This window comes from Trachemys scripta, chromosome 5, assembly GCF_013100865.1.
Source record: "Trachemys scripta elegans isolate TJP31775 chromosome 5, CAS_Tse_1.0, whole genome shotgun sequence".
In the NCBI taxonomy this organism is placed as follows: domain Eukaryota; kingdom Metazoa; phylum Chordata; order Testudines; family Emydidae; genus Trachemys; species Trachemys scripta.
Window position 1 is genome coordinate 111,682,989 of NC_048302.1, and position 144,179 is coordinate 111,827,167.

Sequence of the window (144,179 nt, forward strand, 5' to 3'; positions counted from 1 at the left end):
AAAACATGGTAGAGACAGAACATGTTAGTTTCAACAAAAGGCAAATTAGGTGAGGTCAGCTCCATTACCCCCCACCCCACACACCCATCCAGCCAATGCAAAGGAGGAACAGGATAATTCATTTTTTTTTTTTAAATCCTTGATTTTGGCAGAACAAAGCAGTAAACTTGTCAAAATGAAGAACGTCACTAAAATATATCATATCAAAATATGAAGCATACATAAAGGGCTATGAAATTAAAATATGCATAAACAATTCAGTAGAAATGTTAACATTTATGTATGTGACCAATGAAGCAATGAAAGAGTGAAGTGTGCACTTCAGTGTTTGCAGGATGGCAAATTACTTACAGAACTACGGCTTTTTAGTAAGTTTTCATTTACAAGGGGAGCAGAGAAAAAAAATCACATCTTACTGGAAGTCCAAAACAGCTCTGAATGTTACAGGAATGTACAACTGTTTTAGGTGTATGGATTCTTTGGGAGAGGTAATGGAAAAAGTATGAAGCTAGTGCAGCCTAAAGGCTCAGAAACAAAAAGGCAAATTAAACTAAATAGAACCTAAAATATATTTATTTTAATTTTGTAACTTTTGGATGCATAACTCATGATTTTTGAATACGTGTGGTTGTATACGTATATTTAGAAAAAATTACAATAGAAATTAACGTTTGAGAAGGATTTCACAGAAGATAGTATAGTGCCCTCTGGGCCAGATTTTTAAAGGTATTTAGGTGACTAGTGGGACTTTCAAAAGCATCAAGACACTTTCAACCTTTAAAAATATGGCCTGTAGAGACTGTTTGCGAACCATATTCTACACACAAGTGGTAACATGTGACAAAGGAGGAGGGTGCTGGATAGCAAGGCAAAATAATAGTTGACAAAAGCAATCTTAACTGGTGGATTAAAGGAAACTTAAGTTTGACATCAACCCTAGAAATCTATCAGCCTTGATGTGATATGATCCCAAAGGATACACCGGTGTATAAAAAAAAAAAAACAGAATTAAAAACTAATGTCACAATACAAACAGGAAGTGCTACACTAGAAACACTGAGATGTGATTGCTGAACCTACTAGCAACTCTGAATATTTTAAAATAATTACTGCTCCTAAAATATCATCTAAACAGCACAATGGCATTCCTCTGCCATGGGTTAACGAAGGTGAATGAAGTGCTAAGAGTAATAAAAATAACAGTTTAAAAATAAAGAATTTAAAGGAGCAAAACTTGACTTCCAGGCGATTACAAGAAAAAGGGGAGGCCAATTCAGGCAGTGAGAAATGAAGTGCGATGAGGCTTTATACAGACACAGAAGCCGACAAGGGGTGCGTTTAAACAGTGACCATGCTAATTTTCAGAGGGATGGAGGGAGGGTAGGTAGGATATGTCACTGAATCACGTCTCCGTTACCCGCTCAGTGCAGGATATCAGAGAGGGCAGAGCTGTGCTTTGGAGACCAGGGCCCCGAGAGGCGGGAGCTAAGACATACTGTCCTGTAATGGGGAGAAGCCCCCTGCCCTGCCTGCACCCCGTGCTCAACCCCAGCTCCTAACCCCCCCAATCTCTGATTGTGCCCCTCAGCCCTTCCCCTGGCTCCAGGGGTCTGGCCAGCCTGTGACAGCACTCCCGGCCCGGCCCGGAGACCTGCCTCGCTAGGTTCCGGAGAGAGCAATTCCCAAGGCAGGGCAGCGTGAAGGCAGCGGCTTCAGCAGCCGCTGCTGAGCATGCTCACTTCATATGCGCATGCTCAGAACCAGTCGTCCCTCCCCCGTTTCTCTCCGGTGCGCGCTGCAGGGCATCCCGGCGACCCGCACCGTGGCAGGCAGGGGCGGGGCGAGGATTGGCAGCGCCGCTAGCTCAACCAGCTGGTAAAGGCGGCGCTGCTGCGCGCAGCGATGGGGCTGCGCCAGGGGAGGCCAGAGCCGGAGAGCTCGGCTCGGATGTTCCCGCCGTGGGACCAGAGGCAACGGCCGCTCCTCCCCATCGTCCCCTTAAAGGGCTAGTAGCAGCGCCCCTTTCACTGTGCGAAATAGCCCCTCCCCGCAGCCGTGGCGCCGCTCCCGGTCGCTGCTCCTCCCCGCTCGTTGTCTCTCGCTTCCTCCCTCCGTTCCCTTTCACTTCCGGGGTCAGCGTTGCCGCGGCTGCTACTCGGTAACCAGCCTTTCCCTGGAGCCCGGGCAGCGGAGCCGGCAGCCGCCCGCGCTCTCTGAAGGCCCCGCTTCTCCCATGGCCAGTAACCCGCAGCCCCAGCCCCCTCCTCCGCCGCCCCCTCCTCCGCCCCCACAGCAGCAGCCGCCGCTGCCCGGGGCCTCCGGAGGGGGCGGCGCGGTGGAGCCCGAGCTGGTGTCCGTGATCGTTAATCACCTGAAGAGCCAGGGGCTGTTCGACCAGTTCCGCCGAGACTGCCTGGCCGACGTGGACACCAAGGTATGGGGCGGAGGATGGGCATGTCTGAGGAGGGGGTGAGGGACACAGACCTGCCCCGGCTCTGCGGGAACATCCCCCTCCGCTGGCTGGGCTGGGGCCGCCCCGGTCGGGGGGGCTGGCTGTCTCCTCGAGACGCGCGGCAGGGTCCTCTCTGGTGAGCGGCGAGTGTTGCGGGAGCTCGGCGAGGCAGGGCTGCCCAGGACACGGAGCCGGCGGGTGTTCGCAGCGTTGCGGAGACTCCTGCCTGGCTAGAGTGTCCGGGGAATATCGCTCCCCATGGGCAGGGGACATATCGCAGCCACACCGCAGCCACACATCAGCGCTTTGCCTCTTGCACTAGACCGCTGACATCCTCGTTAGCGACAGATCCGTGGCGGTTCCTTGCTTTACCTGCCCAAGGAATGAGCTCTCCAGTATGCTCCCCTTGACATCAGTTGCCAGTGACTGACTTCAGCAAGATCGTGTCATTTGTTTAGAGAGGCTGGTCAGTGGGCACTGGTTTTAGAAGAACATGCTGTTTATGTAGGTTATAGAAACATGCTTCCAATATGGGTCATAAAACTGTTATCGGTAAATAGGTTTTAGTATATGGTCTTTGCCCATCAGAGGATGGGAGACTGTGTCCTGGTATTTGTATTGACTCAGCAGTTAAGATCTAGGGTTTTTTAAGTTTCTCAGCCCTTGTCTTTAGGCAAATGAGTTTCAAGCAGCTTTTTTTTTTTAAATATCCGATCTCACTTTTTTTGCCCTTTTAGCCTGCCTATCAAAACCTGAGACAACGTGTTGACAACTTTGTTTCCAACCACCTGGCAACTCACACTTGGAGTCCTCATCTCAACAAGAATCAGCTGAGAAATAATATTAGGCAGCAGGTTCTCAAGTAAGTCATAAATTGAGTTAATCTGCTGTTTTAAAAGGTATTCATCCCCCAGTGACAGGTGACTGAAAACTTAGAGACAAAGAAGTTCCACAACTTCTACGAAGAGAGAATATTTTCTTAGCTTGAATCAGATTATAATGGTCAAAGTCAGTCATGTGATATGTTATAATACCCTCACATGTAGGGATTCTAGCACTACTGCTACCTCATAAGTAGGTGATTCAGCAAATTACTAGTTGTTGTTAGGTTTTGTGGCTTAAATATTGGGTTATTAATAGGATTGTGGTATGTTGAAGCACAAGTCAATTGCTCAAAGTCATGTTCACAAAACAAGAATCCTTGGACAGACATGATTTCTACAGACAGCTAAAATGTTTGGTAAGACTGCTGGTAAACAGTCATATCAAAATAACTTAGAATAAGCATTTACAGTGACCACAATTTGTGCCATAAACACTCATTCTTCTCTGCCTACTGTTGCCAGATATACTAATATAAGAAGCAGCCTAACGTTGCTCCAAACTAACATGTGTAGATGAGGGGTGTCTTCCTGTCAACTTTAGTGACAGATGAGAAACTTGAGAACAAAAGTACTGGTGGTGTGAATAGTGAGCCTTTGCCACCTGTTGCATAAGTTAGTTTGTAGGAATCAGCACTTGAGGATAGAGCAAAGACAAGTGTTTTGTAGTTCAGACTTGATAACACCATAAATGGAAACCAGGTCTCAAGTGAGGTGTAGCCACAGACAACCTATGCAGTTTTCTAGAGTGTGATGAACAAAAGATAGGCCATTAGGAAGCTAACTGGTTCAACACTTAACCTTTTTATTAAATACAGGTAAGTTAATTATCTGAATTCCACTGTTTAGTAGCTGTCACCTAATGTCATACTGAGAAATCCTGACATTGGGATCATGAAGACAAATGATATAGTGCTGACACATTCCAGGCTGCCCCTTCTGCATGGAATACCCTCCTCAAACTGATTTATAAAGTTAAATACCCTCTTATATAAGTCCCTGTCCAAAACCCCCTATTACTGCAGTGCTACAAGAAGTTAGCTAGTAATGGCATGGTAAAAGGGCTGCTGGTATAGTTTTTATTACTATCTTTCATATTCTGCAAGCTTTTTTTGGACAGGAACAGTTTATTCCTGTGTGTGTTGATAGACATTTTGAGTACTACCTAGACACAAGTCCGCTATGGGTGTTCCTGAAGCAAGTGGGGAAAAAAATTACTTTCTGAGAACTTAGTGCTTTAGTGGAAGTTTTGTGTGTGGAAGGAACACCCTTTAGATAAACCAGACCTGTTTAAGGTGCTTGTGGGAATAAATTTCCTTATATTTAAGTATTAAAATGATTTTGTTTCAGATCTGGAATGTTGGAGTCTGGAATTGACAGAATTATTTCTCAGGTTGTGGATCCAAAGATCAACCACACATTCAGACCTCAGGTGGAAAAAGCTGTTCATGAGTTTTTAGCCACATTAAATCACAAAGAGGAAGCAAGCCCCAGTACAGCCCCTAGTGAGGAAAAAGCAGATGCTTCCATCACAGTACAAGGTATTTTGCCGTTACTCTATGTTGACTGTTTTCTACCTGGTTTTCTCCTCTTGGCAAGTGGTATTATTGATCATCACTAGTTCTGCTGTTAACACTAAATATTTGAGGTGTCAGCAAGATGAACTTTGTGAGAGAGAACAGCCCAGGTTACTGATTTGTTGCTGCTGTGAGGGGTGGGGAGAAGAGGCGAACACTTATAACAATTTCACCACTACTTGAAATCACTCTGTCCTAGAAGTGACAGTCTCAAAGTTAAATACTGACGTTCACAACAGGATCAAGTAGGGTCTATGCTATAAAAGATGAGTAGCCAATTATGTACTGAGATGTAACTGTCTTAATGCAGTTCTTTTGTTTGGAAAGATTTTGGGCATTTAGGCTGTCCTTAAGATACACATGCAGAAGGGACAGAATTAAGGTATTATAATAGTCTAATTATTCATTTTTTTCCCTAACAGACTTCTGAGATTTGAGTTTCATTTGAAAAGTCCTTCCCCTTCAAAAATAATAACCAGTCAATGTAGAAATACATATTTCCTTTTAACAAATGTTATGGAAAACTTGGTTAGCTAAAATGTTTTATTTCTTTTCTCATTCTTTAAGGCGTTTCTACTGCTGCTCCTAGTGCTAATGTAGCTAGTGATGCCATGTCCATTTTGGAAACAATAACTTCTCTTAACCAGGAAGCAAGTGCTGCCAGGGCTTCAACAGAGAATACAAATTCCAAGAACAGTGACAGAACTTCAAAAAGGCTGTCATCTCAACAGAGTGTTGATGGTAGCACAGAGAGAGAACGAAACTCGGAAGACTTGCCAGACCAAGAGAAGCCCATTTGTGATTCTTCAGAAGGAAGTGAAGCAGTTGCAAAGTGTGAAGATTTAAATGAACTCCCCTGTCCAAGTGAAGAAATCAAAAATTCAACAAAAGATGTTAACAATTTAATTCATCCAAGCAAAGAAATTCTACTGGAAAGTGATGACCAGAAAAGTAAATTAACAGATAAAGGTGACAAGAAACCAGAGAGCACCGAGAAAGGGGAAAGAAAAAAAGAGAAAAAAGAAAAGAATGACAAGAAGTTTGACCATTCAAAGAAGAATGATGATGCCCTAAAAGCAAAAGAAGAGAAGCAAGTGAAAGAGAGAGAGGCAGAATCAGTAAAACAGTTGGCTCCTGAAAAAAGCAGCAGTAAACATAAGATAACAGAAGGTATAAAAGAAGGTATAGAAAAGGCAACTTAAAAAGTATTGTGGGATGGAGGGACATTTTGTGTTGGTGTGGGGGTTTTCAAAGGTGAATTTAGAAAGTGAAAAGATGTTGGGCCAACAATATTGGTAACCGTAGTCCTCTTTAACTAGCCATGGAACAGTAAGAGTATAAAATCAACAGTAATGCTAGCTTTCCCCCACAAAGGCCAGAACCCTCATCTGAAAAGGTGGACTTGTAAGAGAAGCCTAAATCTTGCTTGCCTTACTAACACAACATGAATAGCTCCATTGTAGTCAGTGGGGTTATACTTGTGGTTAAAGCAAACATTTGGTCTATAATTCAAACTGTGTTCAGAAATAATGCATCTCTTCTGTGTATCAGAGTTTTTAAAATAACAATAAACTTTTCTTAGGAAATGAGCTAAACATATTGATTTGATAAGTTGCATGATATAACTTTTTTTCTTTTTTTTTTTTAAAGAACATATTTTGGAGGATTTAGACGTGGATGTACTCAGTGACATCACTGTTAGCTCTGTCCATACCAGTGACCTCTCTTCCTTTGAAGAAGAAAGTGAAGAGGAAGCTGTGGTTTCCGATAGCACTGAAGAAGGAGAGATCACATCAGATGGTAAAAAGAATACATTTGTTAGCAATATCCTGGCTGGTGTATTTCCTGCCATTTGAATACATAGTACCTTACAGACTAATCTATTTTGAAGTATATTTGATCATATATGTGTAGTGTGATAATAGAGAATATTTCTTTTGGGGGTGGAATTCATAGCATTTCTGCTGTTAGTAAATAATAGTCGAAATAGATAATTTGGCATTTTAAAATAAAAAGTATTTATCTAGTCCAGTACTTTAAAATTATTTTATTTGTGTGTATTATTTCAGGATGTAGTGGTGACACTTCATAAAAATGCCTTCTGCTTTTTGTGCTGTCTTTTATTTTATTTTTTTCCTTTTATATGAAGTTTGTGTAAATGTACATCTGCACTGCATGCTTCTTTCCGCAGCATGGGGAGTGCATACACGGGTTGCTCTCCTTAGTATGAATGTAAATAACAGTGTAGATGGTGAGCACAGCTTAGGTGAATTGAGTAGAGACATGCCTGAAGGGTGTGGGTATGTACCCGAGTACATATCCTACAAGACTGTCTATTTGCTGAAGCCTGTGTCTCCCTTATCTACATTGCTGTTTTTAGTGATGACAGGCTTTCAGAAGTCTACCGAAATGGTTCCAAAGCAGTCAATCCTACCCAGGAGAAAATTCTGTTGACTGCTGTTTTTAGCAGAGTAGTGTCCTGCTATCTCCCTGCTGCCAGTGCCTTTCCCCATCACAGGGAACTGCTGGAGTCTTTCCCTGCTGTAGGAAAAGATTCTGGCAGGGAGAAGGCAGCAGGGAATGACTGCCAGCACCCCACTGCTGAAGCCTTTCCTTGCTGCAGTGAAAGGCTCTGGGAGCTGTTGAAGCCTTTCCCTGCAGTCTCCCCCTGCTAGAGCCTTTCACTGGCATGGAACTACACACCACAGTGGGACTCGGCCTGCTTTTCACTGCAGCGTGTAGCTGCACGTACACTATGTGGCGCTGCCAGTGGTGTGTATTGTAGACGTAGCCTTAGACTGATATTCTGACTTGAACCCAGGTGTAATGTGAGCAGACCATTTGGGGATCAGGGAGTTGTTACAGCCCTAGGATTGCAGGAATTCCCAAAGGCTACATGATTTTGGTGGAGAAGAGGGGGATAGGTCCAGATTTAGGATTAGTGGATGTGGGGGGGGTCCTCATTTGTGATCTTTTCCTTTCTGTCCTCTCCTAGTCCTGGGCAACTCTACAATTCTTTGATACTTTGAGGCTTTAGGGAGGCTTCTGTAGTCAGCAGAATTTTCTCCTGGTTCGGATTGACTGCTTTGGAACCATTTTAGTAGTCTTCTGTAAGCCTGTCATCACTGTAAATTTCATTGTGCCCAGAAATGAGTGGGAAGAATTGAGTTAACTAACATGACATTGTCTGTAACTGTGCAGTCAATGTAAACCATGACAAATTGGATTCAGCATTGTCAGTTATGGCTAAATTTTGTAATGTATTTCAGGGATGCAGCTCTGTTGCATTGGTAAAGCCCAAATATACAGTATGTATATTTTACTGAATAAACCTGACAAAATAAAATGATAGATTTGCTTGTGTTATTTCAATCAGCATAGTACCTCAGCATTAACTGATCCATACATGAACTTAGGTCACTTGTAAAGTTCCTGTACAGAAAAAAATCCATGATTTCTAAATCCACAAATATTGTGCTGATTTTTTTGGTATGTGAATAATGTTTGATTTTTACAGATGAGTGTATCTGCATCCCGAAAATACACGTGGGGTTTGTCTTCATTACAAAATTTAGCCATAGCTGATGTAATGCTGTACACAATTTGTCATGGCTGAAATTATATATATAAAATGTCCTTAACTATGTTAAATGACACCTTTTATAGTACCAAAATGGAATGAATTTTTAAATCTAATTGCTTCTCTGAGTTTGTGCAGTTTATTTATATTTTGCATTTTTCTCTTGACAATGTGAATGGATTGATCACTTCTCATACTTTAGTAACATTTGGCTGTAAACACTGAATTGGAATCTCTTTGAAACCATTTTTTTAAAGGAAACAGTTCTCTTGGTCTTAGATTTTATGGAAGTTCGTTTTTACAAAGCTTAAATTTTACCATAACAATGTCACTTAAATTTACGTCCGCTTTTTTACTGTCTAGATGAAGAAGAGAAGAACAATCAGAGTAAAACAAAGCCTCAGACTAATGAGGTTTGCGATGGAAAAGCCAAACCTGTCCGTCACGCATATATTCACAAGCCTTTTCTGTACTCCAAGTACTACAGTGATTCCGATGATGAACGGACTGTAGAGCAACACCGTCAGTCTATTGTAAGTTTTAATATAATCACTATTAACATTTTAACTCCATCTGATTGTTTTCTCAATACAAAAATTATGCCCTTTATTAAGTTTGTTTTTTCCGCTGGACGCTGCTGATACTTCTATAGACTGTCTCCAGCACCATGTGGTCTGTCAATATTTCATGGCAGTGATCCATTGACAGTCATTTGAGAACTACTGGCTTATCTAACTATCCAGCTCCTCCTGTTTATCATCAGTCAGAGTTTGTTGTAAATGTCAGATGAAGCACTGAGTGTGCGGTGTCTTCCCAACATCTCAGCAAAGGATGGATTCTTTCTTGGCTAACTGAGTAATTTGGAGAAGAATGAAGTGAAAAAGACTGCACAGATGGGGGAGTCTGGGGCCAGCAAGCTGAGTGTACTCTGCCAGTTGAGGGAAGGGGAAAGAGAAGAAATCCCTTATCTACCTACCACCATCTATCGAGATGGATTGTACATCTCTTTAATATAACAAGAACTGGTACCTGTTTGGCCCCAACTATCTTCCTCGCTCCTCTTCCATGTAATGCAGTTAATACAGCCCTTCAGCTGCAGTAATTCCTGCTGTCTCTGACCAGCATAAGGGGGAAGAGATGTTCAGGTGTACACGTTGGCCTGGTTGGAGGGCTGGGATCTCATTTACATGTTTTGGACATGTACTTGGAGTAAGTCTCATAGTCTTTGTGCCTGTTTCTTCACCTGTAGAATAGGGTAAAACCTTCCCATCTCAACCAGCAAATCTATTGAGTTTCTCATCCTCTACCACTCCCCTCCCATCCCCTAACCTTTCCAGGATAGACTGGCTTGCTGGACTTTCATTTTATGCAGCTTTTCTGGGTTTATGCACCACAATACCGCTGGGTTACACTGGGCTCTAGGTGTGGCCATGTAATTCTTATGTACAACAGAGTTGAGGGATGAAAGAAAAGAATTGTAAGCTTCTTTGAAAGTGGAGGTAGCCTTGTCTAGTGGACTGAAATTGGGGCTGGGAACCAGGAACATCCTAGCATAATGCTGTCTCTGACATGGAATCATAACCTCCGTGCCTGCCCATTCTCCACTTGTAGAATGGGGATAAAACCTTATAGGCTCGGGAAGGGGTTAATATCTCGAAGTATTTTATGAGGTTTATTTTGAATTAAAGTTTGTACAGCACTTTGTAAACTATAAACAGCGCTATTTGAGAAGTTACTGATTTTTTTTTTGCTCTTGTACTGAAACGCTGAATTCTGCAGAAGCGTAGAAATTTACTTGTATAATAGTTTTTTGATTTTTTTTTTTTTTTTTTTTAACAACTTTCATCATTCTTCATTTGGTTTAATGATACAAATAAATCACCTTTTTCATTGTTTTTTCTGTCTTCAGGCCAGAGAAAAAGAAGAGAGACTCGTAAGGAGGCAGATTAATAGAGAGAGACTTGAAGAGAAGCGTAAACAGAAAGCTGCAGAGAAAACAAAGTCTCTGAAAAGTGGGAGTCAGGCTGCTGAAGGTGATGTTAAAATTACAAGTTAAACTTGGTTGTTTTAACCAAATAAGGTGAAATTCTGGTTCCTTCGAAGTCATTGAGAGTTTTGCAGTTGACTTCAATATGGCCAGAATTTCACTCATAATATTATAACTAAGTACTGTATTGTGCAAAATTCCATATGTAACTTTTTCATGTCCACAGTGACATTCCTGAAACATAACAAAAGCAGGATTAGTAATTCCCAAACTGTTTACAATGTCACTTACAAAAATAATAAAAAGACACGCTTCTCAAACACTGTAACTGTTTGTTGCATATTTTAGGTAAAAGTGGCCTGAACTTGGAAGAGTCTTCAACAAAAGATTTTGAAATGAAAGTTACTGGTACCAGCATTAAGGATGTTCTTAAAGAACAGAAGTTTTTAGAAAAAAAAGTAGCCCTGAGCAGGAAAAGAAAAAGAGATTCAAGGTATTCCTTATGTTTGTTTTTAAAAAATTAGATTCATACATACTCACTTTTGCTTATAAAAAAAACTTCTCTTCACTTTTTTTCAGTCACCACATACCCATTATAACAATTTCCCCTTAAAGCATGCAAAAATATTTGGGGGAAGTAAGCTTAATTTGAGACAAAAAATGTGATTTATTTATTTTAAGATATTTATTTTAATTTATCATGGGGTTTTCCCATTTAACTACTATGCTTCTAGTTTAATGTATTGATAACCCCCTAGTAGCCAGCTCCTGCTATATTATAATATAATTAAAGTATGTATTCTGAATGCCTCTGATCATCTTTCTTTTATGTGCATTTAAGTGTGTGGTTTTTGTGATCCTTCTAATGTCAGACTTCCAGCCCCCAGCTCACCACCTGTCTCTCTCTTGGTTTCTCTCTCCAGTCCTAAGTGCCTCTGAGCACGGTGGGTGTGGGAAGAGTGAATTAACCAGTGATGTTTGCTGAAGTGAATTAAAGGTCTTCCACTGTCAATTCAATCGATAATGCAACCAAACTAATTCATTGCCTGATTATGTATATATCTTTAACCTTTCACAAACTTTCAGTTTAAAACATACAATGAAAATAAAAGTGTATGAGGTGTAATTGAGGCTGAGAAATTCACCACTTGGTAATCGTGAAGTGGAGCGTTAAGCCTGAGATTTGTACTTTAATTCTTTCCCCTTGGGCTTATGCCTTACTAATTGTTTTAATATAAATTATTTATTAATTTAGTCATAGAACCATAAAAATGTAGGACTCAGAGACCTTAAGAGGTCATCTAGTCCAGTGGTTCTCAGCCAGGGTTCTGGGACCCCCCCGGGGGCCGCAAGCAGGGGAGCCGCCAAGCAGGGCCAGTATTTTATTTTTCTGGGGCCAACGGCAGAAAGCTGAAGCCCCATCCCATGGGGCTGAAGCCTGGGGCCCTGAGCCCCACCCCCTAGGGCTGAAGTCGAAGCCTGAGCAACTTAGCTTCGTGGAGCGGCATGGGGCCCGGGAAGTTGTCCTGATTGCTACCCTCTAATGCCAACCCTGGATTTTATATGCTGAAAAACCGTTAATATGGCAGATATGGGCCGTGGAGTTTTTATAATATGTTGGGGGAACCTCAGAGAGAAAAAGGTTGAGAACTCCTGATCTAGTTCAGCCCCCTGTGCCAAGACAGAACCAAGGATACTTAGACCATCCCTGACAAATGTTTGGAGGTTTTAAAAAACAGGTTAGACAATGATGAGCTTTCTGCAACCTCCCATAGAAGCCCATTCTAAAGCATAACTACTCTTATCGTTAGAAAGTTTTTTTCCTAATATCTAAACTAAATCTCCTTGCTGCAGATTAAGCTCACTACTTCTTGTCCTATTTTTAGTGGACATGAAGACCAATTGATCACAGTTCTCTTTATAACCGCTCTTAACACATTTGAAGATTATTAACAGTTCCCTCCTCAGTTGTATTTCTCAAGCCTAAACATACCCAGTTTTTTTTAACTCTTCTTCATGGGTATGGTTTTCTAAATCTTTTATCATGTTTTGTTGCTCTCCTATGAACTTTCTAATCTGTCCACATCTTTCTTAAAGTTTGGCACCCAGAACTGAACACAGTATTCCAGTGGAGGCCTTACCAGTACCAAGCAGAGTGGGACAAGTTCCTCCTGTGTCTTACATACAGCTCTCCTGTTTTAATATACCCCTAAATTATATTAGCCCTTTTCGCAACTGCATTGCATTGTTGGTTTATATTCAATTTATGGTCCACTATAACCCCCAGATCCTTTGCAACAGAACCACACCTAGCAAGTTATTCCCAATTTTGTAGTTGTGTATTGGAATTCTTTCATTCTTAAGTGTCTTTATTGAATTTCACCTTGTTGGTGTCAGACTAATTCTCCAACTTGTCAGGGTTGTTGTGAATTCTAATCTGTCCTGTAAAGTGCTAGAAATCCCTTTCAGCTTGATTTCATCCCAGACTTCATAAGATGCTCTCCACTCCACTTTCCAGATAATTAAAATATTTAATAGTACTAAATCCAAGACAGACTCTACTAGATATGTCCTCCCATTGTGACAGAAAACACTGAAAACACTCCTGAGTACACTTGAGTCTTTCAACCAGTTGTGCATCTGCAGTATACTAATTTAATCTAGACCACATTTCCATAGTTTGCTTATGAAAATGCGACTGTGTTAGACTTGCTTAAAACCGAGATGTATCATGTCCACAGCTCCGCCCAGCCCACCCCATCCACTAGGCCAGTAACCCTGTCACAGAAACAAATTAGGTCAGTTTGGCATGGTTATTACTTTATTACCCTATCCTTTAGGTGTTTACAAATTGATTGTTTTATAATTTTGTTCCAGTATCTTTCCATGTATTGAAGTTAGGTTGACAAATATATAATTCCCCGAGTCCTCTTTGGTCCTCTTTTTTTAAGATAGGTACCTATGTTTTCCCTTCTCCTATACCCGGGGACTTCACCCATCCTTCATGAATTCCCAAAGGTAATTGCTAAGGCTTCTGAGATTGCTTCAGCTAGTTTCTTAAGGTGTAGTTCATCAGCCCCTGCTGACTTGAATGCATTTAATTTATCTAAATATTCTTTAACATGTTCTTTCCCTATTTTGGCTTGAATTCCTTCCTCCCAATGCATGGTGCAGTGCAAACTGGAATGTGTTATGCATCCTTACAGAGAGTATCAGCACAGTCTCCAGATTTGGCTTGATTTTTAAGTCTCGAGACATACATAAGAAGCCAAGTTTGTGGAAGATCAATTCAGTATTTTAAAATTTCTTTTCTGTAGAAAGCAGTAGAGTAAGGATACAGACAGGGATGTTTGTTTTTGCCTGTGCAGTGGTTCTCTTTGCTCATCCAAGTTACAGGGGACACTTAGTCATGCTTAACAGTACTAATACTTGTGTAGTACTTTACATTTCAAAGCACTGCACAGACATTAATTAATCTTCACAGCACATCTGTGAAGTAGGTAAGTATTATCCCCATTTTGCATATGGAGAAATAGAAGCTTACTGTGTTAAATGACTTGCCCAAGGTTATGCAGCAAGTTCTTGTTAGATGCTTTAGTGTGCAAATGTCTATTTTTTTCTTAGTTTAAAAACTGATCGTCTGTGAGTTGATGACTTAGAAAAATGTCGTAACAATTTAGTCTAATGCTTTGACTATCTATTTTAGGCATGTTGAAGATAGTTGGCAAAAGAAATATGAGCATCCTGAAGAAGATTCCAAAGAAACACAAAAGACAAATGAGGTTTGTGTCATAGCTCAACTAGTAAACTTTATTTTAAATTTCATATCAAAACATCTTTGTTTTACTGTACAGAAATTATCAACTGTCTCTAATCTGTTCATTTTTAATTGGAAAAATGATAATCTGTATATACTACATTTCTCTACTACTAGATTAATCTTTATGAATTATTTTTCCCTGTAATTCTTTCTCTTGGTTTAATTTTCTAGCCTTTGTTATTTTAGTAATGCTGCTTTGCAGCTTTTTAGAACAGCTAGTGTAGAAAACCTTTGTAGTGTTGCAATAAGTAGGAGGAGTTAGGGAGGTTATATTATCTCTGTATTTGACATTGATGGAATACTGTGTCCAGCTCTGGCATTCATACTTCAAGAAAGACGTTAAAGAAGAGCTATGAGAATTATAAAAGATTTGGTAAGCGTGCCTTATAGGAGAGATTGAAGAAGTTTCATTTGTTTAGCTTATCAAAGAGAGGGTTAAGGGGTGATTTTGATCAGTTTATGGATGGGGAACAGAAATTTGATAATAGGGCTCTCCTTCTAGCAGACAGATGTACAGTAAAATTTGTGTTTTCTGGCACTTTACCAACCGGAAAGCTCTATAAATCAGCATTTCTGATCTTCAATAGGGTTGCCAGGTGTCTGTTTTTTCACCGGAACGCCTGGTCAAAAAGGGGTCCTGGCGGCTCCGATCAGCACCGCTGACCAGGCTATTAAAAGTTCGGCTGGTGCAGGGCCGGCAGGCACCCTACGTGGCTCTGCATGGCTCCCCGGAAGTGGCGACATGTCTCTGCTGCTCCTAGGCGGAGGAACGGCCACAGGGGCTGTGGGCACTGCCCCGTCCCGAGTGCTGGCTCTGCAGCTCCCATTGACTGGGAACTGCGACCAATGCGAGCTGCAGGGGCTGCGCCTCCGCTTAGGAGCAGCAGAGATATGCTGCCTCTTCCAAGGAGCCACCCGAGGTGAGCGCCGCCCGGATCTGGAACCCCAAAGCCCCTCCCATGCCCCAGCCCCCTTCCCCGCGCTCCCTCCTTCATCCAAACTCCTTCCCAGAGCCTGCACGCGCACACATCCCGCACCCAGCCCTGAGCCCCCTCCCGCACCCAAACTTCCTCCCTCTTAGTTAACCAGAATTTTTGACTTACCGGCACTCCCCATGCCTCCAACATGCTGGATAACTAAGTTTTTAGTGTAACAAGATTTAGTGGCTGGAAATTCAAGCTTGACAAAATCAGACTGGAAATAAGGTGCAGTTTTTTAATAGTGAGAGTGATTAACCATTGGAACAATTTACCAAAGGTGGTGAGATTCTTCTTGATTTAAAAATTTCTGGTGATGATTGGATTTATTTTAAAGATAAGCTCTAGTTCAAATAGGAAATAATTCAGGGAGGCCTGCTAATTCTGATTATTATTTCATATTTGTACCTATTGGGAGCGAGGAAATTAATTTGGGGTTCTTACAAGAAATATTATGTAACAAATTATTTCAAAGATCTAAATTAAGATGATAAATGGATTCCTCAGTGTAATGAATGTACTGATTTTTTTGGTGGTGTTGTTTTAGACCTGTGAAAAAATCTCTTCAAAGGAGCTGAAGCATAATCATGGAAAAAGCGAAGTGACTAAGCCTGTTAGAAGAGTTTCAGAGTCAGTACATTCAACTGAGGAAAGCAAAAATGATCCTAAAGTGGAAAGAGAACATAAAAGAAAAACCTCTACCTCTCTTCAGATAGAAGGAACGCAGCAGGACACAGAAACAAGGGATCCCAAAAAGCAGCTAGAGAGAGCTGAGATTAGTACTGATGAACTGCAGAAGCAGAAATATGCCTTTAAAAATGAAAAACATCTGAAAAAAGATGATACAGAAATTCAAAATTTGAGAAGTGTTCCCAAGAAAGAAGTCAAATCATTTAGAGATAAAAATGAAAAAGAGAGAACTCTTTCAGAAGATAAATTGTTAGTAAAACATAAATACAAAGGAGACAGTGTACATAAAATAAATGATGATATTGACCTCCATTCTTTTGAGAGAAGCTTGAAAGGCGAGGATAGTGTTCAAAAACATAATCAACAAACAAAGGTTCCATCAGATGATAAATCTGAAAAAAAAAGTAAACACAGAAGCGAAAGGAAAATATCAACAACTAGCAAAGATGGAAAAAATGTTTCTGAATACACTTTAAAAAATGAAGAAATGTTGCGTAAAGAAAATAACAAAAAAGACAGACACATTTCAACAGAAAAGTCAAGAGCAGAATACAAGTCCAAAAGGTCATCAAGTGATTCTAGGCCACAGAAGGATTCTCAAGGTAATTCTAAGCAACTTGTTTCTTCATCACAGAGAAAGAGTGAAAGCTATTTAGAAGATAAACATGAAATAGAATCAACTAATTCAGATAGTAATTTAAGGCAAGAAGATAGTATTCACAGAGATAGACGAAGATCGAAGAGCTTCTTAGAAGACAAGTTTTTGTTAAAGTCTAAATCTAAGAGTCACAGTAAACAATCCAAACCAATTGAAACAGAATTACAAGAAAGTTGTACAAAGCACGAGACTGTTCAGAAACCAGACAAAGATAAGAATATGGAAGAGAATGACACAGATAAACAACGCAAATCCAAGAATGAAGATAAAGTTTTTGATGAAAGCATTGTTGATTTTGAGGTAGAAAGTGGGATGCACTCAATTTATAGTTCGCAAAAAGACTTTAGCCACAGAGTTAAGTTACAAGCAGGCGAAAAGGTAACTGTAAAAGAGAAAAATAAGAGTGATAAAGATTTAAGTTATTCCAAACTAGAAAGAAAGCTGTCAGTAGAAGGTCACAAAAGCAGAAACTTAAAGCATAGCAATAAGGAAATGAAGAAGAAGGAAGAAAGTAACAAATTGGAGGACAAAGATATTAAAGAAATAGACAGTAACCATGAAAAGGTGCAAGGGATTACGATTATGGATAAAAAGTCAAGTAAGAAATTATCTTGTGAAAATAAAAAAGGAAACTTGTCAGCCCATGAAGTGACAATGGAAGAGGAAAAATTAGCAACTGATATATTTGTAACCAGTCATATTCCAGCCACTCAAAGTCCAATCAGGACTAGTGATGGCTTGTTACATTCTGAACAAGGAGAAGAGCCAATGGAAGTTGATTCAGAACAGACATATGCAAAAGTACATGAAGCATCTAAAATTGAAGAAAAAAGCAGTAGTAATTCACTACTAGACATGGACTCTGAAAATGCTGCAAAAGAAAATATGAACCTACATAATTCAAAAAATGAATTAAGAAACAGGTTGGCAGATTTTGAAGCATGTGTGTCAGAGTTTCCAGCTGACAGAAATTTTGAACAAACCATTGAACATGTAAAAAATCCTATTGAAGGAGTTGATGCACTAGATACTATGTCCAAACAAGCTTCTGAGGAGCAAGGACCCATTAAACAAGGGGCATATCAAATGAACATTGTGTATGAAACAAGTGGCAGAATTTTACTTAATGCTCCTATTAAGGAGCAGACTTCAGAAGATGCCAGAAAACCAAAAAAATTAAACAAAGTCAATCCTATTGAAGAAAGTCTTTCTTTAGCAATTAATTCATGCAGACAAGATGCTTCCCATAAAAAGTCCATGGATATATGTATCTCAGACTTCACAGACTCTTTGCCTAATGTAGCTAAAGAGGAATCTCATACTTTAGATAAGATTTGTTTAAAGAAAGACTCCTTTATTTTAGACAACAGTGCATCACAAACTGCATACATGGAACAACAGGGTAGCCCTGTGCTAGGCTGTGTTATGAAAGAAGCTGAGGTCACCATGATAAACACTGAAAAAAAGGATGGTGAGACTTGTCTAATTGGTGAACAAGCAGTAGGAGAGACCATGAGTGATGTAAGTATACAAGAAGGTTATGATCAAGTGACTATGTTAGATAGTGTACAAAGAAGAAATGTGTATAATGTAACTGGTGGAATAGAAGGCAAAAGCTCGATGACTGACCAAGCTGCGGATCATGAAGGTATAAGCATGAAAAAATCTATTTTGATGAACCTGGGGAAAAAAGAAAGTGATGATAACTTAAATATAGGCGCTGCTGCAAAGGAAGAAAAGGGTAGCATGGTGGACATTGTCAAAAAGAGTGAAGGACATGATATGGGTGACGTGGTAGAATCTTCTTTGTTGCTAGTGCCAATGAATGTTATAAGAGTTCCAGAGGAAATAATTAAAGACTCTTTTATAGTTAGTGGAGCAGAAGAAAGTGATGGCATAATAACTGACACTGAAAATAAAAATGAAAGCAATGTAGTGGGCACCAGTGCAGGAAGTGTTGATCACATATACAACAGGCTAGAAACAACTGAGGCCACTGCAATAGGAACTAGCACAGAGAAAATGATTGAGAGCACTGTAATGGCCACTAGTACAGGAGAAGGAAAAGGTGAGGGTGCTGCAATACACTCTGAAAAGGAAAGTGATGCCACAACTACTTGCTCAGAAGAAGAAAGTGAGGTTACTTTAATCTGCACAAGCATAGAAGCCGATGAAGGTTTCACGACAAGTATATGGGCAAAAAGCAATGAAGGTGTCAGTTTCAGCACAGAAGCAGATGGTGAATGTACTGTTGCAGCAGCTGAAGAAGGTAGCGGTGTTGTCACTGGAGGATTTGCAGAAACAGAAAGTTTCCTAACTAGTACAAAGGAAGGAGAAAGTGCTGAGTGCACCATGATTTATACAGAAGAAAATGGTAAAGATTCAGTCAATGCAGGCAGAATAGAAATTGAGGATAATGTGAACAGTGCTGGGACAGAAGAAAAAGATGATGCTGTAACTAGTGCAGGCTCGGAAGAGAAGTGCAAGACTTCAACTTGTAGACGTACAGGCAAATTTGAAGGTTCTGTTACCTGTATAGGTGAAATTGAAAGTGATGGTGCTGTAACCAGTGCAGGCACAGAAGCAGGTGAAGGATCCATGAGCAGCAACAATTCAGATGAATGCCAGAGCAATGTAACTGGTGCTGACCAGTTAAAAGAAAGTGAGGGTGCTGTGACTTGTACAGGTGCAGAAGAAAGAGGTCATGGCTTCATAATTGGCTCAGTGACTGGTGTAGATGCACAAGAAGACAGTGCTGTAACTGGTGCATGTGTTGAAATGGTCATGAACAACAGTACCATGAGTGGAACAAGTGCTGACAAAGGTGAAGATATTGTAAATGGTGAAAGTGCAGTGACCAGCACAGGCATAATAGCAGAAGATGATGCTGAGACTGCAGCAGTCTGCACAGGACTAGAAGATAGCAATGAAAGTTTTGCAGTTGGCTTAGATGTAGAAAAATGCGAAAGTGCAATGGACAGTACAGGAGCAAAAGAAAAAGCTACTATCACTATGATCAGCATAGGGCCTTGTGACGATGAAGGCTTTGTGACTAGCACAGGTGCAAAAGAAGAGGATGAAGAAGGTGAGGGTATTGTGACCAGTACAGGAAGAGGAAATGAAGAAATAGAGCATGCTTCAACCTGTGCAGGAATAGAAGGTGAAAGTGCACTTATTTGTATAGCATCAGAAGAAGGTGAAAGTTCGATTATCTGCATAGTTGCAGAACAAGTAGAAGCTGAGTCTGGTATGGCTGCCACAAATATAAATAAAGATGGGGTTGACAGCAATACTGGTGCAAAGAAAGAAGCTAATGGTGGCATAATCTGCAAAAGTGCAAAGGGGATAGTTGAGAGCAGCGTGACAAGTGCAAGCATAGCAAATGAAGACACTCTGACCCCAAATACAGAAGAGGAGGATGCCATGATGTCTATAGATGTTGAAGCATATGAGGGTCCAATGACTAGTGTAGTGACAGAGAAAGATAAGGGTCAGTCTGCTGCTGCAGCTGAAGAAAAGAATGGCAATAGTGCCAATGGAAGTCATGGCAGAAAATGTGAGGGTCCCATAACTAGTGCAGTCACAAAGAAAGAGGAGAGTCCTCCTGCTTCTACTGATGAAGAAAAAGCTAAAGGTGACGTGATCTCCACCAGTATCGTAGAAGAAGGTGATGCTCCCATGCCATGTTCAGCCACAGAAATTGAAGAAGGTTCCCTCACTGTTGCAAGAACAGATGAAAATGAAAGCTCTGTGGTCTTAATAGACAAGGAAGAATTTGAGGCTCCCAGGCCTAGTACAGCCACAGAATTCAAAGAGACTACATACACTGCCAGCAGTAAACAAGCAAAAGATGAGTGCACCATGATTTCCACCAGTATTGTGGAAGAATTTGAGGCTCCCATGCCCAGTGTAGCTATGGAATATAATAGTCAGGTCACTGCTGCAAGAAAAGAAGTGAATGAGAGTACTATGTTTTGTATAGACATGGAGATATATGAGGTTGCCATGCCCAGTGCATCCAGTGCTAGAGATGATGGAAATCATCCAACTGCAAGCGGCAAAGAAGAAAAAGATGAGTGTGCTATGATTTCCACAAGTATAATGGAAGAACAAGTGATCCTCGTGTCCAGTGAAGCCACAGAGGATAGGATTCAGCATGTTGCTGCAGGCACAGAAGCAAAAAGTGACACTGCCATGATCTCCACAAGTATGGAATATTTTGAGGCTCCTGTGCCCAGTGCAGCCGCACAAGATGAAGATCAACTCACTGCTTCAGGAACAGAAGGAAGACTGGAGGCTGCGATGATCACCAGAAGTGGGACAGAAGAATGTGAGATAGTCCTGATCAGTGCAGCCACACAAGCTGAAAGTCAACTCATTGCAGCAGAAACAGAAGAAAAAGATGAGAGTTCCATGATCACCCCAGATGCAGCAGAAGAATGTAAGGTTGTTGAGACCAGTGCAGCGAGAGATGAGCAGCATGAACTAACTGCTCTAAACACAGAAGGAAAAAGTGGTGGTTCTATGATTATTGTTAGAAAGGTGGTAGAATGTGGGTCTCCAATGCTGAGAGTTGCCAGCAGCAATGAAGATCAACACATTGCTTCAAGTATAGAAGATAAAGAGGAAGGTGCTGTGATCACTCTCAGTACAATGGAAGAATGTGACAGTCTTTTCACCTTCTCAGTCATAGAGGAAAATCAGCTCGTTGCTGCAAATACAGAAGTAAAAGATGAAAATGTCATCTTTAATAGTACCAAAGAAATTGAATGCATCCTGTCATCTACAGGCCCAGAAAAAAGTGATAGTTCTTTGCCTGTGGGTGGTAGAGAAGGAGATGAATGCATATGTAGGGGAGAAAAGGATATTCATGAGGATGCTGTGATGGGAGAATCAGTAGTAGCTAAGATCACATCAGACACTGAAGTTGCAGAAACAGCTGAAACTACAGTGAACCTCATAAGTGTAGATGAAGCCCTCTGTATGGAGATTAGTACAGAGTCTACAGTCATTGTTAGCCCTTCTACAGAGATGGGTGCAAGTGGTGAAAGAGCAGAAGAGTATATTCCATATGTGGAATTTACATCAGAACCTTGTATTCCTTCAGAAGAAGCAAAGAGGAATGATAATTTTAAAAACATAGACTATAATGTTAACAGTAGCTTATTATTAGAAAGTGACTTTTCTGAAGCAAGGACTTCACCTCCTAGGGCACAAACTCTTCCGCTAGTTTCTGAACATGAAAGCAAATTGGCTGTAAATACCAATCAGGGTGAAATAACTGTAGAAGCAAAACTGGGAGAAAAGAGTGACTTCCCTGTGTCGCATATGGATAAACAATTTGAGAATGATGGCAAAAAGAACACCGTGGAAGTAGATGATAACCTTGGAATCGAAGTTTCTTTTCAACAAAATACAAGCTTCAATTCAGGTAAGGTTTTCTCTTTCTCTTCCCTCCTGCACCCCCTTTGATTTATAAACTGCATGTACCTAACATACTTTGTAGTTCCTGAATCTACATATGTAGGGGAAATTCTGTTGAAATGCCCTATAATGGTCTGTCTGGTACTGATGGATCTTTTCTTTTGAGAAGGGTGTAACACCTTCTCATGAAAATCAGCCTCTCCCATTAAGGCCTGGTCTACACTTGGGGGGAGTGGAAGATCGATCTAAGATATGCAACTTCAGCTACGAGAATAGCGTAGCTGAAATCGACGTATCTTAGATCGACTTAGATTGACTTACTTCGCGTCCTTGCAGCGCGGAATCGACGGCCGCTGCTCCCATTAATTCCGCTTCCACCTCTCGCCCTGGTGGAGTTCTGGAGTCGACAGGAAGTGCGTTCAGGGATCGATCACTACCCGCTGATCCGGCGGGTAGTGTAGACATACCTTAAGTAATGTCTCTTTCCTGTCTAGTGACTTACACAGTCACAGAGGCTCACAATACGACCACTCAAATATTACCTTTCAATATGGGATTACAGATGTCATGAATGAAATTAATGTATGCAGCAACTGACAAGCATTCAATAAAGTCTCACCACATTCTTATAATTCATACTTCTTTTAACAATGGTAACACACATGTGATTCCAGCTATGTATTTGGCAGTGGTCAGTTGAGACCTGGGGACCTCGACATGAGCTGCCAGCATCAGAGTTACTTCATTGCAGATTCAGAAGAAATTGGGCTGTATAAGAAAGAAAGCTCTCAGATATACTATATCTTCATTAATAGTAAAGGAAACAGAAAATACTGGTCAAGTAATTTTCCTTTTATAAATGCTTTCTTCTTCTCTCTCAGGTTTTTTCACTAATAAAGGTAGAAGAAATACATTAAACATTGTAAGACAAATTTAGCTTCCAGAAAATATGCCAAATTGACAAACCTGAAGACTGAAGTTCACTATGTATAGAATAGGGACAAGTATGGGCCATGACAATGCAAACTTCCACTCATTGCCCTGCAAATCTTCCTCAACCCTGTCTCCTCTGGGGAATACTGGGTAGTCCAATCTTCCTATGCAATTTTTGTTCTCCGCTGAAACAGCCTACATGGATGCCAGTTGTTGTACTCATTTTATTTGGTGGACTGCAACCAGTGAGTCATTTCACATAGATCATCAGGCAGCCTTCAGATGGTAATGACTTTTGGTTACTAAGATTTTAAAAAATGAGTTCCTGAAGACTTCAGAATCCATATTTAGATATGTAATTAATTGACCTTATTTTCAGAGGCGTGGCGCACCCTGTGGCTCCCATTTGAAGTGTATGTCGGAGGGGTGACTTTTCAGGATCTTGCAAAAAGACAATCATTATATTAGTTGGAGCTATTGAATATTTAGCCTCTCTGAAAACCTGGTCATTTATTTGGATGCCTAATTATGGACTTAAACTCTTAACTTTAGGCATCACCTTCTTCTACGGTACTAGTAGAGATCACGTCACCTTTAGCTTTTTCTTCATCAGTAGAAGCAGGAGGACTCTCATCTTTCTTTGTGACTGCACTGATTATGGGACCCTCACATTTTGTGCCATGACTTCCATGGGCACTATGGTCATTCTTTTCTTCAGCTGCAGCAGCAGACTGACCCTTATCTTTCTCTCTCACTACACTAGTAATTTTAAAAAAAATAAAATCTTGATTTATGTCCCTTAGTGTAACTCCTGAGCTATCTAGTGACTCATACAGTTTTAATGGACTATTTAGATTTTTACATAATGAAGTCTGTTGATATTTACTAACAGTATTTAAAATAAAATGTTGAATATTTTCCATAATTTTCAAAATTAAGCTGAGAGAAACGTGGAATCCAATGTTCTCTACCCCAAGTCTTCCATCAAAACGTAAAAAAGTGGATGGGAGAGTGAACTTTATTTTGTGGGGGACAGATTATTTTCAAAATGATTAATTCATTTCATCACTGGGGTAGCTACATCAGATTCATCAAGTTTATATGATGTTCCTGGGGAACAGCAGTCCTATTGCGGTTCTACACAAATTAATAAAATTGTTAATCTACTTATATTTCATCAGGCAAGAAAGAAACTTTACCAATCTTGGCTGAAGAACTGGAACTGAAAACAAACTTGAAGGCTGAAGAGGTATTTTGAAAATAGCGATAACATTCTCTTCTGTGTAGTTGTGCACAATCTTAAGTTGAAATTTTCTTTTTTATATTTATTACTATTTAAATAGAATGTGTGTGCAACTAAAACTAAATTTGAATCTTGCAAGCTTTAAAGGGACATTCTCCAGATATGTAGCTGCAGCTTTTCAAGTGACTCGTATTTAAATTGCACACATGCACCTTACAGATTATTCAGCAGTAGAATCTGTTGCCTGTTCCAATGGTGTACTTCCCCCTTTTAAATAGCTACATAATGTCTCAAACTGTGCCTCCCCCCCCCCTTTTTTTTAAGGGTTGAAGTCATATTGTGAATATGCTTATTATGATAAATAGTTCTTCTGAACATACTTATGCATGCATAAATTTTATAATCCTTAATATCCATTAGTTAAGTATTTTGAAATGAACAGATGCTACTGATGTTCATTTTCTCTGCTCCACTTTTTTGTGCTGAGCTGCAAAATCACTTGTTTCAAGAGAAAGCCAGGGAAGACTGGAAAAATTGACTGTCTAAGGAAGATATTTTTATTGCCACAACAGCTACATACTCTGGTGATAACTACTTTAGAAGAACTTGTAGATGGAATACACCACTAATCTAGATTTATACTAAAGTACCTTCAAAGAACTTCACTTACAGGGAGAATAATCCCTAGAAACTGCATCTGGATTTCAAGTGATTTCTCTTGAGATCTCTACATTACAATAATCCATTGTTTCTGTGGCAGATTTAACAGTTAAGTAGAACTAATGGTGCTGTACTTTTTGGTGATATAACACTGCTAATCCCCACTACTAAACTAAAATGATGTATCAATATTTGATTGAAAAGCTGTTTAAAATCTTGTAATTCAAAGCTCTCTCCACTGCTTTGCTGAGGCTATACAGTGATACCCGTTACTATGGATACGAGACATTTTTCCCCCCCCCATAGACCTGAAGTATTTTGTTTTCTTTGTATGCTGCTTTTAGCCACAAAAGTCTAGAAGTCCAACAAGGGAAGAACTGCATGAGGAGCCTCATATTGAAGAGTGTCTAAAAGGTAGAGTTATTTTGTTGTGGCTTAGTACGCTTGTTTGGCACTGGTGCAGCCCCTACTGAAATATTTTGTCCAGTTCTCAGGTCCACAATTCAGGAAGGATATTGACAAATAGGAGCGGGTTTAGAGAAGAACCACAAGAATGATTAAAGGATTGGAAAACATGCCTTAGTGATGTACTCTGTTTAGCTTAACAAAAAGAAGATTAAGGGGTGACTTGATTAGTCTGTTGATACCTACATTGGGAACAAAAAATTGATAATGAACCCTTCAGTCTAGCAGACAGAAGTATTTATGGGAATGTTTGAAAGTTGAAGCTAGATAAATTCAGATTGGAAATAAGGTGTATATTTGTAACATTTAGGATAATTAGCCTTTGGAACAATTTACTAGGGCTTGCGGTGGAGTCTCCATCTCTGGCAATTTTTAGAAAAACCACTCAGTCTTAATTTGAAAGATATATGCTCTACTTCAAATAGGAAGTATCAGAGGGGTAGCCGTGTTAGTCTGAATCTGTAAAAAGCAACAGAGGGTCCTGTGGCACAGGACACTCTGTTGCTTTTTTCAAATAGGAATTAATTCAGTGAAGTCCTATGGTCTGTGTTCTGCAGCTGGACAAACTAGATTATAAGAGTGTATTATTTCTGTCCTTAGTTATGTGTCTCTACATTTTTATGATGACAGTGGTTTATATTTTCATATTTGGGAGTTTAAGTACTATCTACTAATTCCTACACAGATGATAAGTTTTAATTGAGACTATGCATAGAGGGCTTGAACCAAAGGCCACTGAAGCCCATTTGAAGATTTTCCATTGATATATATTTTTTGTGGATCAGAATCAGAAAAACTAGTCATCCTAAAACTGCCGTATGTCAATCATCTTGACCCATTGCTTTAGAAATAATACCCAAGGAAAAGCAGTTTAAGTTAATAAATAATAAATAATTAGTAAATAAATAATTTTTTTAATAAATTAAAAAAAAAAAAGTAATGTCACAGGGGGTTAAAGGCCCCAAGCGCTGCCTTGTGATGAAGTCAGGTGATAAAGGGTCACATGACGCTCCAGCACCTCCTATAAGCTGGGCTGCATAGGCTATCTGTGGACCTACTGGACGAGACATGAGGAGCAGGAAGGCTCTGGTAGTAGAGCAAGGATTGTGGCAAGTTAGGGAAGCTTGTCAGAATTTAGGGATAGGCCCTAGAAGGCAGACTGTGGAGGAACCTGCACAGCTTGGTTGGGGAAGAACTGCAGTCTCTTGAAGTGTAGCTGCAGAGAATCCTGCTGACCAGGTGAGGAATGATTTGAACCTGGAAGGGCCAAGAAAACTCACTTTTATTATTTAACTAGAATGGTTCAATAAAGCAGACCCCAAGAGGAGAAGTTAATGAAAACTCCTGGGTGTGAATTAACTGGAGAGTTGGGGGGGGACTGAGCTTGGATTAGGCTCAGTTCCCCCCACCTCCCCCCCCAACTCTCTCATTAATTCACACTCAGGTAACTGTATTGCCGTATCATTTGGTGGCTAGCTCTGAGCCACACTTTTCAATGGAATAGAATAAATATGTTGGGTTGGGGGTTGGAAACATGCTATTGTAACATGACAAAAGTGGCTTATCCTATGAATTTGTATTGAATGGAAATAGCCTTTCTAAAAGGTTAAATCAGAGCATCAAAGTGCCTCAGTAATACACTAGAAATTTGCTTCATAAATCTTCAGATGCTACTATTAATTGCTTGAGACAGCAATCTCAGAGGTAGTTTCTCTATCTCGTTTCCATCCCCTTATTTCCCATGTTGGCCTCTATGGAAGATTTCTAATTGCAAGCAGAGTACAAACTGTTAATGTCCTCATAATGTTGTCAGTATTCAGGTAAAATACAGCAACCTTCCCATAGGGATGTAGGACTAAACTTAGAATGTCCTTGTTTTTAGTGTTTTAACAAGTCTCTTGCAGAAATGGTACTAGTAATTGCATTTCTATTATGGCTGAGTCAGTGTCTTATTAGTACTAGCTTCAGAGGAAGATTTCATGTGTCTTCCCTCCTAGCCAGAAGATAGCAAGTTCATATCCATTTGCCATAGTTTGAAGAGCATTTATAAGTTGAATGATGGGAAAATTGTATTTTCTCAAGTTAAAGGCTGAGTTATTTTTAGGACTATGTAACCTGTTAGAAATCTCTTCCACTGCAAATGTTTTTGCACTCACTTAATTCCTTCTCCAAGTATTCTTTTCAAATATTTATTGCAGTTGTTTTGTTATGCCTATAAGGCTGAAAAAAACCAGTACTGCTTAGAATGTTTTTTTTTTTATATTTTTTCCTGTCTTCTTGATGGAGTTTGTGCTCCAGGTAATTTTGTAAGGACATTTGCCACATGACTGAGAAACAGAGATCATCTTCAATTATTGCAACAACTAGATAACAAGACTAAGTTGAATTACAAAAGATAACAGGGATAACACTACGTGTGCATGGTGCTGTCCAAGGAAATTAAAGACACAGTCCCTTCCCCAAATAGTTTAGAGTTGAAGGCCTAGAGCCAGTAAAGTGTTGCGGCTAGGTATACAGTTACCCCCTCCCATATTGATTCTGAAGCCAGCTGGACCCTTAGGTATGATTAGGATTCGGGTGAGTTGGCTGCGGGTTAGACTAGATAACCTTTGCAGTCCCTTCTAACCCTGTGATTCTATGCTTCTACATGATGTATGAAAGGATAACCTTGACAAGGGGGGCAGAGAGGTAGGTTTACCTAAAATAGAATATGGGGGTTTAAGTCGATTCTTAATATAGGTAAGTAGATAGATATAGACTTTAATATCAATCTGCTTCTGTTGTGTTGAGTAACATGGCAGAGCCTTTGATAAGCCCTCAGCTAACCTACTTGTATAGTTGAATTTTTTTCTGCTTCTATTTGTGTTCTTCCACCACTTACCAAAAAAAAAGCCCCTCCTCAAAAACAGAATAAAAGTAGCCATAATTCTTAACATGTATCAGGCCTAAAAGTCCCAATCCTGCCAGGAACTCTGCAGGGGCGTACCCACCATACCTGTGCGGATCCCCGTCAAAGTCAGTGAGACTCCTCATAGGACAGAAGTCTGCCTCCTTGGAGCTCATTCCTCATCATAGAAGGAAATTAGGAATCCAGGTCCCTTCCTTGTGTACAACATACTTTTTTTTTAATTACTTATTTTGAAAAATCATCATCAGTCCTTGTGTGACATTTGATCTGTCCAGGACACGTTTTTATATGTCCAGGAAACGTTTTTATTCTGCTGATCCTAAATTCTTTAAAACAAGGGAGAAATGGAACACTTCACAAGTGTGTATGAAAGTCTGATTATGTGGTGCTGGTTAATATTAAAAAAAAAAATGCAATAGTAGTTTTGACCAGTGCTTCATAGAGACCAGTGCTACGTAGATGGCAAGGTCATAGTGTACGCTGGATGATTGCCACTCATGCAGTGCTTAAATTTTTTGTAGACCTGTAAGATTCTAAATTACAAGATCTGCAAATTCCTGCTGACATGACATTAGGTATAAATGTAATTGTAGATTTATTCTTCAGGGGATCAGATTCATACAGACATCTGTAAAAACTTTTGCTTCATAAATGCATGTAAGGAAATAGGCATTGTTCAAATATGCATTTATACAAAAGGGTTTTTAAACCGTGAATATTGGCTGCAGAGTATTATCTTCAGAGGACCGATTTTTCTTTTGTTCTTTTTTTATTATTACTACTACTACTACTGGTCTCAGGATACCATGCTAATTTGTCCTTTGAGATTCACGTACTTTTTAACGGGCACTTTAAAGCACTTAGTTACTCAGTCATCCAGACGCGCAGTACTTAGTTTAAAATGTGTGGACTGAACTGGCTAAAGTAATCTTTCATAATGTAAAATGTTTCACAAAAGAATCCCTTTGTTGTGTAAATCATGTTAGATATGACACATATTCAAGATTTTAATGCTTTGTTGTGCTGGATAGAAATTTTTTTTAAAATACTCTTTGCTGTGTTTGGTGTAGTTCAACATACGTAAAAGGAAGTTGTTTAAAAGACAAATGTGTATTCTGTCACTGTTGAGTATGAACAGCAGACACAGTAGTTTAGTAGTCCAAGATTCCAAGGAATGTAAACATATCATTGCTGTTTGAGCGGCTAGGATCTAACTCTTCAATTGACAGTGCTTTTAAAAATTGAAAGATACCATTTTGCAATCTAAGGGTGTAACAGTAAAAAGTTTGACTGTGTGGAATACTTTTAAATATTGCCACCACGGATCATTTAAATTATGCTGGATACTGGCTCTTGTATCCTAAATGTAGGATAGGAAACTTAAATTGCATGGAATGCTTTTAGTTGTTTTAAACCTTTAATAAGAAAATATGAAGTCGGTGCTTCAGGGACCAGATTTTCAAAAGTGCTCAGCACCTACAGATGGTAACCGCTTTCAAAAAGATTTCAGCTCTCATTTACATATCAGTACAAAATGGCCAGATTTTGAAAAATACTCTAGACCCCAGCAGCTCCCATAGTTCCCTGTCAGGAAGCAAAGAGGGTCAGTGACTTGTACAAGAGCACAGAGTGAGCTTTATCTGATCCGGAATTGGCACGCAAGCCTTTCTGGCTTCTAGTCTTGTGCTCTGGCTGCTAAACTATGCTTTTTTCTCTTTTTAGCATATTACAGAAGTGACATACTTGGGCCTTGCTACTGGAATCATGTGAGCTTAGGTTCCCCTACTGAGCCCGATGCTCCGGCATGTGTTGTGTACTATCCCATGATCCAGCATCCAGCTTTGTGATTTTAAATATATGGCGTGAAATCCTAATCCCATTGAAGTAAATAGCATTGCACCATTGATTTCAAAAGGGCCAGAATTTCACCCATGAATATCTAAATTATCTGTAGCCATAAAACACTAGTGATTTTAAACTACCTTACCCTTTAGAAATCAAAATTATATTTTTCATGTATTTTTTAAAAAAAAACCATTGCATTACACAGTACATGAACTTTACATATTCTGGAACCTTTTTGGATACATCATGAGGCAACACACAGCTTCTGCTGGGCTTTTTGATTTCCATAAAATCAGTGTTCTGTTTTATTTTAACAGATTTGCCACTGAAGAATGCTTCTTTGAAGAAAGACCCTAAAGACGTAAGATCTTGTTACGTTTACTTTATTTTACGTTTTGGATTTACACTGAGCAGTCTCTGAAGGGAAGTAAGAGAGACAGGGTGAGTGAGAAAATACCTTTTATTGGACCAGCTTCAACAGAAGTTCAACCTCATCCATCTTGTCTCTCTAATATCCTGGGACCAACATGGCTACGACAGAATTGCATGCCACAATCTAAAGGGAAATGTTATTTCTAGTATATACAAGGTCTGTGTATAATGAGGTTATGCAGCTATGCAAATTGATGCATAATTGCTATTTTTCAATTTGCCACATAAGTGTGCGTAGAGTACCTCAGCTCTTCCTTTCTTGACTTCACTATCCAGAGCTTGGTTCTTATCTCTGAACCTGTGTTCTCAACCTGATAGGTGTTGAGAGCATTGCGGATGCAAGCACATTGAGCTTTTTAGGAAAGAGGTTTTGTTACATTACTCTGCAACAGTCTGTGGCCATTTCAGGACCAGTGTTGACAGATTGAAATGAGAAGTTTCATTAAATCTCCTCAGCGGGAGGAATAGAGAGGGGAAAAAAGGGGATGATAATTGAAACTTTAAGAAGGCCAGGCTTTCTGATGATACTATCTGATGTGATCATACAAGGATTTGTAGGTTGATAAATATAATAGGGTGTAGTTGAAAACATTGCAGATGTAAAATGTCATAGGGTATTAAAGGCACGTACTTTATAACACAAAGCTGCCAACCCAGATGACAAAATAATGCATTAAAGTATAAAAATTAATAATCTATAATGTACTTAAACATTTTAGAATCATTAAGCATTTACCTGTCTGAGCTATTACTAGAGAATGATTCTTTCTGTAAGAATTATTTCCCAGTCCTGTATTATGATGGTGATTTACTGCATTTCTGGTCCTCCTAAAACTGCTGTTTATAAATTTAGCATCTGCACATAGCTGTGTGCTGTCCCATTAATGTAGATTAGTATGTAGTCCATCCTATTGCATCCTTTTCAAAACATATAAAAATGTTTTAATTGAAGCTTGAAGGAAAGCTCTCATTAAAAATATAATAAGTAGAAATTGTGGAAATACTAATAGTTATAACAGAGCTAAACTGCTCTTCCATCATGTTGCTGTTCTGTGGTATTATAGGTATTAGAGCTCTAAGAACAAACTTGTTTGTGTTCATTCAGTTCTTTCCTTCTACTGCATATTCTACTTTGAGAGTAGCAATTGGGGAAAACTTTCTCCTCTTTCAGCCTTCATAACTTCAGTGAATAAAATAAGCGTACTAACTTTGCAATTGTAATTTACGCTTAGGTGGAAAACTCTGACACACAAAGAGTTGAAGAGTGTAGCTGCAAAGAAAGGAAATCTAAATCTCCAGTAACTACAGGTAAAGAAACAGGTAGGTAAGTAAGTATATTCTTAAGTATACTGTACAACAGAGCTGGTTAGAAAAACACTGACAGAACCATTTTCAGTTGGAAAGTGTAGTTTCGTGAAAATTGAAAAGCGTCAATTTTGCCAAAATTTCCTTTCAAAGAAAAAATGGGCGGGAGGGGGCATTTCAGCCTTTCTAAGACAAAAAAATTTCCTTTTGAAACGACTTTTTGCTTCACATTTTTTTTTTGGTATTCTATATTATAATTTAAGTCAAAGTTGAAATAAGTTTCAATTGACCAAAACCAATTTTTTTATGGAATTTTCTTTCATGGAGAATTGCAATATTTTAGGGGGTTGTTCTGAATTAGAACAAAAACAAATTTTCAAAATCTTTAAATCCTCCTCAAAATGGGATTTCCATTCTCCACGCATCTCTACTGCATACACACATAGCTAAACAAAAAGTGAAGTTCCATGCTAAATGTGTTTATGAAATATATTTCTCTTACTGATTGTTTCACCATGGAATTACTAAATCATGATTTTATTTTTAATTTTTGGCTTTGGGATATACCAGCAAAGGGTGATTGTATGATGCTGTTTGGGACCGATAGTTCAGACTAATATACACTATTTATTTCTTTATAACTTTCAACACTCAGACGCATCAGAGTGGCTCAACAATCACTGTCCTACCCTCATTTTTTTCTTCAGAGATATTACTGAATTATCTGGTCAGATAGATATTTCATTTTTTTTTTTTACTATTGGACATTTTGAATCCAAAAAAGTTAGGCCTGAATTTTCAGGAAGTTTCATCATGCAGTTACCGTAGTTGTATACTGAAGTTGGGTAATTCTTCGCATTCACAGAACTTTTATGCATGCAAATCCCCCAAAATAAAGCAGGAACAGTGCAACAGCAGTGTACTTAATAAAGCTAAAAAGATTTTACAAATCTATTTTCATTCCCATGTATTGCATTGGCCCACAAGTGATAAGAATTCCCTGCACACCCAGATATCTCAATGTTAATCACCTCCCTGCCCCCTTTTTTGTTTAGCTGTCTCCCACGATGCATAGATGGTACTACTGACCATTAACCTTTGGTCAGAGAAATCAAACTTGACTTCACTTGAAAGCAAAGCTGCTATTGGGTTATCTAGTGTAAATTCTACAGTACAATGGCAACCTGTAATGAAAAATCTCACACACAAGCGTATTGTACAACTGTTAATTTATGGTCAAATTAAGGTCAAACATACTCTTCAATTCTTAGGTCAAAAAAAAATCTTTATATACTCTTGCTTTTTTACAAAATACAAGGGAAGAACATATAGGTGAAAGCCTGAACACCAGGAAAAAAAGCTTACCTTTCTTCTAGTTTTTCCTTGCTGCTAGAATAGAGACAAAAATACGTCTGAATGTACCCTTTATTTTCCTTCTTGTGTGAGAATGTTAGGGTTCATAAAAGGCATATACAGAGGACTTCACTCTGATATCCCTGCAGAGTGAAGTCCTCTGTACATTCACAGAACAGGTATAGTAAATGCAGCTTCAGTGCAAGCTTATTCACAGTGCCCTAGAACCCCGGTTTGGAGGGATTATCATTAGCAAGATAGTTCAGTCTCAGTGCCCAATCACTAGACCTGTCCCCTGGGACTGCCACCAGATGTACTGTGTCCACTGGGAATTGGACTGAGGGAAATCAATCACAGTGTCACTTCAGAATGGAGATTTAAATATTTAATTCTGCTCTACACAGTCCAGCTTCAGGCAAGATGCAACATACAGTGCATAAACATTCTTCAGAACTACACTTACTACTCACTTTTCTCTGAGCATTTTATATCCAATATGTGCAGTGTATACTAATGACTTGATCATTTATATATTTATACTTTTGTGTTTCAGCACAGGAAACTTCAAATACCATAGACATGACAGAAGCAGCAAATATCCAGATTGAAGTAAAAGATCAAGAGGTAAGCATGCTTATTCTCTTCAGCCTTTACAGACGGAAGCAAAACATACATAACCATTTTACTTCAAGACCTTGGGTTTTCTGACCCAACATTCTAAATGGAACGTGAAGTTGGCATATATACAGATACTTTTGAACTACCAGTGGCTGGGAACAGGATTGCCTCTTCTGTTCTCTCATGTGGTAAATCTGACATACTCCCACTTTTTAATTACAGATAGAAATACCGGATCAGGAAAAAGTAAGCAGCATGCCAGGAATGGGAAAAAAACAATCGCCTACTCGAGAAGGTGAATCAGGTAGCTGAAACAACTGCAGACACACACATTTATCTTCATAAATCTTAAGGGTTTTTTATACTTGTGTGTTCAAATTTGTGTGTATAACCATGGCTCATGGGCCAGTCTGGTAACTTAATGGTATTGCTCTGCACAGCCATGCATTAGGCTCAGATTTGATTTCCAGTCCTAGTCTCTACCTTCAAAGGTTGATTTGGTTCCAAGAAATTTGTGGGCATACCTGGCACTGATCATCGATGAACTGTCTCATTAGGGAGTAGCACAGGCAGGTTAGAGACACCTGATTCCTGCAGGAGCAGAGACCTCCAGCCAGAACCGCAGCCTTCCCTGCACATTGAAGTGGGTGTCACTGGCCCTGAGGCAGCGCAGGGAGCCCTCTGCAGCCCCATTATCATGGTCATGCACGTGACCCATGCAGTACTGTCTGCTTGAGTTTGCAGAGAGTCAAAAACAATTAGTCTGACAAGTGGGCATCGCTCCTATTCATCTCCATGGACTGTTAACTCAGATGTTAAATGTCAACATTGTTACCTATTTCACTGTTGTTAAAAGCAGTTAAGAAAGCAGGGGGATGTTAGGAAGACCTGCATAATCTGTTGAGTGGCATTTCATTTTGGTGTTATGAGTGGATGGCGCATAGGAGAGTACCACTGCCTTTTTCTCCCCAATCTGACCAGTGGAGCTGAAAGGCCAGAGGGGAGGAACAGAGCCAAGGGAGGTATCGCATCCTCATCAAAGGGCAGCCACTCCCATAGAGTCCAGCAAGAAATCCCCATTTCCTTCAAGGGAGAGACGAGTCCAGCAGTACCCATAGATGTAGGTGAATCGTACTGAGAGGGAACCAACTCCTGCAAGCCTGAGGATCCCAGCAGAACACACACGATCATATTTTGAACATCACAAAATCTACTGCGAGTGGTGTCTCATTTTGGCATCTGAAGTAGGTGGAGCTTAGCTTGTTGGTAAAGCTTGGGAGAATATCACTTTTTTTTTTTCTTTCTTTTTTTTTTTTTTTTTTCCAGTTCAAGCCCTGATGGACAGGGCAGTGGCGCTTGATCTGGGAGGTGAAGTGTGGGGGGGAGACAGAGGGAAAAGGAGCTCCACTCTAATAATATCCCCACAAATGTTTCACCTGTTCAGTCAGAGCATCTAATGTCAGAATCTATATGGGAATATCCATCCAAGAACTGTGATCTGCCCTGGGTAATATTGATTAAGCCCTGCCTCAATTACCGCTGAAGAGTTTTACAAAAAGAAGATAATATTGCACCTCTTAACCATAATTATTTTATACACACTACATATTAATGACAGTAGAAGAGTAAAAATATGTGAATGATATTGGACTAATGGAAACTTTCACTTCCTCTCTTGATGACTGCTTTTCTTCTGTTGCTCCAGAGAACAAATGAATTTATCAAAATGATTAATTGTAAATATATTGAATGCAAACATATAGCATGTAAAGTAGTTTTGCTGTTTAATCTGGTTGGAGTGCAGTTGAGGTCCATGTTTAATTTAGTGTGCCACATCTATGAAATTGAGGTTGTTATGCTTTTTAAAAAAACTATGATTAATATAGAACTGAAAGTTTCTTTTCATTGTTTCGTGTATTTGCTCCTTCAAAGAGAAAGGACTTGATTTTTTTTTTTTTTTTCCCCTGATTTACAAAAATGTAAATCAAGGACAACTTGGCTGATGCAAAACAGGTGTAAATGAGAAGAGGATCAGGCTCTCATAAGCATAGACAGGCGCACGTCAGTTAAACATTTAAACTGTTTTGCAGATGATTATCCGATTACTCAGGATTTGAGAAAAGGAAACAAACAGAGTCAGTGCTCCAAAATAAAAGATATCAAGGTATTTTTATCCATTTTCACTGTTGTAGTCAAAAAGATATTGAGAGAATTTTGGTGTCTGATGCTGTAGATATATATGTTTTGATTTTGGGGGTGATTTTCATAATTACAATAATATTGTAACTATTGAATATTACCATGAAAAGATTCAAACTGTTCAAGCCTCAATTTTGAACTCTTCCAAAATTATGAGGCTGCTAAGAGTCACACATCAGATGTATCAAGTATCAGGGGGTAGCCGTGTTAGTCTGTATCTACAAAAACAACAAGGAGTCTGGTGGCAAACAGATTTATTTGGGCATAAGCTTTTGTGAGGTTTTTACCCAGGAAAGCTTATGCCCAAATAAATCTGTTAGTCTTTAAGACACATCAGATGTGACATTCACACATTTGGCAGCTCTTTGCATCGTCCTTCATTTCAGTATAATCTGCCTGCAGCAGAAACTTGTACATCTGGCTGGACAGCAGGCATACAACACCAGTTCCCTCTCAACCATTGCAGGCTGCTGCTACCAAAGATTCTGCTTCTCCTCTCTCTGCTCCCCCTGTTGGTGCCCTGCCAGCTTGGGTCTCTGGAATTGGGGGAAGAGGAAGAGGCTAGTGCTATATATTGCAGGCAGAGATGTGAGGAAATGAGGGGGAAGGAGCAGAATGGGGGAATACTGAAAGGGAGCAACAAAAAGGTGGGGTAGAATGGGGAGCAGGGACAGAGATTGGGCAGGAGCTGAAAATGAGCAGGATACAAAGGCTGAAAGAGGATTGGGGCACAATTGTGGGGTGACTGGAGAGGGACAGCTTGGTGAAGCCTATTCCAGGCTCACTGCCACCTAAAATCTTCCTCCTACACAACAACTCTCCTAGGCTGTGCCAGCCTCTTCTACAGCCCCACCCATAGTCCAGGCTATCTCAACTTCTCCCCCTGAAGAAAACACCCCTTCTAAACTCTCCTTCCAACACTCCATTCGTTGCACCAGTCCCCTGCTTTTGAGTTTTAATGGGAATAGGCTCCTGTCTCCCTTGCATGTATGGCTATGGAGGACCCTGAAGGGGAAACCACTAGCTATTTTTCATAATCAAGAAATGTCACACACAGAGCTGAACACCACCTGGTTACTGTGAAATTTGTATAATCCAGTGGGGAATATACCAGGTTATTTTTTTCTTCCCCCTGCATCTGATGGAAAAATAGCCATCATCTGAGTGTGTCTGAGTATATTCTGTGTGACCAGATTATCCCACTACATGGTACCAGCATTCAACTGATGCTCTGTCTTTAGTAAGGGGGGGGGGGGGGGAAAGATGAAGAATGCACAGCACAGGTCCCACAGTAGTACGTCTTCTATTGACAGTTTATTAATCTGCAAATATTAAGACAAAATTGGAGGGATAAAATACTCTGTAGAGGAATGATCCCATGATATTTTGTGTGTTCTCTCTCCCATTGACTTTTTAGTACTAAAGTTTTAATGGAGAATTAAATAGCCATGAAGAATAAAAATAGTATTTTACACTAATATTTTTAAGAGTAGCTGGGAGTGACCTTATAGTTGTAATAAAATACTCTTTTTTTGTTATTTTTTTCAAAATAATTCAGGATGTGGCCTCTGGAGATATAGCTGAAGTATCCAAAGAAATCATTAGGAAACACGCACCTCTTTCAAGTGCTGTGGAAGAAAAAGGTAATGTAAATATAAATTCAGGGCAATTTACTGAAACTGTACACAGCTAATTTTTTTTAATTAGAATATATCTTTGAGATAACAAAATGAGAATCGTTATTTCATAATTAAATATTTGCTTATCTTCTCCATTAATAGTGTTATGCCTATAAAAAATGTTAAGTGTAGTAGCCATTGAAAAACACTTGGTTGGCTTCTGAAATTGCCAAAGAGTTAATTCGGGTCCCCTGGAAGGCCTGTCCAGAGAAGGCGCACAGGAATGTAAGCCAGCCACTGGTTCTGCTCCATTGCATGACCTGGAGTCAGAAAATGGGCAGTTTGCCAGAGAGGTAGGAGGGTCAGGACACTTCACCAGTGAGGCTCTGTGTAGCTCTGGCCATAAATTAGAGCTGCCTTTCCTTGACAGAACCACAACCTGCTCTCCCAGAGAGGAACTCCCCCTTCCAGTCAGCTGCCTGTAGGAGCAAAGTGTATAAATTGCATTGACTGTGGGTGACTTAGCCCTATTAATTAATTTATACATTGTACTAAAAAAACCAAATTATATAGTGTCCTATGAATTAATGTTGGCTTTTACTTCCTCATCTATCTTCCTTTGCATAGTGTCAATACACTAACACGGGATTGATCTGTTTAATGGCTTCAGTTCTCAATACCAACAAACCTGCTGACAAATCTGAGTTTGTTTTGCAATTAACCACCTATTCAGCTCACCTCCCTAGCTTTCTGGTTGGTGGGTGTGGGGAAAAAAATTAATAGTAGTATCAATAAATGACTTGACTTTGGGGTTCTTGTTACAATAATATGGGTCACCCTCTCAAACTTTGTAATTCCATTACTTTATAATCCAAAATCCAGTACAGTAACTCCCACTTGTCTAATGAAGCAGCCTAAACAACATAATACAGCAAAAATTGTAAGACCAATATTATCTGATTTATTAATAATATTTTTACTGACATTTAATTTATAGTACCCCCAGGCATATAAAGTAGTTTTGAGCAGTACAGAGACTATGGCCAATATTTTTTGTTTCTAAAGCGAAGATATGCAGTGATGTTGTGTCTTTTGACTTTGTATTTTGTGCAGATGAGTTAACCAGCAAGCAGGATACTTGTGAAAAAACAAAGCAGAGTCTGGAGCGTAATTTAAGTTCTGTAGAGGCAAGTAGTCTTATCCATCTTAATTCATTGCCATTTGAAAGTTTAGCAATGAAACAGACTTTCTGTCTGCGGCAATAAAAATAAAATATTGACTTCACCTCAGCCATAAAAGAAAACAATGATTTGATCACCCTGAAACATTGTAGAGTGACTAATTAAATAGCCAGGCCATAATGTCCAGTCCAGAATAAAAGCCATAAGTAGTTCTGTCATCAACCAGAGTAAAAAATGCAGGAAAGAAGTCCTATGACTTATATGGTGTTTTTTATTTTATTTTATTTTATTTTTTTAAGAGAGTAATCTAAAGAGAGACCTGGTATGTGCTGGTGCTGTATGTGTAACAAATTGCATTTAACCTGCAACTTTGACCACTTCATTTGCATTCTGCCCAATTAATCCATCTCTACACCAAGATTACTCCCAAAAGGCAAAACAGCCACAGGTGATTTTTTTTTTTTTAAAACATAACCGGGCACATCATTTTTCTTTACTTCCCAGACCCCAGCCTCACAAAGGTTGAATTTCTCCCTCCAAACTACAGTGGCCTGAAATATACACACAAGTAAATTCTGGACCAGTGACAGGTTTGAGATCTGATATCTCATGACTCTTCAAAACTATAAATCACAGTAATTGTTGCTATTTACTGTTAAAAGCCAAGAACTGTCCCTTTCCAATGGTATAAGGACTCTATTTCTAGCCCTGGTATCAGGGCACAAAATCTTGACATATTGATATGTGGAAAAGCTATTGTAGGCAACTTTCAGAAGTTTAAATATATTTGTATTTTTCCTCTTCAGAGAGAGGGATAGTTGAATTTATGTTAATTAAGGCAGCAGCCTGATTTTACAAACAGAGGGGTGTGAAAAATAGTACCACAAACAAATTTAAAATAGTTTTTTGTCTGCAAAGTATGTGGCTTAGAAATGTAAGTTAATTTACTGTGTGTGAAAGGTGCATTGATTGACTGTCCTGGAGACTGCAATCACTACCTAGACACAGCACAGGTAGTGCAAATTTACCTAGAATACTCCTAGCGTATCAAAACCCCAAATTGGAAGAAGCATCTCTAAAGCTATGTCTACACTATGTGATTCCGAACTCGTGTGCATACATTTGTGCTAGCCTGAGACGAGCTAGCGTGAGTATAAATAGTAGTATAGCTGCAGTAGCAGCAAGACAGCTATTTATATTTGCACTAGCTCTTATCAGACTAGTGCAAGTATGCATGCACAAGCTGGGTATCACACCTCTCGCTTGTGGTATAGATGTAGCCTAAGAGTACATCTACATTGCAGCTGGAGATGTGAATTGCAGCTTGTGTAGACCTATCTGTGCTGTCTGTACTTGCTAAAAGGAAAAGTGAGGAAACTGCAGCGTGGGCTTAAGTGTGGGCTGCATTAGCAAGTACGTACCCAGAAATGTCAAGTGGGCTTGTGAAGCTTGCACTGCAGCATCCTCTTTTCCTTTTAGCGAGGTAGCTAGACTATAGCTAGCACAGGTACCTCTACACTAGCTCCATTCGCACTCTCAGCTGCAATGTAGACATACCCTAGAGCTGAGAGAGAAGTAGGTTTCCTTCCTCATTCACGGCTTCATCCACAGTCCACTGAAATCCGAGGAAAGACTATCTTTGGCTTCAGTGAGCTTTGGATCAGGTCCTCAGTCTTTGGTCTCTCTCGTGGAACTGCCAATGAGGTACCAGTTGTGGTGGTGGTTTTTGGGGATCTGGCCAGTAAAAATTAGACTGATACCCACTAACTTATTTCACAGAGGCTACAATACAGCAATCAGATGATGATTTTTGTTATTTACAACCTGGGCTAGATTCAAGCCAATGACCTAGAGGTAAAAGATTGCATTCTTTACCAAAAGCCTTGAAATACACCTCTACCCCGATATAACTCTATCCTCGGGAGCCAAAAAATCTTACCGTGTTATATTGAACTTGCTTTGATCCCCCCTGGAGCGCTGCTTTACCGCGTTATATCCGAATTCGTGTTATATCGGGTCACGTTATATCGAGGTAGAGGCGTATGTAGACCCCAACTAGTGGTATAGTGTAAGTTACATCTGCAGCGATTCTTACTCAGGACATATGTCTTTAAATAATAGAAATAAAAATCTTATTTTGATCATCTGAATAGCTCAGCTGTTTGACTGCAGACTGTTTTGGCTATTATGATTTGAAGGCTGTTCTGTATGTCCTTGGAAAGATACTTTGTACTAGAAAATGTCTCAGATTTCCCTTAAAGCCAGGATAGTATGGTCATTCTTATTATCCCCACTATTTGAATGAATACCTGCACTAATTGAAAACCTGATCTTACAGTAACTATAGCCTGTTTCTCCCCTTTTTTTAGGAAAATCAACCTGTAATAGTTAAGCGGAAAAGAGGAAGGCCTCGTAAATACCCTCTTGAAGCAGTACAGAGTAGTAAGTACTATGTGATATCTTCATGGAAAATATGAAAATGTTAACAGTGATTTTTCTGAATCTACTTTTCTTTTTCTTCAGGGATGGATTCAGAAGCTGACATAAACACTGGAAATGTAAGTGTCTGAATATTTTATTTGGATACAGTGAAGTTGCATCTTATGTGGGGGTTAGGTTCTGAAGTCAGCGTGTAAGGCGAAAATTGCGTGTAGTCAAATGCTCATTGAGTGGAGTGGCGGGAGGAATCGCCCGCACTACAGGTACAGTATTTAAATTATTTTTCTCCTTTTTTTTGTTTTTGTTTTTTTTGCTGAGTGCGTATAGTTAAAATCACGTAAGTTAAATGCGCCTATGATGCAACTCCACTGTACACACATTTTGGTCATTTAAAGCTATTTTTTATGTAACTTACTATGTAAAAAACAAACCAATCAATATATAAACTAGAAATTAATGGTTGAGTGTGTGGTTGTGAAAATATAATCCACTATCAACAATGATTTCTGTGAGCAAAAAGATATTCTAACCAATTGGAACTCAGTAGTAGTGTCCAGCAAACTAGAAGTACTTTTTTTAATCCAGCATTGTAAATGTTGATGGGATGATTTAGTTGGGGATTGGTCCTGCTTTGAATAGGGGGTTGGACTAGATGACCTCCTGAGGTCCCTTCCAACCCTGATATTCTATGATTCAATGTAAATGCTCTTTCAAAAATTGTAGCAGCAGTGAAAATATCAAACCTTTTACAGATAATTTTACACACCAACTCAGATACTGATGGAAGACATTTGTATGCTGTTGTAACCTATGGCGAGGTCATTTTGGCCTAAGTATCGGGAAAGGAGGAAAAGACTTAGACAGTTTTGCCTCCTTTTCCCACCCTATTAGTTCCAGCAGTGAGCTCAATGCATCTAAGTATTACACGCCTAATATATAGAAGAGATGATCTAGTAGAAAAGCTGGTTGTGTGATCCCTATATTTTGTCGGGAGTTTCAATATGGGGGATTTCAGTTTGTATTTAAACTAATAGGCCTAGTCAGAAGACAGATATGTGAATAGTAAATTAAGAGCTCGCTAGGTAACCCTCTAACTTCTAACAGTCTTTGCTGTCTATTTTATTAATATTCTAACACATGTAACAGCTGCTAACGAAGATACCTGTTCTGTTGAAAGCATTTTTGCTCAGTACAGTCCAATCAAATTATAGTGTGGTGTAATGTTGAATCAGAACTTTTAACCCAAGTGTAGCTGATTTGGAAATTTTCTGGCTCAGCATTTTTCCAAAGGTAAATGCCAAGTCATGAAATTTGAAATGGTTCACAGGAGTCAGGCAGCCTGAGGAGCCAGTTGGCCCAGGATCCATGTGAAACCAAAATCCCAATCTTCCTGGCTTCTTAGCAGTCCGACAAGCAGGCTGCTGAAGAACCTGAGAACCCCAGCTCCTGAGCTTTGAGACTCCCTGTTCAGCCAAGGTTTCTAGGCTCCCAAATCCCCTTCAACCTGCCTGGCGGAATTGTTTTGAAGCAATTTTTCAATAAAGCCCTTTTTGGATTTCTTTTGCTGAGCATCTTTCATCGTTTGTTTTTGTTCCAAATCAGAATGAAAACAAATTTGGAAATCTTGCATGAAAAAGAATTACTGTTTTTCATCTAGCTCTAATCCTAATCCCACTCAACTTTTGTTGTTAGCTGACAATTTCTAACAGCCCCGTATAAGGGAATGTCCTGTGTCTTTGTGTGGTGACTCACATTGGCAGATTTATCAATCAACATAGATTGGGTCCAGAAGGAGCTGGATCTACCCTCCACCAGAAATAGTGTCTCTATAATGTGAAGCCTTAGTGGTTGGAGATAAAGCGGAGATTGCTTCTGATCCATTAATGCTACTGGGGATAAATGCACACTTCAAAGGGAACATTAGACTCCTTATTGCAAACTCTTAACTCCAGTGGTGAAAGCAACTGTTTTTGTATTCTTATCCTAGCAGATTGTAGTTATGCAGTTTTTCCTCTATCCAGAGTGAATACTAACTTGTGTCTGTAGTGATTTTATGAGTTTCTTTAGTAGTGTAGATTTACATAAAATTGCTGTACTACACCTTCCTTTCCTACATATTGTTAAATTGCACATGACACTGCAAAGTTAGTTTTCAGAAACTTGTGTGATCTCGGTTGTTTTCAGTAAGCGTTCAGTAAGCAGTAGCATTCCAAGGTGTAAAATGTATATTTCAATACTTGATGTAATTTGATTTGTCCATGGACTAACCCGGGGTAGGCAACGTATGGCACTTGTGCCGAACGTGGCATGCGAGCTGATTTTCAGTGGCACTCACATTGCCCGGGTCCTGGTCACCAGTCCGGGGGGCTCTGCATTTTAATTTAATTTTAAATGAAGCTTCTTAAACATTTAAAAAACCTTATTTACTTTATATTCAACAATAGTTTAGTTATATATTATAGACTTGTAGAAAGAGGCCTTCTAAAACGTTAAAATGTATTACTGGCACACGAAACCTTAAATTAGAGTGAATAAATGAAGACTCGGCACACCACTTCTGAAAGGTTGCCTGACCCCTGGACTAACCTGACAAATAAATTGTTCTAAACTCTGTTGTCCAGTCATGCATAGAATAAATGCAGACCAGTGTCACTACAAGAACTTAGATATAAAATGTTCTGCATGTCAATCAAACTTTTCTGTTTCCGGTTTTGGAAACATGTTTTTATATCGATAGAAGTAAATCTTACTGCTTGCTAATCCATTGCTAAGTATATCCAGTTCTATTTTAAGAAATGTTTGGGGCTTTTTTAATTTTAGGTTCAACAGTCTCCAACTCTTGCTACTAGAGGAAAGTTTTCTCAAACAGGTAAGCAAGTAAATTATCCATCTACCTTAACAGATCAACAGGAAAGAGTAGGGGGACACCTATAAAAGCTTACCTTCCAAAAAGTTCTAAAGTGTCCTTCCTGAGCTTTGCCTCTGCATTCAAGAGTCTCTCCTCTATGTAGAAACTAAGTACATGAATTGGTAGAAACATGATGTCCATCCCTAATATGAGTTTTATATAGAATAGAAAGATAGCAACTAGGTTATTCTCTTTTTATCCTGGTAGGATTTATTTCAACAGCGCTTCTCCTGGCGTTAAGTAAGAAATAATACACGACAGAAAATGTTGTTATGCTATATGCATATACACTGTGTTGGGGAGCACAGGGCAGAACTTCACAGAAGTAGTGGCTGCTACAGTAAAACTGACTCCCAACTGCTAGTGATCAGTTTCCATTTTTGCTTCTATCTCTTTCCATGAATCAGATACCAAAATTGCAAATATTAAGGTAAGGAGGTTAAAATACAAATAGAAAAATAAGTCCTTACCATATGTTTTCTCAACTAACTTCACTTTCTATGGAAATGGGATCAAAAGGTGGGTACAGATAGACCAAGGGAGGTATACAAAGCAACACGGGGACAGTATTGGTTAGCATGATAGGCTGTTGTCTCAGCAAGCCTGACGACTATCTAGTTTTTTGTAGGCTTCACAGCCAAGGAGAGTTTTTATGAAGTGATTTTTGTTTTATTACTTCCCATGGCCCAAGTAGTATTTTCAAATGCATATAACTAGTATATAACTATTAAATAAAAACAGTGTTTTTTTCAAACCTAATCAAGGCATTACACTTCAGTGAGGCTAGTTCCATGCTATGTTTGAAACTTCAAAGTCTGGCTTAAAAATGGCTATCTGCATGGGGGTTCATTGTGGGGAGAGACTTAGTGTTCAGAATAGGAAATAGGGTTTGGAGGCTTTTCTGTATAACAAAAGAGAGAAACACAGTTGATTCAAATTTCCCACAAACCCCCCCCCCCCCCCCCCCCCCCCCCAAAAAAAAAATAATCTTCTTTGGGCAAAACTTTAAGTGTGGAAAATGTCACAAGAATTTTTCAGACCGTTATGAGCATGTGATGCTGGATTTATAACTGAAACTGTTTTGCACCAATTACTATAGTGGTTGTTACTGGATCAAGATTTTTTTGGGATTATTATACAGGTTCAGAGCAGAATTTGTTTATATACTTTTATTGAAGCTTTATAGCAAAGCTGGAGTATCCATACTATATGGACTAGATGACCCCTCGAGGTCCCTTCCAGTCCTATGATTCTACCATTCTATATTTTAAAGAAAAAGTACTATCTTGGGGGGTACTTTAACACAAATCTGTGTTTTGTTAAATCTCTTACAAAACTGTACTGAAATGTTAATGTATTCATAGTTTAACACAGCAAAATGAATGAACTCCGTTCACATTTTATTAATTTGTTCATTAGAAGGTTTATTTTGCAAGGTATATTGTATACATACAATATGATGGGGGCTAATTTAGCTACAACTAATCAGGAAAGAGATCTTGGAGTCATCGTAGATCGTTTTCTGAAGACGTCCACGCAGTGTGCAATGGTAGTCAAAAAAGCAAACAGGATGTTAGGAATCATTAAAAAAGGGATAGAGAATAAGACAGAGAATATCTTATTGCCCTTATATAAATCCATGGTATGCCCACATCTTGAATACTGCGTACAGATGTGGTCTCCTCATCTCAAAAAAGTTATACTGGCATTTGAAAAGGTTCAGAGAAGGCCAACTAAAATGAGTAGGGGTTTAGAATGGGTCCTATATGAGGCGAGATTAAAGAGGCTAGAGAGGAGACTAAGGGGGGATATGATAGAGGTATATAAAATCATGAATGGTGTGGAGACAGTGAATAAGGAAAAGTTATTTACTTGTACCCATAATATAAGAACTAGGGGCCACCAAATGAAATTAATTGGCAGCAGATTTAAAATAAAAGGAAGTTCTTCTTCACACTGCGCACAGTCAACCTGTGGAACTCCTTGTCTGAGGAGGTTGTGAAGGCTAGGACTATAACAGGGTTTAAAAGAGAACTAGATGAATTCATGGAGGTTAAGTCCATTAATGGCTATTAGCCAGGATGGGTAAGGAATGGTGTCCCTAGCCTCTGTTTGTCAGAGGGTGGAGATGGATGGCCAGAGAGAGATCACTTGATCATTACCTGTTAGGTTCACTCCATCTGGGACACCTGGCATTGGTCACTGTCGGTAGACAGGATACTGGGCTGGATGGACCTTTGGTTTGACCCAGTATGGCCGTTCTTAAGGACTAATCTCATACGTTTGTTACATATCTGTATTAAATATAATTATGCAGGTCTTTGAATGTTAATAATAAATTTCATTCACAATTCGAGCTTTTTCATTAAATCTATTGACTTAACTCCAACACACTTAAATGTGTGTTTATAGTTTTAGAATATGTTTCTGCTCATACAATCTAATAATTTGGATAGATAGATGTCCTTTCTATATATGCTATGACAGATAAGCAGATGGACTAATAGGATGATCAAGCTTTGTCAAACCAAATTGGCAAAGTCGAGGAGTGAGATTTTCTCATGCTTGGCAGACAGCAAAGAGAGCTAGTAGTTCTATAGAGGGGGAAAAAAAGACAATAATTTGCTTTTGTCATGAGCCGCCTCCTTTCTGTTAAGAGGGATTTCTACCTGCACCATTATGCAGATGGTGCCAACTGGCAAAATTCTCTGCCAGGGATGGAGTAGACTTTGTTCCAACACAGAGTTGGGCAGGCCAAAGTTAGAGGTTGTAAGCATCCACTACAGTGACAGCACATTTAAAGGATAAATGGACACAAGTCAGATATCAGGAATGGCAATATACAAAAACCTGTAGGAGAACACTTCAACCTCCCTGGCCACACAATAGCAGATGTAAAGGTAGCCATCTTACAGCAAAAAAACTTCAGCACCAGACTCCAGAGAGAAACTGCTGAGCTTCAGTTCATTTGCAAATTTGACATCATCAGATCAGGATTAAACAAAGACTGTGAATGGCTAGCCAACTACAGAAACAGTTTCTCCTCCCTTGGTGTTCACACTTCAGTTGCTAGCAGAGGACCTCACCCTCCCTGATTGAACTAACCTCGTTATCTCCAGACTGATTCTTGCTGGCATATTTATACCTGCCCCTGGAAATTTCCATTACATGCATCCGACGAAGTGGGCATTCACCCACGAAAGCTTATGCTCCAATACATCTGTTAGTCTTAAAGGTGCCACAGGACTCTATGTTGCTTAGCACATATATAGTTTCCCTTTCAGGCCTGGAAGCTGCTCCTTAGGATAGTTTGCATGTTGGAGATTGTATATGCATTTTTAAAACATGCACTACAGTCCTTCAGGAATATTAAATGAAGGATCCAGTCTACCTTTACATGAATAGTCCCTTTTGATTAATGCAATAGTTGCAGTCAGACCCTAAAACTCTGTCCTTTTCTGTTGCTGCCATCCTCATCCATTAGATAGCAATTGAAATATTTAAATAACTTTGCTTTTTCCTTAAAGTGGAATGGCATTTACTACTGATTTTAAATCAATAAATGCAGTAAATACAGTGTCATGTGACCTAAAAATCTTAATTTTATAAACCTGAATATTTTTAATGAATAGACAATCTCTCTTTTCAAAAGACAAAAAAAGCCTGTCTTTTGTTTGCAGTTGGTTGGCATCCCTGCTGGAAAGAGAGCCTTTAAATGCATTTCCAACTACTTTGGTGATGTTTATAAAAAGCCAACAAACTGAGTTTGGAAACTTCTTTTTTAAAAAGATTGATTAGTAAAGGGATTTGAAGTTCAGTTTTACATTTGGGTAGAGTTCTTACAGTGTTTCTCCTTTTTAGCTAAAGACACGTCTAATAAGAAAGAAACAGCAAATGTAAGTGCAAGCATTTTTACAGAAAGCCTCTAAAAGCCGTATACTGAAAAATGGCCCGCTTTCTCACATTTCATTAGTCCTGTTTGCTTTCATTTCATTATCTCAGGAGGGTGAGGCGGGAAAAGCCGAGATGATAGTGCGTCGAAGAGGAAGAAAGCCCAGATGCTCTGTGATTCCATCAGAGGAAACTGGTAAGACATGAAATTGTGCTGCTCTTAACAGACTGAAGAGTTTACTGTGCCTAGGTATACATTAAATTGTAACAAGATCAGCTTTATTATGTTTTCCTTTCATTAGGGAAAAAATCATTGGGTTACAGCTAGTGTAAATATTATGTAAATTGCTGTAATCTCATGTCAGAATTGTTACATCCCAGATGTTTCTATAAACCCCCATGAATTTTGTATGAATTCTGGCTGTGAACTGCAAAAGTAAACTATTGAGAATGTGTTTGAGAGATTAAGTCAAACAAGTGTGAATTAAAAGTGTTGAAGGATGAAGGAAACGGAAAATTACTTATTTTACTACAAGTCCCATTTTAAATGCCTTTTCTAAACTAAGTGTCTATATCCTTTTGAAGGGCCTTTCATGAAATTATAACACATTTAAAATTTGTCATGGACAGAAATACTGGAGCCGGAAAGAAAACGTCGGAAGTTGGCATCTGCTGCTGAAGAGGAAACGAAAGAACAGGAGGAGGAAGATGATGAAGATGATGATGATGATGAAGATGATGAAACACATTCTGGAGCCACAACTAGATCAGCCACGAGATTAGAGGCTCAAAAGTAATATTCAGCTAGCTGGTATTTTTAAAAGACATTGCCACCAATTTTCTATGACACACACAGTTAACTAACCTCTTTTTAAAAAAAAAAAAAAAAAAAGTCTGATATTGAAAAATCTGTCAAAACCTACAAAACAGGACAGTAACACTAGTGTTAAAAATCCCAGCTCCTCAACAGGTTGACCTACAAATTGCAACTCGAAGGTTGTCTCTATTCTACACAACCTATGTCACCATTGCTATGCCAGCATCGCCCCCAGTATAGAGACAGCCTACACTGACAGAGTTTTTTCTGTTGGTGTAGTAACTTCACCTCCCCGGACACGATTAGTTATGTTAACAGAAGCACTCTTCCATCTGCATAGTTGCATTTACACTGGCAATGCACACCCTGACCAATGTAACTATGCCAATACAACTTTTACGTGTAGACCAAGCACAAAGCAATGTCTTTGCAATTGAACGCTAATATTTTGTGCCATCCTCCATTCATCCTGGAAACTGACATGCTTTTCAGTTCTCACAGGAATGAAACCAGCAGGGAGAATGGTGGGAATGGTAAAGCATGTTTACCAGTAACTGGAACAAATATGTTGTTGAGTTACATGTATAAAGAGCTGAGATTTTAGTACTTTAAAGTTTCTTTTTAGCTACAACACTTAGGTGTGTGTGTGGTGTGGGGACTTATCCCTTATAAATATTGTACCTCATGTCATCATAAAGTGAGCTCTGGTATCATCTATAGCAGTTGTAGATGTACTGAAGTTGGCATTAGTTTAGTCCTCTCTCAGATTGTCATGGTATCTAGTGACTTTTTGCTTAATTAAGTTGGAGACTCTGAATCACAGTGCCAGGCTTTTTTCTATCATGTGCTGTCATATTACTCAATGGTAGTCAAGTTAAGAAAATGCAATAGGGGAGAGTTGTGGTATCTGATAGAAACTATCTAGAAATTACATGTTCAACCACCATAAGATGTAAAGGCTTACCCCTTCTAGAGGAGGGCAGCTAGATATGTGCTGACAAACGCTTCACATGCATAATGACTGCATCCCATCTGCTTGTTACATCTTGGATTCCTGATAAGGAATTGATTCTAGTAACGAGTGAGTTGTTGCCTTTTGGACTGGCACCCATGCAGTATGTGTCCCTAAGATGTTTAGTGGTCATAGAAGAATATGTTCTTGCCAACATTAGGGCGCTGCAGTTAATAAGTTCATAGATCTAAAATCCCCTTTTATCCTTGTGTAATAATGTAGTATATAGAAATACTGATAAACACGGCTCATCTAAAAGCTTTAATTCACCCTGAAAAAAGTCCAGGACATCACGGAGGTGACAAGAAGAATTCACCTGAGTCAGCAAGTTTCTGCAAGGCCCATGCTCTGGATGTTGAACTTGATGGCTACTATAGTGGTCATAATACCACACACACACCAATGTTCCACAGGCGATACTGGTTTTCTTGCTGCATTGAGGAAACTGGCTGCTTCCAAGATACTCTGTGTTGTGGCAGTGCAAAGAAAATTTTCAGTATGGAAAGGCCTACCAAACTACTCCAATCCAAATTGAAGTAACCCTGTTCATGGGATGAGGAGCCCAAATAAAGGGAAGGATACTTGGTCTCTCCAGAAGTCCAATTTTATATAAAAGTCCTGCAGATGCGGTCATGTCCAAAATTGGAGTATTCCAAAAGGTGTATTTCTTATTCAAGCAGACAATTAGGCTACCATCTATTATTACATCAGCAAACTTGGATGGACAGTCTCTCTTCTCAAGAATCAAGAAGACCTGAAGATTCCCAAAAGACACTTATTTGTATCAGGCATGTAAGAACTAATCCCAGGCCCTTCTTCATAGTCCTCCTGATAGGGATTTCTCCCGAGTTTGAGGCCAAGAGAATCTGGGTGATCTAGTAGGCAAGGAAGAGGCCTCTGACTCAGTTCCATGCCGTTTTTCTTTTGTACCTCGAGGCCATGAGAAGAAAAGGAGACAGCACCACAATTGTCAACTGCCATTTCTCTTCTAAGAATTATAGGGAAAAATGAGGACATAGCACCAATCTGCAGTGCTAAAGCAAGAAGTTTTCATTCTAATGACCCCTTGAGATTAGAGAGAAATCTTATTTCCTGATGCCAAAAGTTAAATGGTACCAAGAGCACTGCCCGAGAGACCAACCTCAATATCTGTCTTTGCTGATGGATGATCTGGTGCGTTCTAAGGGCTATTCTCAGTGCAGCCAAACAAAAGTTCATTTCTAGTCTTCTTGATGTTGAGCATAGGATTCCCATGGAACCACAGAATCAGGTCTCAGGGCTTGACTAACTCAGAAGATCCTATCTTGGTTCCATTTTCAGTGACAACGTACTTTGACACCACCATCTTCATTGAGATTCTAGTAATCACTATCTTGGCTTCATTTCTGAGGACCTCATTTTTACCTGTATGGGACTCAACTGGTGCTCAGACCACACCTTTAACAGCAATACTCTCTGGCCCTCAAGATCTTATACGCAGAACAGAAGAACAGTCATCCAATTGTTGTTTGTCTGTGAATCCCCCAAGAGGAGTTATCTATACTGCTAACATCAACACACCCAAGATCAGATACTTGCTCATAACTAAGGTGGTTCTTCAAGTGCTTCCACATTAGAAGTGTGCACACTGTGTCCACCATTGCCAGAGATTTTCCCTCAGTGGTATCCGTTGGGCCAGCTCTAGTGCCCTCTGGAGCCGTATGCTCATGCACTGGTATAAGGGGCGCCGCAGGCCACTCAGCCTCTCAATTTTCCTTCTTACCGCCCGTGATGTTGCTGGAACGATCCCTCTTGCTTCAGCAAGGCTTCTTCCCAGTGGATTTTGGACTCTGAGTCTTAGCTCTTGTTTTAAACATAGCTTTAGTGCATATAGAGATTGTAGTTTAGAGGTAGTGTAAATAGTGTAGCTAGGGACTAGTTATCATCGAGGGTCTCTGTTCGTCCCAGGGACCAGGTATGTGGAGTCCCTGGGCTTCAAACCTTGTGCCTCCTGCAGCAAACCTATGCCCATGAGTGACCCACACTCAAGTTCTTTGAAGTGCTTGCAAGAAACTCACATGAGGGACAAGTGCCAGATTTGTCAGGACTTTAGACTCCTCACTAAAAAGGACAGAGAAATAAGACTCAAGGTTATCCTAATGGAAGCTACTCTCAGACCAACCTCAGAGCAAAGCTGCTCCAATTCTGCACAGAGTACTTCGGCGTCGGTGCAAAGCGCTCCTCTGGCACCATGCTCTTCCCCGCACCGTTCACCATCTCCCACTGCAAAGGAAGAAACACAAAAAGCAGCGCACTGATGGTGGGTGCTCACCAGTGCAAAAAAAGACAAGCATGGGGAAGGCAGCACGGTGCGACCCACACCGTGGTCACCGAAGGAGGACTCTTAGGCTGCACGTAGGGTTCCCCTTCTGAGTCAGACAAGAGTCACCCCCCCCCCCCCATACCCTGTGCATAATTTAAAATTAAAGATAAGCACAACAAGAATAAAGGACAAACCTCAATTCTGGATTTCTTAAAATGTATTCTTCTTTACTCCCAAATTTGCAGATATCATTTTGCATTGACAGTATTGATCCACTTGTGGCAAATGCCATATCGTTTTTTAATTTCCTGTACTTATTACAGATGCATGCTGAATATGATTGGATTATTTTGCTATATTCATTCATCATTTTTATAAAAAGTTTTCTGTTAACGTTTCAGAAAGCAGCCAAGCAAACCAACCACCCGTGCTGCTTCTAAAGGCAACAGCCCAAGTCCAGTTTCTCCTAAAAAACAGCAAAATTCAGCAGCAAAAAAGAGGTCGCCTAGTGAGGCAAAAGTTAGCAAGTCTCCTCCATTGGCACAGTAAGTATGAAAATGGAAGCATCTTTTACTGTTTGTTTTTGGATGTCATTAAATTGATCCTTTTTTTGGTATCTATAATTTACTACAACGCTGAACTGCAAAGCAAAAAGAAAGGTGGGTTTTGCCTTTCTCTGATATCCCAAAACTGTTTCAAAGGACTTTTCCCCATTTTTTTTTTTTCTGTGTATTCTTTTACATTTGAAATATCAGATCTTTACTTCCCATTCTGTGCTGGAGGATCTTGGAAAGTACTTGGGAGAGCCTGATTAACAATGTCACACAAGACTTTAATCTGAGCTGCAATTCTTTGTGGACTAGAGAAGATGCTGGGGCCAGGAGAACTGCAATTCAGGTTTCAGCAGCATGTGACATACTCAGATTATCCAAAGAGATTCCCTCTTTCTGTCGGATGAACTTGGGAAGGGAGCCTTTGAGATTCTTAATATTTCAAGTTTTAAAAAATGGCACTGGGAGGAGAGGGAAGGAAAGCATTTTTTTCCATTTTTAAGTTTGAGGCTATCTCTATGTATGATATGGGAGCAATAAAGGGCACAAATAATTGTTTACCTCTACAGAAACCCTCTACAGTACTGTTTACCTCTACAATATTCCTCCATCCACTGTGTGGCATTGGGAGCACGCACACTGCTTAAATAACTTGCAGCAATAGTGACAAGCACTATTGTATTCAGACAGTTAGAGGCTGCATTTCAGTTTACATTAAGTACTTTGTGATGGCCAGTAGTTCGGGCCGTGGTCATGTGTGGTTAGGGCTAAGGCATGATTGCCTACACGTGCATACACAAAGGGGAGTGCGTAAAGTGCCTTTCCATTATGCCCTTTCCTGCACAAGAGACACGAGTCAGTTGCTGTTCTTTTACTGTCTTGAGTGAAGGAACTTGAACCCTGTTTGTGTCTTTCTGGGGCACAAGCCGCCCCCCAAACAATGGGGAAGAGAAAGGTGGTGGGACCATGTCCCTATCTTCTCTGCACCAGCCAATAGAACTGGCTGGCTATTGAGGGTGAGTATATGTAGCATCCTTCTAAGGCGTGGTGGAGTGGGTATAGTCCCCCTACATGCTGTGCAACTGAGGGAGGTGTTGGGCACTGGGGAGTTGAGACAGTATCTCCTGGCATCTCCCCCTGGAATGGAGAAGTGTGCCTCTAAGCAAGTGTGCCTAAAACCCCTTTGAAAATATAAACTATTATAAAAATTCTAAGCATTATTAATAATTGTTATAACTTCTAGGTTAAAGATACAGACTAGCAAGCGTAAAAGGGAAGCCAGCCCACCAGCGGTACGCAGAAAAGGCCAGCTGAAAGTGGACGAAACGCCATTAAAGAAAACAAAGCGATAATTGTTACCATCTGATAATATTCATGGAAAAGTTGAAAGAAAAGAGAGTGGTCTCTGCTTCTGTTTTGTTGTGTTAAAGCAAAGGGATTTGCATGTTCTTGTTTCTGAGCTCTAAGGTAATAGATGCAGAACTTAAGTTACATTTTAAACAGTTTTATAAACTATTGTTTATACAGAATATTATACAGATTAAAAAATAAGTTTACTTTGTATCTGAAAGAAAAACAAAATAATTACAGATTTTAACACTGACTCAGAAAGTTGGGATTTCCCAATGTGACATGCTAATACAGATGCTTCCACTCCACCAGGCACCAAGGGCCTACTAATATTCTTTGTATATAAACTTGTAAAAATAGGTTGTATTTTACTGTGTATGAATCTAATCAATGATGAACACTTTATTTATTGTATGGAGAGGACTGGTCTGTAAACTTTAGTATATACCTTAGGTTTTATTAATGATATTTTAAATTCTATGCAGCCATCAGTAGGAATCTTCTTTTTAGGGCTGTCTAAAACCCGAAGTTCTCTGAAATATGCTCAGACAGTTGGTAAAGTATTCTCTCGCATGTATTAAAGTAGATTAGCATAGTAAAGAGGACTCTCTCTTCCTTTTCTGTTCACATTCATAACTATGTATAAAATAGGCAGTGTCATCTTTCCAGATTAACTTGTCATCTCTGAATTTTGTACCAACCTCAAAGTAGTAAATAATAGTAGTTTAGCTTTACTCAGACCATTTCAGCCAAAACTACTCTGAAGTACAACTTTTTATTTCACAACTTAACTGTTCTTTCAGTGTTTGTCTTTCAATAAAGAGGGACCCATAGAAGTGATATTTAACTTCAAATAACTATGGAGCTTCAGCATTTTATGTTACATTTTATACACAGGTATTAAAAAAGTAGAACTTGGTATTATTGCCAGAATCTTTTTTTTAATGTATATTAACTCCCGTAAGAGCAAATGTTCAAGTTAAGTTTTACATAGTTAAGCTTTTCTTAAGATCAAATTTGTCTCTTGCAATATGATGAGTTGCCAAATAATCTGAGATTATTTTAAAATGTTTTGTTCATATTCTTGTTTTATAATTAAAATTAGCATTGTGTTTTGTTTTTTGTTTTTTTACTGGTTATTGTAAGGCTCATATTTCTGTCAGATATTCTACTTGATTTCTTACTGAGATTTTATATATAAATTATAAAATGTTTCCCAAAACCTGAGTTGCAATATTTGTTATCTTTAAATTTCTTAATTGTGTCACTGTATTTGTTTGTATTGTATTTACAATCAACTTGGATGGACTTACTCACATGAGTAATGATTTGTATAATCAGTTCCTTTATAAAGTCTCGGTATCACGCCATCTAGGTATCCTATATTTACTACAAAAATAATTTGGACAACTCATTAAGTGAATCCATGTCCTGAAATTAAAGAACTCCTCCAGTGAACTGACTGTTGTTCAGACTTACCGAATAGCCTTAAACTTTTTAAGGTCTGTCTTAGGCCCCAGTTCAGCAAAGCATCGAAGCACATGCTTAAGTCCTACTAAAGCCAATGAGACTTGAACACATGCTGAAAGTTAAGCACATGCTTAAGTGCTTTGCTGACTAGAGACTGTCTGCAGAATGAGGGCCAGAGTGCCCTAAAGACTGATGGGAGTGATGCTCTAGCACAGGAACAGAGGAAGCAAGTTGCAAAGACAAGTTTGCCCTCTGCCAGTTCTGGAAAGACACGTTCCTAGTGGGGCTGAAGGGAATTTGCTGGGGGAGATGGTAATACAAATAAAAAGCTTCTAAATTCATACTTAGATTCCCTAATTGCCCTCAGTTTATAACATTCAGGCCTTTCAACGTTAGCAATTTTAACAATCCCTACGTTCCAAAGGGTTGTCAATAAAAGATCACTTGAAGCTGCCATTTCAACAAGCTGATGTGAGCTGGTGGAGCAGCAACTGGTGAAACCTACTGTCTCTGCAGAGCAGGATCCCACATGGGAGGAAGCGTAGGTGATGCACAAAGCAGCTAGAATGAAGTTTGTTGCTGGCACTGCAGTGCTTGAAAAAGCAGTACCTGCTCAGTAGCTGCTTTTCATGCCAGCAGCTTCTCCGATAAGAACGTATTTTCTTAGTGTGTGGGTCATTTTAAATAGCCTGTGCCATCCACTCCGTATGAAGATGTACACTAAATCACATGTGGTGTGTGTTCAGAATTTTGCTTGAGCAGTCTGAATGCCCCAATGCTCTCCTGATTTCCCTCAGAATTTCCCAGAAATGTAATAAGAAACTGGCCCAGAAGGCAAATGCTTCAAGCATCTAAGCTGGTCATGACTATCATCAGGTGCCCACTTTGGTGTGGGTCCAACATCAATCCCACACTTGTACTTTTCAGACCATTAATACTTCAACCAGCTTTACACTCTTGCTACCTTGATCTCCATCAGTGAGGTCTGCATTAAGAGAAGACCACTTTACTCCCAAGCCATCTCTTCTGCCCTTTGCTTCTGGAAGCAAACCGCTGGGATCTCTGCTTTCTCCAGACCACTTCATTAGTCACTGTCCTGAGTCCAGGACATACTATATAGCTTGTTGTCTTCCTTCCAACACATGGCTTTAGCTGCATTGACTTCAGTGGAGTAATACCCACTTATACCAGCAGGACTGAATTTGGCTAGTAGCTTTTAATTCTCTTCCTATCAGAGAGTATGTCTCCACTTTGGGTTTTTTCAATGCACATGTCTTTAAGTGAACATAAGAATGAACAGACTGGGTCAGACCAATGGTCCATCTAGTCCAGTATCCTAAATTTTGGCAGTGGCTGGTGCCAGATGCTTCAGTGGGAGTGAACAGAACAGGGCAATTTATTGATCCAGTCTCAGCTTCTAGCAGTCAGAGGTTTAAGGACACCCAACGCATGGGGCTGCATCTCTGACATCTTGGCTAATAGCCATTGATAGAGCTATCCTCCATGAACTTTTTCTAATTCTTTTTTTAATCCAGCTATACTTTTGGCCTTTACAACATCCCCTTGCAATGGGTTCCAGGGGTTGATTGTGTGTTGAGTAAAGAAGTACTTCTATATGTTTGTTTTAAACCTACTGCCTAGTAATTTCATTAGGTGACTCCTCACCACCACCATCTAGTTCTTGTATTACATGAAAGGGTAAATAACACTTTCTTATTCACTTTCTCCACACCATTGATGATTTTATAGACTATCTTTTCTCTTAAATCATCTCTTTTCCAAGCTGAACAGTCCCATTCTTTTTAATCTCTCCTCATATGGAAGCTGTTCCATACCCCTAATAATTTTTGTTGCTCTTTTCTGCACCTTTTCCATTTCTAACATATCTTTTTTGAGATGGAACAACAAGGACTGCACAGTATTCAAGGTATGGGCGTACCATGGATTTATACAGTGCATTATATTTTGTTTTATCTATTTGCTAATGGTTCCTAACATTTTTAGCTTTTTTGACTGCTGCTACACATTGAGCAGATGTTTTCAGAGAACTGTCCATGAGAACTTCAAGATCTTTCTGGAGTGGCAACAGCTAATTTAGACCTCCATCATTTTCTATGTATAATTGGGATTGTTTTCCAATGTGCGTTACTTTGCATTTATCGAGATTGAATTTTATCTGACATTTTGTTGCTCAATTGCCCAGTTTTGAGCCATCCCTTTGTAACTTTTCGAAGTCTGCTTTGGCCATAACTAGCATGAGTAATTTTGTATTATCTGCCAACTTTACCACTTCATCATTTACCACTCTTTTCAGATCACTTATGAAAATGTTGAACAGTACAGGTGCCAGTACAGATCCTTGGGGAACCTCGCTATTTACCCCTCTCCATTGGGGCTACAGAGGTGTAGCCTGGGGCTAGGCAGAGGCAGTTAGTTGTTCTCACTGTCAGCTGATGTAAATCAGAAGCAGGCAGCATTATCGCCTGTAAATGTGAACAAATGTAGCGATTGGCTGAACAAGAAGTAGGACTGAGTGCTAAAGTTTTACATTGTTTTGTTTTTGAGTTCTGTTATGTTAAAAAATCTACATTTATAGATTCCACTTTCTTGCTAGAGATTGCACTACAGTACTTGTATGAGGTGAATTGAAAAATACTATTTCTTATAATTTTTACAATGCAAATATTTGTAAACAAAAATAATATAAAGTAAGCACTGTACACTTTGTATTCAGGGGTGTAACAGAAATCAATATATTTGAAAATGTAGAAAAACATCCCTTTACAAAACCCTTGTTGACTCTTACCCATCATATGTTAATCTGTGTGTCTGATAATCCTGTAGATTCAACATATACATAGTTTGACTGCTGTATGAAGGGGCACATACTGAAGCCTGTTTCACTGGCTCTCTCCACCTATGTGGAGTGGTACCTGGGCTGCTGGTGCCAAGGGTGGGAGGAGAGGGAGAATGGGCTGGGCTTAACTGGAGAGCTCCTGCAGCGACCTGAGCGTGGGAGTTGTGGCACTCTGCTGCACCGATGCTGCCACTCTGGTGCAGCTACAGCAGCTTTCCTGCTGTCCCCTGCCCCAGTCCCCTCTTCCCTTCCCCTTGTCCTATCCATCACCTTTCCCTACTGCCTTTTCCCCCTACCCCACCTCATCCCTGCCCCTCCTCCCATGGGCATTCCCCGTTGTACAGGAAACAGGATGGTGGCCATGCAGGGCACCGGTGGAAGGTGACAGCAACAGACACTAGGACCTGGTGGGAGGTGGCATCCAGCTGCAGTGTCCACCATCAGCAGGAGAAGCAGCTCTGTCCTGCCGGGGAGAGGGACCAAATGAGATGGATATGTGCTGGGTGGGGGAGGTGCAATGTGGAAAAGACAGAGCCTTCCCACGCCTGACAGGCCAAGCAGAGCAGCTAAGCACTGACAGAAATCAGGGGTTGGGGGTGGACATTCACCTGTGATCCTATGTGCACCCTGCCATACCTTTCCTCTGTTTGGGGAGGGGGAGGCAATGCCCCTCTGCCTCCTCCACTCTCCCAACTGCACCCATGAGCTTCAAGCAATTGCCTGGTACTGAAGTTAGGCATACAAGCGTGTAATTGCCAGGATCGCCTTTGGAACTTTTTTTAAAAATTGATGTCACATTAGCTATCCACCAGTCATCTCACAGAGATTACATACCATAGATAGTAGTACTACAATTTCATATTTGAGTTCCTTCAGAACACTTGGGTGAATACCATCTGGTCCTGGTGACTTATTACAGTTTAATTTAGCAATTTGTTCCAAAACCTCCTCTACTGACATCTCAACTGGGACAGGTCCTCAGATTTGTCCCATAAAAAGAATGGCTCAGGTATGGGAATCTCCCTCAATCCTCTGCAATGAATACTAATGCAAACAATTCATTTAGCTTCTCTGCAATGGCCTTTTCTTCCTTGAGTGCTCCTGTAGCACCTTGATCATTCATTGGCCCTACTGATTGTTTGACAGGCTTCATGCTTCTGATGAACTTAAAAAAAATTGCTGTTCAGTTTGTGTTTCTTCTGCTAATTGCTCTTCGCATTCTTTTTTGGCCAGAGCCTCATTATACTTTTACACCTGACTTACCAGAATTTATGTTCCTTTCTATTTTCCTCAGTAGGATTTAGCTTCCAGGTTTTAAAAGATGTCTTTTTTTGTCTCTAACTGCCTCCTTTACTCTGTTAGGCTAGGGTGACATTTTTTCTTTGGTTGTCTTATTGCTTTTTTAAAAAATATTATTGGGGGTATGCATGGTGTTTTTAAAATGCTTCCATGCAGTTTGCAGGCATTTCATGCTTGTGATTGTTCCTTTTCATTTCCATTTCACTACCCTCCTCATTTCTGTGTAGTTCTGCTTTTGGAAGTTAAATGCTACTGTGATGGGTTTATTTGATATTCCCACTCCACCCCCTACAAGGTTGTTAAATTTATTACATTATGGTCGCTATTATTGAACGGCTCAGCTATATTCACCTCTTGGACCAAATCCTGAGCTCCACTTAGGACTTTAATCAAGAATTGACACTCCTTTGGTGGGTTCCAGGACTAGCTGTTCCAAGAAGCAGTCATTAATGGTGTCTAGAAATTTTATTTCTACATCTCATCCTGAGGTGACATGTAACCACAGTAAGTGCTTATGCAGCGTCCGTGCTTATGCAGCTTCCGTACTTCTGCTCTGTGCATCCATTCTAAGATCTCCACAAATTTCTTCATTGTTTTAGAGGTGGACTTATTTTAATTGATTCTACACTGGCTACTGAAGCATTTCAGACAACTGCCTTAATGACAACTCCTCAGGCCTGTTTACAGTTCTATTGTGTCAGCTTGTAGTTTAAATTCACAGGAAATATCCCCATCAGCTAACCTGAGTTTCTGCAGATCATGGCAGCTCCTTGAAGTCCTAGTGCTTGCTTACTCTGACAAGTCCTAGGGTGTCCTTGTCCCATCTGTTCACTTCACACTCCATCCACTCCTATAACATTCTGATTTTTTCCCATTTCTAGCCACATACAAATTCACCCTTGAGACAACTTAACTAAGGATGAGATAGATTTCCCATCACTAAGTCTTTAAATCAAAATTAGGGGTAACATTTTCAAAAGCTTCTAAGTGATTTTGAAGTCTAAGTCCCCTTTTCAAATGTGATTTAGACACTTAGCCAAAGACTCATTGACTCCTTTTGAAAAATTTACCTTAGATGGCTTTCTGAAAGGTAAGCTCTAGCTTAGTTCACATTGGCCACCCTTGATTAGGGGTCAAATATTTTGTGATCCCCTTACAGTTACTCTGGCATTTATAGTAAGAAGGATAAAAGTCTACATAATGTGTGGGTGGTGTTGAGATGCTGACAGAAAATTCTTGACCTTGAAGGGTAAGGATGGGGGAGGGGGTTCAGGGAGCAAGATTTCCTTTGTTTTACATTGTAATACACATTTTAAACATCTCATAACCTACCAGTTCAGTAACATTGCTCTAGCTCCTTCAGAGGTTGTGGGTTTGATGCAGGAATTACTGAGTGAAATTTTATGGCCTATGTTATGCAGGAGATCCGACTACATCATCATAATGGGAAAACACCACAAATATGATTCAGTTATGTAACCATCAGCAAACACCCAACCCATAGTACATTGGGCAGTGTCCTTTGCCTCAGTTTCCCACTTTGCAGTGAGAAAGTCCACTGAACCAATAGCCCTTTAACACACCACTTCCCTTTCCCATTGCTGCACCCCACTCACACTTGGTTGTCCTTAGTCAGTGAAGACCCAGACTTTAGAGGTGCGTTCTGATGGGTTCACGTCCCACCCCTGAAAAGGGGCAGGTAGCATCAAGCAACGCCTCCACTGCTGCCACCATCTCTGCAAATGGCTCATTGCTGCCTCTATCTCTGCTGCCCCTGGCCACTTGCTGGTGCTATAATCTCTGTTGCCACTGGCTGCTCACTGCCACCTCTGCTGCTGCTATCATTGCCACTTCTGCAATACTGTGTTCTGAGATTTCACCATTTAGTCCAGCTCTCAGTGATTTCACTTGGTAGTGGGAACTTCTCTGATGCTGCCTCTTTACTGTAACACTGTACCCACACCATGTCTAAACCTGAGCTCACAGACCTGCTCATCAGGGAATTTAGCTCTAGTAATCACTGAAAGCAAACAAGGGTGCTCAGTTGGGTCCCATCAGGTCTAGCTTTAACCACAGAAAAGGGAAAAGTTAAATAGTAGCTCTTCAGACACATGCCACAACTTCTGATAGAAACATCTCCCTCCCCCCTTCTCTTCACTAAGATTTGGCTTCCCTACCCCCAGCTTAGCAAGTGACATTCAGTTTAGGGTGATGCCCTCAATCAGGGCATGCTAAGCATAGTTCTGCTGCCCTTTACTCGTACAATAAGGACAACAACATTTCATTACCCTTGCACTCAGTACTAAAAAGAATTATAACCCAAACCCAGCCAAAATTGATCATTTTGGCAAAGCAGTTCCATCTGCTGAACACCTACGCAGAGTAGGTGTGGCCATGCAAATACGGTCTGTTCCTCTTTCCCCCAGTTCATCATTACAAGTAAGGGGCGAGTGCATTCAGAGCTGCTTACACATACATAAGGCAATACATTTTTTTAATGGGGCACTGTAAGGTTTTTTTACTAACCATGCGTCCGGTTCAGAGCTGTGTGCTGCCCTTGTAAAAGCTGATGACATCACTAGAGCCATGAGGGGCTGGAGCTTCTAATACACTCAGGAACAGCATTTATATATGACTCCAGCTAAACCAAGTACGAAGTGTGGTTCTTACCTGGTGCAGCCCAGCAGTAGGAATGGGGGCCAAACTGAATTAGAACCACATTTTAACATGTTCTAACACTTGGTTTTAACACAGTTTGGCACCTTCCACACTGGCTGGCCACACTATGGGAAGAACTGGTTTAGCTGGAACCATAGTAAATACAATTTCTAAAAACACTGTGAAGGCCAGTTTATCATAGCTAGGGCACATCATCAATCAGTGGGTGGAACTGCAGCCCTCCTCTTGCTTCAGGCATTAGGGATCTAATCAAGCATAGCAGGAGAATGGCAAATGTATTGTTTTTATTGTCGGTTCAGTAATTTAACTCTTTAATGATGGTTCAGTGCTGAAAGACCAGCCTCCATTTTTCTAGATTTTTATTGTGACTGTCACATACATTATGCAATAATTTATCTTTAAATGTCAAAGTTTATTAAAATGAATGAAGAAGAAGAAGAAATACAGGAAAGGAAAAATGGTTAACAATCACAGTCATAATAATCTGTCACCATTTCCAGTGTGTAAGCTTAAAAATGTCAAAATTAAATACTCGTTTCTTGTTCAAAGCCCAAAGCAAGCAGAGATCTGGAATGTGGTTTTCTTTTGAGACAATGATAGTCTCACTCTATTCTTTTAATATAAACAAACGCTAAGAATTGCTTAATAACGGGTTTAACTCTATTCTGCAAGGATTTCTCAGACTAAGTAAATAGGTAAGGCCATTTTAAAAAAAAATCCATTGAACTAGTGATAAAACTTCTTTCAACTGAATTTGAACTTAGCACTCTCCTCTGCCCAAAGTCTTATATACTTACGAAACACCCTTTACTAAGGCTGAATCAAAGTAAAGTGAGGATCTTGCATTCCTTGATACTGTGGAGAAGAGGCAGTTCCCTTCTTGAATCATAGCCAGTGTTGGAATGGAGAGGCAAGTACCTACAGAGAAAGCAGAAGAGAGGGGCCTCTGCGGGTGGTCTTGCAGTGGTGGCTCACCACAACCATTAGGGCCTAGATAAGGGGTTTGGCAGCACTACCACTTCATGCTTTTTTCTCTGGTAGGTCTGGTTTCTGCCCTGTTTGGCCTGCCTCATGCACTTTTTGCTGCTTCTTGTGCTTCAATTTAGTGGGTCTTCTAGGGTTGTCTAGGATTCCATTCCATAATATATAACATGGTAGCACACTACAGAAAATTCATACACAAGGGGAAACAGAGGAAAGCCAGGGCCAGCCCTCATCCCCACAAATCCTCAGTTCCTGTGCCTGCTAGACCTACTGATCTCCAGCACTTGCCCGCCCTCCCCCCTCCCCCCCGATACATCTGTAGAAATAAGTTATATTGGCAATGGGTGCCCTGCCAGCCAGGATATAGACCCATGGGTCAATGAGATCTATGGTTAATCTACCAATGCTTGGAGTGGTTCTGGAATGTAAAGACTCCAGAGAATTTCTCTGTAGTCCTGGAGACCAGTTTGAAGCCAATCTCGGCAGCCCTGCTCAAGACAGCTGGAATCCCTGACATGGTAGGAAGTGAAGGCATCAAAGACTGGCTGAACTGGGATGAGACTCTTCCCAGACACTAAGTGAAGTGGGTTGAAATAGTCAAGTGAAAAAATGTATATTCCAATCCAGAGCAATTAAACTGGAAGCTACAGGCTGGGTGGTTTAAGCAGTGTTCTTTTATGCTTGCTCTTATGCTGAAGTGAAGGAACACCATTATTTGAAAAGAGACTGATGTTACTTACCTTACAGGATGAGTTTATGAAGGTTCCTTTGTCCAAACCGTATGTGTGTGTGTTTCTCATGTGCACAAGCCTGGATCCTTTAACTACAAATATCCAGTGGGACTGCATCTGTGCCCTGCACCTCCTTGTATTCCCTACAGCAAGAGTATAAAGCACCAAGCAACCCTAATCACCACTCAGTTCCTTCACTAGTACAGAAAATCCAGAGGAGGACTCCATATACATGGGGAAGAAAGGCTGGTCTGGGAGCCAGGAAGACAAAGGCATTTCACAGACCTCCAGTTACTATGAGGCAAGTAGCCTCTCTTTCTTCTTTGAGAATTTGTTTGTCTATACTCTGCTTTAACTCCTCATTGGGAACAGAACACTGGACATTTCATGTTCACATTGGTAGCAAACAAGTCTATCAAGGGAACTCCCCATTTTAGGAATACTTGCATAAGAACATAACACAAGAATGGTCATGCTGGAATGGACCAATGGTCCAGCTAGCCCAGTATCCTGTCTTAGACAGCAGCCAGTGCCAGACGCTTCACAGAAAATGAACAGAACAGGGCAATTTCAAGTGATCCATCCCCTGTTGTCCAGTCCCAGCTTCTGGCAATTGGAGGTTTAGGGAGACCCAGAGCTTGGGGGTTGCATTTATGATCATCTTAACTAATGGCCATTGATGAACCTATCCTCCATAAACTTATCGAATTCTGTTTTGAACCCAGTTATCTTTTGGACTTCACATCCCCTGACAATGAGTTCCATAGGTTGACTGTGCATTGTGTGAAAAAGTAGTTCCTTATGTTTGGTTTAAACCTACTGCCTAGTAATTTCATCAGGTGACCCCTAGTTCTTGCATTGTGTAAAAGATTAAATCGCACTTCCCTGTTCACTTTCTCCACACCAGTCATGATTTTATAGACCTCTACCATGTTCCCCCCCTTAGTTGTCTCTTTTGTAAGATGAACAGTCCCAATCTCTCCTTGTATGGAAGCTGTTCCATACCACTCATTTTTGTTGCCTTTTTCTGCACATTTTCAATTCTAATATATCTTTTTTGAGATGAGGTGACCAGAACTGCATGCCGTATTCAAGGCATGGGTATACCATCGATTTATATAGTGGTATTATATTTTCTGTCTTATTATCTCTTTCGTAATGGTTCCTACTATTCTGTAAGCTTTTTTGACTGCCATTGTACATTGAGTGGATGTTTTCAGAGAAATATCCATGACGACTCCAAGATCTCTTGCTTTAGCTAATTTAAATCCTATCATTTTATATGTACAATTAGGATTATATTTTCCAAGGTGCATTACTTTGTACTTATCAAAGCTGAATTTCATTAGCCATTGTGTTGTTTAGTCATCCCATTTTGTGAGACCCATTTGTAACTCTTCCCAGTCAGTTTTGGAATTAACTATCTTGAGTAATTTTGTATCCTCTGTAAATATTGCCACCTCATTGTTCAGGTCATTTATGAATATGTTGAACAGAACAGTACAGGGGCTTGGGGAATCCCACTATTTACCTCTGTCCATTGGGAAAACATACAGTAAACAGAATGTATATTATAGCACATATCCAACTTTTCATGTACTATAATATACATTCTGCTTACTGTATTTTTCACTCCATGCATCTGATGAAGTGGGTTTTAGCCCACGAAAGCTTATGCCCAAATACATTTGTTCATCTCTAAGGTGCTACAGGGACTCCTCGTTGTTTTTGCTGATACAGACTAACAGGGCTACCACTCTGAAACCTACTTTCCAGGTGTATTTTCTTTTTGTTTTTAATAAAATTTACCTTTTTTAAGAACAGGATTGGGTTTTGTGCATATGTTGTTTAATTAGCTGGTGGCAACAGCTGATTTCCTTTGTTTTTCTTTCTCAGCTCCTCCCTGGAGGGGTGTTGAAAGGGCTTGAGGTTACCCCACAGGAAGGAATTCCCAAGTGTACCTTTCTGGGTTCTCTAAAAAGGGGAAGGGGTTGCACTTGGGTGGTGGCAGCATCTACCCATCCAAGCTCAGAGAAAAACTGTAACCTTGGGAGTTTAATACCAGCCTGGAGTGGCCAGTATTAATTTTTAGAATCCTTGCGAACCCACACCTTCTGCATTCAAAGTGCCAGAGTGGGATTCAGCCTTGACAAATGTAAATAATTCATTTAGCTTTTCCGCAACGGCTTTGTCTTTCTTGAGGGCTCCTGTAGCACTCAATCGTTCAGTGGCCCCACTGACTGTTTGGCAGGCTTCCTGCTTCTGATGTACTTAAAAAAAAAAAACATGCTGTTAGTTTTTGTGTCCTTAGCTAGCTGTTCTTTCATTTTTATTTATTCATTTATTTTTGGCCTGCCTTATTATACTTTTACAATTGACTTGCCAAAGTTTATACTTTTTATTTTCCTAGCTAGGATTTAACTTTCAATTTTTGAAGGATTCCTCTTTGCCTCTAACCACCTCTTTTACTCTATTCTTTAGCCAGGGTGGCATTTTTGGTCCTCTTACTGTTTTTTTCCCCCCTGTATTTTGGGAATACATTTAGTCCAAGCCTCTTTTATACTGTTTTTAAATGATATCCATGCAGTTTGCAGGCATTTCACCCTTGTGACTGTTCTTTTTCATTTCCATTTAACTTCCCTCCTCATTTTTGTGTAGTTCCCCTTTTGAAGTTAATGCTACTGTGGTGGGTTTCTTTGGCATTTCACTCTACAGGGATGTTAAATTTAATTTCATTATGGTTGCTATTACTGAGTTCAGCTACATTCACCTTCTATCTTGGACCAGATCCTATGGTCCACTTAGGACTAAATCAAGAAGTGCCTCTCCCCTTGTGGGTTCCAGGGCAAGTTGCTCTAAGAAGCAGTCATTTATGATGTCTAGAAATGTCATCTCTGCATCCTGTCTTGAGGTGACATGTATCCCGTCAATATAAGGATAATCGAAATCTTCCATCTCTGTTGTGTTTTCTGCCTTTGTAGCCTCTCTAGTTTCCCAGACCATTTCACAATCACTGTCACCATCCTGGTCAGGTGGTTGGTAGTACATTCCTACAGCTATACTCTTTTTGTTCAAGCCTGTAATTTCTATCCTTAGGTAGTCTGACACAATTTGATTCATTTAAGATTTTTGTTTTATTTCATTTTATGCTTTTTTCACATATAATGCCACTCCACCACCCTGGAATTACTGTCCCCCATTGATTAACCTCATTTTACCAAGTTTCTACAATGCCTATTATATCAATATCCGCATTTAATACTAAGCACTCCAGTTCACCCATCATAGTATTTACATTTCTAGCATTTGTATATAAGCACTTTTACATTTTGCCAATATTCAATTGCTTACCTTCATGTGTATATTTAAATGGGACTATTTTACATTTGACTGTTCTTCATTAGCTTCTATCTGTACTTTACTAACTTCTTCCCTATACTCTTTGCTAGGATAGAGAGTTCTCCCTTTAATGAATACATCTCCAAGGGATGTCTCTGTGTGATTCATATGTGCTTCTGCACTTGTCAGCTTTCCCCCAGCCCTTAATTTTAAAGTGCCTCTACAACCTTTTTAAATTTTACATGCCAGCAATCTGGTTCCATTTAGATTTAGGTGGACTCCAGCCTTCCTGTATAGGCTCCTCTTTTCCCAAAAGTTTCCCCAGTTCCTAATCAACCTAAAATCCTCCTTCCTACACCATTGGGTTATCCATGCATTGAGACCCTGCAGTTTTGCCTGTCTTTCTGGCCCTGCATGCGGATCTGGGAGCATTTCAGAAAATGCTACCATGGAGGTCTTGGACTTTAATCTCTTTCCTAGCAGACTAAATTTGGCCTCCAGAACCTCTCTCCTACCTTTTCCTAAGTCATTGGTATCTACGTGTGCCACAACCATTGGCTCCTCCCCCGTATGGCACATACATCTGTCAAGATGTCTTGTAACGATCCACAACATTTACACCAGGTAGTTCTCCCAGTCTTCAAAAACCCAACTATCTAGATTTCTAATAATTAAATCCCCCATTACTATTACCTGTCTTTTCCTAGAAACTGGGCTTCATGCCCCAGGAGCAGTATTCTCAGTGTGAGGATACCATGACATCACCTGGAAGGAGGGTCCCAACTACAGAATTGTTTCCCTTTATTCCAGTTTGATCTTCTCCTTCCCAGAGACTTTCATCCTTTTCAACAGCACAAAGGCTGTCAGACTGGAGGTGGAACTGCTCTATTGTATCCCTGAAAGTCTCCTCTGTGTACCTCTGTCTCCCTTAGCTCCACCAGTTCAGCGACTTTGGTCTCGAGAGCCCATATGGTCTCTCTCTGAGGGCCATGAGTTGTTCACATTGAATGCACACATACAATTACCTGCCTGGTGGGCAGGTAATGCAAGTGCTGCAGTCAATGCAATAAACTGGGTTACCCCTACTCTGCGGCTGGACTACTGCCTGTATTATTTTTACTCTTGAAGGGTTCTTTTTGTGTCTGTTTGCTTGTTTTGGGGGGAGGCAGTGCCGTAACAAGGGCGAAGCGAGTGAGACACTTGCCTCAGGTGCACAAAGGGGAGGGGCGCAATCACCTCCTCTCCGCCTCCTCCCCTGAACGCTCTGCCCCTGCTTCTCCGAGCCCCCCGCTTCCCACGAATCAGCTGTTCGCGTGGGAAGCCTGGGAGCACAGAGAAACAACCGGTGGCACACTCAGGCCCAGGGAGGCAGAGGCAGAGCAGAGGTGAGCTGGGGTGGGGAGTGCAGGGCCAGGTCTAACTTTTTTACTGCCGCCCCAAGCAAAAAAAAGCGAGGGGCGGAGGCGCTGCTGCAGTGCGGCCGAAGGAGCAAGGCGCGGGGGCGGGGGGTGCGGCCGGAGGAGCGGGGGGGGCGGCACAGCACAGCCGGAGGAGCGGGGGGGGGATGGAGAAGCAGGGGGGCACGGCACAGCCAGAGGAGCGAGGAGGGGGCGGTGCGGCTGGAGCAGTGAAAGGGGNGGGGGGGGGGGCACAGCACGGTGCGACTGGAGGAGCCAAGGGCGAGGCACGGCTGGAGGAGCGCGGGGGGGGGGCAGCATGGCCAAGGTGTGCCCGGAGGAGCCAAGGGGGGGCGGCGCTGCCAGAGGGGGGGGGGGTGCGCAATTTTATATTCTTGCCTCGGGCGCAAAAATAGCTAGTTACGGCTCTGGAGGGAGGGGTGTTATTGGCCTAAGTTTTTAGAGTATGTTTGTTATGTGTATCTGCCTCTCATACTCCCCTTTTAAACTGCCCCTTGCAAAACTCCCCTGTTTGCTGCTCCTGTTCGCTACCTCCTCCAGTCTAGGAGGTGGGTTTTTAAAACCCTATTTTCCCTGAGTTAGTCTTGCTCCCTTGTCAAGACATTCTTAAGGTTTTCGGGATCAAAGGATAGCAGGCTAGAGCTTTGTTAGTAAGATCTCAGAGTATGTCTACACAGCAAAGAAAAACCCAGAGGTGAAGAACATGTGACACACTGTAACCCAATCCTGGATCTTTTGGATAATTTCTTGCAATCCGTATGCACTTACAAGGGGTAGCCACTGGTGGATCTTGGACTCTTCTGTTGTTATTGTCTATGTATTTATTACTGGATATGAATATTAAAGATGATGCAAAACTGAATCTGAGATGATTACAAGACTGACCCTAGTACTTAACATCTTTCATACAAAAATCTGAAATCCCCTTACAAACATTAATTAAACTTCATAACACTTTGTGAAGTAGGCAAGTCCAGTATTGTTTTACTTACAAGTAAAATAAGGTAAAGACCAGTTAAGTGATTATGCCATGGGAAAAACTCCCATTGGTTTTAATTACATAACTAACTGTCATAGGAGAAAGATGAATTCTCCTTCAGAATATAGAAGACAAATATAAAAGAGAGATGAAGGTGAGGCATTAATTGATTGTAGCAACAGAAACAAAGAGGAAATAAGACTGACTTCAGTGGGAGTTTTGCCTAATTAAAGATTGTAGCATCAGACTAACAAGAACATTTTTGATAGCATAAGAGCCTTGCATAGGACAAATGAATTTCCTTTAATGCAGTGGGGATACATTAAAATTTGAATGTCTTAATAAATTATATAAAGGAGGTGTTGCCCAGTAGGTACAGTAGATACTGGAAGCCATTCTATTCTTGACGCTGTCACATACTTGATATATGACTTTGGACTTTAATTTCTCAGTGCCTCAGTTGCTCTACTGTTAAAATGGGAATAATTATACTAACCTTCCTTTAAAGCATCTTGAGGCCTACACATGGAAATTTAAGTCCAGAAGCAAAGTATTGCAATATATTATTTCATAAAAGGGTTATAAAGCTTAATTACTATTTACAAGGTGCTCCCAGATCTTGGGATAAGCATGCTATGTTGTTATTATTAACAATTATAGCCAAACTTCTGAAAGATGTACAGAGTGTAACAGACAAATATATCAGAAGATAAAGAAGATACATCAATTCATTCCAGCACTAGGGGCAATAAGTGAAGGGAAAAGGCTGACTAGAATGAGAGTTTTGCCTGAACATGTAATGCAGAATTGGGCCCTTATTGAGTCAATATCCCATTGCCTTTTGGTGACACTGTATAAGTGGTGGAAGTAAATGTGCATCTCTATTTTTTTCCTGGGAGTTATTCAGATAATTTTAACTAAGTATTTTCTTTGTCTCCTTTTCATGGGCAGGGGGAGGGGTGTGTTAAGGGAGATTAACTGTGAAGCAATTTGCAAAGTGCTGACATTGTGGGTTTTTTCAGTATTTTGCATGCCAGGATTCCACTTTTTACTCCAAAGATGAGGTTACAACAGGAGTTTTAGTTTGTTTCCAGGAGCAGCGGCTATGAGCATTTAAACGGGGCCAAATAGCGTCACCCTGCAACAACCAGCAAGATTCAGACATTACTTTCAGTTTGGTTGTAAACTTTATGGGAATGTTTGCATTTGTGTCTCCCAGTCTTAAAGGAACATAGCCTTTTCCCCATATAAGGAAAATAAGAAGAGAAGCAGATTACAGTCCTGCTATTAAAACCTACCAACGCTAATTTGGTAAGTATATTCTCAGCAGTTGATAAGTTTAAAATGTCTAATTTTTAATATTACATTTGTGTTTCAAGTTTACTATTAAGAGGAAAATACTTGCTTTGTTTAAATGTAATTCTAAAAATCATGATAATCTTTCTATTAATATTAAGGAGCCTTTTCTGCAGCCACTAAAGTAAATAAAACATACCACTGACAACAATGGCAGGAGCATAAGGTTCTTGCTTTTGTAAAAGCAATTTGAGCACGTTGGTACTGCAACCATTAATCTTGCAAGAAGACCAACTAATACACAAGTAAAATCTTTGTTGTAACTTATTTAAACAATATACATACTACTATCACCATGCATTTCAATGTGAGATTCATTTGGAAACATGATTTTTTTATCAAATGTAATCCTATCCTATTCAGAAGAGGCTGACCTGATGGTTTCTTGTGAAATTGGTGTTCTGTCCAGAACACTTTACATTTCATATACTGCAGAACCTTAAAGGAGCACAGTCATGATAAAAGTAATGTACTAGTAGGTCAGTGGCTCTCTACCTTTCCAGGCTCCTGTACCCCTTTCAAGAGTCTGATTTGTCTTGTGTACCCCCAAGTTTCACCTCACTTAAAAACCACTTGCTTACAAAATCAGATATAAAAATATAAAAGTGTCACAGCACACCATTACTGAAAAATTGCTTACTTTCTCTTTTTTACCATTAATTATAAAAATAAATCAATTGGAATATAAACATTGTACTTACATTTCAGGGTATGGTATATAAAGCAGTATAAACAAGTCATTGTCTGTATGAAATTTTAGTTTCTACTGACTTTGCAAGTGTTTTTTATGTAGCCTGTTTTAAAACTAGGCAAATCTCTAGATGAGTTAATGTACCTCCTGGAAGACCTCTGCGTACCCCTAGGGATTTGTGTACCCCTTGATGAGAGCCACTGTACTAGATCATCCCCTCCACTCAGAGTCAGAAGTGGCCTTGTCTTCCCCAAGCCCCATGAAAGACCTTCCATGAGACTCTGTAGGGATCCATACATGTACAATCAGGAGGAGGTAAGCTGGGAGTAGGGTTTGGGAGACAGCTGCTCTTCAGGGGAAATCTCACCTCAAATTAACGATCCCTGGGCAGAATTACTTAGGAACTGTCCCCCACCATGGATGGAGGGAGAGCACTTGGCAGCACATCTCAATTGCAACTGTGCTTCTGACTAGACTGGGAAAGGGCTGTAAGGGATAGGAAGCCAGTGTAGAAGCACAAGCATTCACTGAGGATGTTCCTAGCTTCTGGAATTCCTGAGATCTGCATGGGTCTTGGGAGAACCACTGGGTTTGGGGGGAAACAAATCCCCAACTGGTTCCCCAGGTGGCCAAACCCTACCTCCCCAAGGGAACAATGTCAGAGAACCTCTACAAGGTTTGCTGTCCTTATACAGTTTACTCCCATGTAAAGGATGATGTAGCTCCATTGTAAAACATTATCTGTGAGACTCAAAGTACCTTGCCTTTTTAAACAGGAGAATGTTAAACATCTAATTTGCTTTTGCTCCATTTATGCAATGTGTGTGTATTTCCTTTGCATTTCACTTACCTTGGACAGTGAAAACAAGCAGGTCATTTCCGATTGGGTTTCCAACACCTCAGGGGATTTGTTTAAAAAGAAAAAGAGATATTGTTTACATTTTTAAAGCAATTTACACAACTGTATTAATATGAGGGATCCCAGGCTAAAAGAAGTAGGCCCTGTGCAAGTATTTAATAAAAGACATTTAAGGCAGCAGCTCAGAATGGGCTAAGGGCCTGGACATGAACCCATGCACAGGTTTCTGATTAGTGGGTAAAGACTTTTAGCTACTCAGTGGATTCCAGACTGCTTCCCATGCTGTGTAATAATTATGAGTATTATTATTTTCCCCATCCCACTATGGATTCTTTCATGTGACCCTCTCTAACTGACGGCTGGTTAGTGTTCCTCAAATACAGACATGTTGGATAAATCCTGCTCACTTTACCACAAGTATTCCCATCAAAGTTAGGGAATGCTTAAGTGATGAAGGTTGACCAGATAGTTGTATGCCTTACTTATGTCACATTTCAGGAAGCATGCACTTTGACTATTCTCCAGTTCATACCATTTTGTCTCCCCAGCATGCCACAACATTGAGAGGAGCTTGTGGGCCATCATTCTGAGTCTGAGCCTACTTTCTCTTCTATCCTAGAGGAAAGACTCACAGCTTAAGAAAGGAGCAATTCATCTGAAATAAGGACACTTCTAACTAACTACTCAGTAGGTAGTTTAAAGGAAAAATGCCTGGTTTCTCCCAGGCCTCTGATATAATTCAAATTTGGGCCATTTTGGGCCCTATCCTGTTATCTTTACTCACACTGGTCATCCTTACTCACTCACACCAGTTTATACTGATTCAATATCTAAATTGTCCAAAACTTGGTTTAAAAATTTACATTAAAAATATATCAGCACTGCACCAACTAACAAGCATGTCCTTCAGAGCACAGACTTTGTTGCCGAATGCTAGACTGCTGCCGTGTTCCTGAACTACTTCTGTTTAATTAATAATCAGGATCAAGATTGTTTTCAGCCGAGTTACTTAACAGAGCAGCAACACAGCCATGAGAGAGCGAGTACTGATACAGAACTGCCTCTAGGTGGCGCAGCCTGTCTATTTGTAGTTGTAGACCGGTTTACAATTGAGTGTTTTTACGGTTCATAATATTTAAGATCTACTATCCGAAAGCTATTTTTCCTCATATTTCTTGACATGATCTGAAAAGACAGAGAAGAAAAACTGTAGGGAAAATAGATGATCCATTCGCTGAAATTAATATTTAAAAGTTTCTGATAGAGGAGATAGAGATGGAGCTGTATAAATTAAGCCCAAATAGAAGAATACAAAATAATTTCCTGTGAAGAACTAACAGGTAGATCTAAAGCATCACACTTTTAAAACAGATATATAATATACACAAAGATTTGCTATCTGCAAGTCAGCTGTATAAAATGGCAACTCAAACAAAATACTTGTTTTCTATTTTTAAGAGGAAAACAAGTCCTATAAAACACTTACTGATGGATTGAGGGAGATGTGGAAATTGTCACTTCCGGGACATTCGTATGTTACACTCTGACCTATCAATTAAACAACATTGTAAATCTTTCTTTATTGCTTACCCTTCTTCTACAGAGAAGATTTATATAATTTTCCTCTTTCTCTCTCAGATATTATCAGGGAGTAATTATTTGTAAGTGTCCTGGTCTTTTGGTGAATAATTCGATCGTGCGGTGAGTTCAAGGTTACTATGTGAAGCAATTTATCTCTGCAAAACAATAAGACGATTTGTAAAGGACAGCAGCAAATATGGTTAGATCTACAAGAATGTTTCTGTGCAGGATGGATGGCTCTAGAAAAAAACGTTATTTCTCGGTATATAGAGGCATTTCATTGGACCATTGAAAAAACAGGACTTAAAAATGATTTTAGCAAACTATTAAGTGAGCATTGCATCTGATTAGAAGGCTCGGGGCTGATGATAATTAGAAGAGATTATTTGTAACGAATCATGACAAACTTGGGGGGGGTGAACTTTTTGCAAGTCAGAATAAAAGCGATTTCTGGCACAGACTTTCCAATCAGCTGCAGTGAATGTGTGTGGCAGACAAGCGATCCTCTCTCTCTCCTTCACTCGCCAGCCGGATTGACTGTGCGCCTCCCTAACTTTGCTCCAGTGGGATGTCTGGTGTGGGGCAGGGGTACGCAGGGCTGCCTGGGGAGACCCCCCAATACAGACTCTCACCCTTTGAATGCTCGGGTCTGAGTTCGGGCAGCGCTGAAGCCGGCAGTTTGGAGTTTGAGCCCCGGTGGCAATTGCGTTTACAGGTCATAAGCGATCAGTCTCTGGATGGCAGAGCAAACAAACGGAGCGGCTCCGGGCGTCCTGCTGCCCGATAGCTGCGGAGCTGCGCCTGCAGCTCAGCCCAGCGAGGAGCGCGGACCACCCAGTCGGTACCAGGCAGCTGCGAGCAGCCGCCGCGCCTGGAGCAACCGGCCTGGCCCGGCCTCAGGCTCCCCGTACACTCCGTCTTCCTTACCCCTGTTCTCCGGCGCTCGCTGCCCGGCCTCCTCGCCCGGGGACTGTCCTCGGGGCTGGGAGAGGGCACCGCAAGCGCAGCCTAGCAAAGAAGAATCCCAGCCCTTGCGAGCTAGCCCCCCGGGGGGGTGTCCAGCAGTGTATACTCTACCAAAGGCGTGCAAATCGGAGCGGCGGCTCTAGCGACGCCCGGAGCCTGGCCTGGGAGCTCCACAGTCCTGCCTCGCTTCGCTCCGCTCCGCTCCCCGTCCGCACGCGGGCTCCCCGCACGCGCCAGGAAACGCAGGGCCTCTGCCCCCAGCACGCCGCTCTGCGCCTCAAAAGCGCCTTGAGTGTTTCTGTCACACACACCCCAGCTTTGGTCACCTACGCCAAGTGCCTGTATCTATTACTCAGGGGGTGCCTCAAAACGCCCAGCGTGTGTGTGTGTCTCTTACACCCACGCGCATTTCCACTTACACGAATACACCCCACACTCCCAGCCGCTGTTAATCGGTCCTGTTACCCCTAAAGCTCCTGGCATGGCTATTATAAACACACGGCACAGCACCCAGAAGCTCCTTGCATGTTTACTGATAGTCACTTTAAGGTGTCGTGGGCTGCATATTTCACACATACTCCCCCATATACGTCCTATTTCGGTTACCCTCTCCATCTCCCCCACCCCCAGTTTCCTTCGCATATCTATTGCGCCAAACCCATGCACCTAGACACTACGTACCAGAACTGATAACTACCCCTGGGAAACACGAGAAGAAGGAGCCCAAATAATATTTAAACTGGCTTTATTTGTTCCCAAGCTTTAATCAGACCCTCATTCGTCATATCAAAGACGTTTTTTGGTTTCTTTACTGCGCAGGGCAAAGCAGATATTTTTGGGCGGCAATCCTGAGGTTTTAGGAAATATTTTGAACGAGAATCGTTCACAATCAATCGGTTTCTTGGTCGAGTGTAAAACGACGCTGCTGCAGGCAACAAAATTAAAAATGCTCAATGCTTAGATAGGTTTATAAAAGAGGCGAGGTTCTGTTCCAGGCGGTAAAATCATGTGTATTTATTAGACGATAAAAACCGCCAGTTCCGTAACGAAAAATCTTGAGATTATATTTTTCATTGTATTGGCCCTCATCACTAAACCCAAAACTCAGAGCTGTAGCACTGAGCTTACAGTTTTCATTTACCTTATTAATACTCAAGTCGGGATTTTTCTATATTTTATTAGAGCGGCAATATTTTAAATGGGGAAAATAAAACATGATACTTGAGACACATTTGTTGTATATGTTTAAATAAGTAACATTTATAAGATACGTGTTGATTTCATAGTTTCCAACATGTTCCTGTTATTTAGAGTTATTTTCTTTCCGTCAAATAGCGATTTAGAAGTAAGAACCGTTTTTAATCGCAGTAACAACAACAACAAAAAAAGACTTTAAAAGTCCCATTAGATTAAGATAACCATTGATATAAAATCATCAAATTGTAAATAACTAAAATAATAGGAAAAGTAACACCCCTGTTTTAGAAAATTGTGGAAGAAATTTTGAATGGTCCCTATAAAGCAAGCAGCCCAAAATCTGAACGTTTTTCTCCACAATATAAAGCTAAATAGCATACTCAGCTTTAATTCAGGCGCAGTTTTACACTCCCTAACAGACTATGAAATAAATAATTTTAAAGACTCTTCCTAGAGAGCTGTATTTTAAAGGTTTCCTAATTTGGAACACTGTTTACGTTTCCATTGACTGTTTCAACTTTAATTAAACCATATTTTAAAAGTGGGTCACTACATCGATTTCCCAATTTAACCAGCACAGAGGAGGAGGGGAAAGCACCCCGAAACTCTGAGAGCTAATGATTCGGATTAAGTACATGGTTTTTCACAAGGAACGGAAGCATTTGTTTGGGGTGGGTTAAACCATAATATAGAAAGTAAGAGGACCGTGGCAATCCTTTGAACCATCACGCGTTTAGAATGAAAAGTTGAAGGGCTAATATATTTCTGTAAACCCCTTGGGTTAGGGCACAGAAGATCTATTCGTAGGGGATAGATCGCTCCAGGCTTGAAGGGCGTCCGTGACATGGCCATGCAGCCCCCACCCCAGAGAGGAAGGGGTTAACTAGCCCACGTCCGACTCCCTTCTACTCGCCCAGTTCTGTCCGAAGATCAACAGCTTCCAGCTGTGGCGCGCCAATCAACTCCCACCCTGCGCAGAGCGCTGCCCAATGGGAAGGCTCGGGGTCGGGACTGTCACTCATAGGTGAGGAATGACACCGGGGCTGGGAGAAAAAGGAGAAGGAAAGAGCCAAGGAACAGATAGAGGCAGAAAAAAGTCCAGCGCCGCGAGGGACCCAGCTGCGGCAGGGGAGAAGGAGCGAGGGAGGCTCAGAAGCAGCCCCCAGGCCAGACAGCCATCCAGGCTCTTATGGGAGGGCTGCATGGGAACGGCGTATTAAAGCGTCCCCAGCTCCCTACAGTTGCTCGTTCTCGCCGAGCCTGGGAGCAAGGGCTGCAGCCGGGGGCGGCGATGAAGTCTCCCAGTTGAAGGAGCGGGATCCGGGCGGAGACTGGCTCTGGCGCCGGTGCACCGGGGCGCTTCGGCGGCAGCTCTCGCTTCGGTGTCTCTTTCCCTACTCCCCGCGCTAGCCCGCCCCCCGCGGCGGCCCTGGGGCAGATGGCTGTCCGCAGCGGTAACGCCTTGACGCCTTTCTCCATCCAGGCCATCCTCAACAAGAAGGAGGAGCGCGCTCAGCACTTGGCGGGGCGGCCGCCGCCGGCCACCCCCACCACGCCCGCTTGCTGCTGGAGGCTGTTTGGCGAGAGGGCAGACGCGGGCGCAGCCGAAGAGGCTTTGCTGCTGTCCCCGGCCTGCGTCCGGGCTGCGCCGGCAGCGGCGGGGAGGACGATGGGAGCCCCGGCGGGCTGGGATTCGGACTCGGCGCTCAGCGATGACCACGAGGGCGAGAGGCGCTCGGAGGAGGAGGGCACCGGGGTGCAGCAGGGGCCGCCCGGCAACAGCGCCCGCTCCAGAGAGGCCCCTGGTCGGGGGCGGCCTGCGCGGGAGGCTCAGCCCAGGGATCAGGAGGAAGAGCCCCCCGGCCTCAGTGACAGCGAGATGTCGGCCAGCGTTTCAGGTACGCTTGTGGGGGGAGAGTCGGTGGAGAGGCCATGGGCCGAGGAGGGCCCTGGGGGGGAGGGAGGGGCTGAGCTCCATATGCCTTAGAGAGCGGGGACTCCCGGTCCCCTGGGGTTTGCGATCAGCCCTCTGAGACCTTGGACACCCGTTTCCCGGTGTGCCCCGGAAACTAGAGATGCCCAGGACCCTGATGCTTGCTCCAGAGCTCTTTGCGCCCTCCAGTCTCCAGCTCCTGATGGTGGCCGAGCCTAGCGTGCCCTAGTGTGGCATGGTCTGTGATTGCTGTCAGGCCCTCTTGTGCCTTATGCCTCCCGTTCCCAAGGGCGAAGGAGAATCGGTCTCTCCAGAGCTCTCCCAGGGCGGGCGCTGGCTAGTGATTGTAGCTGGGGCATCTCACAAGGAAGGAGAATCAGAATAGAGATTTGGGGAGCGGGGGGGCAGAAAGGCTCAGAGAAAGCCCGTGATAGAGAGGTACAGACCCTGTGTGTGAATGGGACAGCTAAAAAGATCAGTCACAATAACCATCCACCGGCCACCAGCTTTGAATTCTGGAAGTGCTGTTCAGACAACAAGTCACCTGACTGGACATGGTGAGAAGTTTACCAAGACCATAACTTTGCTAAGAAAAGAACTAGTGTGGGGGGAAGAAGAGCAGTGAACACATTCCGCGGACTCTTGGTGAAATGTATTCCCCTAAGCCTTGAGTCCTTATGGTCGGGGCTAATAGCAACGATGTGGGGCTCAAAATTTTACTTTGTGCTAAAGGAAATAGAACCCCACCGCGCCTTGCATTTGGGGTCACGCTCCCTGCTGGCGGCTGGAGGCCTCCCTGCTGTTTGTGAGAAGTGAAATATCTTCTAGATGCCTTTTTACTCCCACAGGCCTTGGGTCAGAGGCGCCTTTTTCCCCGGGGATTTATTTATTTTTAAAGAGATGGCCAGGCAATTGACAACAAAGAATAATGATGGCAAAGGAGGGAGCCATCCCCTTGCCCCTGGATGCCAGGCAAGTCCAGATGACACAGGCAGAACAGTGCAATGAAAGGAGAGAAATGCAAAACCACAGGGGAAAGCAAGCTCAACACAAGCAGTCACTTCTCTTGCCCAGCGATTCAAAGCGTTTGCTGCTCTCTCTGATGTGCTCCCAAAAGATAAAAGCCATCCCACTAATAATCCCTAATTACTGATCACTAGCTGCCCTGCAAGCACTTGTTCCTTATGAATGAGACCTGTGCAAAGCCAAGTGTGTGAAATGTCTAGAAGCCCCTGAGCTCTGCCTCAGTGATGGTGGGAAGAGCTGGGCCAGCCCGTGACCCCCGAGGGCGGAGTGGGGCAGGGACATACACTGCACCCCCCAGCTGGGGAACATGTTAGGATAACCGCTCCCCTGAGCTGGCCCGGCTGGAGCGAGTTGTGGTCCCCAAAGACACCCCTGGGCTGGGGAACCCAGCCTGGCCCTCTTCTTGGCTGCATCTCCTGCCACTGCCCCTGCGGGGATGAAATGAGACCTGTAAAGCAAGCAGTCAAAAGTCTTGAACTATGCCTGCGTAAGGAGGGGATGCAGTGCGGCCTACCCTGAGGTGTGCCTGGTTGGGGGTGGGGGGGTGCAGTGCGGCCTACCCCTGAGGTGTGCCTGGCTGGGTTTGGGGGAGGGGGGGTGCAGTGCGGCCTTATCCCTGAGCTGTGCCTGGCTCGGTTTCTGTGACCTTCCCCATGAACCTGGCCTGCTGGGGGCCTAGACCTGCCCTCTGAGCGGTGCCTAGGAGGACTCATTGCAGGGGGATGACGATCTCCCTTCGCCCCACTGTCCCTGGGTTTGTGTCGGTGACCTGCTCCGGCGCAGCCTGGCCTGTCTCTGATCTCGCGGCTGTTGCTCTCCCCCGCAGATCGCAGCCCGCCGGAGGAGGAAGACGGAGGCAGCAAGTGCGAGAAGCTGCTGGCCGGGGAGGAGGAGCAGGCGGCCCCCAAGCCGCGGAAGAAGCGCTCGCGGGCGGCCTTTTCCCACGCGCAGGTCTTCGAGCTGGAGCGGCGCTTCAACCACCAGCGCTACCTCTCGGGCCCGGAGCGAGCCGACCTGGCGGCCTCGCTCAAGCTCACCGAGACCCAGGTGAAGATCTGGTTCCAGAACCGCCGCTACAAGACCAAGCGGCGCCAGATGGCCGCGGACCTGCTGGCCTCGGCCCCGGCCGCCAAGAAAGTGGCGGTGAAAGTGCTGGTGCGGGACGATCAGAGACAGTATCACCCGGGAGAGATGCTGAGGCCGCCCTCGCTGCTTTCCCTGCAGCCTTCCTACTACTACCCTTACTACTGCCTGCCCGGGTGGGCCCTGTCCACCTGCACCGCAGCCGCGGGGACTCAATGAGACTAACCAGCCCCAGCCCTCTCAGATCCAAAGCAACCCCGAGCCCCAGCTGCAGGACTGTATGCACCGGACAGTATTTATTATTATTATTTTATTTGATTATTTTTATTATTATTGTTATTTGGGTAATTTCCCCTCCCCCTCCTTTCCAAGTTGTGACTTTTGCAAACTCCTCCCCTCCCCCCTTCCAGCCGAGGACTCTTGTAATTCGGCACGACTAGTTCATGGTATCCATGTCACTCTATTCCATGTAGACTTGCTTCTTTGTTTTTGTTTTGCTGATATTGTTGCTCCGGATTGATAGAGACCCGAATCTGGTGTGAGAGAAAGGAAAAAGAAACTCGGATCAGAACAGGAGATCAAGGACTCCCCCAAGGACTGAAAGGAAGATTATTTTTCTCTGTTGGTTGGAGTCCTTGGTCTTCCAAATTATTGCAAACCGTGTGTGCCTTTTATGGTGCTGAATGTAAGGAACCTCTTTCAAATCCCCCGTGCTCTTGTTGCCCATGTTATTCCTGTTCTTCATGGTCCATGGCAAAGGACAGATGTGTCCCAAAAGGGTGAGCCCTGTATCAAAAAGCCAGATCTTTTTTTCTCCCTCGGATCTTTCCTTGGTGGGGTTGGGGGAGGGAGAAGTAACGAGTTTTTAGCACTTTCCAGTTGTACTAAAGTTAATGTTATTTTTATATTCAATGTGAATATTTCTAGTCAGGCTTTTTTAAAATGGACGTAATGGGGAAAATTAGTACCATTCAGTGCCTTTTCTTTTTCTTTCTTTAAATTCGTCAGCAAACCTATCCTGGGGGTTTGTGATTTACTTCAGTAATGTAACAGTCTCTTTCTTACAAGGTAATTCGTGGCTTTTTCCTCCTTTAATGGCACTGTGCACTCAACTAGATTATTTACTTTAAATGAATTGTGAATGTTTGTAAGCTATCCGCTGTACTTTTTTAATTTATAAACTTTAGTTTAACACATAGTTATGTCCATTGTGTCCTTTCTACGTTTTACATAGAATTCTAAATCGGCACAGATATTTTTCGTTTAGAAAGTCTCTCCTCTCCTACACTGGCAGTACTATCTTATTGTCACTTATTGTTTCATTTCCCTAGCGGAAGATGATTTAGATCAATATATTTTGGGTGAATCTGCGGACCATTGTTGTTAGAGGTATTGACATATATTTGATCAAATATATTCAGAACAGTAATAGGTCTTTTCCTTCTGAGAAAGAGGTTGGATATTTTGTACTCTGTCTAGTTAAATTACATTTAGGATGCAGTGAATTCAGAATACTCGCTATAATTATAGGCTAAAAAGATGAATTCCGAAGTATTTGATTGGACGAGTACAATTTGACTTTATACAGTACACTCTTAAAGTGCAGTGTACACTTTGCTTTAGAAAGGACTTGAGGAGTAAGGTTTTTGTGCACTGGATCGATTAACAGTCCACAGTCCGCTCTGGGGGAATGTGTGTGGGTGAGCAGCTTCGCTTTATTTTATTTTTGATTATTTTAACTTTTTTGTTGTTGGTAGCAATAGTGAATCCTTCAGACGTCGAGGCCATATTTGTTGGTGCTGGCTCTTGTGGGGATTGTATTGAGCAAGTCGTCGGCAGCCTATTTAATAACTTCAACCCACGGAGTGGCAACATCGTCATTCCAAGTGTATGTATTTTCCACTCTCTCATTCCTGTGCGCAGTGCTTACCTAATAACACCACCACGCTGTGCATAGCCAGGGGTCGTACTTCACACGACGCTTAAAGCTGCAAAACTGGATCGGGTAGGCGGAGAATCGCCTTCCAAACTTCCAGTTCTTAATTAAACTACGAAATCCATATAAAAATGAAATAGCCACTTGGGGCAGCCTCCCTCCTTTGAACTGATCCCCTAAAAGTTCCTGAAACAAATCTATAAAGACTACAAAATGCTTTGGCAGCATGATCCTGCTAGTGTTTTATTTCCTCTGGAATTGTACAGCAGGGAAAAATACTGGGGGGAGAATTTGTGGCTGCGTGAGTTGTGTGTGCCGATGACTGTGTACTTTCCAGGTAAGGCTTATGGCTTCTTAGAGCATCTTCTTAAGCGTCTTTACGTCCAATAATTCCGTCCAAATTTTTATTAGTGTCCGGGACCGAATTCAAGAGTTGGGCTTTATTGTTTCCTGCAGTGAAGTCCTTTTCATGGTGGAGACACGGGCACATGACAATAGGCGATAATTGCCAAGATCTCATCATGTTTCCCTGCTCTCTTTTGTTGCACTACTTTCCTTTCCGGGCTGACTGGAGGGACTTTCGTATGATTCGCACAAAAAAGAATCGTTCAAAAGAACCGAAGTAGTGAAACCGATTTTGAAAGCAGACCTGAAAGCAACCTAATATATTTATGCTTCTGGACGTGTGCGTGACTTGGGCCATGTCCCAGTGCTTTCTCCTCCCCCTGAATCCCTAAAGCTACTTTGCTAATGAACCTTTTTTTCTTGGTGGTTATTATACTCCACAAAGGCTCCAAAATTAAGCGTCTAATGATTGGGTTTATGTGCACCCATCTATGGAATATGCCCCACCCACGGAATATACATAGATCTGCATACTCAGAGATTCATCTTCCTCCTTTAAATTATTCAGGGAAGGTCAACCTCTCCTTTCCCTCCGCATGGCAGTGAAAAGCTGGAATTATCTAGCAGCGATTTCCTCAGTGGGAGGAAAGACTTGGAAATCCACCGCCCACCCCCAGCGGCTCCCCTGCGCTGAAGTATCTTTCGTAACCCCAGGGAGTAGTTTGCCTTGGCAAGTGGAGTTAGGGAGAGTTTTGTTCTTCCTTGTAAATGTCAGTTTTCACGAGATCTAGTTTGTAGATTTCTCGTGGTCAATGTTCAAATATTACTCCTGCAGGGAAAACGTTCAGAAACTCCAGCAGGGTCTGGTGGGGGAGAAAAACGAGGAGGTGGGGGTTGTTTTATTTCGATTATGTTGCGGGGGTGAGGGTCAATGGAACGCAATTCTTTAGACCTAAAGTATTTTCGCAGGCGAAACTCCCATGAAAAGGAATGGGACTTTGGGGTTGCAAGTTCGGGGCCCCTCTCTGCCCCTTTAAAGTTCCCGATAACCCATCGTTCCTGTCAACACACGTTTTAACATTTGTTTCCGATTTTCTTTTCACAGCTGCATCTTTTGCACGCATGAAGGCGCAGGATTTTCTCTTCCCGCAGCCACCCTTGCTTACTAATGCTAATTCAGACCGTCTCAACGGGTGTAAAATGTCAGAGCGCTATTGACTTCAAAGGAGTGATGATCATTTACACCATTTACCCAGCTCTTGGGTAGAGATTTGAACGATGTGTTTGGGCTTCTAGGGTTTTTTGTAGTAGATTGGGTTATGAAGGGAAAGGGTTATGTTGAAGCTTTCTTTTGATTTTCTTTTAATCCATATAGTGCTGCAGGAAAATGTAAAATGAAAGGAAAGTGTAGATTGTGTCTCAAAGCCCTGTGTAATCTTATGGCTATAGCTTTTTGGGAACTGTAATTATGCACATGTATGATAAAGAATCAAACTGGTTGTCTTTGAATTCAATACGCATAGTTTATGGTGCTTTTTACTAAAGGTAAAAAATATCGAGGATGATCTATATGAAATTATTCTGACGCTTTGGCTTTTTTTTTTTTTTTTTTTTTTTACATCCAGCTATCGAATATTAAAACACTAAAATTTCCTTCTCTTGTCTTCGATAAAACCTGATGTTTAAGAAACAGTACCTGTGTTTTAAACCCGAAGAAAATGAAACTGATCGTTCTTTACTTTAAAAACCGGGGTTTTTAGTTTATGATTTATACTTTATGTAGAAACAATTATCTGATTTTTATTTTCCCTTAAAGGGAAAAATCCGCTATAAATCCAGCGTAACTTCACTGAAGTAAATAGAATTACTCTGGATTTACACCGGTGTAACAGAGTAGGATTTTGACACTAAAAACCAGCCATTCATCTCAAAATATGCATTTCTTGTTGTCCTCAACATTTCAGTGATTAAAACCCGATTAAATTTATCCGAAATATGGGTCCTGGTTGAGATTTTTACATCAAAAGCAGTAAACCTTGCAAATCTGTACAATAATTAGTGTGAATAAATATCCACTCACTCGTTGGCAGAAAACGGATTTTAAATATAAAAAATAGTCGTAATCAGTAAAACAAGAAACTACAATTAAAGAGAAGAGAAACCCTTGTTGTATAATCTACAATAATCTAAAATTGTATTTATCTTTGTGTATCTTTCTATATATACATACATAACTGGACATGTTTCTCTGAGTCCATAGAGAGAGATGCAGAAGCAATCAAAACAGAGGTCAGTCTAATCTTCCAGCCTAAAATGTCACACACAAAAAAATACTGACAATTAAATCTCTCCGTCTAAAGGAGACTGTGTTTCAATCACATTGTGTCCGGTTCTTCCACTTGGTTGTTACTCTGACTTGGGCACGGTCTTCCGCCCCCCTGCCTCGCCCATCTCAACGCCACTGGGCCTGTGCTTAATGGAGCCCTGAAAAGCTTGTGGACAAGGGATCGCACCTTGTGGACAAGGGATCCCCTTATTCCAAGGGAATCCACGTGAACTGTGATAAGGATTTTTTGGGAGCAAAGGTGATGAAAAGGTTAATGGCAGTAACGTGACCTCTGACACTCTATTGACAGGCGAACGACTAAATACAAGGAGGGAATTTTTGTGGGCTGGGAAATGCTTTTGCAGGCAAGGAACAAACAACGTACTTGGGTCAGGTTTTCGTTTTAGCTCAAAGGGGACGAGTGAGACACGTGTGTGTGTGTGTATTTGCTAGCAAGGAACAATAAAAAGGGGACTTTGATTTTACTTGCCGTTTCCCTGAAGAAGCCTAGAGATTGGAAATCGCCGTAAAATTTCTCATTCAAACGTGTGTGAAGTTAGGGTGTTTCACCACTATTGCACCGCAAGCACAAAGGCTCGCTGGAGTAAACATCTGCATTTCGAAGCTCGGTTAACGAAATAGAGCTGCGCCTGCAGAATACACGTCTGTATTAATCTGTCCTGTCTCATGTTCACTTGAATGGGAAAGTTGCCTGAGTGAGGACTGTAGGACCGCCGCGTCCCTAGGATTCCAGAAACACATCATCCCATCAGGGGCTGGCAATTTGCAGCGTCTTCCGAAGGAGACGTCATTAATTTGCAGCCTTTGCATAAAATTGTAGATAAACAATGCAGCAAAGTGTTGAACAGGCACAAAAGAGGCGTATTTGGGCACAGAAATCCACAGTTGCTGGGAAATCTGCGGAATTTAGCGTAGACAAGCTAAAATGTCATGTTAAAAAAATCACCCTAACTGCAAAAGGAGCAGTTGTTAATGATTGTAGACGTAAGAACTATTTGTGGCTTTAAACTAGCTTATGAGCAATAGGGCACTATGTTATCAGTGATAGTCCTCCGGATCCAGGTTAGTCTTGGGTATGGAACCAGCCTGCAGTAACAGCCTGAAGGGACGTGGGATGTTAGACCCTGGAAAAGGTAAGGCAATTTATAAATACTAAGTCTTATTATTTACACTATTAACCATTTCACTACTGATTTGCATATCAGACATATCCACCAGATATAGTTATCAGGTTCACCTCGCCTTTTGTTTTTTAAATAAAATTATATTCATTAAGGGAAATGTCTTCTACAGATGTATCTATTGTACTAGCTGGGAGCATGTATAAACATTTTAAAAACATCACTTAAAAAAAACCGTACGCCAATTCTAGCTGCGGCTCATCACCCTCAGGCACCCGGAAGCCTGAGTAAATAGAGATGAACTGCGCCTTGTGCGCTGATGCTCACCAAAAAGTATACATGGTTGGACCGGTGGGGGGGGGGGGCAGCTAATTGCGAGGCAAGGGCTCTCCACCTTATGGTGCGGCCAGCCTTCATAATTCAAACTGGGGACTGTCAGCCACAGGGTCCCAACCGAACTCAATTGTGGAGATGAAGCATGGGAGGAGAATTGGTCTCCAAGGTCAACATGGCCAGGACCTTGATTGGCACTTGGAAGTAAATGAGTAGCCTATGAAGCACAGGTGTGATATTTTTCCACAGCAATCGCCACGAAGTAGATGGCTAGCTGCATTCTGCGCTAGCTGACGCTTTCACTCGGTTTGCAATTAGAGGCGCTAAAGTAAGACCAATAGTAATAGGCTCACCGGAAAGACGCAGGTTACTCTTGTGAGGCTCAGCAAGGAAAGGGGGCAATCTGCTAGCTAAGCACAGAAGTGAAAACAATCACTTCTATCTACTGTTGCTGTCACTGAACTTAGGTGTGGTTAAGATCCAAAGGGAAACGGCAAATACACGATCTGGGTGAGGGAGCAGTAGGGGTAGGCAGATGCATCCACGCCTATGCACCAGCACTTTGTGCATCCGAGCTGAATTTAACTTCCATCGGTTTGCTTTCATCCATGTTTCCGGCTTGGCCAGGTAACAGGAAAGCAAAGAAACCTCACCGTTAAAGTCCGATTTTTGGAAGAGAGAGAGATCTAATCAGCTGGTGGCCGATATTGCAGCTCACAATGCTTCAGTATCTCCCCCCAGCACAGCAGCCTCAGGTGCGCATGAAGCTGGCTCTAGCCCTCTGACAGAGAGTGCCCTCAGAGCAGAGGCACTCTTGTCCACAGTGAGGCGAAGTATAGACCCTGTACCATCTGGGATCTTTCGAGGAACGAATCCAGCTAGTGGCTGGTAATTCTCATCAGGCCTATCAGAGTTCACAGGGGAGTCCTGTCTGGTCTGTGGTGCCAGAACGGTCTAGTGATTTCAGATCTAAACCGATCACCCTGGGCACCTAAACTTAACCCATATCCTGGAGGAAATTAGTGACCAGCATTCTCTACTCCTCCTCCCAAGCCCGAAGTCCGATCGAAGGGGGCTCAAAAAACCCTAACTGTCCAGCCGGAAGCAGAGGTGCTTAGCTAGAACTTCCCCTATCACTTCCCCCACCAAAAGAAGGCTAGAGACCGGCAGTAATTTTCAAGATCTCTTCCTACTATTTCCTCCTTGCAGTGATGTCTCACAGGGGTAGGACTCTATGTATGTGATCAATTATCTTAACGTAGGCAGAGATTAGATAGCGATATTCTTTGAGCTCTGGTCAAGTGAAAAATTCTCTAAGTTATATCTGTTTTTTTAGCCACAGTGGGTTCCATGAAGGTACAAGCCCCTTCCTCGTCTGGGGGGCAGACTGGATGTATTTTCCTTGGGAGCCCACCAACAATGCTTCTTGCTTGCCTTCAACCGAGGACAGCTGCAGAATGGTGTAGGAGTAGCCCCGCCTCCTTCCCACGGGGTGAGCACGATTCCACCTCTTACTTTCCTGGGCAGTGAAGTACTTGGCTTGGGAATAGCTGGGGTCTCTCGTACGGCTGTGCCATGTGTTAATCACAACGCCCCCTCCTCGGCCGTGAGATAGTTTTATGATTATTTAAACCATCTAGCCGCTGGCTACTGTCCTTAAAAACGAGGGCGAAGTGATATTTACAAAATTGTAGCGTAGGTTACAGATGACTGGACTCCCACGCGCGGATTGTGGCAGTGAGGCCAGTCCTTGTTGGGGTTCTTGCATGATTGTCCTTATCTCCTATCATGAGGTCTGTTATTAAATATACACACATGTGTAGGGTCTGGGAAAATATCTTCGCCTCTTCGGCAGCAAGAGCTCAGATTTGGGAGGGGGGGGGAAGGGATCCCGAGCAGATTTCTCCTGTTGTCCCTCTGTTCCTGCTGCTAAAATAATATACACAAGCTGACGCCGATCAATTAGCTGCTACCTGTTGTTGTAGAGCGCCCTTGTATTTACAACTTGTAAGGGCTGTAAGCGGCTGTCATATACTGCGTGTGGACACCTCTGTCACACGTCCTATGGCAAGCGCTTGCCTGATGCCCTTCTGGTCAGACAAAGCATATATTATTAATGAAAATGTGTAATCGGGGCAAGGTTTGCGGAGCCAAACCAGGAAATGAAAACACGCTCGGAACTCCAGTCCTGTTTTTGAAACAAGGGGTTTGAAGCTGAAATCGTCACACTGAAGCCTTTTCATGGACGGCTGATTGCAAAACAAAATGGCGATTTACAATTTAGGAATCATATTAATAATTAATGGTAATAATAGTAATAACGGGGGTCTCTTCGGACACGAAATCTGAGCTAGGGACTGGTAAGGAGGCTGAAGAAGCAAATAGAAGTCTGACGTTCAGATCCCTGTGTCCGGGTAGATTAGTCCTAGGAGCTGGAAAATCCCGATGCAAATTTGACGAACAGAAATTCAGGGTGGTAACTGCAATATAAATAATAGCGCACATATGCGCAGCATGAAGATGCTAGGAAATCTCAGGATAAAAAACCACGAGCTGATTTCATATTTCTAAACGTGACAAAGACACTGATAATGAGCACTTAATTAATGGGGTGGGGAAGCTATATTTTAAGCTGGGTTTTTGTTTTTTTGCTTTTTGAGGGCACGGATCATTGCTTTTTAAAAATTGATCTGTAGGGGAAATAAGCCGTCAGTGCTGCAAAGGAAATAAGGGGTAGTCTATTTCTAGGTATGGCCTGGTGTTTTTGTTTTAATCGTGAATCACAGGCGTTGGGCCGGCCCATCAAGCACATTTGCGATCCCCCAAAGAATGAGCATCCCTCCTACACAAACGTCCAGTAACTGTTCCCATTCGAAAGGGAATTCTTTCTCTTGGCTTAGATAATACTAAACCTTTGTACCTTCACTGTACCTTGCCTCACATTTTAACTACGGGAGGGAACCGATGTGCGCCGCAAAGGACTCCATTAATAAATAGGGACTAAATGCTTTGACAAGAACTACTATTATTTGGGGCTTGTTGGGGGAACAACCCAGATTTGAAAACTAAAAGAATAAAAACGAAAAAGTAAATATTTGTCTGTTGGATGTTCACTGCCTGGAAGTTCATATTTTAAATGGAGCAGCTACTTGGTTTCCTAATTTTAATGTTGAACGAGGTCCCCTTAATTAGTGGCTGCACAAGATAACTCGCAAAAATAACTGTTGCAAGGGAGCTAGAGACAGATAAAATAGTGGATTAACCTTTCGATGGATTCCTGGGGGAATTGATCGTGACTGCAGGTTTTTTAGCAAATTCAAATATGGACCAGTTCAGAGGATCGTCTCATTTCGATTTCGAAATGTTTCGGGAAAGAATCAGTATGTTACTTTTCCTTCTGTGCAGATGTAATACGCGTTCTTTTTCGAACTGATTTGCCCTTCTTTTTTATGGGGTTGCAGTGTGTAGTAGAAAATGAAAGAGACAAAGATGCATTTCAGCTATTACAAAATTTCACAGAATCAAGGATGATTTATAGTCCCAAATTAAACTAAGAACAACAAAATGGAAACAGCTGGAACTTTTTATATAGACATATGCATCCGAAGAAGTGGGCTGTAGTCCACGAAAGCTTATGCTCTAATAAATTTGTTAGTCTCTAAGGTGCCACAAGTACTCCTGTTCTTCTTTTTGCGGATACAGACTAACACGTCTGTTACTCTGAAACCTATATAGACATTGAAATTTTTCCCAATAACTCGAGATGAAGAAAACGTGCCCTGATTTTCCTATTATAAACATACTAATATTTCTGTGTGTCATACCCCTCGGAAGGTGTATTTACATCATTAACTTAGATTAGCATCTGAACTCTCTCTCAGTCACGCTATTTGTGCATTCAACAAACAGCAAGTGTTCTTTGTTTGCTTGTTTGTTCTCGCCATAAAAATAAAATATAAACAAAAAAATAGCGACCGATTTCCATTGTGCAAACTGAAGATCGTGCCATTGATTAGATTTCAATGTGGACTTCTGCTTAAAAATCCATGGCAGAGTACGGATGGCCTATAAATTCAAATATGTCTATACCTTTAATCCTTCCAAAACATACTTAAACATCAGATTAATTGTAGTGCGATCAAGCGAAGGTATTTCTGGAATTCCAGGGGAGAGGGAGAGAAAAAAAAATACTGTAATCTTACCCAAATAATAACACGATTAAAATAAATAAATGCATCCCACGGTAAGGGCACATCACTCTACTTTAAAAATAATAGATTAGTTCTCTTTCTAAAAGAGGCAATAATGGTTGTCGCTATTTTAGGCATATTTTCTAATAGACGGGAGATCCTGTTGAGTTTCAAACATTTTTCAGTATTCTCGTGCAGAGGTAATAAGATGTGTGTGTGTGTGTGAGAGAGAGAGAGGCAGGCGGGTGGCTGGCTGCAAGGCAGAGACAGAATTGGCATTCTAAATGCACTGATATTGCCATTAGTCACAGGAAGGAGAGCGGATATGAGCTCAGGCGATTGGGGGGAGGAATCAAGAGACTGGTTCTGTCAAAGACTCCAGCAACAACAGGTGATGGAGATGTGTCCCTGAAGGTGACAGCTTCCAGAATATCCTTCAGCCATTCAGGGTACGCGACCTTGTCTGTCTCCTTCCCTTCCTCTCTGTGGAAAAGTACTGGGAGGTGAAAGCCAGCCCTATTAGCTACACTGGCTATACAACGTGAATTGTTTCCCGGATGCAGCTCAGTTTCTCCCTCCTTTCCCCTTCCAGTACTAGTTGCTCTGCGGTGTACAAGGTTCTCTCGCTTTAGCGGGACCAGCCCATCCCACCCAGAAAGTGGAGGCTGCGGGATGGGACTTTGTCCTGCACCGGGAGGCCAGGGGACCCATCACTGCTGGATTTCTGCGGCTGGGATGACAGGGCAGGGCTGGATAGTGAACGTCTAACGGGGCACGTGGGAACCCTAGAGGAGCCAGGCCAGCGGCCGGCTGCCCCTCGGCTGCGGGGTTGGGGCTGGACGGGCTTTGGGGGCTTGTCTGGGCTGATCGCCCCTCCGCAGCTCGCTAGGAAGCCAAGCCGGCCCCCTCCCTCCCCGCGCTGGGCCTGCGGAATGCCAGGCCTGTATATTTGCAGTTTGATTTCGCACGTCAAGGATAATTTCTTTATACAACTTAATGGACGCGGCTTGACATCCATAATGAGCGCTAATCATTCAAATTATTTTCGCTAGCGCCCAGACATGTTCCAGTTGTTGTGACAGATCACGTTTCGCCTCTAATGACGGACAATTACCATTTCTAATTCTCCGCCTTTTGACACCTAAATCCACCCACCATATGTGGCTGAAACACGGCGGGATAATGGGACCATTTCAGCAGTCCGCTCAGCTGCAAGAGGACCCCTCGGGGGGGGGTGGGACCGGAGGGATGCCGGTCCAGGCCCCCTTCCTTGCATCTGGGAAATCACCGTTTACACCCCCAGACTGATCAGCTGCCCAGCAGCTAGGTCTGAGCGCACTGTTTGCCCGGCACTGAAATGCGCTCACACAGCTGCTCTCAGCCTGTACCCCATGCATGCGTGTGTCTGTGTGAGAGAGATGAGCTAGCCAGCCCCCCCTGCGCAAACGTGCTAAATACCAAGAAATACCTTTGGAAACGCATCATTGGCGAGCACATTGTCTCCTGCCATTCTGCGGCTGTTCACACTTAAGTGGAATCGACCCACGATAATTAGCTCTCGGCAGAATTCTCGGCGTTGCTTTGTTTTGCTTGGGTCCCATTCAAGTCGCAGCGATAAGTGAAGACTGATGGTGCCCTGTGTGTAGCAAAGGGCCTCTGGGAGCAGAGCAATTCCCCTTTATTGTATAGCCACCACCAACAAAGATAAAGGCGTCTGGAGAGCAAACTTTAGAATGATCGCCCGCGCCTCACTTTACGGCTCCCGGCTGATCCCAGAAGCGACAGACCCCAGGTGGAGGCTCTGCTCTATTTGCTGCCTGATGGACAGGGCTCCATTTACTTCTGCCTTTATGGTAATCTTGGCGAAAGCCAAGACTAGGGAGGCAGCCCGACCCGAAATTCGTTCGGATCCTTATTTGCTGACTGCACCGTTCTGCTCTAGGGAACCCGCCATGCCCGCGTATTTACGCAACGTGAAGGAGAGAGATTCCAAAACCGGAGTCAAACACCTTGTCTTTCTGCTAATTAGCAATAAGGATTAGCGGGTGTGGATTGTCATTTACTGTGTGAAATGAAGGACACGATTCACAATCCATTTTCTGTTGTTTCCCCTAGTTATTAAGCAGGCATCCGCGATGTGTTATTTATTATTGTATTATATTTATTTGTACTGCAGTAGGCCTAGCAGCTCCAGCCATGGAGCAGGACCCCCATTGGACGAGGCCCTGTACAAACACAGAACAAAAGCATGGTCGTTGCTCTGGCGGGTAACAATCAAAGTAATCGGCGAACAAACAAATAAAACCGCCCCACCGATATGAACAGAACACTGGTCCTGTTCCCAGTGAGATCAGTCACCGAAGTTAATGAGAGCAGGATCAGGTCCCTGCTTTAGGATTTATGGATCAGACTATACAGATTAGTAAACTGAAAACCACAGCAATATGGTATGCTATAATTACACAGATCACTCACCCAGTGAAAGATTATAGTTCCTAGACACCTTCCTAGAGATTGTAAAATATAAATAGGACCCGATCCTGCTTCCAGTGAAGTCAATGTGAGTTTTGCCTGAATGATGAGCGTAGGGTTTTGCCCAAGATTACTATTTGTCTATTTTTAATGTGTTTTCCTGTAGTATCGGATATCACTGTACAGTTTCTAAACCCCCAAATGTCCATGTGGATATACTGCATTTATTCTCCAAGATGTTAATATCAGTAAGTGCGAAGATCTCCAAAATGCCCAGATCTCCACTTCAAAAGCTGCATAGTAACTAAATCGCACCCAATATATTTATATTTTAAAAAGTATCTCTCAAGTTTAGGGGGCTAGAAAACATTAACGTTTAAGCAATTGCGTGGACCCTTTCCATTGACAGGAATAATTTGAAAGTGTACGTCCCAGTCCTTCCTGTTAAAATTGTTTAGACAGCAATCAGGTAGGGCTATAACACTGCCACGAGGCCAAATCCTGCAGTCCGGTCTCCGGCAAATGTTTCGATTCAAGTCAATCCTATATATATATATAAAAAAAAAATAGCACCAGGCCTACCTGTACAGAACGAGTAAGGACAGGGGCCAAAATAGACATATGCCTGAGTGCATTTCTATATACACAGATGCATTTCGAAAAGGAGCCTCCCATGGCCACAGTACTGCTCAGGGGTTTTTAATGAAAGGATCTCAGTTCATTGCAGTTGCTTCCGGGGCCGAAGCTCTTAATGAACGGGATCTTTTTGGAGCTATTGGTGGAGGGCACAGAAAGGGAAGTTTAAGTTGCTGCTGCAACCGTTTTGCAAGTGTTTACTCGGGATCGACTTTGACGTTTGCTCCTTGCGGTCTCTCCTCATTGCACCCTCCTTCAAAAGCACTGGCTAGAAACTTGTTAAACAACCCAAATATTTTCAGGTTACATGGAAAGTAACCGAGAGCGTTACAGAAAGTGGAGAGAAGAGACAGTGAGGGAAAGAGACTGTGTCCATCTGACTGTAACAGCAGCGATGGATTAGAATCTCCCTGCTCCCCTGTAAGGACAACAGAGATACTCAAAGGTATCAAAAAAGAAAAGTTACTTGCTCCAAAGCACCATCTACCGCCGCCTGACATCAGGCTGTGCAATTCAGGAGCCCAGAGTGCCAGTGCCTAGATGCTGACAAATTGGATTTATAGTTTGTTTCTCCAGCTCATTCACTCTGTTTTCACATTCTTTTCCGTCACGTGATGTGAATTCCTACTTTTAGAGGTATCAAGGGTCTAATAGAGCTGCACAAACTAAAAGCCTCTTAAACATAATAGAGATCACATATATTACAGTTCATTACGCGGAATTTTGTTGTAGAGCAGCGGGGGCTAAACAACGACACCAGCCTGGCTGCTCTGTGTATTAGAATCGCTGTAGTTCCTTTCAGAAATGAAGCAGAGGGATGTGGCTTTGTCAAGTTCCCCTCGAACATAAATGCCACAGCTTCTGAATGCAAATATAGAAAACTAGTACTGTATTTCACAGGGCTGGGAGATGTCAGGGAGTCTGAACCCGTCAAAGCTACTGCGGGCAGAGTGCTTCCTCGCCTAATGTGGTTTATCAAAAACAGACAAAACAAAAAACACCCTGGAGTTGGGATTGTTTTAAAGTTAATACATCGGCACGAAATTCATGTTCTAATGTTCCGAAGCACCAAAGTGCGCCCTGTACAAAGACAAAGAGAACAGGAAGAATTTCAAGTTGTCTTCGCATATGGAGTTTGCTTCAGTTATTCTGCATTATTATGCTTAATTAAGAAGCGATCTAACCATTGACAGCGGCTGTCTTCTATAGACAGAAACGCGCTAACAAAACAGTAACTGATTGTCAGCGAAGGGCAAAACCACTGTGGAAAACACAGAACAAATATTTGTAGTCATTATATAACCGATTTAAGTATTAGAAAGAAATTAAAATCTACATGCAAGTGCTTTATCTTGCAGTGTCTATACAATCTAATCTTCAACTGGCCCAGTTCCATAGCTCATGTGCAAGGAAATCTCCCATTAACTTCCTATAAGATCAGAAAAAGAATTAATATTTCCCAGGTGATTATTGTAAAATGATTCTGCAAAGATCAGACAAACCAAACTTTATATCAGACTCGTTACTATGGGGGAATTAGGTGCATAACTATGGCAATGAGCATGTCCACTTATATACTTAAGGATTACGGGAATTGCTTGAGTAAAGTTTCTTGATTCCCGCAGAGATATTTTGGTTAGAAGGTTTATTTCTAGTTAAACTTTCACGGCATGTCTGAGGTGTCGCTGCAATTGCCCCGAGAACTAAACAAAATACTTTCTTAGCCTTAGAATTCGATATAAATGCGATGGAAAATCAGCCCCACTACGTGTTAAAAAATTATGGCACTTCAAGGCAATTACTGCTAACTGGCTACCAGGAGCTCTGGCTTCCCGGCTCAGAAAGTTTGTTGCTCCGGAACGCCAAAAGATGGCTTAAGATGATCCCCCAACAGCTGATATACAGCAAGGAAGAGGGTGAGTCAATCCGCCGGGACAGAAAGCCGCAGGGCTAGAACGGTGCCAATAATAATGGATTGGTTTGCTGGCCAAACTGAAAAAGCGAGGGAAAGATAATAGTTTTGGACTGATCAGAAACAAAACCAAACCAATCAGTTTTCTCCGGCGGGAGGGAGGGATGGATATTATGGGAGGAATGAAATATCGTTTTCAACCCAGAACAAAACATTGCATTTCCCTTTCAGGCACTTGTAACAACTTTTTATTTATGTTATTAAAAACCAAGGGAATGCCGCAACACCATTGCTAAAACCGGTTGAGGTTGAAGTGCCTCCCTGTGGTTTGGGCATTCAGGGAGCCTGTAGGAAACCCTGGGTCAAGTCCTCAGGCCACCTCATCTGGAGCAGGGATTTGAACTTGGATCTTCCATATTGTAGGGGAGTACTTCTAAATCTCTCCTGTTGCAGCTGTTCCACTACATCAGTGGTTCTCAAACTTTTGTATTGGTGACCCCTACAGCAAGCCTATGAGAGTGATTTCCCTCCCCCCCTATAAGTTAAAATCACTTTTTTTTTTATATTTAACACCATTATAAATGCTGGACGTAAAGCAGGGTTTGGGGGTGGAGGCTGACAGCTCATGGACCCCCCCCCCCATGTAATAACCTTGTGACCCCCTGAGGGTGACTACATCATTAAGTATTTGCTGGGGCAGTGACTGGGATCCAGGTGGGTCCCCAAACACCAGGCTATAGAGTCATTCTCACTTCCTGACCCATGTATATTTAATTCAGCAAATTAACTATGTATGCAGAAAACTTCACCCAGCTGGTGATCTAACTGGGTCTCTCATTTCTATTCATGCTGAGAAGCCAATAATCAAGCCTTCTTCATAGCACTGGATGAGATGCAATAACCTGGGAGTTTTCTGAAGCATCTAATGACTTATAAGTGCAAATCCCATTGACTTTCAATGTGACATGTGTCCCTAAAGCTCTTTGGCACTCCTGAAAATCCCAACCTCAATATTTACTCCAAATGGAGCTACTAATTATTAAGATAATGGAATGTGTGTATTCACGAGCAAAGTCTGCCAGATTCTCCTTGATCAGAAACACCAGTTTTTCCCTTGCACCCACAAGAATGATCTGCAACTGCACCTCCTGGGATTTGTCCTCCTTCAGAGAGGTTCCATAATATTGGGAAATCATAGCCCAGATCCTGAAGCCCTCATGGAGATTGGAATGAGTAAGGAATGACTATAATGTCAGCAATCAGGACCTGCAGCAGAACAGTCTCCAGGCAGCTTCATTAGTACAGTGGGTCTGCAACAGCCTGCCTGTCTGGCTATAGAGGCCAGCAGGCCAGCTCTTATACCAGCAGCAGCACCAATAGCAGCAGCAGCTTCTCACTGGTTTCTTGCCCTTCACTGTACCTGCTCCTATGTTACCTTGTTCCGGTTGTTACTGCCTTGCATCCAGTGTTGCATCCTTGAACCTTGCCTTGAACCTCTCCTTGCCTGATACCCTGCTTGCTCCAGTTCATGCCCTCTAGACCCTTGGCTCTGGTATTCAGTTCCTGCCTTCCAGTTTGGCCCTTGGCACTGGATCCTCACTAATGACTATGGCTCTAATCCTAACCACTAAGCTTGATGCCTGCTCTGACCTCTAGGCTAGACCACCTTCACCCCGGTCAGCTGACATATAGATGCTTTTGGACATGACAAGATATGGGTTTCATGTATTTATCTTGTATCCTCTTCATTTTTAAACTCTAGGGATATGCCAATGCCTGAATTAAATGATGTCTTGGCACATGTCTGACAGACTTGTACGGCAGGCAATAGAAATGGATATGATTTGCAGTTAGACATATACAGAGCCAAAAGGTACATCAGTGGGAATAGTCCCAGCAAAGTTTGGCCCTCAACCAATAACCAGCTACAAAGTTATTTTAAAAGGGTTAAGTCCCACTCTCCTTAGGTTTAGGAGCAGTCTCACTTAACTCAATGGCTCTGTGTGTCTGAGTGAGGTTCAGCTGCACACCTATTGTCTGATTCAGCAAACCCTTGTCTAGTGAACCCTCTATACTCACAACTGCTAGTCTACTGACTTCAGTGGGAGAACTGGTCTACTCACCAGTTTGCAGTATGGGCCCTTGAGTTTAAAAAAACAACTCTTGTACTGAATGCTATAATGAGTGGATGCGTGGTGTTGGTGGAGGAGTACTAGGAATGTCTAGGCAGAGAGATAGATTCTTGGAACAAACTACAACAAAAACCTTTGCACTTAGCATCCTGAAAAGCATGGTGAGATACAGTATTTTCTAATAACCTACTTCTATTTAATTTAATGCTTCATTATTGTGCTTCATTATTGTAAAGTGTGTGTGTGTGTATATATATTATATATATTACATAGACATGCACAAAAATATGCCAGATTCCTATGCCTAAAATACTGGGAAGCAGCTTTTGCTGTGTAGAATTAGTATCTTGTGGGGTTCCTTTTTATGTTACTTAAACATTTGGGTCAAATCAATGGGACTATATTCAAGAGTGTAAGGATTATTCCCTTTAAGCTGCCTGTATTCAAGAAATGAAATTCAATGGAAATCATACTTGGGTGAGAAATTGCAGGATTAAAGGCCCAATCCTACACCCACTGACATCAACTGGCATATTGCCATTGATTTCAGTTGGAGAAAGACTGGTCCTCAGGCCCATTAAAGGGCTAGAAAAATAAGTGCACCAAGTGCTCACTGGAATGGCACTAGTTAATTTCTTTTCCTTGTACTGAACTTCATGAAACAAGTAATAAAACTAAAACATAGTGTTTAAGAAATTGTAAACATATTTTCTATGCCTTTTAAGGGGATTTGGCCCTCAGTTAATATTCTTATTGCTCTCCTATTCTGCTCATGAAGATAGGTGATTTACAGATATGAAGAAAGTATTAGTAAAAGCTCCTCCTTTAAACAATTATGGAAGAGTAGGGTGAGGATTCTGCCACAGAATTTTCTTACACTTCCTCTGTTGGTGGGAGAAGACCGTGGGGCAAATGACTTTGAAAGACACATACCCTCCCTAGCCCTGAAGGTCTGCACAGAAACAAGACCTGTCCTGTAGGGAATACTGCTTCTCTGTTAGCCCACCCTTCTTCTGCAGGAGCCATTTTGCAAATGACTGCATGCCCCCTGCAGCTGCTCAGAGGGAAGCAATGGACCATAGAACTGGAATACCCCCTACCTAGATTTCCATGTAGGTAGCAAGGATAGTGTCATGGAAAGTACCACTGCCCCTGTGCTGCCTGCTCCCAATCCTGTTCCTCAAATGTTGAGCTGAACCAACTTCCAGTACCTTGTCAAGTTGGCACCGTTTTTCTGTGCTTGCCAGCTTGTGCTCTAGAATTTAAGCTGCTATTTAAAAACTGAAAATCTCTAGCCCTAAATGTGTAACTGATGCCTGAGTCTGAAGATAGCCCAAAACAATAGATGTGAGAAAGGTATTAAGTCATTCATTTCAAGGGGTGTTTATTTTGAAGCATAATGACAACTTAAATGTCAATTTTAACTGTCTCGTTGCAATATATGGTATGACGACATTCATCCTGGTTCAGAAGGCCTATTCAATGTCCTCTAGTCTATACAGCTTATAGGAAGCTCTGATACAGACACAGCCAAGCTAAGTCTTTAGCATTGGGAAACCTGTCTAATGGGCCAGCAACACAATAAAATGGAATTAGACTTTTGGTTGGGGGAAAAAATTAAAAAGCATAGTATAATAGCAGTAAGAGACTCCAGGTTATTGTGAAGGATTCACTAATGTATTCCTAAGTAGTCTGAAGCACGAAGACACAACACATCCAGGTAGAACAGGCATATTTATATGCTGTAACCATCATTCATGACTCATGAGCCATTCATATGTAATATCTAGTCTCCTTTGTGTAATGAATTTTAAAATGGTTCATACTAATCTATTGCACAGCTCTGTCCCCTTTGCCATTAAGGCTATGCTGAATTTGGAGATGCAATATTTACCACTGAGGAACTTGAGAAAACACATTGTGTCCCTTGCATAGACAGCTGTTGCAGCTCATACTATATGTAGTGAGTTGTGCCTTCAGAAAAGGAAAGAGCTCTAAAACTCTGTATACAAAGACCTTTCAAACAGTGTGAGCATTTTTCTGGAGAATTGCATTGAAACCCTGTCCCTGTGACACAGGTGATACTAACACAGTTTTGAGAGTTCTGTGGTTTTGGATCTAACTGTGTTATCTGTTGGTTTGGTAGGTTACAACAAGGTTTTGTAGAACACTTTATGACATGGTTGGACCCACTCTCCACTGATTTCTGAAGCTTTCTGAGAAGCACCTTTCTCACAAATTGAGTTCTTCAGGAAGACGCTAACATGATTTGAAAACTCTTGTAGACAGGGACAAGACCGTGTTCACAGTTTAAAAAAATTCCCACCCTTGCTACTATCAATGGGACTCCCTTGCCCATATCAAAGTGCGAGTGCTAGTTTCGTCTGGCTAAGTATCATTTTACCCTAACTGGAGCAACTCCGACAACACAAGTTAAAATGCCAGCAGCCATCTGTGGCCTGTCCACATTTGTGGCTCCCAACATTGCTCCTGCCAGTCAAGTTGCACCAATGAGAAATGTTAAGAAAAACAGTCCTGTCTACACTAGAAAAGGCCTGAGTATCCAAACATGCTATCCCTTACTCCCATCTTGCTCTTCTCTCAAACTGGTGCTGAAAATGAGTGTTCATTAGTTGGATCAGGACAGGTTGAACTCAACACATATAACAAAGCTAGACTCCTGTCCACGCTATAATGACAACAATTTTCAACACCCACATTGGGCGAAGTGAGGGAGAAGCAGTGTTTGATATGCAGTATCAAACACAGCAGCTTCTTTACTGTAGAACCTCAATGTGTGGGGAACTGCAGAATGTCTACAAAACCATTACTTTTTCTTTAAATAATTTCACTTTCTCTCAAATGCAAGGCCTAGTGGTGTGTAAAGAATGGTGAACCAATGTTTATTTTACATTTCCTGTTGGGTTTTTTGGGGGTGGTTGGGGTGAGGCTGTTACAACCTCAAGGTTACTTAAACAATGTTTTGTTTTTAATTAAAATAAGTATAGACTGTAATTCATTGTATTCTTTTTAGAGTAGTAGAAGACTTTAATTAGAGTAAGTGATGACAAATTTCTGGTAGGGATTCCAAAACACATGAGATTGTTAGTGAAAACACGAGGAAAGTGTTGCAAATAGTGTTAATTAAAAAAGTCCATGTGTAGTCCCTTCGAGGGCATGTGAATAAATAATATCTAATAGAGTTTCTATAGGAGTCTCCGTTTATACTGAAAATGAGGAAGTCCTCATAATACATAACTATTAGGAAGCCTTTATGAAAGGTATTTCTCACATTTCATCCTGGAAACCATTAAATAACCTGTTTTTCTTATACAGAGCCAAACATTTGGTTTAATATTTTATTTTAGAAAAGACCACAAAATCTTAGGGATATTAGCCATCTCATAATTTTTAGGGGTGTCTTAAAACCATGTACGTTTATTCCTGGCTTGAGAGTTTCCTAAAGTTACAATCTTTGATCCTTGTTCTCCAAAAAACATTACCCAAGATGCACATAAAACAGGCATTAAAGAGGTTTCCTACCCTATGTTTCTTCATTAACCATCTACCTTACCACCCACCAATGCTGTGGATTTAAGAGAGTCTACATAATTGAGTCCATAAATTAACAAAAACCCAGACAGCTGCCGAAATGAAGCAATAGATGGGACATTGGCCCTAATGTTCTCGTATTAGCACATTAAACAAGCAAAAGGGGAGCTCTTAATTACGCCTTACTTTATGGGAACATGATAAATTCCTTTTGCTGACCTTACTGCAAAGTCAATGGATTTTTTTGTGCCCGTGTTGAATTAATAGAGATAACAAAAGTGCTTTGGTTGAAGGATTATTTTGAGTATCTGAGAAACATTGTAAGTAGGTAGTAATGAACCTCAAACACAACCCAAACTGCTGTTCACCATTCTAAACTACCAGTTATTCAACATTTCAAACTGACAGCTTGTAAATGTACATTTTATTAAATGCACAGCAATAAAAATTTGTAGGTTTCTGTCACTTTGAATTTTAGTAGCTCAAAATGAGGCCTCCAGCCTTTTAAATTGTAGTTTGTATAAGCACAGCTCAGAACCATTCACCATTCTTAAACTGGTGCTTTTTCAAGCTTCATTATTTACATTTGCTCACGTAATATCGTTGTCAGAACCCAGGTATGCATGTCTCATGTCACTGATGGGCTGACTGGCTTGTGTTTTCAGTTGCTTTTATATTGTAGACTATACATAATTTTTCTTACAAAGTTCTAGAAAGTCAAAAAATAAAATAAAACAAGCAGTGATGTCACACAGTCCAGCCTGCTCTGCCCTGGAGCCAAATGTAGCTCTGTTGATCTCAGTGGAACTCCTTTCTTGAGTAAGGTGAACAGGATTTGGCCCAAGAACCAGCTGACTGAGCTTGATATTGATGTTGAAAGTTGCAGGCTGAGTGACAATTTTGGCCCATGGCAGTTAATACCACAATACAGCAGGAAATGTTTTGGAAAAGTTCTTGTGGAACGAAATGACAACAGGTCTCTGCTCACATTTGAATGGTGCTATTGGACCTGATGCAATGGCAGTTTTGCCTGAGTGAGGATTGCAGGAAATGGCCCGATGGGTGCATACATTTTTTTTTTTTTTTTTTTGCCAGATGTTTTAAATCAGAGTTTAGTTCCTACTTTGGAACCTAAGAAGTGACCAGCTTTTCAAAACTGTGCAGCATCCAATACATCCCACTATTGTCAATGGGAACTGGTGGGCATTGAGGATAAATGAAAATCTAGCCACTTCACTTAGGTGCCTAAATGGGAGCTGGGCTCTTTTGAAAATCTGGCTCTTAGCTACTAAATTCAGATATGACTGTAGTGACTCCCTGTTCTTTTAACTTATAAACCATTGAATACATATAATTTTTCTACCATGTAACAAATACGATGTTCATAAAAATGCAAAGGGGCTGATCTTTTGGACATGAGAATTTTTGCAAAAATGCTGTTAACTGTATAGTGTTTTTATATGCATATACATTCACACACCATTACTGTAACTTACTGAAAACAAATCAGTCATTTAACTGTGATGTAAAACCTAGGTCATGCCCATGCGTGGACACTAAATAAGCCTATGGAAGTTTTTGCCAGAGCAGTGGTGTTACCCTTGTGCTCTGGATCCATTCCAATTTGGGTAGCTACATTTCTGTCTTAAATTCTCCTTGTAGTTCTAATTGGATTTTGAATTCTTTGTCACTTTCTGTCCTAAACTATCATGTAGCATTTCAATAGTTTTTTTTCTATTGAAAAGTTGCTACATTACAGAGGTGGATGAAATAGAAGCACACCAACCTCTGGAAGTGTGATGATGTCAGTAGGCTTCAGAATATTGGCCTTAATTTCATCATGTACTATGCTTATGCGAGGCAGATTTTTTTTTAAATAATTTTGATGGATAATATCAATGTTTATTTTAAAGCATTTAAAAATATTTGTATTGATCTTAATTTTTCACAGTCGTGGGAAATTATGGGGGAACCAGACAATTATTTAATGACAGTAGACGTTGAGATTCTAAAAGTTCACTTAGTAGGAGTTATGCTATTAAATCTTTTGATAACACACCCAAACAGATTGAATGCAAGTTTTGACAATGAAAGTTCATAACACTTTGACTCAGACATCTAATTTTGCAAATCATATTTGCTTAGAAAGTAACTACACATAATCCCTATTTTAGTTTCTTTTATATAGCAGGGACAAAGAACTGGAAATGTGCCTTAAATTCTAGCCCTCTACCATCCAAGCCAAGAAACAATATCCATTGCATGGTGAGCTTTAACAATATTAGTAAGAATTGTTCTGTAAATGCTTTCAAATGCAATGCACTTGTTAGTAACACTGGGCAGTGACAAAAATAACCATCCAACATAACACTTCAAAGCAAAATATGACAAGTTACACACCTGCATCTAGTTATTGAATATCTCTCTCCTATCACTGATCATCTCCTGACAATGCGCACTGACTTCTCTGATACTTCTGTCATCTCTGCCTTATGTGCTGGCCTTTCAAGGTGAAGCGGCCCAGCTGATATGGAGCGTCTTGGGATGGTAGAAGAAACATTGGGCCTGATCCTCCATCCCCCTACCCCAGTGCACAGTGTGTGGTAAAGGATACTAAATCAGAATGGATTTCACATCCATTTCATATTTACCTTGCAGTAGGGTAAATGACCACATAAGAGAATCAGACCCATGGTGTCCATACTCAGTGCAGTTTTTCCTCTTACTGACTGACGGGAAATGCTGCATCCAATGGAGTGGTTTCCGCTTGCTGTGCATCAGTTAGACAAACAGATGGAGCAATGAAGCCTCAGCAGTGCTTGGGAGGAGAGGGGCATTACTGTCTCACCTTTGGGGACCTGAGGATTGAGATTTAAGGAGCTGTGACCGTGGTAGCAGATATTTTCCATAAGCCATGGGGTTCAACCCCAGCACACACCACTACATGGATTCGCTTCAGAAAAGCAGCTGCTTGGCCAAAGGTTCATTTATCCAGTGGATCATGACTCAGAACACTTCCCTACCCCATCTATAGGCTATTTAAACAAAAGTGAGGTGCCTGGGGAGCTAATTAGGAAGGAATGGCCCTTCAGTCTTGACTTTAACAACACTCAGCAAATACATGATTTACTGGGCTCAAGTCAGGACTGAACTCAACAGCATGGTAGCATGCACTGCAGCAGAGATGGATTAGCTATATATTGGGTCAGCAATAAAAAGAGTGGAAGATAGTGTGTGACACTATAGACTGGTGGTGAGGGTTCCCACATGGGAGATGCAGGGTCTAGTTCCCCTACTACTATGTCTCTTTAATTATATTTCCACAGTGAAACAGTTTCAACAGAAGAGATTAATGGATCCCCACATCAGAATAATCCAGTGCTCAATGGCTAGAGCACTTTCCTGAGACCACTGTTCAAATCCTTTTGACCCATCAGGCAGAAGGAGGAACTGAATCTGGGTCTCCACATGCCAGGTGAGAGCTCGGCCCGCTGGGCTAAAAATTATAAGGTGGGTAGTGGCACCTCCTCCTCCATCCAGATTTTGAATGGGAACCAGTCTGGTAGGCACACCTACCAGCTCAGACCCCACAGGTGAAATAGGTACTACTTTATCCTTCCCCAATTTGTGGATCGCACTGGGAGAAAGGTCTTTGGATGCCTAGAGTGAGGCAGCAGCATGCAAGTTCAGAGGCAGAAACTTAGGGGCTGAGGGAACTTTTACAGTGGAAATTTAGGCACCAAGTGAGTTCAAGCAACTACAGGGTGGCAGGTGAGCAGTGGTTTTGTGGATCATAATGGATGGCTCCTAATACTGGGACTTAGGTGCCTAAGTACCTTTGTGAATCTGGCACTTTGTTTTTGTAAAAGAGGGATGACAGTACTATGATTTCTTTCACAGGATGCTAGTGAGTCAGTTAGCTCATACTTGTACAGTGCTTTGGATATGGAAATTATAAAGAATTACTATTGCTGCTGTGACAGATATAGCAATTTCCTGCCATATCCTTAGGAGAGTTATTAAATTAAGGTAAGTATTTTTGGGGTCCAATGTATTAAATTAATGGTTTATACATCTTGGCATGGGGTTAGACTAGATGACCCTTGTGGTCCCTTCTAATCCTATGATTCTATGTATTTTTGTGGATCAGGATTGCATGTAACCCCTCAAGGATCTGTGTGTGACAAATGTGAGACCTAGGAGTTCAAAGTGCTATAATGAACAATGTGCCAGGCAAGAATGTACTTTTGGAACAAGAAGTCTTAAGTGGTTTTTCTGAGGGATATCTAGTGGGATGCAAATCTAGCTTTTTTAAACTATGCCCTGAGTAGTGGGTCTGTTGATCTGTTGATCACCTGTTACATGAGGCCAAGATCAAAGGCCCAAATTGTAAAAAGGAAAGACTGAACTATCCATCGTTGTCCTGGTTCTGAATCTGAGATAGTTATGAACTTGTAAACATTGGGAAAACCCAGTTATGGATTTTTTGAAGCAGTGACACCTACCAAAGACCAAGATAGGAGTTCGGGTGACCTCTGCTAAGCTTTTAAGCATGTGAGAAGGTTTTTTTATTGCTTTTAATGTGTTCTCTGTAACACTTTCACCTTAAGAATAAATGTGCTTGCTTATAAAGAGCTGTGTGGTAACATAACTGTGGGCAATTACTCTGCTCATAACTTCTGAAGAGAAATCAAAGTATAGATGCTGGCCTTTTAGGCAATCTGGCATGCTGGGGATATCACAGTGTTGGCAGGCAACTATGCAGCCCGGAAAAAAACAGTCATGAGGGAGAGAGATGTGGGTCTCTATCCAAAACAGGTAATGGCTGGGAGCCAGAGGCCTAAAAGTGGGTGTCCTTGGTAGACCATGGAAGGGGAACACAGGTGCAGTTGCCCTGAACTCTGACCGCTGCAAAAGGTGATCATAGAAAAAATGACTAACCTATGACCCATTATCATGACAGCTGGGCAAATAATATGTAATGAATAATTCATTCAACTGCTTTTGCTGCTTTTCCTTTTAGTGAAATGTTCACAGACAGATCACTATTTTCTCAGATTGATTTATTATTGGTAGGAGACATTGGTCTTGTTTATCTATCTACACAACTGTGGAGCAGGTGTCCAGTATGGGTTCTTTATGGTATCTCAGATTAGAATTGCTGTTTCAGTCCTAAGTATTGGACCCATGTGATCCGGTTAGCAACCTGCTGTGTTTTGCAGGGTGCCTGGAAGATTTCAGTGTCTTGTACAGAAAAAAGCCACCTCCTGTCTTTACATCTGTAACAAGTAATTCTTCTCTACCATTTCCACTCAGCTGTTAATCTGGTCAATTTTATTGTTTATAGTATTCAATTTAACATCAAAGGAATCAAATTACCCCCAAGAAATGTGCACAGATGTAAAACTGATTCAGTAGAGACATTAGAGATGGTAACTGATGAAGTGGAAACAGATACTTTTATATATGCAAGCCTCTAATGTAGTGAGAGTTAAGGGAGAAAAGGGGTTAGACCAACACAAAACCATAAGTGGATCTGTGGACTAAGGGAGCTTTTCTAAAGGAGCTCCATCCCAATTTTTCTGTTTGGGCTTTGATTTTTTTCCCCAAAGATGAGAATACCATTGGTAAAACACCTGTAGTGAATGTTCTATCTGACAGAGAAAGAATGGATATGGTTCCCAATGGAGCTTGTCAACACTGCATTGAATGCCCACTTGTGGCCTCAGTGTCTTCCATGGGCTTTAAATCAGTGTCTAGCTGCAGAGTGAAAGAGATCATTAGGGAGCAGCGGGATTCTGCTTGAAATGGTGAGTGTACTAGCTCTGCAGAAGAAACTAGGGAAAATAGCTTAGGACTGAAATACTGATCCCCTGAATCAATCCCTCTTTGTTCACTTTGAATGATGAGCCAGATCATGACTACTTTGCACTTTCTCGAATAGTGGTTAATTTATCCCACACATGGAGTGTGTATCATTCTGCTTTGATGACCATCTTGTTGCTGCGAGGTTTGGAGAAGGGCATCTAAAGTAGAGCCAGTAGGGACACAAGTGACTCATTCTTGTTAAAACCACTCCACATGAAGGATGTGCTCATACCCCATTTATATATGTATTTTCATACTGAAAATGCTTACTTTGTACACTATGTTCACACACAAACCCTGATTTGCTTGTGCCCACCTAGTCATGTGTTTTCACATGCAAAGTGTATGCTTTTACTCATGAAGAAATACACGTCTAAATAGATAGCAAGGATTGAAAATGAGCCCTAAATTGAGTAAGCGGCAATCATTTAGTGTAGCTTATTTAGCATGTAGAAATGGGAGACTAGATATTTTAGAAGATTGGTATAGTCACTGGCAGTCATTACCATTTAAAGGCTATTTGGTGGCCTGTGTGAAATAAGATGGTCTTAATTCAACTGCTAGCAGAAAATGTACACATTGCAAAATCAATGATCATAGTGGTAAATAAAGCCACAGGCCAAAGACTGAATGAGAATGGAGAATAAACTACCTTCTCACATGGAGAGCTGGTCACTCCAGATTAAGGCTAAGGCACATTCATGGAGTTTACACTTCTGTCTTTTCTGTGGATAAATAGAGGTTTTTCAGGACAATCAATGAAGCCCTTTTACAAGGAAATTCAAATAAAATTTAAACAGAGTAAAACAAAAATGGAACAAGTATCACAATTAAGAGGATTTTACAATAAACAATATACTTGTAAGTAAAAGTCCCATTCAAGGTCTCTTTTCTGAGATTCTTCTCTAGTGTTCGCAAAGATGCATAAAATGAGTTTGACTATGAGGATTAGGTATACCTACCGGACACGAGAAAACACTCTTCTACAAAATGTACTCAGTTTGTTAATTTCAGTGCTTCTCAGTATGCCCTGTATTTTCCTTTTCACCTTTTAAATAGCAAGTTCTTTGGGGCAGACAATGACTTCATTTTGTGTCTTATGCAGCATTCTTGATGCAGAGAAAATAATAAGATAAAAGGGTGAAAAATGATGAAAACATTTCAGTTCCAAAGTTACCCTGGAGGGGACACACTGATAACAATAAGTCACACAGTACAAAACTTAATTAGGTTGCTTAACATGAATAACTAAGTTGCATAAGGATTTGGAGTTTGCTTCTCCACTCCATTGCACTAAAGTAAAATGTAAAAGGAGTGTAACAGAGTGAAGAATCAGTGGTTTATTTTATTAAAGCTTGTTACCCCTTTAACATCCTAAGGCAACTTGGACATTTGTAGGACATACTCTCTCACTGAGCCACAGTTATGTGTTTTTTTTTTTTTTTTTAAATGGGCTTATTTTAAAATGCCAAATGAGGAATTGAGCATGTCACTGACTTTCACATAGCTAGTAATCATAATAGGGCTATTGAGATGTGAGTTGTCTAGTTGTTTCCATATTGTATGCCTCCTGGCTGCCAGTTTCCACAGGTCTTTAGAGGTTACTAATGAACGGCTTTGGCTTTTAACACACAGACGAATATATTGTTTTCCCAACATTTGCATAATATTGATTTTTTTTAATCCTATTTTAATTAGTTATTAAGCAAATCAGAAATATGTAATCAAGGCACTGTTAAATTAATGAAAATTGTAAGAGTTGGGGCTACATGGTTTTCCTCTCTCTGTTGTTCACTTTCTTAGAGCAAGAGTATTCATATCTTAAATATACACAAGCTAAAAGAACTCATAAAGAAAAGGAATGATCTACAAAGAAAAATTTTACATGTAATATCTGTCTATTGTGGTATTAAGAGTTATGTTATTTTTTGGTGTGTGTCTTCAATACTGGCATTGACCCTTTTTTCCCCTGTCTGTTCCTCCATCCCAGATGTACATATTCATCTGCTCCCACTCATTATCTCTTACTGTCACACACACACTGTCCCAAGAATATTCATCAAAGCTTTCTCTCAATTTTTTAATTGTATTACAATACTCTCCCCCCCCCCCCCCCCTCTCCTTCTCCTTTTTTTTTTTTTTTTTTTATCTTTTCCTCTTCCTCTGCTTCTTTGGTTGCCTCCCACACCTGCTTCTACTCTTCCTCGCTCTCACCCCTCTCCTTGTTTCCCCTTTCCATTACCCTTTCCTCACACATGGCAGAATACCTTCTCTCCTCCCAACTGGTTCGTTCCTTTCCTTTCCTAACCTGCCCTCCCCTCTCCTTGCTGCTCCACTGCTTTTCCCCTAGTCTTGATTTAAGGAAAGCACCTAAATGAAAATAACCAGCTGTTGGTAGGGTAGTGGGAGCACTTCAGTGTTGGCTAATTTAACTCCCTCTATCCCATAGTGCAGGAACAGACCAGGGAGTGAAATTAACCAGCTGCGGTGGGCTTCCAATTTCACACCTGCTTATCTTAAATTAGCTGCTCTGGTCTGCACAGAAGCAGACAAAAGGAGGCACAGTGTGCAGAGAAGACAGTCATACCATGTACCCTCAAAGTCTTCCATATAATGTTTCTCTATTATGCTTGTGGTAGTACGTTATGGTTAAGGCTGAGAAGTATTTCCATTCCAGCTCCCTGTATTTGTTCATGCACTTTCTGAAATCTCTTCTCTAGGGGCTTAAACCTTCTATTCTCCAAAGGTGAATTTTTTGAGAAACGTTGAGCAACAAGAGCTGAGCTGTTTTTCAGTTATTTAGAAGATGGGGAAAGAAGCATCTGTCTAGTTTTATCACTGTGCACGTGTGTGTTGAACATAAAATAACTGTCCATGTGAAGTTCACACTTGGTAGGACCGTAATCCTCAAGGAGGAAAAAACATTAAGTTAATCATTTTGTGGAAAAACATTTCAAAGGTAATAAAGGTTTGGAAATCTATGTTGTGCATGAACAGTATAAGCAGCTATGCTACGTTAGGCCCATACTATTCTTTAATAACAGTTCTAATATAATAAAAAATTACTTACCATATGGTTATGTAAATATATTCTGGGAAGTATATTTTTCTTCTTCTGATTGCTAATCCAGAACCAGTGTTGAGAAAAGTTTACTGGTCCCAAGAACATTTGTACTGGTCTGCCAGACTGTTTCTCAGTCCTGGTGAATCATGAAACACTTGCCTTATAGGGTGAGTGTCAACCACCTTAGTACATTCATTTTTCAATGTTATTTAGTGTTAATCATACAAAACTTCAATACAGTCACAAAGCATAAAAGAAAGTTCATGTTTGTCTCAGTTCCTTTCCTTTCCTTTCCTTGTTTGAGTCCTATTCAGATACTCACCTCTCAGAAGTTGAATAGGTCAATCATAGTCACCACAGCCCTATTAAGTTAAAGGCAACCTGCACAGGAAAATAGAAGGGGTATGCCATGTTTTACTTCTTTCTGATGTAGGAGAAAATTTTCAGATTTTTCTCTGCTTGTCTTTTTACACTGAAAATTCAGGTCTTGTCTATCCTTTTCTGGATTATTGGAGAACTAGTAACTATTAGTTCTGATTCTGCAAATGCTGGAGTATATTAATAACTCCGTCAGCATGAGTAGTCCCTTGAACTCACTGGGGTTATAATGTGTGTATATGGAGGATTGAAACTTTTATGACCCCACAGTTACCAAGGAAAGAAGAAATGATTTTTATTCAGATTTTTAAAATTTTGGTTATAACCTGTCATCTCATCTGTTAAAAAATATAACAGTTAGTTTCAGTTACTACATCTGCCCTTAAGTCCCTCTGCCAATTTTTGTTTTATAATTATATTTTCCAATTAAAAAAAATGTTTATCGTCTCTGTTGCTGTGTGAAAGACCCAAACAAACAAGGGAAACTAGCTATGACACTGAAACCACCGAGGCAGATTCCTGCAGTCTGTGTGATTGCAGGACTGGGGCCTGACTATCCAGGAGACATGGTGAAACTGTACAAAATGTGCTATTCAGTGCACAAAAATAAAATAAACATAAATTTTCTCTAATCTTCCAGATACAATAATTTTAGGTGTTGTTTTGTTTTACTTCCTATTAGAAGTAAAACAAAACATCACACAGAACTGTTATTTTTAAGTTGACTGTATCCCTTTAGCATCTATCTAATTGGGTTCCTGATTCTTAGTTAGAGATAAAGCTTTTTTGTCAAAGACTGAATACTTTCAATTAAGGGTTGAGAGATGCCCCAGTCCACATCCCTGAGTCCTTGAAAGGACACCATCCAATAAAACAGGAAAGACTAGACTTGACATTCCAGATATTATTTTAAACTCTACAGGTCACCTCCCCCATCCTAAGGCCTTGTCTAATGTTGTTGTTTTTTGTTATCCACCAAGTGGCTACATGGACGTAACTGCATCAGTGCAAACCCCTAACAGATGTGGTGCAATGGCGTAAGCACTGATTTGTTCTGATGCTGCTTACATCAGTACACCACACTGACAATAAGGGTTGGTACGAGTGCAGCAACATCAGTGTGGCTACACCAGTGGCTAATAATCCCAGTGTTGACAAGATCCAACATTTTTGCCAGTTAGCTAATTGGGCAGCTGTAACTACTCTTGAACAGGCAAACAAGAAGTGTTTATGTTGATACCAGAACAGAGAGAATCATCATCCAGGTACAAATATTGATATAAACAAATGTTACATAACATTCATTGACAAGAAAACCACTGGGGAGGGGGGGAGATTAGATGGTGCCTGTACTTAAAAATCAGATAATTTTGATTACTGTTTTTTTCTAACCAAAATTTGTTGTTCAAATATGATTTCACCAACCACTAGTCTCACAAGCCCAGTGTTAGAGTAATGCTCCATTTGAAATATGGGATTATACATTTCAAATGGTATACAGCATTAGATCTACTTCTAACAGTTTTCAAGATAGTGGCTGCAGAAATCAGGCTGGAATTGAAGTTGAAAGAAAGAAGCAAGAATGTAATTGGAATAAGGAGATGTTAAGGTCTGGTATGTTGTAAATTGCCAAAGTTGAAAAGACTGACATGTCATTACTTCATATGGCATTATAAGGATAAACACAAGGAAGATTATGAATCACTTTGTGATCTATTGATGAAGACCGCTGTATAAGACCTCGGTATTATCATCAGGAAACTCAGATTCCCAGTCTTCCTGTGGGGTTTAGCATTAGTTTATCTCCCGGTGGTTTGCAGGGTATTGTACTATGAAGTGGTCATGTAGACTAGGCAAAAATACAGGCCAGACCATGGACAATTGCCAGCTAGTCAGCATCCCATGTATTCTGGACCAATACATCCTTGCCACTGAATCTTCATTATTAGTAATAACATACAAGAACCCAGATTAGCTCTCAGATCCCAGGCTGAGTCTGCAGGAGCGGCAGTAAGAAAAAAAAAATAAAACAAAAAAAACCCGCACGTAAACTGAGCAAATTTTTACTGGAAATCATTGTGAGATGGAAAATGGGACCCTTAGATGCCATTTTAACCATCAGTTTTCAAAAAGGAATGTTTTAAAGAGGTGCACAAATGTGCTTCTTACAATGCACTCAATGGGAATGCCTCCTCTTTGATCGCCAAATATGCAAGCTAGCTGCCTGCTATGCAAATCACAGAGGTCTAGAGACAGGAAACATTCTTTATTCTGTTTGTACAGTGCCTAAAATAGTGGGTCTCTGGGCACTACCACAGTCTATATAAAAAGATTCCAGGACTGTAACTCTGAAGCCTAGAATGTCTGTTGAGTCAGTGTGAAGCAATGGAAATACCTACACGCAGGGCTGAGAGCTCTTTTTGTTTAGAGTATCACCATGTTAAATAATCACTAGGATTCACAGTCTGTTAGCATCCAATTTGTCAGTTCTCAGCCGTTTTTGACTTACACTTATATGACAGCACAGGTGTTTTCACCTAGGCCCATAAAGAAAAGAATGAAGATAGATGTTCTGAGCATTTTCCTCATCCATGTTGTGTATGTATCATCTGTGACATTGCACTCTGTATGATTTTATGGAAGTATGCTGATGAGTGTGAATATAATGTAACTAAAGTATGCTTCATGCAAAAGGTCTCTTGTAAGGTATCATTACAAAGCTTATAGTCTACTGAGTATGGTCATCCTATTTGTATAAATGTATCACTCTTGTATCTGAAACTAGAAATATGAAATATAACTCTGAGATCCTATTGTAGTTGTGCAAAGTGTGGACAATTAATGGTGGTTTGGAATCTTAGGCTACATCTACACTACAGGGGGGAGTCGATTTAAGATACGCAAATTCAGCTACGTGAAGAGCGTAGCTGAATTCGACGTATCGCAGCCGACTTACCCCGCTGTGAGGACCGTGGCAAAATCGACCTCCGAGGCTTCCTGTTGATGGCACTTACTCCCACCTCCGCTGGTGGAGTAAGAGCGTCGATTAGGGGATCGATTGTCGTGTCCCGATGGGACGCGATAAATCAATCCCCGAGAGGTCGATTTCTACCCGCCGATTCAGGCGGGTAGTGTAGACCTAGCCTCAATAGCTCCCATTAACCAGGACCATTGACTGTAGATGGCTCTGTTTTACTTGTAAGTCTTCCTATATACGTGTGTGCTGGCAAGTGGGTAATGAAGTCTTACAGTGACATGTGATCATGTCACCTGAACTGGAATCCATCTTTAACCTGGTGCATTTCCATTGAGAAGGAAGAATGGGAACCCAGAGGGACAAAGGATTCTCGCCTTATGCAAAAGATATATAAGTGGGTGGAACAGAACAAATTAGGTGGCCATCATGAGAAATCCCCTAGCTACCACCTGAGCTGGAACAAGGGCTGTACCAGGGGAAAGGATTGTGTCCAGACTAGGAAGGCGTTCAGTCTGTGAAAGAAACTTATTGAAACATCTCTGAGGGTGAGATTTTATCTGTATTCAGTTTTATTACTGTACTAGTTTGAGACTTGCGTGCTTTATTTTATTTTGCTTGGTAATTCACTTTGTTCTGTCTGTTATTACTTGGAACCACTTAAATCCTACTTTCTGTATTTAATAAAATCACTTTTTATTTATAAACCCAGAGTATGTATTAATGGGGGGGGGGAAACAGCTGTGCATAACTCTCTATCAGTTATAGAGGGCAAACAATTTATGAGTTTACCCTGTATAAAGCTTATACAGGGTAAAACAGATTTAGTTGGAGTTTGGACCCCATTGGGAGTTGGGCAGCTGAGGCTAGGTCTACACTACCCGCCTGAATTGGTGGGTAGAAATCGACCTCTTGGGGATCGATTGTCGCGTCCCGATGGGACGCGATAAATCGATCCCCTAATCGACGCTCTTACTCCACCAGCGGAGGTGGGAGTAAGCGCCGTCGACAGGAAGCCGCGGAGGTTGATTTTGCCACGGTCCTCACAGCGGGGTAAGTCGGCTGCGATACGTCGAATTCAGCTACGCTATTCACGTAGCTGAATTTGCGTATCTTAAATCGACTCCCCCCTGTAGTGTAGATGTAGCCTTAGTGTTAAAGACAGGAACACTTCTTAAGTTGTTTTCAGTTAAGTCTGCTGCTTTGGGGCAAGTGTTTCAGACCCTGGGTCTGGGTTGGAGCAGACTGGCGTGTCTGGCTCAACAAGACAGGGTGCTGGAGTCCCAAGCTGGCAGGGAAAGCAGAGGCAGAAGTAGTCGTGGCACATCAGTTGGCAGTTCCCAAGGGGGTTTCTGTGATCCAACCTGTTACATCATCATCATCAAAGATTCTCCAGTCAGAACACAGTACACAATGCACATAGCTGCCGGAAATAGGGGGTGGTGGTGGTGAACAAAGGAACCTCTCCCTTTTTTAGAACAGAGCCGGCCATGTCCCCCACATCTGAGAACCTACTTGGCAAGTGTATAGTGGGGGGAGGAGGGAGACGACCAGCAGGCCTCCCCTTGGCCCCTGACCAGAGCTGGTGGAGTACTTGTGGAGCCCCTTCCCTGCTGGCATGACAGAGGGGCCAAACCCGAGAGAGAGGCATTGGGTCCTGGCACACAGGGGCGCCATGCCATTCAAATTTGGCCCTGATTGATGGCTTCCCCCGGGGGGAGGCCTTCCTGCGTCCTGCACAGAAGAAGGGTTAAGGGCTGGCTCAGGCGCTCAGCTGCGTTGTAGGGGAGCAGTGCCTCACAAGCTCGTTAGTCCTTGATGGCTGGAGCCAGAAACACACGGCCTGAGCCCAGGGCCTGGAGGGACTGCTTCTTTGGGGAGGGGCTGCCTGCCTCCCCTGGGAGCGCTTCAGCGCCTGGGGCCGCGCCTCTGAATCATTGAGACAAAGGGGAGAAGTGATCTTACAGCCCCGGCTCCCCAGCCTGGGCAGCAGCACAGAAGTGGGGGAAGGTGGCGCCTGCTTGATTTCCCTCGGGGCAGCTCCAGCCCCGCTCTCGTTTGGACTCCGCCAAAGGCGGTGGCCTGGGGGCGCGATTCCTTCTCCCAAGGTAGCTCCTTCCCCGGCTTCCTGGGGCTGGGCAACGCGGGGGGCCTCCACGCGGCCTGGGCAAAGGACCCCGGCTCCCTCCCTTCGCCCAGCGCTCGGAGAAGGGAGTAGATGCCGCCACGTCCCTGAGCGGTGGGAGGGATACTCATGCCCCGCCCCCTCCAGAGCAGAGGGCAAAGAATCCGCGTGCCTTTCTGAGGGAGCAGAGGGCGGAAAATCCCCTAAGCCCCGCCCCCTGGGGAAGGGAGAAGGAGGAGCTAGTTATGGTGCTCCCCGCCCTGTGAGTGTGACCTTTCACCCCGCGGTCCTTAGTTACCACGCTGGGCGTCACCAAGGGATTAAACCATTGAAACTCTCAGAATTCCAGGCCAAGCCACTATCGCGCAGGGAGGGGGAGAGAGGCTGTGAGGGCGCAGGGACGCGGGGGGCCCGGCGAGCTGATTCCCCTGCCGGGGAGCAGTCGTTGGGTCCGCCGCCCAGTCTCTCTCTTCCTCCTCCGGTTCGGCCTCGCGGTGGTCTCGCCCAGACTCGGCCGTAGTGACAGCGGCCGCATCAAGGAAAGATGGCGGCTCCGGCCTCTGTGCCGGTAGCGGCTTCGTGAGTGCGGCACTCGCTCCCCGCCCCGCCGGGCGCAGGGACCATGTCGGACTCGGAGGAGGAGAGTCCCGACCGGCAGATCAAGCTAGTGGTGTTGGGGGACGGCACCTCCGGCAAGGTCAGTGCCGGGGCCCGTCTGCCCCCGCTTCTCGCTGCCGGGGCTGCACCCCCCCCGGGATGTTCTCTGTCCCCTCCCGCCGCGGAATGTCCCCCGGGTGCGGGCCCCGCCCCCGCACCGGACCCGCCTACTTCGTCCCCCAGCTGGCCCCGACTAGCAGCGCGTGCGGCTCGTGTAGCTCAAACAGCCACGCCCCTGCCCCCGTCACTAGTGTCTGTCGCGCCTGTCGTTGTCGCCGTATCTGGCCAGTGACTGACCGGCGATGATCGGTGGCTGCCGGACCGGCAGTTGTCCCTAACCACGTCCCCGGGAGACCAACGATCTCCGGCCGGGTCTCTAGAGACCTCTGGGGGGCAGCGAATGGCAGAGATGAGGGTTCCCCGCTGTCAGACAGCGCAGCCCCCCAAGAAAGACAGTGGCCAACCCCATCTGCCTTGTGGGACGTAAGGAGCAGTGACTCCGAGTAGCCTCCTACATCCTCCCTCCCACCCGCTGGCAATCGGCACCCAAACTCTGGCAAGGTCCCTGGGGCGTCCTGCCACTCTCTGAAGCGGGAAACTAGGAATTCTAGACTGGCTTAACTTCAAGTATAAAAGTCCTTAATAAAGGTAAAAGCTAATAATACAATCACTACAGGCCTTTGTGGTGTTTATTTTGACATTAAAGCCAATTTATCCTATATTGTTCCCATACTTTCAGTATGTTGCACACTTTGTGTTGGCAAGGTATAGTAACAACATAGAAGTTGTTGGGGGAAGCGGCAGATTTTGGCATCTGGACAGGCATTGGGAAGGGATTTGGGGTTCTGGCAAGGCAGAGGGAGGGAATCTGGGGTTCAGGGACAAACATACTAGCTGGATGTTGCTGCCGAAATAATCAACAGTGACCTATGTTGCTATTCAAGTTGTGTTCTTAAGGTTTCAAAAACTACTAGACTACTGACACAAATGAGGCAACTTTATATCTGTCAGAACTATTATTTCAGGCTATGGGAAGTCACCAGTGTGGTGTTTTAATTTTGGTTCACGTTTTCAAGGTTTTCTTTCTCTGAAGGTTAGGAATGTAATTAACAAATAACATGGTTACAGAATTGTGGACTACATGAAGTCCATGACCAGTATAGAGCCAAATAAGGCAAAGCACAGGTCACTATGCACCAAAGAAGACAATAAGACCTGATCTTTACTTGCAACAAAAAGTGCTCATAGTGTATGTATTCAGGTTTCAAAGAGGAGTAGCCGTGTTAGTCTGTATCAGTAAAAACAACGAGGAGTCCTTGTGGCATCTTAGGCTAGGTCTATACTACCCGCCTGAATCGGCGGGTAGAAATCGACCTCTCGGGGATCGATTTATCGCGTCCCGTTGGGACGCGACAATCGATCCCCGAATCGGCGCTCTAACTCCACCAGTGGAGGTGGTAGTAAGCGCCGCCGACAAAAAGCCCCAGAAGTCGATTTTGCCGCCGTCCTCACAACGGGGTAAGTCGGCTGCAATACGTCGAATTCAGCTACTCTATTCACGTAGCTGAATTTGCGTATCTTAAATCGACTCCCCCCGGTAGTGTAGATGTACCCTTAGAGACTAACAAATTTATTTAGGCATAAGCTTTCATGGGATATAACCCACTTCATCAGATGCACAGAGTTGAAAATACAGTAAGCAGGTATAAATATACAGCCCATGAAAAGATGGGAGTTGCCTTACCAAGTGGGGGGGAGGGGGTCAGTGCTAACGAGGCCAATTCAATTAGGGGGGAAGTGGCCCATTCCCAGCAGTTGACAAGAAGGTGTGAGTATCAACAGAGGGAAAATTATTTTTTGTAGTGACCCAGCCACTCCCAGACTTTATTCAGGCCTAATTTGATGGTGTCAAGTTTACTAATTAATTCCAGTTCTGCAGTTTCTCATTGAAGTCTGGACCTATGGGAAGGAGGCCCATGAGGAATTCCACCTGGATTTCAACAATTTCCACCGCACCATCAACCTTAGCCTGGACCAGTCCACACAAGAGATCCACTATCTTGACACTACAGTACAAATAAGCAATGGTCATATAAACACCACCCTATACCAGAAACCTACTGACCGCCATACTACTCCAGCTTTCATCCAGACCACATCACACAATCCATTGTCTACAACCAAGCTCTCAGATACAACCACATTTGTTCCAATCCCTCAGACAGAGACAAACACCTACAGGATCTTTATCAGGCATTCTTAAAACTACAGTTCCCACCTGGTGAAGTGAAGAAAGAGATTGACAGAGCAAGAAGGGTACCCAGACTACAGGACAGGCCCAACAAAGAAAGTAATGGAATGCCACTAGCCATTACCTTCAGCCCCCAACTAAAACGTCTCTAGCACATCATCAAGGATCTACAATCTATCCTGAAGGATGATCCCTCACTCACTCTCACAGACCTCGGGAGACAGGCCAGTCCTCGCTTACAGACAGCCCCCCAACCTGAAGCAAATACCAGCAACTACACACCACACAACAGAAACACTAACCCAGGAACCAACCCCGTTGCCAACTCTGTCCACATATCTATTCAAGGAACACCATCATAGGACTCAACCACATCCGCCACACCATCAAGGGCTCGTTCACCTGCATATCTACCAATGTGATGTATGCCTTCATGTGCCAGCAATGCTCCTCTGCTATGTACATTGGCCAAACCGGACAGTCTCTACTCAAAAGAATAAATGGACACAAATTAGACATCAAGAATTGTAACATTCAAAAACCAGTAGGAGAGCACTTCAATCTCCCTGGACATTTAATAACAGACTTAAGTCACCATTCTTCCACAAAAAAACTTCAAAAACAGACTTCAACGAGAAACTGCAGAATTGTAATTAATTTGCAAACTTGACATCATCAAATTAGGCCTGAATAAAGACTGGGAGTGGCTGGGTCACTACAAAAAATAATTTTCCCTCTGTTGATACTCACCCCTTCTTGTCAACTGCTGGGAATGGGCCACTTCCCCCCTAATTGAATTGGCCTCATTAGCACTGACGCCCCCCCACCTTGAGAAGGCAACTCCCATCTTTTTATGTGCTATATATTTATACCTGCTTACTGTGTTTTCCACTCCATGCATCTGATGACGTGGATTATATCCCATGAAAGCTTATGCCCAAATAAATTTGTTAGTCTTTAAAGTGGCACAAGGACTCCGCAGTGTATGTATTATTACACATATTTTGAATGTATTAATGAGACATACATGATAATCTCCATCATGAATGTGAATTTCAAAAGTACAATTTCTCCTTTGTTACTAACTTTCTAGTAGGAAATTAAAAGTTCGGACACAGAATAACTGGTCTACATATGATTTCAGGTGAAAAACCAAGACTTCATGTAATTTGCAGGTGTTGGAAAATCTGCTTTCCATTGATAAGTAGGAAAATTCTGTGTGGTGAAAAAGGCATGTGGCTCAATATAGACTTTACTCTTTAATTTAAAGAAAGGAGTATCTAGCTCTAATGGTTGTAAAGAAAACCTTTTATACCATGAAAGTAGTGTTATGTTTGAATCAGTGGACAAATAATTCCAAGTGACAATCTAAGGAGTGTATTATAAATGCTCAAGATAGTTCTAGTCTTTTGCTTTAGCTTTCCCAGTATACAAATCAAACTAAGAAGTCCTTTTCACTACTGCTATTCAGTACCTTATGGCGTGACCTCTTACCGTATCTGAAATTACAAGCATTGGTGCATTTTGATGTTTTTTCCTGGTTGCATCCCTTAATCCTTTGCTGTGCCTGGGAATCGTATGGTTGACATTCAACTGCTTTTGCCTGAGTGCAGTTTACATTGATGGGGGCTGCTTTGCTTTCCTCACACTCAGAGCTTTGGAGCGGAGCTTGGAGCTGGAGCGCAGAGCAGTGGGTTTTTGCCTGGAGCGGAGCCAGAGCGGAGCAATTAAAAAAGTTGATTGCTCTAAATCCCTGCACTCCCTCCTAGCCTATATAGTGCTATTAGAGAGGCTTCTTTCAGCAATGTTGATGCCTAGAAGGCCCAGTTGCACCTTTGGGCCTTGCAGGAAAATCTTGCGAAAGTAAAAGAGGTCTGACAACCTGAAGGGGGGGGGGGGGGGCGGAAATACAGCCTTGGGGCCAGTTCAGGTGCATTTGGAGACCTCTTAAGACCAAACCATCCCTCTCCTGTGTTGTCACTTGTTCCCCCTAGTTCTTAAAAGAGTGTGTGTATAAGCATAAGTGTCTTTACCCCCATCCAATCTCCCTCTTGTGTATATTTCTCATCCAGCCTCCTTTGCACACATACTCAGCCCTCATTTACTGTACACATTCCTCTCTCTGCAGGAGCTATGATCTATCTTCAGTCAATGGAGAGGAATGGGAATAGTGGCAGAAGATATATTCCCTCATTCCCTTCTGAGATCCAGAGCTTCATATTTTCTTTTTCTTCCTCCAGGCCACCAATGGCAACACTGGTCTCCTGCCTCTCGAGGAACAATGATTCAGCCAGCTTACAAGAAGGCAGCAAACTTGCATGTCTTCTGGTGTCATGCCTGGGAGAGAGGGGGAAGGATTCAAACTCCGTGGAACTGCTGGCCGTAGTTTAAAAACGAAACTGCTCAGACAGCTTCATGGCAGTTCCAGTCCAGGACAGTGTTTCCATTTCTCTTCCCCAGTAGTGTCCCAATTCATGAGGCAGGGAGCAGTGCTTCACTCCCATTCACTTTTTTAGAAAATTTCATGACAGAGGTGTTGGGAAAAAAACCTCATGGAAGTCATGGAAAGGTCATGTAGTGTATTTTTTGCTACATAAACATACACAAGAGTGTAGTGGGGGTGCTGAAGGATGAGACCTGGAGGGGAAGGTTGGACAGTGAGCCCACCTAGCACTCCGTGCACAGCAGTGGCATTGAGACCTGTCAGATGGTGTCACAATGCCACTCAGATTAGGCCCGCCAACCCCTCCATAGATGGAGATGGAGGGATGGATGGGCTAACCCTGACTGGTGATGTGGCAGGGTGGCAAGGGAAATGGGAATGATTCAGGGTAGCTGGGGAGTCTAAATCAGGTTGACTTGAGTGGAAGTGCTGCTCCTGGAGGAGAGGAGTAAGGGTAACAGCATGCTAGAAAGGGAGGAGCAACGGATAGAAATACAAAGACACAGACCAGAAGAAAAACAGTATACTAAAATGGAGAAAATAAAGAAAAGATTAAAATTAAAAAAAAATGCTAAGAAAATATTAAAAAGAAAAAAATAGGGAAAACAGTGCACGACCCGAGGAAAAAATGGTGATTAAAAAAAGGTTAGAATGAGTTCGACAAAAATAAGGAAAACAGATTAAACCAGAAAAGGAGGATTGAGTTAAGCAAAAATAAACAGCAGTATAAAAGAAAAGACTTTATTTTATAGGAAGGAAGAGTAGGGAAAGAAAGACGGGAACAAACTTCAGGAACCAGAGTTTTTGTCAAACCCCTCCCCTCCAGAAACTAAATCAAACTTTTTTTAAATTAGTGACATTATTATAGATTGAAAAAATGGTGTCAGTCTCTGGATGCTTCTTCTACATCTTTCCACACACTCATTGGTTTGCATGTTGAGAAACATGGCAGTAGTGAAACTAACAAAAACCACACTAGTTTTGCTCTGCTGCTGCTCGGGAAAGCTGTCTCTCTCCATGGAACTAAGTTCTGGAGCTATTCATGGACAAGGAGGTCTTGGAAAAATAAAGGTCATGGGGGTGGGTAGAGCAGCAGAAATGTACCATCCCCTTACCTAAAACCCTCTTCCCCTACATCAGCTTTGAGATGGGCTTCTCAAATGTGCATTGCTCCTGGATCTTTCTGGTGTGTCTATCAAACCTTTCCCCCCTCCCCTTTTTTTTTTAATTTTGAATTGACCTGTGGGTGGTGAGACGCTATTTTCAAATTCTACAACCTCAATGATCACCATAATTTCAGACTTCATTATTGTTGATCTCCGAGGAAGTAAATATTGGCTTGCTCATCACATAACTATTTTCAGCCATTAATGAACTGGAATTTCCTTCTCTAGCTAAAAAGTATTTAGCATTTATAGCCTCACTACCCACCTAATACTTTGTACTTCTGTAGCACCTTTCATTTGAAGATCGCAAACTGCTTTATAAACATTAATTAAATTTCACTCCACCACTGTAATGTAGATTACTATCGTAGTCTCCATTTTGCAGATGGAGAAACTATTCAGAGAGTCATATTCAGGCTTGCAAATCTAAATAGTGAAAATAAATAGGTTGTCTGTAAACATTTATCAGCCATTTTTTCCTTTTAAAGGACAGTTTTTCATTGTTGGGTTGCAGTGGAGTAGGAAGGGCAAAAAATCGAAATTATAAAATTATTTGCTGTGTAAACTAGGAATAAGCAAAATTTTAGATCAGTGTGTTTTTATAAACTATACTTTCTTCAATGAAAAGTTATCCATATTTGAGTTACTTCATAACCAGTACAAAAATTAAAGCATTTTCTGCCCTACAGTTTCCTGTCATTTTGTGCACCTAAGATTCTTACAATCTGGTGCTGGTGCAGATTGTGGTCCAGTGTGGATTGTTACTATAAATAGAGAGTTGACATGATAAACTGGAAGGGGTGGGGTGAGAGGGGATACAGATTAATTTTTGGATGGTGATAGTGAATTCTCAGTGGGTTTGGTAAAGTGGAAACCTTTGATGGAAGACCTTATTGTTGGATCCAGAGGTAAAAGCCAAAATTCCATTGGCACTTCTGAAAAATTTACCTCCTAGGGAGGAAAAGGCAAGTAGGGCAGCCTTTGGGAAGTTCCTACTCCTGCTCTACAAATACCCACAAAATGGCTGGTAAGAAAGCATGACTGACACTGTATGGATGTCATTGCATATACCATGACTTGCTATCTAACATTTGACAGCTGGCAACTTTTTTTTCAGACATAGTCTGATTTTTTTTGTTTGTTTGTCTGTAAATGGATGTTTGCAGTGGCGTTGTAGCCTTGTTTGTCCCAGGATATGAGAGAGACAAAGTAGTATCTTTTATTAGACCAAGTTCTGTTGTGAAAGAGACAAGCTTTTGAGCTGGAGAGCTCTTTTTCAGGACGATTTATGGACAATTTCCAGCACAGCTGATACAACTAGTTGGTGATTGATCTAAAAATATAAGCAAGTAGTCTTCTCCTCTGCTTCACCCCTTAGGTGAAACTGTATTCTTGTTTTGTAGGGAACTCCCCCCAAATCACTCATTGTTAAAACTGCTGCTTTGGCTTTTAAGCTCTTTGTGGTTCTTATACTTTTATGATTTAATTATATGAATTGCTAATTCAGCAAGCCAAGAACTTTAGCTGAAAGGGGAGGGACTGGGCTGCTTAATAAATATTATCAGGCATATATATATTAAGACCCAGATTCAGTCAGCCATCCGTATTCAGCAAAGCACTTATGCATATGCTTGTATTTAGGCAAGTGCTTAAATGCTTTGCTGAATTGGGGCCTAAATAAAGAGAGAGTCTAATCAACACAATGGTTGGCAGTCATAGTAGAGAAGTCATGGAATGAGACCCAGTCTATGTTACAAAATTGTTCTCTAGATTAATGAAACTTTTTGGATGGGGAAAACCTTGTTTAAAATTGTCACAGAAAATGTTTTTTTTGAGCTAGATGGCTTTCATCAACCATTGGAATGGAAAATAATTTACCTTGACCACACAGGCCACGGCTGCTGCCAAAATTGTTACCTAAAACCTTTCTCAAGAACCCCTCTAGAGAGCAATTTTAGGATCGTAGGGAGCTTTTGCATTGTGGATGGACCTGAATGGGCATGGAGACAACTTTTCCATGTGTAGAGGACTTGAACTGCTGCTGTCAGTGTTCTTGTGGATAAATACTTGTTCTGTGAATGAATAGAGAACTCCAGTCTTCAGGGCTGGCAATCCTACACCTTTCGTGAGCGCTAACGTTCATTAAAAAAAATTAAAAAAGGAGTTAGTCAATGATTTTCTGCAATAAATTCCTTTGCATTCAGGAGAGTGGAGGAAAGCTATTTAAGAGAACTTTGCCATGCTGTTGATTACTTGTTGCTCTTATTGGTTGGCTGTTAATTGAATGTGGTGTTTATTTTTATTAACACCCCTAGAAACCTTTTGGGAATATCAAGTGTCACAGAGTGATAAAGTTAGTATTTACTGTATCCTTAAAACAGGGGAGGGTTTGCTTATTTATCATGGATTTAAATTAGGATTTTATATTTTCCAAATCTGACCATATTATAGGGTTTATATTTTGTTCTGCATCCCAGGTGCTAGTTGTTATTCACTAATGAAAGGGGAAATTACAAGAGAAAAGTTCCTATTTTGTAATTAAACATTCAGTTTACAGGAAAAGAGGGCCTATATAGTGCACTTCTGCACTTTGTTGATACTTGCCTACATCTGAACTGGTGATAGATTTTTTTTTTTTAAATGATCAAATGCTCAGTGTTAGATTACAAAAATAATGTGAATGAGTTAGCGGTACTCCAATCAAAATTTTTACTGAATTTTATTTTGAATATGTACTTAAAAATAATTGTCAGATAGCTTTGTGGTGGTAGATGGATTCTCATCCTCTGTGATCCTCAACCTTTTCACTGCCAAATGTGGTACAAATGGCATGAATATGTTTATTTAATTATAGTTTGCTTGTTTTCATTTCTTTTCTTAATTCTCTATGGGCCTGAGTCCACTAGAGTAAATTAAACGATTCCCATTCATTTAATTGGGTTTTGGATCAGGTTTATAAATATCTTCTGTGTTCAAGACACCTATTAATCCCTGACAGTGGTGGGAATATGAATGATACAATCAAGCAACTATTAAGTCTTGTATTATTTCCTTCACAAATAACTTTTCAGTATTTCCCTATTCATGCTTGATTCTTAATTGTGGAGTCCTTTGGTGGTGGTAGTGTATAAATAACATCTCATGAAAAGGGGTACAAGCTGTTGTAGAAAAAGAGCAAGCGTTACAATGCCTCTCTCACTCTTTTTTTTTTTTTTTAACGTTAGTAGTGTAACATGTCTGTTTACAGTAACAGGACTATTTGTATTATTGTAATGTATTGTATGTTAACTGGATATCCTCTACTACTCGTTTTTAATAACACTTGATGTCATTCAGTGTTTTATTTAAAGATTGGCTAGATTCCTATTTGCTCACTTTGGATGTCAGTCTCTGGCAGTGTAGGGGCTTTGTGAAGCTGTTACCTGATATTTTTTTTCGTACAAATAGAGGCAGAAATATGGCTAATTTCTGCCGTTTTTAGATGTCATGTTAACAAGAGACTGATAAATGCTTGGCAATGATTTGATATAGGATACATTCTTTTAGCAACATCACACTAATTTTTAAGGCATCACATTATTTTTTCAGCAGTTCTAGGAATTCATATAACTGGTGTTTTCTGTTTTTTTGGTATCCTTTTTACTTTATATCATGTATTTTTATTGCCTTTGATGAATGGATTACAACTGGTCATGAAGAAACAGAAAATACATACTTTGTTACTTTCTGCATATTAAAGTCATTAGAAGCATGCCCTTTTTGAGGTTTCTAGTAAAAAGTAAGAGATCTCTGTTATTTCAAAAGGCAGCTCTATGTATCAGTGTACATTCATGATGACATAACTTTGTGAAATTTAACACTAGGAAAACAATTTCCAACATATTATTTGACACAATACATGCAAAACTTCATGTCTGTAGTCTCAATAGGCATATAAATGCACGATCTGGCACTAGGTTAGTCCCCATGTAGGCACTTATCCTGCAACTCTTGTGCAGGAAGTAGATTCCTGCAACCATACAGAGTTGCAGGGTGGATCTGTGTGAGAGTAGTTGTCCAGTGTTGAAGGTTTGTGATTAGTGATGTGTACATGGTCCCATGTTGTAGAAATCAGGACTTTCTTTTTAACAATTGTAAGCCCTATGAGGTAAGGACCATGTCACCTTATGTTTGTATGGAGCAGAGTGCACTATTGGCACTCAATTAAAAATGTAAGACAATTCTGCATTTTTAATATCAGAATATTTTTAAAATGTACAGGAAGCATGCTGAATGTTTTACTCTTTGTTTTTTACCGACATAACTTGCCATTATCATCTACTTTTATTATATTTTAAGCTGGCCAGAATGCTTGTCTGCCATGAGAGAATATTGTTAGCTGGCATTGATTAAAAAATTGCTTACCTTTGTTTTATAAGATTTAGGACTGGTTTAAATTGGGTTTGCAGCCTTTAAAAAACCAAATAATTTGATATGGTTCTGTTTTTAGACGTCTTTAGCCACACGTTTTGCCCAGGAAGCTTTTGGGAAACAGTACAAACAGACTGTAGGACTGGACTTCTTTTTGAAAAGAATAACATTACCAGGTAAGAGAATAAAGAGTCTTAGATTGAAAGTGGTGGCAATAGTAAAACTTGCAGAGACAAGGTCTTGAGAATGAAATACATAACGTAAGCTAGTGCTTTTCATGCAGATGTTTTTAAATAGAACAATTAATTTGGCTATTGAGGGTAGTTTCTCTCCGATTTCTTATTATGTAGACACTAAGTGAAAAAGGATTGTGTATTGGTTGCTTATTTCTTTAAAGATAAAACATTGTTATTTTCTTAAAACCATTATTAGCCACATTTTAAAAAAATATTACTTTTTGATATACCTATTAAGATTAACCTCTTCAAGTGGATAGTAGTATAATACACAACATAAACAAAATATAACTATGTATTAACTGAAAATATCTTTGCATTTTGAAATCTAATTTTTTAGATAAAATACACTGAACTTGTATTTGGGTTGTGGGGAAGAAGTATAATGTACCTATGGAATCGCTGTGCTCTAATATGTGAATGCTGTTTTATGCAAGGCAGCATGAAATTGCTGGCATTTAATAGACCACTAAAATTTAAGGTCCCTCGGCACTCATAAAAATACAGTTTGAGCATTCAAGATGTTTCAGTTCACGACGGCAAAGAAACTATTTAGATGCCAGTTGCACACACTGCATGGAAAATGCAAAAAATAATAAAAAAGAATGGTTAGTGCTTAAAGTTTGTTTCTGAACAATTGGGGGGTATAAAAAGAACTATTCATTCATTGTGGCTGTTCAATTTGTAAGCATGAAAGTATTCCATTAAAAACAATTTACCCTGGTGAGCTTAATAAATTAAAGCTGGAAAAAGCACTTTTAAGTATTAAGTTGCAATCAGGTATGATAAAGTTGAGGCAAGTTCTATCTTTATTTTGGTAACATACAAGTAGCAAACTAGAAATGAAATCTGCAATCTTCCATGAAAACATGCAGTGTTCTGAATGTTATTTTCTTAAAATTATAACATAATAATTAGAAATAACTGGCAATAATTTCCCCCCCCAAGTGATATAGAAAGCAGGAATACATAAAAGGATTATGTTCTTCAAGATTATTTTATTAGTTATTCCACTGTACTCTTTTGTGTATGACTTGACACATATTCCAACTCTGTGTGCTTATTTTTGTATAAAATGGATACAGTAATTTTTTTATTGTCCTGCCTGCTCTTCTAGAAATATAAGTATGCAGAATACTTACAGCAGCACTTGTAAATGGAATGTGTACACAAATCATGCAGCGTGTATGCTCAGAACTTTTTGCAAGGTTTTTTCCAGCTGTTAAACATACAGAAGCTATTAGTACATTATTGGGTTTCTAAATATTCTTTTGGGGTGGAAAACTTGGAGAAGTATCATACTTTTGTCCCCATTCATAATTGTTATGTTCCATAATTATTATGTTTCAAAATAAGAGTGTAGGTGTAAATCACACCCAAACATATAGAATGGTGACTGCCTATGTATATTTTCTTATTTCTGTGTTTGAAAAATAGAAATACATTTTATATCAAGAAAGATGCATTTTCCCCTTGGTTTCTCACTGGGTCCCTTTGTCTCTAGAGGGATACATTTTTATGGAAAAGTCAGATTTTTTGGGGGAAAGGATTTAAAGTTCAAAAAGTAACTATGGAATGCACTTCCTCAGTAAATGGATTCTTTTAATGTATTGATTGCAAATATTAGTTTTGCTTATTCAAAGATATTAATATTTCTCTAAATGTGAATTCATATAACTAGACAAAAGTATGCAAATATCAGTAGAAAAACATGCACTAGTTTGCATTCTTTAGTAGGACAGGTGGTAGATAACTGACTTCGGAATAGCACTAACTTATGTTTTGATTTTAAATGTAAGCAGATTTTTCAAAATTGAAATGATCGTTTTAAAACCAAACAGAAATATGTATTTTTCTATCCCCATAAAATATATTAGGATTTATTTAAAAAACAAATAGTAACTTAATATTAGTAGATGTTGTTTTGGAATGTTATGTATATCCAGTATAGTCTTATACTTTTTTCAATTTTTTTAGTAACTGATATAATTTTACAGTAAGAAGTGGAATAACATTTTACCAGTTGATGACTGAAATAAAATAACAATTTAATACACATTGCAAGTATTTTTGACTAGTTTAATTATGAACAATATGATTTTTAGTGTTCAGCTACTCAAATTCTCTCTATGAAATTTTTTCCAGGTAATTATTTTCCAAATATCGATCCATTTCAGTATATTTCATGATCCAATATGCTGTAAAGTCTGGATGCAATCACTCTACAGATTTTATGGCTTAAAATAGTGTATCTGCTAGCCAGAGGTTCTGCTGATAGAGCTTCTTAAGAGCCATAGTCAAAATACTTTCAGGGAGGTTGTGGGTACAGTTCAGTAAACAGGGTTCTACTGTGAAAAGGATTTTTTAAGTCTTCAGTACAAGAAGTGGGCAGATTTGTGTTTTTAGTTTTATCTTGACTGTGCAGCACTTTAAGGTTAACCAGTGCACCAAGCATACTTTTACAAACGTCACTGTTGAATCCTCTTAGTGGCTTCAGTTCAGACCAAAAGCAACCTATATACTATGTTCTCATTTATTCATTTTTTGCATCCCATTGCATGCCATTTTCTACTCTCTGTGTGTAAAACAAACGAATAAACAAACAAAAAAACTCTACTCAAATTTTCTTGTTTGTCATCAATGGACTCTATGCAATTTCTCTGGAATTCTTCAGCTATAATTATTTACTGGTACATTAATTTTGGTGCTTAGAGAAAGCATACTATAGCTGTAAAAAGTGAACTGTTGACATTTTTCTTCATGTATAGTTAACTTTTTTGCTATTGACACTCATGAGTTAATATACACTTCCTTTAAATTGGTCAGTAGATAGTATATATTTTATGCCAAAAGTAAAATTTAATGTTACCATATCTGATATTTGAATTTTAAATAGTCATATTGTTCAGATTTTTTTCTACTGTCATAGCTATCCTAAAAAGTTGACCACAAAATAGATACTACACAACATGGAATAATCTTGCAAAAACATATGAAGCAGTATAGGGTTAATACTAATGTATCACTCTAGATAATCAGTATGAATTTCAGTAACTGCTCTAGTTTAATTTAAGACAGGAGTCCCCTTAACATGAATGAAACAATCAAACTTTATTTAGACAAACAAGATTTTATTATTTTATTTTCTATAATATTAATAGAAGGGGAAAATTTCATAATTTTTTAAGACTATAAGAGACCTAGACCATCTAGTCTGACCTCCTGTGTAACGCAAGCCAGAGAAGGTCACCCAGTTACCCCTGTATTGAGCCCAATAACTTGTGTTTGTCTCCAACATTGGATAGTAATCAATGTGGAAACATTTTAACACACACAATGATGATTCTAAAATTTCCTTGTTTTAAAAAGTTATACTATCCATATACCTAGCATGAATGAAATGGTAAATTGGCAATAGAACGAATACAATGAAGTTAGATATAGAACACTGCAGAATGCCTTGTTTGGTGGGCTTTTGGGTGTATTTAATTTGGTTACCCACTGAAGAAGCATAGTTGCTTCCTCGTGCTGATTCACCAGTTTGTTCATGCCACATATGTGTTATGTACAGACGTATATCTGTAGTCACTATAGATTTATGTTCTAAGTTTTAAAAGCCCATCAATTAATAATTGGTCAATGCCTTATGAAAACAGATATGTTTCTTATTACAGGTGAAAAGTTATTTTTGAGTATTGAACATAAATGCACTGTTTCCATAGATATTCTTTGTCTTTAAGAAGGGGATTTCATAAATTTAAAAACAGATTAATAAGTAAGGCTTGTTTTTAGTATTCCGCATAGATTGAATCTTTTAGTAAGTACATGAAATATTCCTGTACATCTGAGACATACGTACCAATTTTAAAAGATTTGGCTAAAAAGTAGGAACACTTAACCAAAGGAAAACAAAATGCGTTATAAAAATGTAATTGTTACACTTTGTAGCCCAAGCACAGTATATCCATGTACATGTTTGTAATTTACTATGTACTGTCACAGAGCAGTAGAATAAATTTTCATCGATAAGTGATATTCACTTGTGTAATTAATTTAATGTTCTACATGTAAATGCTCTGTTTTTTTATGGGTGAATAGATAACATTTTGCTCAAGAACATAAAGTTCGTAATACAATGATAAATATCAAATTTAAGGCTAAAATTCTCTCTGTAACCCATAATATTTTGCTCTTTCCTCCCCCATTACATACCACACTATTGGTATGAGTTAAGAAATGTTAGATTTGACTTATGTGGAATTTGTCACTTTATTGCATTTTTGTCTAGAAATAAAAATTAATTGGAAGTTATAGTTTTGTATGCATACAAAGTATTATTAATGCATGCATTGTACTTAGATCAGTGAAAATTTGTATTGAACTTTACTGTACTAGAGTCTGATGCTTCCTGACAATCAGTTTTGTACTGTAGAAGTTACCTGATCATAAAAGATGACCGTCAAGTTATGCACGCGTGTGTGTGTATGTGTTACAGTTTGGCATAGATCTATGTGTGTATGTATTTTGTGTGCTAATTTGGATTGTTTGGCTAGATTCCTATTTGCTCACTTTGGATGTCAGCATCTGTTTCATTACATCTAAAAATGGCTCAGTGGACCATTGAGTTCTTTAGGTACAATGGACTTTAACAACTATATGAATAATTGATTTGGCAGGTCTGCATGGATTGTAGATGTTTTTTTTTTTTTTTTACCTCTCAGCATATCATTCATTTTGGTATTTCTGTTTGTTGGATTTTTTTTTAGGGGTTGTGGAACAAACAAAAAATATTATCTACAGTATAGAGTAATGGTCTTCAAAACTGAATTTAAAGTTACTTAGAGTTGAGTACCCAAAAGGATGGTCTGTTGATTGGTTTAAAAAAAATAACTTAGAGGCTGAGAATTTGTAAGCCAAGTCAGGTTTATGGCTAAGTGCCTCTTTGGAGGGGGGAGGGCAGAGGAGGAAGGATTTTGTACCCTGAAAATAGGATTGTGTTAGCATTTCCATTATAATCACCTAACTGTATAGTAGTATTGGGAACAGCTCTCCCTAAATACAGAGTTACTCTGTGCATGCATCCCGGTTTTAAATGTTTAAGACAGTTGAACAGGCGCACGGCAGTTAAAATATGTGGTTAGGTTGATATTACTAGAAATAAAGGACAATGCAACTATTATGGTATAAAGATTTGTTTTGTTAAGCTTCTTTTCAGATTGCTTCACTAAAATACATTATTAAACTTTGACTTAGGAAAATTGTACCTTATACCATTCTAATTCTTCTCCTCCAAAGAACACTTACAATGAGATGCGGTTCATAGTCAGCTATATTTTTACTAGATCTTAATGAGTATAATTTAAAAGGAATTAACTTTTTTTCCCAGTTGATTGTTCGTCTACATATTTTGACCAAATATTTATTAGATGTACAAGAAAATGTTTGTAAAAGGTATTTACAAATATGCTGGAATTGTATCAACTGCTTTAATGTTTACATTTTGAATTTAGTTGCATCTAACTTCATCAAATCAGTGTCTTCAAAGAAATCAGCTTCTGCATATTTTTCTTTTTCAGGAAACTTGAATGTTACTCTTCAAGTGTGGGATATAGGGGGGCAAACAATAGGAGGCAAGATGTTGGATAAATATATCTATGGAGCCCAGGTACAGTAAAAACAAAACAAAAGTTATCAACTTTGCTTTCATAATCATACTCTTTCAGGAAACGCTTTTAGTCACAAAATGAAACATTGGCTTAATTTAAAATTTATTTTAGCATTGATTTATGTGCAAGTTTTATTTTTGGATATAATGACGTTTGAGTTGGCTTAAAAAAAAGCAGCAAAGGTGCTAGTTTGCAGATCCCTAACAGCTCTCAAAAAACAGATGTATGTTTCCATGCATTGTGGCTTGAGTTGAGAAAAGCAATCACAGTAAACAGTAAAGGCTGTTGGATATCCACATGGTATGGCAGATATACTGGCTGCTTTGAGAGCAGATGCCCCCTGAGGGGAAAAAGTAGAAGGAGGAAATTAAGAGCAATCCTACACCATTAAGCTCATACAAGCAAGTGGGGCTATAAGAGGGCAAACAAAAGGAGACAACCAGGGAGCTAAATATTTTTTGCAGAACATGCATACAGTGAAAATTAATTTTGCGCCAAAAGCTTATGAAGCAACTTTAAGTGAATGCTAGGGCTAAACAAAATATTGCAACAACATGTAGATGTATGAGATGCAGTTTTGGAATGATGTGCACATAATAGGGCTGTCAAGCGATTTAAAAAAATCGCGATTAATCACACTGTTTAAACAATAATAGGATACCATTTATTTAAATAGTTTTGGATATTTGTTACATTTTCAAATATATTGATTTCAATTACAACAGAATATAAAGTGTACAGTGCTCACTTTATATTTATTTTTGATTACAAATATTTGCACTGTAAAAAACAAAATAAATAGTATTTTTCAGTTTACCTATTACAAGTACTGTAGTACAATCTCTTTATCATGAAAGTTGAACATACAAATGTAGAATTATGTACAAAAAATAACTGCATTCAAAAATGTAAAATTTTAGAGCCTACAAGTCCACTCAGTCCTACTTCTTGTTCAGCCAATTGCTCAGACAAAGAAGTTTGTTTACATTTGCAGGAGACAATGCTGCCCCCTTCTTGTTTACAATATCATCTGAAAGTGAGAACAGGCATTTGTATGGCATTGTTGTAGCCAGTGTTGCAAGATATTTATGTGCCAGATTCACTATATGTCCCTTCATGCTTCAACCACCGTTCCAGAGGACATGTGTCCATGCTGATAATGGTTCTGCTCAATAACCATTCAAAGCAGTGCGGACCAATGCATGTTCACTTTCATCCTCTGAGTCCAGGGGTGAAAGTAAGTTAGGCCACTTACCGGTACGGGCCGGGGGGTGGGCTCCGGCCCCCAGAAGGGGCAGGGCCTCAGGCAGAAGGGGTGGGGTTGGGGGGTCAGCATCCCCCAACCAGGCCTTTCAGGCTGCCTGGCCCGTGCTGCCCAAGGCTCCCGTGTTGATTTAAAGGGCCCAGGGCTCCGGAAGCTGCTGCTGCGCTAGCGGCAGCAGTGTCTGGAGCCCCGGGCCCTTTTAAATCGGCCCCAGGGCAACTGCTCCCTTTGCCCCCCCCCCCGCCCGTCGGAGGCTGCGGGGGAGCAGGGGCAATGGGGCAGGGACATTAAAATACTGCCGCAGCAGCGCTTTAATGTGGGCTGGGTCACATGTGCCGATGTGGGTTCTTGCTGGTACCGAGTACCGGCTCACTTTCACCCCTGTCTGAGTATATGCCACTAGCAGAAAGGTTGATTTTCTTTTTTGGTGGTTCAGGTTTTGCAGTTTCTGCGTTGGAGTGTTGCTCTTTTTAAAACTTCTGAAAGCATGCTTTACACCTCGTCTCTCTCAGATTTTGGAAGACACTTCAGATTCTTAAATCTTGGGTTGAGTGATGTAGCTATCTTTAGAAATCTCATATTGGTACGTTCTTTGTATGTTGTCAGATTTGCAGGGAAAGTGTTCTTAAAATGAACAATATGTACTTGGGTCATCATCCGAGACTGTTATAACATGAAATATATGGCAGAATGCGGGTAAAACAGAGTAGGAGACATACAATTCTCCCCCAAGGAGTTCAGTCACAATTTTAATTAATGCATTATTTTTTTTAATGGGCATCTTCAGCATGGAAGCATGTCCCCTGAAATGGTGGCTGAAGCATGAAGAGGTATATGACTCTTAGCATAACTGGCACGTAAATACCTTGCAATGCTGGCTACAAAAGTGCCATGCGAATGCCTGTTCTTGCTTTCAGGTGACATTGTGAATAAGAAGCTGCCAGCATTATTTCCCGTAAATGTAAACAAATTATTTGTCTTATCAATTGGCTGAACAAGAAGTAGGACTGAGTGGACTTGTAGGTTCTAAAGTTTTACATTGTTTTGTTTTTGGGTGCAGTTATGTAACAAAAAAAACCTATGTTTGTAAATTGCACTTACACAATAAAGAGATTGATGCACTACAGTACTTGTATGAGGTGAATTGAAAAATACTATTTCTTCTGCTTGCTATTTTTACAGTGCAAATATTTGTAATCAAAATAATAATATAAAGTGAACACTGTCAAGCGTTGTAATTGAAATCAATATATCTAAAAATGTAGAAAAACATCCAAAAATATTGAATAAATTTAAATTGGTATTCTATTGTTCAACAGTGCGATGAAAACTGTGATTAATTTTTTTGAGTTAATCGCGTGAGTTAACAGCATTTAATCAATATCCCTAGCACATAATTTTATTTTTGGCTTAGTAACATCAAACTAAGTACTACATTCTTTTATTTTTGGCAGTTGCAATAGGAACAATAGACAATGTATATAATAAAATGTATTGTTTTCAGGTTTTTTACTTTTTACTTCTATTTTCTGCTCTCTACTTCTCACATTAAAGGGAAGAATATGGCACTAGTACTTGGACAAGAGTGGAGGCATGGCATCACACTAATAAATATAGAGCAGGGGCTGCTAATTAAAGTGACTCTAGGATTTGCGAATTGGTAGACTAAAAAATCTGACCTCCTTGTTGACTTAAAATTTAGTCAATTTCTAAAAAAAGCTAAGTAGTTTTAAGTATTACACCTGACCCAGGTCACCCTGGTAATGTCTGTGGTTTTACAACCACACTTACCTTATTTAAAAAAGAAAAAAAGATTTTTCTCTCTCCTGTGAAAAACCTACCAAGGAATAGGTGAAACTGACTATTCACAGTTAGGGCCGGCTCCAGGGTTTTGGCCGCCCCAAGCAGCCAAAACAAAACAAAACAAAAACAACAAAAAAAGCCGCGATTGCGATCTGCGGCGGCAATTCAGCGGGAGGTCCTTCACTCCCAGGTGGAGTGAGGGACCGTCCGCCAAATTGCTGCCAAATATCTGGACCTGCCGCCCCTCTCCGGAGCGGCCGCCCCAAGCACCGGCTTGAGAAGCTGGTGCCTGGAGCCGGCCCTGTTCACAGTGTTCCCAATGAACACTAATACTTTTTCTTTTATTGCTTTCACTGATTTTAGGAGTTGCTTGTAGCAATAGTAGGTCCAAAAAATTCAGACCAAAGTGTGATTTTTATAAAGTTGATTGTGTTCTTTTAAATCATAGTAATCTGTAATTTAGCAGCATTGGGTGACCTGGTAACATTTCTATTAAAATAACTAAGAACTGCAAAAACTACTTTTATTTGATAAACAAACTACAGTAGTTGCAACTTTCTAATAAATTAGTGTCAGTTTCCCTCTCCTTAATTCTAGTAAGTGTTATGCCAAGTTGTCTGTCCTTCCAGGGCTGTGCTGAACACTTTCTTAGTGTTAGCTTCCCAGCAGCCTCCATGAAGAACAGATGAAACAGCATGGATAATTCTGGAAGAAGCAGTAGTCTGTTCTCTTCCAGACTAAAAGTTGCTTCAGTGTAGGGAATCTGAAGATTTAGTGGAAATGAAAAAGGGGGAGATCTAAATAGGGCATCATGTGGAATTTGAAGGGAAGAATCCTAGTCTAAGTACACAGCAAAATTCTTGGGAGCAGGCAATATAGGGAAGTACAAAGAAAGGGAGTAGATAGGCAGAGCATATAGCTGCATGCACCTGCATTCTGTAACACAGCAGGCAGTTGAAATTGCTGGTGTTACTCACCTTGTCACCAACAACTATAAGATGTCACCTTAATTCAGACCCAAAACTAATTGCTCTTTAGAGATACAATCAGGTTGTTCAGAGGGATGAAATGGGCGAATCCTGATCAGTTGCTTTGTTTGTTGGACCCATGTGTACATCTTGGAATTAAGTAATGTGAAAATAGAATGCATATTGAATATTAAGGTAAGGTTTCAGCCTTAGATCTTTTATTTCATAGATAAAATGATTCCATTATTGAATAATGTATTTGATCATTATAATAAGCCAAAGCTAGATATTTAATTAAGACAAAATATATCATGATATTCTTGAAGCAAAAAATTAATAAGGAATTATTACCTATAGGGCTTTGGAGCGGAGCCCGGAGCTGGAGCGCAGAGCAGTAGGTTTTTGCCCGGAGCCGGAGCGGAGCAATTCAAAAATTTGATAGCTCCAAATCTCTGATTACCGACTTACTTAGTGTCTTGAAATATGCTATTGCTCCAGTCTCCATTTACTAGAGGCAGATTAACAAAAGTATTTAAATGCCTAAGAATGCAGATAGGTGTCTAATAGGATTTACAAAAGCATGCAAGCAGGTTAGACACCTAATTCCCATTGAAAGTCAATGGGATTTTGTCTCCTAAGTGCCAAAATTATTTTTGAATAAGTGACTTAAGTCCCTAAATCACCAATGTGGTTTTCAAAATGTTGCCGTTAGTTCTTTTAATCTTTCCTCAAAAGTCAGCCCCTTCACACGTAAAAGTGCTTGGATGTGAGTTCATAAATCCCAGATCATTAGGCATCAGATTTGTAAAGATTTACGTAAAGATGCAGATAGGTGCCTTGTAAATCTCACTAGGTGCCTATATGCATCTTTACGTGTCTAAATACCTTTGAAAATCTGGCCCTTAATGCCTTGTTAGCTGTGAAATGGATGTATGATATAAGCAATCATATACTGCATAAATATCTATCCAGAATATTACATTGAGGTTCTATTAATTGTGCAAAAGGCAATAATTTCAATTCTTAAGGCAGATAATGTCATGTGTCATTTCCATAGAACTAATTATTAAGTACTGGTAGTTTTCTTGTTGCTTTGCCTGCAAAAAAGACTTGTCCCCTGCCCCAAGGAACTTAACCATGTAAAGCTCTGTTTCTTCAACTTCCTGTACGTGAATGGACTGTTATGCCTGTGCAAGTCAAATGGACTCCACATGGGTGTAGAGGTCTACCCATATGCATCATTTTCCTGGATTGGGGCCTGTGATAGATACAGATTCTGTACAAGCCATTGTAAATTATATATCCTGTACCTATATCATCTTAGTCCATGAACTGGTCAGATGACATAATCAGACAGTTGGGTGTGCTTAGTATTTGGATGAGAAGCATCCAAAGAAACTCTAGGCGCTGCAGAAAATGGCATTAGTGGCTCCCTTCTTTCTGAGTCAGAATAGAATCAACTCTCCAGGATGGAACTTTGGGTTATGGTACTTCTAGAGATGCCATCTTGTGGCTGAGGCATAGAACAGAGCTCTGGGCTTCCTATGTCACGTTTTGCAATCAGAGTGGTATTAACCTTGATGTCTCAGTGTATTTCCAGTGTATCTACCTAATTTCCCATGTACTTTTAGCTGAAAAAGTTTGTAATTTACTTCCCCTCCTAAAACTGTTGTTTTGGTGTTGCTAGCCCAGAATGATGTGGTTGCTGCATTCCACCTCAGAGGTGACTGAATTTCGTGGTGGCTGAAATGATTCTCGCAGACAGTAAAGAGCTTTGGGATCTTTCTGAATGAAAGGTGATAAGTAAATATTATTTAAGCAGCCAGGTTGAGGCACCCTTTAAAAGCTAACTTAGATTTTTGTTTAATGCATTATTGTGATAATTATCACTATAAGGAACTTTTATGTACCTATGTTAACAATGGGAAAACTTATTAAGAGATTTACAAAAGAAGATGCATAGATAAAGGTTATTAGCTTAGATTGATTGGCTGCTTTTTGTACTTTTGTGAGCTATGTAGTTTGCATCTAGTCCCTCGTGAGAATGTGGCCACATCACAGAATTGTCAATCTTGGCAACCTTTTTGTCAGTCTCTCCAGAGAAGCTGATGATTAATAGGCATAGACGGTGAACTACCTTCTTACCTGTAAGCATGGATGCTCTCTGCATGTTTGTAGGGGGAAGTTGCCATTTATTGAGCTATGTCTGTTCTGTGGCTAGAGGATTTCATTGTCTATTACTTTTAATCTGAGGCTTTTCATGAGCATTAAATGACATTTAATAATTTCAATTTAAAATTTAATCTGCTCTTTCATAATCATATCATTTGGATAGGGCTATAATTTGATAAACATTGAGAATAAAAAAATTTAAACTATAGAAGTACTGGATTAGCATTTTCTTTAATCTTTTTAATGTACTCTGTTGTAAATATTAGGGGGTAGCCATGTTAGTCTGTATCCACAAAAACAACTAGGAGTCTGGTGGCACATTAAAGACTAACAGATTTATTTGGGCATAAGCTTTCGTGGGTTAAAAACCACTTCTTCAGATGCCCTTCTCTTCATGTGTCATTATATAATGCCTGCATCTGTAATTTTCATTCCATGCGTCTGAAGAAGTGTTTTTTTTTTTACCCACGAAAGCTTATCCCCAAATAAATCTGTTAGTCTTGAAGGTGCCACTGGACTCCTTGTTGTTGTAAATATTGAAACTTCTTAAATGTTGGTTTTTCTAGTGTCAAATTATGTATCATTCTATTTAATACTGTTACGAAATATTTAGAATTGCAGTTCTACCATTTATGCTGTAAATATGTTTTAGACCAACAGCTGTATAACTGCAGACCCTATCCATATCTCTAGTGTAAAGTATCCTTCAGAGTTGGCATATGCTACTTCATAAATTAGCTTGTTAATAGAATAAGAGTAGTGCGGACCATACCTTCTCTAGAGACCAGCAAATCATTTCTGCAGTACACTCAGCTTCCAGTGGACTATTTTTGCAAATATTCTACAATTCAGAAACAAAAAGCACTCACATGTACAGTAAGGTAGGCCTAATGTCTCCATTGCCAGAATGTTGTTATGCAAGCAGGGAATATGTGCTGGAGAGTAGAGAATTAACATAGTTTTCACGTCGTGGTATCCTCCGTCGGTTCTCAAACATTTTTCTTTTTCATGGTGAGGCAATGTGCTACTTCTGTGTTACCAGGCTAATTTTAATTGTTTTTCTTTCTAATTTTTTATCCATTAAAAATGCCTCCTTTCTAAGTGTATTTCATGTGCATGTTGGGGAAATAACAATGATTGAATTTTATATCTGTTCTCTCTGTACTTAAAGTATTGTAAGTTTGGGGAGGATACACTGTATTTTTTCAGAGAAAATGAAGGTTGAATCTCTGCTTTCAGTAGAAAATAGAACTAAATCTTATATATGAAGTTGTGACCAGAACCTTCATAATTGTAAAGTTGAGAATAAGTCATTGGTAGAGTATTTTACATTATCTTTTTGTTGGGGCCAAAAATAAGATCACAGATTAGTGTTTAGTGTAAAGGCCATAAAAGCAGTCTGTCCTTGTCTTTTTATTGCATCCCTGCCAGCCCACCTCTCAAATAATAGAGTTTCACTGATATAAAACTTGGGTAACCCATTGTGGAAGCAGGCCCAATGCTGTCTTCAATTCCGGATATCAATTTGTGGTTATCCCGAGTTGCAATCAAAGTAAGCCCCAAGAGATGATCTGTCAATCCTATATAATTTCCCTGAGTTCAGACATCAGCATCTGCTTCTGTTGTTTAATTAAGAAGAGGGTGGAGGACCGGGTATACTGAGAGTGATCTCCTAGTTCATGCATACGGGGTAACCTGGAAAAAAGTCTAGAGATTGGAGTGGGAGAAAGAGAAACAGCAAGGAGAGGTCGGTATTGTTAGAGGTGTGTGCGCGCGCTTTCACGGGCAGGCAGGCCATGGCAGAATTGTGCAGGTCCTTAGGAGCAAGTACTAAGAGTTTAAACTTGTTGTGTGGGACAATCATTGAAAGGATTCAAAGAGAGGGAATGATTGAGGAAAGTACATCATTTTTAAGGCAGTGTTGGAGATGGCCTGGAAGGTGATAGTAAGGACACTGGGGAGCTACAGTTGCTAAAACTCACTTCAAGAGTATATTCCATGAAACCTCTGTGGTGGGATTCCTTTACTCCTAAGGGGGAGCAGGGGCTAATGCTTGGCTTTAAGCCCTGCAGCAGCTCAATGATGGTCTGAAGAGAGACCCCGAAACAGCCAGCCCATCATGATAGGTATAAACATTTTAAAAATATGTTACTCTGCATTAATTTTATTTTACATGCTGCTGTTGCCCAAGTATCTTCTGAACTCTGGAGCTATCTGAGATAGTGACGGTCATGCTTTTCTACTAAATGGGGAAGGGGGCAGTACCGGAGGTGGAAGGAGCATGCCACATGCTCCTCCTCATTTTCTGTTTTCCACCAACCTCACTCCTATTCTCCTTACTTAAACAATCCCTACACGTGTGCTCCCCTTCTTCCATTCCCATTAGACATAGCACAACACTGTGTCTTGCTCACAACAAAGCTTATACTAGTAAAACAAAAATTGGGATACAATGCAGTTTTTGTTGTTTTAAAAATAACCAATAACTTTATTGGCATCCCAACTGTTGGGTAGCTATGATAATAGTGTTAAGCTTTCTGCCCTTACTGAAGTGCTGCCTTATTGCCCAAGTCAAGATGGAATAAAGGTGGGTCTTTGCCAAGGAGGTCTATCTTTTGATTTCAAGACCTTATCTTTCTCCTTTATTTTCTGCCACTCTGTTTTTATAACAAACACAAATTGCTCAAAAATCCATTTGTGTAGAATAGCCACTTTGTTAGTAGGCAGTCTGCATCTATTACATTCTCCTTGGTAGTTGATGGCACATCTCCAGTTCACAATGATCTTTATTTTGAGTTTCCATGTGAACACCTTCAATGCCCACAGTCAACTGTTACCTTGATTGATCTGTTCATGACTATGCTTTTTTGAGGTCAAGGCTTGTCCCAATCCCAGTCTCTTTGTACCCCCTTGCATTCCGTCCCTCCCCCAGTCCTACTGTATGACTGATGTTCAAAGTTAGGAAAGTAACTTTACTATATACCTGCTACTTCCCTCCTGCATATTTTCAGATTGCAATGGGTAGAGTAGGAGTAAGGAGATCAGTAAGTGGGAGGGATGGAGTCAAGGGGCAGGTGATGGAAGAGTTGGAAGGGAACAGTTGGTGCAAGACATTAGATTTAATGAATGAGATAAAAGAGGAAAGGGTGTTGTGTGGGGAAGAGGGTGAAAGGGAAGTCATGCTAGTTCTTGTCACCTTCCTTGAAGAAGCTGATGATACTGTGCAGAGAGGGAAGAATCAAAGTTGTTGTAGGTTATAAGTAGGCCTTCTGAAGGAATAGTAAAACCGTTTTGCAAGGAAGTTGGTGGTACGTAAGGAGAAAAGCATGGGTTTGCAGTGGAGGAACGCTACATCGTCTTTGTGATTTTTCTTTAGAGGTATATAGAAGGATGGGAACAGGAGCAGCAGAAACAGATTCTGGATGTGAGCCTGGGCTGTGGGATATTGAATTGGATGGAACAGTAGGAGAGAAGGACAAAGAAGTCAATAATTGAGAAGAGAATGATGGTGAGAGCTGACCATGGAATCCATGGAGGAAAAAAGAAGAGACGGGGTAGGCTAAAGACTGCAGGGAAGTCAGGATGCCAAAGAACTTTCGCTAAAATAATGGACTTTATGGGACACCTGATTAATATCTGTCTCTTGAATATTTCTCACCTGTCTTCACTACCCGCCGGATCGGCGGGTAGCAATCGATCTATCGGGGATCGACTTATTGCGTCTAGTGAAGAGGCGATAAAATCGATCCCTGATCGCTCTGCTGTCGACTCTAGAAATCCACCGCAGCAAGAGGCAGAAGTGGAGTCGACGGTGGTGCGGCAGCAGTCGACTCGCCGCTGTCCTCACAGCCAGGTAAGTCGACCTAAAATACACAACTTCAGCTATGCTATTCACGTAGCTGACGTTGCGTGTCTTAGGTCGACCCGCTCTCTCTCTCCCCCCCCCCCCGTAGTGTAGACCTAGCCTCACTTAGGACATGACTTAAAGTCCATTGAAGTCAATGCGAGTCTCTCCATTGACCTATGCCGAACTTTTGATCAGGCCCTTAGAGTTTTGTTAAACGCCTGCTAATACTTGTCTTCTACAACAGTAAAGGAATAGAGCTGGCTTTTGGACCCAGCTGGGAGAATAGAAGTGTGGTGAAAACTAGATAAGTAACAGCCTTTTTATAACTTAGTTTTTACAATATTAACTTTCATTTTGAAAAGCTTTTGAGGTTTTTAAAAGAAATGTAAGTGTCAGACAGTGACATTCTACTATGAGTAATATATTGTTTGCTGTTTTTCTTTGCTAAATTTCCATTTTGTTTCACTAGCTGTGGTACAATTAATATCTGAGTAATAAAGTCTGTGTATTGCTTTGTGTCTGTTATCTCATAAAGTATTTATTTAGTGGAGTTGCTTGAATTCTAACTGTCAGTTTGGATTACAATAATAATAATTAATAATAAAAATATTTATAATTAGTGGCATCTCAGCTTTTGAAGAATCTTAAAAAATAAACTTAATATGAATTTAATAGTAACTTATTGCAATGAATAACTTTTGTCAATGTATAATGTTTCAAATATATCTTTTCTCCTCAGGGTGTCCTTTTGGTATATGACATCACCAATTACCAGAGCTTTGAAAATTTAGAAGACTGGTATAATATGGTAAAGAAAGCAAATGAAGAATCAGAAATTCAGCCACTTGTGGCCTTGGTAGGCAATAAAAGTAAGTTATTAATGCATAAATACCAGTTAATTGAAGTATTTTGGCTTTTTGTTTAATATCGAGAAATACCATAAGACACATCTTTAGTTACAATGGAACATGGGTTTCATGTGTTTGGTCTTCCTAAATTCTGTATTGTAACAGTGACTATTTTTCTTTGCTAGGTGGAAATCAGTTAATAAAATAATCTGCTTCCATAATTTAAAAGCGTGGAATTAAGCTTTCAGCATAAAATGAGAGATTTTTTTTGGAAGCATTTTTATTTTCTTGCATACCATCTATAATTTAGAGGTGGATTATTCTCCATAGTTCTGTTGGTATTTTTCTTTTGCCGTAACCCCCTTTTTGATCATCAGAACATAGTTTGATACTTTTCTTGCTCCTAATCATCAAAACTGTTCTTAAGAAATTATTTCCCATTCATAAATACACCAGCCTGATCCTAATTTTCGCCTGGTTTTAACCAATCCTTCAGAGACTCCCTGATTAGCAAAGCACAGGGCTTGATCCCACTTCT

The 144,179-nt window shown here is 40.9% G+C and overlaps 3 protein-coding genes across 7 annotated transcripts in view; all 3 read left to right on the top strand.

Moving 5' to 3' along the window:
* The first annotated feature begins 1,975 nt into the window (after positions 1–1,975).
* Positions 1,976–55,293, top strand: BOD1L1 (biorientation of chromosomes in cell division 1 like 1). Of its 3 annotated transcripts, none has more exons than XM_034770998.1 (27): positions 1,976–2,434; positions 3,190–3,314; positions 4,684–4,874; positions 5,478–6,092; positions 6,561–6,710; positions 8,854–9,023; positions 10,400–10,523; positions 10,826–10,970; positions 14,184–14,259; positions 15,822–22,053; positions 24,161–24,228; positions 25,227–25,296; positions 30,418–30,461; positions 31,765–31,852; positions 33,744–33,814; positions 34,031–34,103; positions 35,899–35,972; positions 37,566–37,650; positions 38,740–38,813; positions 41,177–41,249; positions 41,331–41,365; positions 44,067–44,115; positions 48,016–48,050; positions 48,157–48,241; positions 48,676–48,838; positions 52,578–52,721; positions 53,971–55,293. In XM_034770998.1, the coding sequence occupies exons 1-27, from the start codon at positions 2,234–2,236 to the stop codon at positions 54,077–54,079; spliced, it is 9,369 nt and encodes a 3,122-aa protein (XP_034626889.1). In that variant the 5' UTR covers positions 1,976–2,233; the 3' UTR covers positions 54,080–55,293. The 3 variants fall into 3 exon arrangements, with proteins under 3 accessions (XP_034626889.1, XP_034626888.1, XP_034626890.1); XM_034770997.1 differs by having other exon boundaries at positions 1,978–2,434; positions 34,031–34,112; XM_034770999.1 differs by having other exon boundaries at positions 1,978–2,434; positions 5,478–6,080; positions 34,031–34,112.
* A 22,628-nt stretch (positions 55,294–77,921) lies between these two features.
* NKX3-2 (NK3 homeobox 2) lies at positions 77,922–80,796 on the top strand. Its single transcript, XM_034772362.1, has 2 exons — positions 77,922–78,381; positions 80,269–80,796. The coding sequence occupies exons 1-2, from the start codon at positions 77,922–77,924 to the stop codon at positions 80,742–80,744; spliced, it is 936 nt and encodes a 311-aa protein (XP_034628253.1). The 3' UTR covers positions 80,745–80,796.
* A 35,414-nt stretch (positions 80,797–116,210) lies between these two features.
* Positions 116,211–144,179, top strand: part of RAB28 (RAB28, member RAS oncogene family) — a 103,244-nt gene continuing 75,275 nt past the window's right edge. The window contains exons 1-4 of one of the 3 annotated variants that reach the window (XM_034771738.1): positions 116,211–116,607; positions 126,917–127,013; positions 132,650–132,738; positions 143,533–143,662. In XM_034771738.1, coding sequence (XP_034627629.1) covers positions 116,533–116,607; positions 126,917–127,013; positions 132,650–132,738; positions 143,533–143,662 — 391 coding nt within the window. In that variant the 5' untranslated portion in view covers positions 116,211–116,532. The remainder of the gene's footprint in view (positions 116,608–126,916; positions 127,014–132,649; positions 132,739–143,532; positions 143,663–144,179) is intronic. The other 2 variants (XM_034771737.1, XM_034771739.1) reach the window with 2 other exon arrangements.

What these genes read in the sequence shown, in the direction of transcription:
- BOD1L1 (XM_034770997.1), top strand. Translation starts at nt 2,234, where the DNA reads ATGGCCAGTAACCCGCAGCCCCAGCCCCCTCCTCCGCCGCCCCCTCCT. An exon ending in AAATACAAGCTTCAATTCAG is followed by an intron (nt 22,054 to 24,160) that starts GTAAGGTTTTCT and finishes ATATTTCATCAG; the next exon opens with GCAAGAAAGAAACTTTACCA. An exon ending in TCTTGAAGCAGTACAGAGTA is followed by an intron (nt 41,250 to 41,330) that starts GTAAGTACTATG and finishes CTTTTTCTTCAG; the next exon opens with GGATGGATTCAGAAGCTGAC.
- NKX3-2 (XM_034772362.1), top strand. Translation starts at nt 77,922, where the DNA reads ATGGCTGTCCGCAGCGGTAACGCCTTGACGCCTTTCTCCATCCAGGCC. An exon ending in GATGTCGGCCAGCGTTTCAG is followed by an intron (nt 78,382 to 80,268) that starts GTACGCTTGTGG and finishes TCTCCCCCGCAG; the next exon opens with ATCGCAGCCCGCCGGAGGAG.